Below are 142589 nucleotides of genomic sequence, written 5' to 3' on the forward strand. Positions count from 1 at the left end.
GAGTTTCTTTGCTGAATCCACAAACCAGGCAGCCTCTGAATAAGATGTCATAGAGATAGCAACAATCAAATGTCCATGCAGTATTCATTAAAGTTCAGTTACATGCTGATATATTGTCTCATTTGGTTTCTGACTTGTAAAATATAAATGTCGGTCATATGTAGTAACCCTGTGTGAATTGCAGTGCTACTTTAAACTTCTGGACAGCACATTTTTAAAATTCTCTGTAACTCACTTTAAATGTCTCTATAACTTGCTTTGGACAGGACCACAACATATTTTAAACTTATCCACAATTTGCTTTGAACTTCTCTGCATGATGCATTTAACTTCTCAACAACACACTTTCAATTTATCTACAAGATGCACTGAACTTCTTTACAACACAATTTAAACATGTACATATGATGCAGTGACCGTCTCACAACACACTTTGAACTTTCAGGGCAATTTGATATTTCAAGGTTGACAATGAATATTTAGACAACTTGTTTACAGGAGTTATTTCCATTTTATGTAAAAGGAGCATAAATAACAGTATGTCTGGAGTTATGTTCCTGATCCTCAAATCAACCCTCCATACAATCATTATTCTCAGTAATGTGACCTCTTTTTGACACACACACACACATATATATATATATATATATATATATATATGCTGAAAATAAAACTATCATTCTTCTGTTCCATTAAATTTAGAAATCATAAACCTTCTCAAATTTAGCAGGAAAAGAAAGTCTTTTTTTAAATCAATTTTACTTCAAGACAGATTGAAGTGTTTTACACTTACTAATCATGGTTTCTCTGGTGAGCGATAACCATATAAACTCCTTGACTCGACAATTACATCTCGTGATCTCTATCTATCGTATATCTATGTACACCAGTGATAATGATCAAAATGGTCATCATGATGATAATTTGTTCTGGTTTTGTGCAATATGGCATAGCAGCACACATAAGTTATTGAATGCCAAGCCAATTAGAGTAAAGTGCCTTGTCCAGAGAGACGCTACAGTTGCTGACTAGACAGGTCCGATGGTGGGATTCGAACTTGCACCGTTTCATTGTGAGTCTGGCATGCTGACTGCTGTGCTACTACAGTTCACCCATGATGATGGTGCTGATAACGATGAGCACTGGTAAAACATAATCCATTAAAGTTTCTGAAGGTTGAGCACTTGACCCTGTTTTGCTTGGAGAGAGAAGTGATTTTGGGACAGGATTGTTTTTGTAGCCAATTGAATTGGGTCGGTGATCAGTCATATATCTAGCTTTGATTGTCTGTTTCTTTGTCGAGTAGATACCAAGGCCAACCAACCAATCAAATCTAAGTAATGAGCATTATTACTTGATGGCAGTTTAATTCAGACAGAGCCAAATAAAGAGCATGCCTTCTTTTATAGTTACTTTACCAAAGAGTATAACTTTTTGGAATTCAATTATAATGCATTTTCAAGAAATTATATAGTTGTTTATATTCACCATGATGCAATATAGCCTTTCTAAATCCAGGGTGTTGATAATGATGATGATATACAGAGTGTCTGCATTCTATGATTCTTCCGTACTCCTCATGATGTAGCTAATCCACCCTTATTCCAGGAAGATGCAGGCATGTGAATCCTTCGTACTCACCCAAATCAGCTACATACCCTACGTCCCAAGGGATATGGTTCTCCCATGACAACTTTTGTGTACCAGCTTATTGGTTAGTCCCACCACAGGGAATACACAAGATAAGTGGCATATTGCTATCTGAAAGTTGGCCAACAAGTTGTGACCAAAAACGGTTACATTTTTTTGTCTTGCATGCAATAATCGGTGAGACATTTGTTTCAGGTGAAGACAATATCATTTTTCAGGTTCTTATTTCATGTTGTCATGTTTGATATCAAAGTTTTTGCAGGTCAGCTACACTGGAGTTACACCACAGTATTGGGTGGATATAACGAAATAAATTTTGTGGAACCATTTTATAAATATGATTGACATCTTTAGTAAATTATTTTTGCCAAAGCTGCAGCACCTTAGTAGTTTTCTGTTTGGATGTTCTATCAGAGTGCTACAAATTTAAAAATCAAATATGTATTTTTCCGTTCAAAGTGATTTTGAATCTACAGTACTTACAAACCTCATACATAATGTTTCTATCACAGTTTACAAATTATTTAGTGTCCAAAGAGTTAACCTCACTAAAGATGGAAACCAGGAACAATTAACAGAAAAGTTGGCAGGTCACATGCATGACGGAATCATGCAAAATCTATACAAATTTGCGCACTTGGAGAGCAATGATGCAAGAGAAATCTCTGCAATAAGTTTGAAGTTGCACATATAATAATGTACCCTGCACAGTGTACAACCTTATTTAATCTATTAACCCTTAAAGTGCTTGTTGCAACACAGCTTAGGCCACAGGTAGCACATGTTGTGACAGCTGTGTTTTGTCAGGTAAAGAAACTGTTTATAAATCTGGGTCCTTCAGCTTGACATCAATGGTAAATTTGATTCTCACACTGGACCATGGAATAAGCATTATGTTGTTTATGAACCTTATAGAATCATAATTGATCTCATGGCTAAACATTGTCTCTAGATATCTCATTGAGGAGATTCATGTTATAAGCCTCATACCTCCCATTAATAATGCTGTAAACTTTAAATATTTTATGTCACAGTTATTTCTTTTCTCATCTTCAGTTAATCAGCATTACATTACAATAGTTCTTGGATTAATTTCAACAATTTCCATAGTTACCATATCAATTACTTGTTATTATAATTGTATTGCATGTGTCAAGATGAAATATGATTGTGTCATTATTTGCAGATTTGCTTTTTGATACCACCAGCCTTTAAACCCATTATGCACTTATATTAAGAGTTAAGAGATACAATGTTAAATTTGCCTTTCACCTCTGTGATGGAAAACTTTAAAAGTTTTAATAACATCATATTCACCTGCATTTAGCATCATGCTGTCATTTAAAATGTTTGACACACTTTAACATAACCTATAGCTAAACCACATAGCTAGTAATGATAGGATTCAGTTATAATATTAAACTTCAAATGAATAGTTTATCATAACTGACAATGCTTTAATAGCATAACACATATTGACACCAAAGGAATTCAAATATCTGGAATTGGAAGAATGTTCATGAAACCTGGCCTTCTTATTGTCAGATTGTCAATGACCTGTACATTAAATCACTGAACAATGTGTATTGACGTTTTTATTTATCATTAGCTATTATGTATAGAACATGATGTCTTGAAGGTGATTTTTTAAATAATTTATACCTATTTTAATATTTTCGTTACTTTGTGTAATCTACTTTATTTTGGAATGAGAATTTAAAAACAATTTGCAATTTCTATGTTGTATACTTTTCAATTATATTATTTCATTGATTCATAATGGCTTGTAGGTTAGTTGGGACTTTTCATTTCTTGATGTACTTTCCTTGCTTCATTAGGCTTTGTAGGCTTCTTATGACTTTTGCATTTCATTTTCTTGACAGTGATTGCATTGCTTCATAATATCTTTCAAGCTAGTTATGATTTCTTTATTTCATTTTAGACAGTAATTGGTTTGCTTCATGGTGCCTGTTAGACTAGGTGTGACTTTAATATTTTCTTTCTTCACAATATGTATTACTTTATATTCCCTTTTAGAGTTTTACGTCGTCTGTATTTCATTTCTTTGCAGTAATTTCATTTCTTCCTAATCCCTAATAAGCTAGTTATGTCTTTTACATTTTCCTTATTGGTAGTAAATTCACTTATTCATTATACATTTAATGGTAATTATGACTTTAACATTTCATTTCTTGACAGTAACTTCCTTATGCACGACTTAGAGCAAATCGTTATGTACTTCAGTTCTAGTGTCAGAGTTTCATCTTGTAAGATGACCATATCATGAACAAATCATAAAATTACATACCTATCTTCTTTCAGGTATTTTGGAATTTATCTAGCAAATTATTAAGTGTACGATTGTGGCCTTGGCTTCACTTTCTTCTTCAGGACATCTCAACAAAATGATATTACACATTAGTTCCTAAAGACACTTTGCCTATATTATGACATTTGCCTGATGTTTGATGTAGAAGAAAAGATGCAGAATCAGTATAGTATGGAATTGTATACCATGGAATAGGTTTTATGTTAAAATAAATAGATACACAATTTGTAAGCATTAAAAAGAAACTTAAATTGATGAAATATAAAACAAGACACTTTTCAGAAGAATTCATTATGTTTCAGCAAATTGTCGATGATGGATAGTGAAGTAGTGAGAGAGGACGCTTGCAGTATCGTGCGTTGCAAATTACAAGCAGTGTGGATGCCAATTTGTAATTGGTGACATGTTTTAACCTGATGAGTAATTTGTACAATGGCATTGTGTCATATTTGCAATACTTGAAACATGCTGATTGTTTGAAGCAGACTTGATTGTTACAAACCACGCAGCGAAAATGATGTTTGGATGTCTTAAATAAGAAAGTGGTCTTAAGAGCTCATCTTTACACATCAGTCATCTCACCTTTGTATGTCGGGGTTTGAGGCTTGGACGTGGCCAATGTGGAGATGTGAGAAAGCTGCCAGTAGGTTCACATGAATCAGCGATTCTTACTGGGATTTTTTCCTGGGTTGTTCATGCACCATTTATACTGGCCACCATACATAGCCTATCCTGCACTGGGAAATGACCGTAAACCCCAAAACACAAAAAAAAGATAACTCAGAAAAAAAATAGTGGAAGACTTGTTTGCGTTACCTTCTTGTACTGTATTCATGTAGTACACACAAACACATCTGGACATATATGTGTGTGTGTTTGAATTATAGATTATTTATCTTAGCTAAACATATTGAATAATAATGAGATTGCATTATACTATGATATGTTATTTATATAAAGCATGTATGTGTTTATGTTTTATTTTAATCTAATATTGTTATACACTTATGCAAACTTTATCTTTGTGAAATAAAAATCTTTCCTTAAATTTTCATTTGTATGAAATGCATTTTTTAGTGTTCTAAAGTCTGTAAGTTTTAAACATGTATTGCATGTATGTTCCCGAAACACGAGAACCTTTTATATTTATGCAGAAACTAAATAAAGAATTATCTAAAATATATTGAAATGTTTGGGGATATTTCTGTTTATGTTTCAGTTACAAAGAGTGGTTTCAGAACAGTGCCTCTAATATTGACTCCGGATATATATCCTATACAGAATGGACAAATCTCATGTCAGTAGCAAAATTATTCTTTTTAAAAAATACGAGCTAGTGATCCGACCTATACCTGGCTTTTGCTCAGTGTAGTTTGTTCAGAGTGATGTAATAGTCTACTAAAATGAAAAGTCTTTAGCCTAATGGACATAGACCTAGATACAAATATAATTTGACTCATTAAGTACTGTTATGCATCATTAAACTTTATTAATTTTCTTTTAGATTTACTTCACTTTCTAAATTTTGAGGACATTGCAGTGCATGAGCTGGAAGTTCATCTGCACAAGATTAGCATACATGTTTTAAGCACTAATTTTAACACAACATATAACACATCAGCAATGACATTGTTCGACTTTTGGGGAAATTGATGCATTGTAATAAAATGACATGAATTGCTTGTACATACTATGATAAATTTGTCCAAAAGATTAACAAGTGAAAGGAATTATAGGGACAAAGGTATGTATGGGGATACATGATAACATTGTTAAAGTGGCTAACCTCAATGGAGGTGACTTAGTAACATTGTTAGAGTTGACCTGAATATGTGGCACTATAGGTATGTATGGCAAATCCCTTGTTAAATTTGTCCATAGGCTTAACATGGGAATTGTAACATAAGGACAAAAGTGATTAAGGAGACAAAAGTCTTTCTAGGGACAAATTAGTTATGGAGACAACCTGTTTATAAAGGCAAGGGCAAAATATATTGGCACCTTTGTTATTGTAATAACCATTTCCTTGTGGAATCATTTATGGGGACGTAACGAAAATGTAATGTTAAGATATTTAGATACTCTCCACAACACACTTGTTTGAGTACTATTTATTAACATATTTATTAAAATCCAAACAGACACTGTACAATCTAGCACCTATAGTTTAATTACTATCCAACATATATAAGTGTCTGTGTGAATTTAATACGGGGATAGCTGTCCAAAATGTACAGATGTCTATGAATGTCTATATACGTCTGTGTGAATTTAATACGGGAATATCAAGCAAGCATCTAACAAGCCATACCCACAACACAAAACGCCAAGCCAAAAACCTTGTCTCTAACATGCCCACACCATTTATCAGAAGAAAGGTTATTATGTAAAGGAGATGAAAGCAACGAAACATACTATCGATCACATCACCTCTACCATCTAACATCCAATGCACACTATTTAAAACATCTTGCGTAGTTTCTAAAATCCCCTACTATTGTACAAAACGGGTTGGATGTAACTGAAGACGATGAAATCGCACAAATATATCCAACGCATCACGTATACTATCCAATACCCCCACACATAATCTGAAACGTCTTGTGCATTGTCTAACAAACTACACATACCATTAGACGAAAGGAGTATGAACGTGAAACAAAACAGGACCAAGACCGATAGAACTATGGATTCATAATACTTACTAGCTGTTTTTGTGAAGGTGATAATGGAAAGAAAGAAAAGTGAAAATATTTAATATGATAGAAGCACATAATATGACTGAAAAAAATAAAAATGATGAAATAATATTCATAGCTTCAATAAAGAAAGAAAATATAACCATTAACAAATCAACACATTTAAGAATAACAAGTTTCTATAGCAAATTCAAATCAACAGTTCAGCAAACACTATATAAAAAAATTAACGTATTTACAAGGCGGACAACGCTCAGGAATCTACAACATATGTATCATATTACGCACTCTTGGAACTTACAATAAATCATGATCCCTTTCCACACCATTAGTAGCACACCTAGATCATGTTTGCCTTCAGACTCTCTCATTTCTTTTCTCTTCTCTATTGCAGTCTCGTGCTAATAATGTAGCTATTAATTTTTTCCTAATGATATCACCATTTCCATATCATTTACTATTAATTAATTACTTTGATTCGATAGAAATTCATTTTTCTTAATGCTATCACATTTTATATATCAGATTCTACCAATTAATTAATTACTTCGATTCCTATTCATCAAGCTACCTACTATTTCCCAATTATACATGCAATACACTCCCCTACAATGTGCCTTTTTGTATTTATCAAATCATGTTTTCTTTGTCTCATTTATTTTGCCACTCTCATTAAGCAAGCACCTACAGTCACATTCCTACCACTAAATTCCCTAGACATATTATTTAACACCGGCTGAACTGATGGTTAGGCTACCATCATACCTCTTAGACAGCCCAGTTAGTACCGCGCCCAATACAAAACAGGAAGAATGCTCTCCCAGAATGGTGCAGTCCTGTAACCGCTATCAAAACATAAAAATAAAACTCTAAGAAACAATTGGCAATCATATATACATATTTAGTACAGGTGTGTTTGAAATATACAAACACGTTTTCCTCAACTATTATAATCGTACGGATGATCCAAATTGCAACAAATAATCTTCATTACCCATAAAACACAGAAATCTCGGGACATTAATGGCGGGTCAGATAGAGGCCCACAACCAGATTACAAAGCAACTTGAAACTGTGTAATGCTGTCACAACTGAGTAGTGAGAAAAAATTAGTCCAAACAAGATTATCTACAAGTATGAGTGGAAAGAAAGATCAAGGCAAGCAACAAATATAAACCAGATTACAGAGTGGCACCCTAATGGAGACATCTGACACAAGTATGAGTGAATCAACCTTGAGTACAATTCAGCTGGACTTGGATGAAATAAAGCAAAGTCTCAGAGGGAGCATTTCAAAAGCAGATTTTACATCTGTTATTGCTGACTTGGTGAAAAAGGATGACCTAGCAGAAATTGTTACAATTATTGTGAGGAAACTGTTAGAGAATGTGAAGGAAGATCTGAGAAAGGAGATAGTAGCAGAAAGTGAGAGGGTAATAAAGGAGAGGACAGGAGAGTTGATGGACAGGGTGGATTCACTGGAATTTGAAAACCACCAATTGTTAGAAAAATTACAAGAAGCAAAGAAGGAAAATGATAAAATGAGGATTGATATGAAAGATTATGAGAGGAGATCAGAGCAAGCAAGTGCAGCTTCAAACCAGTTCGAACAATATTCAAGGAAGCTGAACATAAAAGTTTTAGGGCTGGAGGAGGAGGAAAATGAAAATCTGAGAGAAAGAATTCCTAAGTTGGTGAAGGAAGTCACAAAAATTAATTTAGATAACAGGTACATAGTGGCTGTGTATAGGATTCCAGGTCGACAGGGACAACCAAGGCCAGTGATTGTCAAATTCTGGAGTCTGGATTGTAAACTTCCAATTATCAAGAAGCGGAAGGATTTTCTGCAGTACAAAGGAATTCGACTGGTAGAGGATGTAACCAGGCTGAATACTGAACTTATCAATAAATTATCTAGGCATCAAGAAATTGACAGTGCATGGTACTTTAATGGATCTGTGTATGGTAAAACCAAATCAGGAAAAAGGATAAAATTTGACATCTGTCATGAAATTGATGAGAAAATTAGATTATAAGTGTAATATGCAATTCTGTGAACTTATGAAATTGACCGAATAGGTATGTGAACTTTCGTTTTTATACTCCTTTTTATACTCTAATTTGTTTTAATATTTTGTTTATAAGACACTTCTTTCCCTCACCAATTTTATCCATAATTTATATGTCTGATGATTCGCTGGTCCACTGTTATATCTCTCCCTAATAAATTCTCTCACTAGTTTATAAATCATCTTTCACTCTTATACTCTCATATACACATTTACTAAGTTGCTTACTCACTTTTCTCAACATTACTCTTCCATGATAAATCTCTCATTCTCACATTTTTTGCTCATACATTCAATCACCCACCACTTCCTTGTATGCGCTCTTTCACTCTTTCTTTTTCTTCCCTTTTACCCCTTTTTTCATTCATTAAGTTGTAATTTATATTCTTTTTAATCTGTGCCGTTTGGTTTACAAAACTGTCTCTAGCTCCGGAAAGGTCTGTCAGAGGTGCATAAGAGTTATCGCAAATGGAGTTGTTTCACTTGTTGTCCATAGTATACTGTATCAATGTTAAATGCAGCCAAAGCTACAGCCTTTACTGTAACACCATGGATGATTTTATTATGGATGTTTGTATTCTGTGTGAGTGTACGTGTGAAAGCCATGCATATGATAAACTCAAGGTGATAATTACTTCATACATTCCTGTACAAGAATATGTATGTGTAAAGTTTCTGCTGTTTTCATGGATAATAAAATAAAAATTATATCTATTAATGTTAGAGGCCTGCAAGGTTCAGTCTTAAAACGAAGGGATATTTTTCACTGGGTAAAACAAAAGAATGTATCTATAATATGCTTGCAAGAAACTCATAGTACAAAGAACGATGAAATATATTGGGCAGCTGAATGGGGATACAAGTGTATATTTAGCCACTGCTCTAGTAAGAGTGCTGGGGTTGCAATATTTTTTAGAAATACTTTTGAATTTATAATTCATAGAGAAAGATGTGACAGTCAAGGGAGATTTATTATTTTAGATATTACAATTAATGGCAACAGAATAACCCTCGTGAATTTGTATGGTTATAATGATGATAATCCTAGCTTTTTTAGAAAGTTAAAGGAGGAGACTTTATTTTTTGAGAACTCATCAATTATAATGTGCGGAGACTGGAATACTGTTCAAGACTTAGATTTGGATACTTATAATATTTTACATGACAAACACCAACAGCCTAGGGCAGCGATTCAAGACCTGAAAAACGAATTGGAATTAATTGATCCCTGGTGAAATTCCAACCAAGACTTAAAGACGTATACCTGGAGGCAAAAATCTCCCTTGAAACAAAGTAGACTAGATTACTTTCTTGTATCAGATGACATTCATATGAATACAGCTGATGCATGTATCTTACCAGGGTACAAGACTGATCATTCAGCTATTGTTTTGAGTGTGGCGTTTTCAACGTTTCCAAGGGGAAAAGGATACTGGAAATTTAATAACCAACTGTTGAGGAACATTGAGTATACTGATTTGGTCAAAAAGTGTATAACTGACACTGTAAATGAATATTATGTAGGGGGAAATAAAGATGACTCTCTCCATGTTTCTCTTTCCTGTAACGACCAAATGTTCTTTGAAATTTTGAAAATGAAAATAAGATCTGAAACTATAGGTTATTCTATTAGGAAATCAAAAGAGAAACGGGAAAAATTAAAGAAAATAATATAAATTCAGGGGGGACTGTCGAATAACATAAATGGGGAAATTCTGGAAAATTTAGAGAGAAAAAAAGCAGAATTAGAGGAATCTAGGAAAAAATACATAGAAGGTGTTGTATTAAGATCTAAAGCTAGATGGTATGAATTTGGGGAAAAAACACAAAGTACTTTTTAAATCTTGAAAAAAGAAACTATGTTAATAAGACAATAAAGGAAATTATTTTAGATGATGGGACAAATAAATCTGACCAAATAGATATTTTAGAAGCACAAAAACAGTTTTATATGGAATTGTTCAAAAGTAGAATTGCTCAGCTTGATGATGAGGCTATTCAAGAAACTCGAAATAGATTTTTTAATCACAATATTAAACTTAGTCGAGAGGAAAGAGAATCATGCGAGGGTCTGCTTACAATTAATGAATTTGGTATGTCTCTAAAACGGGTGGAAAATGGAAAAAGTCCTGGCTCGGATGGATTCACTGTAGAGTTTTATAAATTCTTTTGGAAGTCTCTGGGGGGGATTTATATGTAGATCAATAAATTACGGATATACTGTAGGAAAACTTTCAGATTTTCAGACTCAAGGAGTCATCACCTGTCTACCAAAGGAGAAAAAAGACAGAAGATATTTTAAAAACTGGAGACCTATATCACTTTTAAATACTGATTATAAGATTGCTTCGGGAGCAATTGCAGCTAGGATTAAAAAGGTTCTTCCATCAATAATCAGCGATACTCAGAAAGGATATATGAAGGGTAGATTCATTGGAGAAAACACCAGACTATTATATGATATCATGGACCAACTTGAGAATGAAAACAGATATGGTTTATTATTGTTAATAGATTTCGAAAAAGCCTTTGACTCAATCAACTGAATCTTTGCGGAAGAAGCTCTACAATCTTATAATTTTGGTGATTCCGTTTGTAAGTGGTTTAGACTGTTTTGTAATGACTCTAATAGTTGTGTTATAAATAATGGACATATGTCATCTTTTTTTAGACTTGAAAGAGGATGTCGTCAAGGAGATTTCCTTGCACCTTATTTGTTTATCATTGGGGTTGAGATTTTAGCTATAACTTTAAAGCAAAACGTGGATGTACGGGGAGTAATCTTTGACGCCAGTGAATATAAATTGGGTCAGTATGCCGATGACGCTTTTATTCTTCTTGATGGATCTAGTTTTTCTCTTGAAGCAACTATGAATATCTTGCAAGGTTTTTCTCTATTATCGGGACTTAAATGTAACATAACAGAAACAAAAGCTATTTGGATTGGAAACAGGAAATTTTCTAATGAAAGAATATGTCCCGAAATGGGCCTAATTTGGTCCTCTTCTAACTTTACGCTCCTTGGCATAGAATTTTCTCCAGATTTACAACAGATGGTGGAAATCAATTATATGAAGAAATTAACAAAGGCAAAACGAATACTCGCAAGCTGGAGTCAAAGACATCTATCAATAGTTGGTAAAGTAATTGTTGTAAAGACTCTTGTTCTGCCCATATTCATACATCTTTTTCAGCACTTCCTAACCCATCAGCAAAAGTTGAAGCAGAACTAAATCGCATGTTATTTAAATTTGTATGGGGTGGAAAAGTAGAGAGAATAAAACGTGATATACTAGTTTCCCCAGAAAACGAGGGAGGACTAAATATGATACACATATTTTCATTCATTAGGTTTATTAAGATAAGATGGGTTAAAAGATTGCTGGAAAAGGAAAATGGAACGTGGCAGAACTTAATCAATACAACTATACTCAGAAATAAAAAGGATATTTGGAATTTAGGGAGAAGGTAATTAGAAGAATTTTGTAAGTTCATTAAAAACAGTTTTTGGAGAGATGTAATTTTGGCAGTATCTAAATGGAAAGAAGAACCGCAAAGTCCTAACGAGTATCTATCCATGAGTATTTTAAATTTTGTCCCCCCTAAAATGATCTATCAATACAAATCCTGGACAGAAGCTGGTTTTGAAATTCTGAACGATCTAGTAGATGTTCACGGTAATTTAATACCTTTTGAGATAATAAAACAAAAAACTGGAAGCGATGATTTCTTGAAATACTTCTCCTTAATATCCAGAATTCCTAAAGCATGGAAAGATGCCATAAAAAAACACCTAGTACATAATAATTTTGATACGCAGGAGGATAAAATAACGAACTTGCGAAAACAAGATTCACTCAAGTTTGTTTACAAAGATCTTTTACAGGAAGCTAAAAGGCAACACACTGCGAAGCAAGAAACTTGGATGCAAGTATTTAATAAAAACATAAGTAGTGAGGAGTGGTCTGATATATGTAGCCGGGCAAAATGCTGTACCAAGGATACCAAGTTGATCTCTTTTAACTTTAAATTAATCCATAGAATAATCGCTACTAATGATTTTCTTAAAAGAATTAACATATTTGATGACAACAAATGTACTTTCTGTAAGAGTGAAACTGAAAGTATTGAGCATCTCTTTTATGACTGCAGTATTACTTCACAATTTTGGTACCGTTTTATTGAAGTTTTTGCACCTTTTTGCCCAAATATTGTACATCTGTCCAAAAAAGAAACATTTTTAGGAAGTGAACAACTGGACAGTTTGGGTAATTTTCTGCTTATTTTGGCAAAATATTATATTTATACTTGCAGATTCAATATGAAAAATCCTTCTATTTTTGCTTTTAAGCAAATAGTTGCAATGTATAAGAACATTGAAAAATACACTGCTAAGGTAAATAAAAAAAGGACCAATTTCTTCAAAAATGGACCTCAACAATGAACATTTAACTTGTCTCTGACTTGAGGGTAAACAGGAACAAAATACTGTAATATCACAAAAGCCATGTCACCTAGATTGTGTGCCATATGCATGTGTATATGCGTGTGTGTGTGTGTGTGTTTTTCTTTTTTACTTTCTCTGTAGATTATATTTATTATCCCTAGATTATCTGATAACCAGAAATGTTTGATTGTAAGGTGACCCTGGGATGGTTCCCGACCCATTGGTCAACCTATTACGGGGTTAATAAAAAAAAAAAAAAAAAAAAAATATAAAAAAAAAAAAAAAAAATGAAACTGTGTAATGCTACACTCTACCAAGATGCATCCTATCAGACAGATTTTATCTTTACAGGACATACGCAAATCAACTATATATCCCAAACCAAAATTGCAAGCTTACTTTTAAGGCTGCAGCAAGCTTGTTATGTAAGCTTGCGGAAAGCTTAGATTTGAAACAGCGGCAAGCTTGCGCAAGCTAGTAATAGAGATAGGTAAGCTTGTGCAAGCTTGTCATGTAGGCTTGCGGCAAGCTTGTGCGGGCTTGTCATGTAAGCTTGCACAAGCTTACTAATTACAAGTTTGCGCAAGCTTGCAATCAAAACTGACCTTTCTAGCTGGATCAGAAGAACTCATATGGCATTTATTAAATTATTCTATACCTGGTCACACACCTCCATTTTTCTAGCCCTTGATGTGCAAAAAAATATACAATATGAAATATTAAAATGAAAATGTTAATATATGGTGAACATTAATTAGCATGAGATCTTACTGTCACAATGAAAAAAAGAATGAAGTCATCAAATCGTTTACTATTTAATCAGATAAAAATATAAGAGCTTATGAATATGTGTGAGGAAACTCTTTATACTTTTTTTCTGTATAGCTTTTGAAATGTTCTACTAATTTACTTCCATGTAGAAATCCATTTGGGGGAGGCTGGTGTCAAATGGTTAGGTTCCCTCTCTCATCTGTCAAAATGATAAACTATTAGGTGAAAACAAAAATGTTTGCCATTTGAGTTAAACTGAACAAGCTCTTCTAAACAAAATCCTCAGAATAAAATGTTGCATCCTCCTCTGCTTCTGGTGTGATTCAGATATCATCCACTGAAATGGATTACAGCAACATGTACTATGTAACCAGTATAACAAAACAAAAAAACCGAGCATTTACCTCTTTGGCAAAAGCACCTAATTGTTTAGTTCCAAAATCACTTATCAAGTCCAAAACAATATCAGTAAATGTTATTTTAAGATCATCCTTTAATGAGCTCCTAAATTTTAGTTTTAGCATCCATTCTGAAAGGCACATGTGAAACGAGCTTTAAACAAACAAAAAATCCGATACAACTGATTAGGTATCTTAGGACATTTTGAAATAAAATAACTGCCATATTCTTTGAGAATGAAAATAATTAAATTTAACAACCTCAGAGCGATTGTTGAATCTGATATGTGAGAGGAAAGAAAGACCCTAAGAATAACAGAAATGAGATTCACAAGCGTGCGTTTGATTTATAATCTTATAACCCTATTGTCGATAATTGACAGCACTGCATGGATTACTGCAGTTTGGCAAGCGCAGCAATCAACAATAATAATCTTCAGAGTTGTCATCTCAGTCATTGGATGCAGCAACATTACAAAATCAATTTTGACGTATTTATATGGTAAATGTGAAACAGAACGCTACCGCCACTCAACGGTCCAAAAACTGGCAAAATACTACACACTCTTGAATTTACTGACCAACATGATAACTCCGAGACTTCAAATTATCTCTCGGGTTATAGGATCGGTTGCTGCACAAATATTGCTTCAGCGGGCAACGAATTTTACAGAAATAACGTGCTAAATTGTGACAATTTAACTCTGAAAATTGCGCCTAAATTTTTTAACTGACGCTACAATGGCTGTTTCGTGTTCTTGCGACTCAAATCTGTTGTGTGTATATTTAGAGTTCGAAACCAGTCTTTTGACAGTAAACAGGGGAAGTAACCGCCTTTAATAATTCGATAAAGAAAAACCACATTTCATCTTCCATGGTTTGATTTGATTTCTTTTTAAAAAAGCAAAATTAAAGAAAATCTCAATTCTTTATGTAATGTTGGCAGAATGGGATGCATCTCTCTCTCAAAGAAAACAAAACATTGTGTATATGTTAAAATTTTTATTTACTAAGTAAATAACTGACAATATCTTTTCTTCTGGCAGCAGATTATCATTGAAACAAATATATGACAATTCTTTCATAACCTCAGTGCCCGAAGTTAATATTACAAGAGTTACTGAGACTATTTTTGATGGTGCAGTTGGTAAATAGCATTTACAAATACTTGACATAAATTATGTTGCTGTATTAAGTTAGTCTGTAAATAATTTTGCAATCAGCAATTACTGTCTATTTTACAGGATTTTGCTAAATGGAAACCTTTATTCAGTCTTCCATATATGTTCTACATTAAAGTTTATCCACTGACGCTGCTGCTTGATGAATGACTGCAGATGCACTCCTTCATGATTTGCAGTTCTAAATAAATTCACAAAAGATGAAAAAAAACGTGCATTTGTAGATGAAACCACATTGGTTCATGTATGTTTGATTCACATTTATGCTGGGAAATTGTCTGATCATTTTGTAACCATGCCTCTTGAAAACATTGTTGGTCTGGGTTTATTTATTAATTTTTTAAAAGATAAAAGCTGTATCATACTAAGACCTAATACTGTGGGAAGTGATTGAATTAGTTCTATAGTAAACATTGTATGGGACGACTTTGATAATATACTGGTTATATGTGTTTGTAAGGACAAGTTTTTGTATAGTATAAAACTGTTTTACCTGTAGATTAAAATATTTGTATTTTTAGGAACATAAACAGATTAAAGACAACCAATAGTTATTTTATGATTATAATCCATGTCACTCACTGAGAAAATAGTCAATTCTTTATCTGACCTGGCTAATATTTTAACCAAGATATATCATTTATTTGAAAAAAGATATTTGTAGAAATAAATTACATTTTATATGAAACAAGGACAAGAAATCAGTTTAATTTGAAATATATATTAATAATGTTCCTATTTAAGTTCAGACAGAAATGTTGGAATAATACATTTTATGTCTGTAGCAGCTAAGTACAGCTGTTTAGCATTTCTGCAAGAATTGAATATATATATATATACATATATTTAACTAGAGTGCATTATCAGATACTATGAATCAAAAACAAAATAACATTTAAATTTGCCTTGTTTGTTGCTGCACATGATGTATAGCCAAAATGTATATTCAAAATTTCAACAGGTACTGCATGATCTCATGCAGGAGCTATAAAGCTAGCCGCCAACTTTAAACTTTCATGACTGATTAAATTATACTGTAAGCTTTCGTGTAGGCCTATGTAGAATTTTAGATTTTGCAATCTTGCAGACTCAATGAGAAAAATTCCTTTTGCAAGCTTGAATTTTAGATTTTCCAAGCTTTCCGACTTGGAAGATTTCCTTCTTCAAGCTTGAATTTTAGATTTTCCAAGTTAGTAGACTTGGAGAAATTCCTTTTATAAGCTTGCGCAATTTTTGAACTTTTTGATTTTGCGAGCTTGCTGCAAGCATGCACGTTTGCAGACATGGAAAAATTCCTTTTGCAAGCTTGCGCAAGCTTATGGGAGCTCCCTTAATAGCTTGTGCAATTTCAACTAGCTTGAGGTAAGCATGCATTTTGGTTTGGGATAGACAAATCAAATAAATGTTCTTGGAAGACAACTTCGTTTGAAGATATTATTTATTGATTTAATAAACAATAAGAACCATTCATTAAAAAAGAATTCTCCTAAAGGATTGATTGAATGCTATTTTTACGGCGTACCAGCACTGTTAGGCTATTTAGCGCCATACAAAAGGTTATATGTATGATCATTTAAAAATGATACAAGGCTTCATATCAACCTGCGATATCAAAACAAGATGAAAGTAAAACGATAAGATGGTAAGGGCAATATACAAAACTTCCAGATCAACGGGGAATGTAAATGGTGTATGGTAATAAAGACAGATGAAAAGTTATTGAAACTAAGGAACGGTATATACAGTACATAAAAAAGCTCATGGCGATGGCATACAAATTATAGCTTAAAGCAAATGTTTACTTGTTTTAGGAATTCTATAATACAAGTGACGTTTATTGTATTAAAAAGTTCCTTCATGTCAAGTACATTGCAATACTGATCGCGCGTAGATTTCAGGTCGCAACACTCTATCATAATGTGTTTAACAGTGAATGGTTCATTGCAAGAAACGCACTCAGTTTGGTTTTCACCTTTTATAATGTGGTAGTGGGTTATATAAGTATGACCAATTCGAATTCTTTCAATGACTACCTCCTTTCTACGGATGGTTATGTAGGAAGGAGTCTATCTCCAAGGGTTGGCTTGATTGCGTGATGTTTATTATTCACTTCATCAGTTCACGATGCCTGCCACATCTGACGTAAACATTCTTTGATACTTCGTTTAAAATCAGTATAAATTATTTTAAAATCAGATGGTTCTTGGGATGAGGCCATTTTAGCAGCGCGATGTGCTTTTTCTTTACCTTTAATACCAATGTGGTTAGGTAACCAAGAGTATGCTATATTGTAGGAGATACTCAGTTCAGTGTTTTTGGCACGAATATTAGTTGATAATGGGTTCTCCAGTTTTCTATTATGTAGTGGATGAATTACTGATAGTGAATCGGGGAAGATGATGCTGTTTAAAATACGTTTATGTTCGATATATTGCAGATCAAGATCTATTGCTCTTATTTCAGCTGGAAAAAAATGCTGTACCATTTGGTAAGCGAATTTGTGTTGTGTGTTTTCCACTAACGAAGTCTGCAGCAGCCTTTTCCTCATACTTTTATCCGTCAGTGTAAATTCTTTTGTAGTTTTCAAATTTGGTGAGGAGTTTGTGATAAGAGTTGTGGAAGATGGAAGGATTTGTCTCAGATTTATTTCCATCGTGTAGCGTAAAATTTACTTATGATTGTTTAAGCAGCCAGGGAGGTGTTTTGGAAATGGATATTTTCTAAATTTTAGAACGACCAATTTTGATTCTTTCAAGGCTGTATGATAATTTAATGATAAATGAAGGTATGGCGTTTGGTTTGTTGTCGCATAAGGTTTGTATTTGGGTTGACAAACAGCCAAAAAGGCAGGGTTCAGAAGGTTTGATCTTTATTTGAGAACATAGTGTGCGGAAAGCATTTCTTTACAATGTGATAAAGGTGGTTCATTCGCTTCAGCGAGAAGGCTTTCACATGGGAAGTCTTAAATGCTCCCAGAGCGAGTCTTATTCCTTAAAGATGAACTGTGCCAAGCATTTTCAAGTATGACTTCTAGCAGAACCAAAAACATTGTCCAGTTTGGAACGAATAAACCTTCGATATAAATTCAGGATGACTTGTCTATCAGCATCCCAGTCATTGTGCGCTACTACTTTAAATAGATCTAGAGATTCCAAGCATTTAGCTTTCAAGTTCTTTAGGTGTGGAATAAATGTCACTTTTCTGTTGAAGATAATACCGAAAAGCTTTGTTTCCTCAACAGCTGCAATAGATGTTCCATCCCGCGTGAGTTCATGTTCATCATTATGTATTCGTAACTGACAGAAATGCATACATGCCGTTTTTGATTTTCAGAATTTGAAACGTTAGTACTAGCCTAATTTTGAATCTTGTTGATATTTTGCTGTTGTTGTCTTTCAATGGCATGCATGTGCTTTGATCGATAACATATTAGAAAATCATCAACTTATAAGCAACAATCCACACTAGGAGCCAAACACTTGGTGATGCTGTTGATTGTGATGTTGAAAAGTGTCACATATAACATACTGCCCTGGGACACACCCAGCTCTTGCACATGCATATCAGACAGGGTGGAGCCCACTCGTACCTTGCATTCCCTGTCTGAGAGACAGTTTGATATGAAAGACGGCAAGTCATTTAGTATCCCGTAATTCCATGTCGTCTTATAGGCCTTTTCTAAATCATAGAAAACCGCCATTAAATGTTCCTTTTTGATAAAAGCATCGCGAATAAATGTTTATAGTCTAACCAGATGATCGTTGGTGCTACTGCCATATCGAAAACCACTTTAGAAAGGAGATATTAAATTGTTAATTTCCAAGTACCATACAAGCCGAGAATTGATCATTCGTTCTATTGTTTTGCACACAGTGCTCGTCAGTACAATATGTCGATAGTTGGTAGGATTTGCGATATCGTTACCAGGTTTGGAAACTGGTATTACTGTTGCTTCTTTCCAAATCTTAGGTACATTACCAGTAGTCCAAAAATCACTGAAAATTTTCAAAAGAGGTGTTAATGATGATTCTGGAAGGTGTTTCAAAACCTGGTAATGTAATTCGTCAGGCCCAAGAGATGCATGTTGGGCCTTATCTAGATGTATGATGGGCCTTATCTAGATGTATGATGGGCCTTATCTAGATGTACTGATAACAACCAGGACAATAGAACATGACCACGCCACCAGTCTAATGTCAAGATTACAGTTAACACCCCAAACATCTATAACCAAACAAACGTCTATATATCACAAGCTGCTCCTTCCATTGTTTGAAATAATTAAATTAGAAAGAACAACAATTATTCTCTAATATGCAAGAAAATGCAGCACCTCAGCATACAGATGCCATGTTATTACAAACGGCATACATGTATACATGTATATCATAATAATAACGTGGACTTTGCATAGCGCCTAATATTTAGAAGCTCTAAGCGCTTTACAACATTATACAACACCTAAAAAACATACATAATGATAATGATTACAAAAAATGAAACACGATGAAATTAGAAAACATAAAACATACTGCTTGCAGTCGAACTAGGTGCGTTTTAAGAGCGCTCTTGAATGCGATAACTGTGTCTTTTGTCTAAGTTCAGTGGCTAATTCGATCCACGTAGCTGGGGCCTGGTAAGTAAAAGAACGTTGATCATATGACTTCATTTTCATAGTGGGAATAATGCGAATACTAGTGTCTTAGGATGAGCATAAGTATCTTGTTGGTGTGTACGCATGGATGAATTCTAACAGGTATGTTGGACTGGAGCCCGTCAGTGAAACGTAGCACAGAGAATCAATTTTGTGTTTAATTCCGGATCGAATTGATAACCAGTGTAGGGTACAGAGCAGGGGGAGGTGTGCCCTGATCGTGGTACTCTAAGGATGATCCAAGCAACTGTGTTTTGAACTTTTGGAAGTTTCTGAAGTAGATATTGAGTTGAGCCAGATATACTTTAGTTCCAATAATCAAGTTTTCAAAGTTCTAAGGAAGACACAAGTGTTTTGGTGGCATCAACTGAAATACAATTGCGAATTGAGCTGATGCGTCTCTGCTCAAGATTTGCAGCCTTGCATATGTTCAAGATATGGTGCAATGATAGAGTACTGTCGAGAGTAACACCTAGGTTTCGGACTGACTGTGAATTTAACATCGGAAATGCATCTGTCTATAAATCGGATGGCATCATCAACTTTAGTTAGGTGGCTAGATTTGTATATGGGTATCATCAATGTACAATTGGTGAGACACTAGACGATGAACTATGACATTTGACAGCGGCTGAGTAGATATAATCAAGAGAACATGTCCATGAACAGACCCCTGTGGAACACCACAACAAATATCAACTGGGCTGTAGAGATCAACAGCTATACATCACTCGGCGAAACAAGACAGGACAAGAATGATACATTTGCACCACAAGGTTCAACTCACAGCTTTCAGAGACAATTTTGGTCCATAGCGTGTACATATAAAAACTACTGTTCCATCTACAGCCAATAGTATTTACTCCACTAATAATATCTCGGACATTTCTGTATAATCATTTACCAGTCATCACTCAAGCTTTCCAAAACCATGCCTCAGCAGCATCAACTTCTGAGAACATATGAAAACTAGGTAGGGCCAATTTACAGACGCAAAAGTTTGTACATCCAACAGACTGCAAAGACTCTCAAACTATTCAGCTTTAACAATTCAATTTTGAGGAACACATATTAGACGACCAATTTTTATATCACTATCTCATGGCAAAATGTGTGCAGAGATCCCAATCGAATAAAATGAGCAAAACCAAAAAGAGTTGCGCAGCTACATTCCTTTGGGAAAGACAATAATCAATCCACTCGTCAATCTCCGAATGTGATTCAACGAGTTCCAGTGTCAAGCAGACAGAATGATACTACCTTTGTCTGCCTCGTTAATGTGAATGTACTATGTCATGGCAAGAAGGGCTAATATTCTGAAATGTTAGGTTACACTAGATGAACTCAAAAAGAATTTCAGATTTACTTGATGATGCATAATATATTTTTACCTATAGTTGACTTTTGAGGCGTATAATCGGTTGTATGCACTTAAGTTCTCCAAAAATTGCGTTCATCACGAATTAGCGTAGCTATGATAATATCGCTTAATATAGTTCATTATCACTTACGTCCAAAAAGATAATGTATGTATTTATGAACGGTTGAGAAGACAAGTAACACATATCTGCGAGAATGTCTTTCAGTAATTTGTCTACAAACATAGCTATATAGTATGTAATGAGAGGATGTGGATGAAAACTTTATGGTAGGGTATCCTCGGTACAACAAAAATATCAGTCACAGGGACAAAATGTACTTCCACACCCTCTAATTACTTTAGTTGATTGTTATTGTTGTAGGATTTTTGACGCCATTTGTGTGTACAAGGTAGGCTATATATGGTGGCCAGTATAAATGGTGGAGGAATAACCCCGGAAAACCCCGGAAAGAACCACATACCCACATTGGTCAAATCTGAGAATCGAACCTACGCAGACAGAGGTGAGATGGCAATGCTCAATAACGGTGAGCGCTTTAGACCACTCGGGGCCCCTACTTTAGTTGAAGGAAAACAAAAAGAAACAAGTCTGACAAAAAACACATACTTTTTATTGTTAATTTTGGTTAAGACATTGATTGACAAAATGAAGCATTGTGACATAAGCTGATATTTTACTCGAATGAAGTTTTTATATTAGTCATTAATTGCTAATGATAACTGTAACTGACACTGGAAATTAAACACTAATTGTTTCAATGGACCATTTGAATTAAGTAGTACAATGTTTCTTAAGGTACTGTAAATTTGTCTTATCCACATGAACAAGTCTCCAAACCTTTTAGAATAATTACGATCGAAATGTCACATTCTGTACATTGTATTGAATCTAAGTGTACCTTTTACTGACAGGTTAGATTCATGTTTAGATGTATGCATTTGAAATATTCAAAACTTTTATTACTATGTAATGCATGGTAACATACCATAGTTTATTTATTTTAAAGAATGTGACACGGTAGCATCAGCTCATATTACATTTTACTGAACCATTCTGATAAACAGGTGCTAGCTGATAATATTATTGAGGGGAAGAAATGTTCAAAAAGAACATCTGAATTAACGTTTTACAATAAATTTAACAGGCTCTTAGTACATATCCCACGTGTGCAAATAGTCATCCGTACTTATGTTTGTTGTTCCGAATTTCGGATTAACGTGCTACAGAATATATTTATACGTACAGTTGATCTGTGAGGCATATAGTCCGTTGAATGCACTTGAAATACCCCAACTCTTTACGTCCATCACTAATTAGCATACTTATGGTAAAATCGTTTAACTTAGTTTATAATCACTTAACATCCCTAAATAATGGATTGTACAAAGTGTTGCACCAATGATCAAACCTCACTATCCCAACATTACTTTAAACTTTATGATAACTACTGTACCTTATTAGTTATTTAATCTGTAAATGGCTGAACAGATTATGATAGCCATATTTCTGGAAACTTCATGTATATTTAGAGGAATGGTTACTTCATTTCCATGTAACTATGCCCTATTTAATTACTTGTTTTCATGTGCTTTCACTCTGAATAGAATTTTGAAATATCCACATATATTACAAATTCTCTTCATTTACCTACATCATACAGATCTTTCATATTAGGTAAATTATTTTATAGATGTTCAGGTCTGGATTGCTACACTTAACAAGGTGGAATACTTGGATTAGCATGGAAGCTTTCCATCAGTCAGGTGATCATGCCAATGTTTCATTAAGAAGATGAAATGTTTCCGCCATAAGTTACCATAATTATTACATACCATCGCACTCTTATCTAGCACTGTCAATGACATAGCCTAGAACTTATTTACACGCATCGGCACCACGTTTCCGTGAGGTAGGCCACCCATGAGCTGTATTTTCCTATCACACTAGTATTGTTTGTGGTTAATAGCATTTAAACTCAAAGGATTGTGCCTAAAATACATGTTGTTGGTTCCATCAGAATGGACATTTTGAGTGTAATAATATGTGTGTACCTATGTGCCTAACTATCTCACAGAATAAACTTAAAAAAAACAAAGTTCTTGTCTTTGTTTTATCAGCCAGTACATATATATGCATTTGAACAAGCATATTGCAATTTGCCAAAAATATCACTGAGAGCTATCTTGAATTTCTTACTCCCGAACAAAATGATACATGTTGTACACACCCGTGCGGCCATTAGTTTTAAATACGGTCATTGGTCACCTTTGCTGTCAATTAAGTTAATTTGTACAGTATGTATGAAAATTGAATTCATGTATAAAATAATTCTGAATTTACATTTGTTTAAACAAATCTAATTTACATTTTATATATCAATATTTTACATCTTAGTCATATTTTCGGTTATACAGTATTTTGTACGGGAATACAGTTTTACCTGCATTAAAAAAATCCTAAAATTAAAGAAGAGATGACAATGTTGGTTTTGGTATATCTTAGCACCTTGTCTAAAACATGCACCCTGCTGTGCAATATTAGTACTCATTTTCTGACAGCTGTCAAAAACCTTGTTTGCAATGAAAAGTGAAAAAACAATACTTTGTGAGTGAATTTGAAATAAGTGTTGCATGCATATATAAGAGTGTCACTGCAGTTGGTCGAAAAGACGTTGGCAGTATCAGACACACATCAAAATTTTTACTTCCAGGTCAGTACCCACAAATATGTTCCCAGTGTATTTTGAGTGGATATATTCCTCTGTAATTTACTTGACTATGCCTAAGTTTCATTTGAGCATTCTTTGTATTGATTTAATGTTAAGTGCTCGTTCTTTAGAATTTAATCAATATTGTGAGGCTGTCTGTGTGCATTTTGACAATAGTGCGCAGTGAGTAATGAATAATTATTTTCTGTCACAAAGTGAAATCTATGATACACTGCAAGCTGTTTTGTCTCTAATCCACTCTTGCTAAAATAATACATTGATTTCATATCAAAATAATGCTATACAACATAAAGATTTACATCGATAATCAAACATTGAAGATTCTATTTAATGATTAGTCTACATGTAATAGCACATGAATTGCAAAATTAAATATAATAATATTTGTTATCCTGTCTACAAGTCAATTACACATGTCCATACAGATCAGAGTTACTTGAAATGAAGCATGCGAATCACACAGCTATGATAAATCTTGCTCATCAAGGCAATGAATTAATGATTTTGATCAGGAGTTTGGTAAATATGGAATATATATGCACTAATGATTAAATAAAATAAACAAAATTAACCCATCTAAAGACAAAATACATGTGTTAATTCACTAATGGGATAATGATATTAATTCAACATCGGCTTACAATCTGTGGCACAATGCTATCTTTTGACCTGTAGGTCTTAGAAAACTTGTAGCAATACTCTACCATTGTTGTCTTAGAACAGTCCCACCTAATATATGGTCGTGGGCTTATGTCTATTGCAATGCGGTCCTTCCAAGCAATGTTGCTTAGAACATTATTGTACGTTTACCATCATACGATCCTGACCTATTGTAGTTATCATATTAACGTTCTGCTTCTTTGTTTTTGGGAAGTCATTTTAAATATGCTTAAGTTTTAGTGATTGTGGCACAAAAATGACGACAGATCAGCATCATGATCTGCACAAAATTAACTTTTTTAAGGCCAGGATGCATTCCATCAACTTGAGTCAATTATGTTCAGCGGTCCTTTGAGGAAGCCTTTCAAAGACGTTTCAATTTGTAGTAACGGTGACCATCTTTCATGAAATAGTATTATCTTTTATAAAAATTGAATTGTTTTATCATAGTTGATTCCGATCATTTTGACCAAATTATGTATATTTAACAGTTGGGATTAGTAATTTCTATGGTTTTACTATTCGTTTGTTTCGGGGGGGGGGGAACCTGACTCGCCTGTACAAGTTTCTAAGGTCTTTCTCTATGAAAGGTTTTGTTTAATTTGTTAATTTTGTTTAATAATCGGTGTAGAAAAAGTCATTTCTTGTTGCTAATGGTGGCCACGTTTTATGGCATTATTTGTACAAAACTGAAAGATTTGGTCAAGTTCTGTTCAGTACTTATGGACATGCCACTCAAAGAGAGTTCTACATTTGGTAATGGGGATCACAATGGGTAGAGGATTGGCATCACCTGTATACATTTGAAAGGGCTTCATCTGATGTACCTTTTCTAATAAGTTTGATTTTGAAGAAACAAGCTGCTTAAAGATTTTACTATTATTTTGTAATTGCAACCCTATATGATGGTTGATCGAAATTAATTGCATGAATTACTAATGTAAATGTTTGTTCTGGCCAATTACCTAGTTGAATGAAAATAATCAAGTGGTGTTTGAGACGATGTTGAAAATTGAAATTGTTGACAAACAATGGAAGTACAATATTTCATGTATGAAGGGCCATGCCATCAGCAGCTAGTATTGCTTTACAGCCAGTGAGATAACGAATTGCTCTCTGGATTCTAACATCTAGGTATATTACTTTCCATTGTTAGTTTGTCTGTATATTTCATTGTTGCACTTCACTGAATTATGATCAAAGCTATGAGACATATATCTTAAATGACATGTCAAAGAGAACACTGCTTTTTCACAGATGACAAAAGAAACTATTGTTTATTGTAAGAAAAGTGACATGTATATAATGCTTAAATGTGTTAGTAAACAACAAGGCTTCATCCACAAATTCGAGTCAGTTCAGGACATCTTAAACACCAAATCCCTGAAACACAAATTAAAATATCGTGTTCAGGATACTGACATCAATGCCAACACATCTGCAGGCTCTCTCCAGATTTCGAAATGTGGCCTGGGCTGCATTTTTGTGTACCCATTCTTGCAAGATCTTAAAGCACTGCATTGAAATGGTTGGGTTTTCCATTTGTATCTGCTCAATTCTGGACAAGGAAACATCCAATTCAAGACCTAACTGAAGAAACTCCTTGCCAATTTTCATGGAAAGTCGGTTCAGTTGCTTCTCCAGAGGAACTGTATCCTGGATATTGAGGGGAAGGCATGAAGGTACGGAATCTGAAATATAGTAAATTATAGTTAGTGGATGACATATGATAAACATTTCAGCAAGAAACAATGATAAAAACATTGCAGTTAGGTGACCTTGAAACATCGCATAAGGATGGGCATACATGTCACAGAATGCATTGCATAGCTTAATAATGATTCATCCAATATATGAACAATGCTCCATATACAGGTTAAGGAAATATAAGCACACGCGCATATCGTTAACAGTACACCATACTGTCGTAAGACCATCACATGTTGCCTGTGCAGAAATATTTTCTTCTCTATTATTTACAGTGGCAATGACCGTTTGACACAACAACCAAGATGCTTCTTCCTTACCTACAGTGCAAGCCATCCAAAAAGATTTCTCCAGGTATGTGATCTATACCTAATTCGTTGTGCAAAAAGCAATGTATTCTATTAGTTGCAGTGCCCTTGAACTATTTATTCTATTTCTTACCCATGTGCAAGTCACTCACAAAGTTTGTTAAGTACTCAGAAACCAAGTTTCTTTCTTTTGTCAAGTTGAACTTGATAATTGATCTTGTAAGATCAATAAGTATCGTCATTACCCAAGCTGTAAAATATCTAAAACTTTTGATAGGTGTATAAAGTGTACAACACCATTTATTGTGCAGAAATCAAACTGATAACAGACAGAGAGATGTATGCATGGACAACACCCCGACATAATACACGGAGAAAAATGTTTAAGCAAACCGCGTATTGTTCATAACTGACTTTGACTCCATGGTCAAACAGATGAGCAAGCATGTTATGGAAATCAATATTCCTAGATTCCTAATAATTACTACCATGTATTAATGTGTTTGGGAAATATTAGCAAATAAAACCTTAACTAGAACTAAAAACAAATTATATATTACTGGGACCCTAACTCTAAGGAATAAGGTGTGAGCAAGTATGTCAAAGAATAAACGCCTTAGCTTCGTAATAATATATGCGAATTCCAATATAATCTTTTTTCTGTTCAAAGTGCAATAAAGCATGGTATTTGCATGCATTAGATAAACGATTGTGACAACTGCATTATTAATGTACATTGAACTGCCGTTATGTTTCAGACTATGGTATTGTTGCAGAAACTTTAAGCCTGAAGCTTGGAATGAGTGAAAATTTCTAGCTAGTAACAAGTACACCATTACTATATTGAGGTCTATATATTCATTGCTAGTAAAGCAAAGCAAGTTAGGTTATATGTCATACTGCAGAATGTATCCTCATGGGCCTTATACATCGATACCTGTCACCCTTAAGTCTATTAATTTATTGTCAAATCGTGCATCAATGTTGTTGAACCTAAAACATGTAATAGTTCCATAGCTGTCAACGATATATTATGAGTATAAATATTATATATTTTGATTTAATAGTATTTGCTTCAAAAGTTAAGTAAAATGACTGTTTAAAGCAAAAGTGTTCTACTAGTTACATTTAGATCTTGACACTATTTTATTACTAGTGTCCATCCGCTTTGCCCTATACTGACTTGGCCGTATAACTATTATCACGTAATTAATTATGATTTCTTTTATTGATGAAGGTTTGAGATTCAGTTCTAGACTTATATTGCTGTTTTGGTCTCATCGTTTACTCTAGTTTGTTCAAAATATCATGTTGGCAAACTGCCTGATGTATTTCGATTGGTACATTGAAACCAATTACTAATAACGGAATTACATCAGATTCTTAGTCTTACTACATCATGTATCCCTCATGCTAGTCAACCCATGTGACCTTAAAATTCTAGATTGAAGTTTGATGTTCTGTAAAGCCAAGATCACTAGCAATATGTAATTATGTTCATTCATTAAATTGTTAGTTCAATCACATCAATATATGCAAGTCTTGGTTTCCCTACCTACCTGTGTTTTGTACACCATCTTAATTAACTGAAATGCACCTACTTTCAATTAAGAATTGGCACCACTTTCATTTATGACCAACTTTGCATGATACTGCGTGCTCTAGTAAAACCATCATGTTGATATGATCATTCATTCAGGAGACGTAATTACAATAAGATTGTAAAGGTGGTTACTGCGGTGGTCACATTGTATGTGTAAGAACAACGATATGCATTTGAACAAGCTATACTTTATAAGAAGCATTTTATTAAAATCACCATATTAATTCAGAAGGTGTAGACATACCAAGATTCCGCAATTGTCAACAGTTGTAGCTATACCGGATGTTTCAGCAGAGCCATTTGCATTCAAAACAAACATAACCTGACACAAAAGACTTTTAGTTAAAACCCTCTTGAAAGTATGACATTGTATTAAAAGATAACAAATATATTAGATAGGCACCAATTTCATTTAGAACCAACTTGGTTTCAGACGAAGACTTCTGGTGAATTCCCCATGTTAATATGACGTTCGTTCAAAAGGATTAGTGATATCGTCAACGAAACCCTTTCTGACAACGAAAAACGGTCTCCCAAGCTAAGTGGATTTTCATATTTATAGAAGAGTACCAGTTTTTGAAGGTCAATATTTAACAGGTGGAAGAGAAAAAAATATCCCCAATTGCTACACATGCATTTTATTCGTTATTTCTAGTTTCGGAATTAAGGTAATATATTTTTCCCCTGTCCAGAGTTTATCATACATCTCCAAATCACTTTTTGTGTAGTTAGGTACGATAAAGAGGTATTCGTCCTGTGCATGAATTGCAATGTACCGGTTTTGATCATCTTTCAAGTAAATGTGGATTATGTATATACCATTTAATGAAATCAAAATATAAAACTAACAGATCCTTAAATAAAATATATCTATTTAAAAGTACAACTAAAACACTTAAATCTCCGACTACATAAAGATATTAACGCGACTAAGAAAACGTGTAACAGACTGCACCACAGAGAACAACTGGAGGCCAATTATTTAGGTTTAAATAACGGTAATTTGAACAAAATGAACAAACAACAAGAATGTTTTAAAATGAGAATCGGGTATGGAAAAACAAAAATCACTTTTTTAATGACAAGGAGATAGACTTTCATTCACACCAGGCATTATGTTTCCATTCCAATATCAAACGATATACCCGATCATTCAAGTGAAAGCCATGAAAAATAATTATAATCAGGGCAATTTTGACGTTTGTGGTTTCACACAAGAAACATAAACAATACAAACGTTTGAATTTTTATATACATATTTGTGACTGCGTGTTTTGAAGGAGCAATGGTTTGTGATACTTGGGATTTACAGGACTTCGGCACTACAATGGCTGTTGATGACATGTGTATGTACTTTAGTTTACGGACTGTAATACACGATCGCTACCTGCAATACATGTGTGTGGAGCACGTATTCAACTCTTGCTTCTTGGTGTCTTTTTAGCAGATGCACCTTCATAAATGTTCGTGGCTTCAAAGATTTAAATAAATGACGGTAGTTTTATTTCTGATTTTGCTACGCTTCCACACATGATAGTACTGTTTCAGACGATTTAGCACTGTGTGTATCGACACTCCTAAGCGTTCACGGTAATAACGGATTAAATTAACGCCTTCTGTGTCCATGATGCTACAAAAAAGTTGTTCATAACAGTGACGAAATGCATTTTGTGGCAGACAAACGTGGTCGCTGGTTGAAATATGTAGGCGGTGACTGACAACAGTGTGTTTATATAATAAAATCAACACATGGATCATGAGTGTGGTCGTAAACAGCAGATGGTCGCATACAAAAGAGGCCAATGAAGACATGTTTTATTGTACAATGGTCTTTACGACGGCTGCCATGTTGGTAATTTGGAACGTCTGGTCAGCAGCATTTTACTTTAGGAACAACTACACATCGTTAAAAGTCTTCCGTGAGAATCTCACATTGATAAAACGATTCATTTAAAGATGACGGCCATGCTGATTATTTTGGATGTATGAGTAAATATATTTCATTTAGGACCAATTTGAGCATAAGAAAAATGTATGTAAAGCTTCCTAATAATCCTCCAAGAGGGTTAGGATAAATAAATAAACATTTTTGCTAATAAATGAATGGATGACGTATTGTTGATAAACGACCCCATAAGCTTCTCGTATATGACCAGTAGGGCTAATACGTGTACAAATATTAACTCACCAACTTGAACGTGTCCTGCTGAAACCTGAAAACCATAACACATATAAGTTATACTTGTGTTACGACAAATGATATAGAAGCTATGCACTGCAAACGAATACAGACCTTCAGCTAGTGAGATATGCTGCGTAAACAAATACAATATACAGTTCACAATATCATTAAATTCATATTTCATTGTAATCGGAAAATTCGCAACCACCAATTTCAAATAATAAATATAAAACCTCGCTGATTACGCAGGATGCTTAACAGGATATTCTTGCTGGACAGCACCAAGAATTTCATAAAAAGAAACAAAGCATTGAAACACTGACGAACTGGAGGGTTTGCTTGTTATTAACTGATATACGATCAGATAGAAGAATATAACCATTGATATTGCTATCCATGGTCATTTTCATGTGTCACGTGGGAATTTATTTTAACTTAGTCTTCGAAATTATTGTGGATATTTGCTTTATAAAGTATTTTTAATATGTTATCATTAGTAGCTGTTACTAGTTTAATTATATACCTATATTGTAGTTGCATTCCTTGCTACAAAAGTTGCATGAAAGGTTATTGGATCCATAATTATATTAGTGATGTTATTAAGAACATACAGTGTTGAAGTTATGAGCCTACAAACTATATCCGGTAAAAAGAATGAACACTATGCCACAATCCCGAAGGGATTGATGCGATTGAAGTTCCTCCAGGGCAACAATTACCTGTCCCAACGTTTTGATATTCTGTGAAATCGTTAAGTTTCTTGCTGTGAAAGCATTGGTTAATTCTAAAATGTCATATGCATATGTTTAATATTAATAAAAATTGTATCAGTATATTGAAATTCGCATGTTTCTTAATATAAATAGGTCCATTAGTAAATCTTCCACCATTATAGGTGCATTTGTCTCCATTTGTTTCAATAAATGTTTTGTTCTCAGCCAACGTTTGGGAAAACAAATATTCCTATGTTTATAGTAATGGACACTTTTGATTTATTTTATTAAGTGTTAACACAGGTATATATGGACAAACATAAATTGTCAACCTACAACTGATCTGCACCATGTCAGTTTTGATGAATTACACTACTTATAAAATAGAGAACAAGTTATATTTTCATGCATAAAGTTCTCTGTCGTATACATTATTGTATAGTATCCGAAAAATGTTTTCTTTATCACTAACCTTATCCTCAAACCAACATTTGAGCAGGTCCTGTGAAATGATCACATGACTCTGGTCTTGGCAATGACAAGCCAGTTCTTCATTCACTTGGAGCACTGTCACAGGTTTAACGTGGTCCACGGAATCTCCATCACACTTAGGACACTGGATACACAACTCAAATTCCAGGCTCAGGCAAAAACAGCCAAGAATTTCAGAGATTTTCTCAGTGATGAACTCCCTGACTTTGCTACAGACCTTGGTGTTTGGCGTTTTCTCCTTGATTCCTAGTCTGGTGATCCTTGCAAATATGACATACTCCGTGAAGAGCAAGTATAGCCTGTGAACAGGGTCAAGGTCAAATAGGCAGCAGCCACAAAATATCAGATTTTCTGACTTTTGCTTGGCAATTGGCCAGCAAGCCAAACACGCAGCAACAAGCCTATGAAAAATGGGATGAGGCAAAAATTTCTCCTTGAAGGCATAACACAAAACTGATGTGCTCCCCATCTGAGGGTTTGGTTCTGGGATGATAAATTGTCTCGGAGTTGATTGGCGAAGCATGCAGGGAGCAATGCAATAACTTTCTACCTAGAAAATGTAAAGGATATGATCATTTCATATAATACATAAGTAAAAATATTCAGAGTTTCCTTAAACAGTTATCACAGGCAGTTTTGTCACTTCAACGTTTGCTCCCGTCACCCCCCAGCCATTATAATAATATTACTTTTTCTTGACTGCCCACCCCCTCGGGCTGCGGTGCAATGGCCGTGGATGGCACTTTTAACCCTCTGATTGCCAGTAAAGTGGAGACATGTGTAACAACATAATCTTATGAATTTTGAAGACAAATATTCACTGTCCAACACAGTTGGACATTTTCAAATTTGTTGCTAGGTATATCGATAATTTGTATAGCTTATTTTTAATTATATAACGAGTATGACTAAAACAAAATTTCCAATGTTTAGCCTTCCTTTAAATAGATTTGAATTCAGCTAAATACAAGATTTGAAATTATGTTTTATGGTTACTTCACATCAGAAGATCAAATAAGGCATACACTTATTTGTCTTATGTAATCCTTTTTGTAATTACCAAACTTGGGGAATCATTTATCAGTGCACGCACATTTTCAAATGGTGTATTGAATGGCAACATTGCAATGAGGCAGTGGATGTAAAACCCTTTGCAAAAGGACATACAATATAAGCCGACGTGAGCTCTAATAGGTATCAAATTTTTGACATTCATGTCCAGAATACTAATCACTAGTCCAATTGTATTCATTAGGTTACAAGAATTAGGTTTGAAAGCAACATTGTCCTAATTACTGAGTTCATAGCAGCAACTTTAGCATTGAATATTAATTTAATTGAGAAGAGGTAATGTTATACCTTTTCAAACATTATACAAGAGTCTTGCATTGGCTATCAGAGCATCCTTGTGTTATGTTCACTAACCTTGACCTCATCTCCACTGTCACTGAAAGCTCTTGGTCTTGCCACAATGTTCAGTTGCTCCATTAGCAAGAGGATATGCTCTTTGTTGTCATAGAGCTCTTGGTTTTCTCGATTTGTCCAAACAGCATCTAGGAGAAGGTGAAAATGTTATTCATTATCAGATCAATGTAACATACAATGTTTTAAAATAAAATTAGCGACTTATTTTATAATCAATTCAGCATACATAGGTCATGATGTTACAAGTTTATAAATACATAATTTTCGCAAATGTAACTTGCATTGTCAAAGGAGCCATAATTTCACAAAATTCGAAGAATGTATGAAATATGAAACAAAGCCAGATGAGATTAGATTATTGCCAAGTTCTTTTTTAAATCAGAAAGAAAACACAATTTAACACTCAACATGATCGAAACATTGATGACATCTAGGGTGCAGAAGGAAAAAATGGAGATACAGATGCCAGTGTGATCGCTCTGTCATGTTCTCACTAAGGTCTTTTATCAAATGGTATCACATCAGTCTGTAAATCTGAATATTCCCAAAATATTTGAAAAGGTAAAAACTGATGCAATATTTTACTGCAACAGTTGCAATAGCTTGCAATTCCAACTAGCCCCTCATAATTTCTCCAAACCACTAAAAGTGACCCAAGCTTTGGGTGTATATATGATGCCTGCTCAGAAAATATTTGAAATGTAATTGTTATTTTACATCCAACCCATCACCCCAGTTGCTTAGTCAATAATAATGAGAATTTTCATGCAGATAGTGACCATTAGGCCAATGTACCTACACAATGCTATGACTTTCCACCTAGTTGTTTATGATGAGATAAGATAATAGATCAAGACATGGGCAAATAAATGGTATGAACATATCAGAAATAAGCTTCAAAAGGTAATAGGACACCGATATGACAAGATATGTATTGTGCAATATAATTGACTGGACCCAGTAAGAGAGCAAGGCATTAAATTGCATGGGTAAGGAGTAAAATCCTTCAACCATTTGAGTCAGTCTATAACTGACGATGACAGAATACGTACAATATATTCTACATTAATTCAAAATGTGTTTATAACTATGAATGTGCACTATTGAGATACAAATTGGGAGTTGCATATTTAGTTATATTAGCAAATTAAGCAGATCAAATGGCTCCATTCCAATCAAAGATCAACGGAAGTACCAGCTATTTGCATGTCAATTTAGTATTACTGTTTATTTTGTCTAGGAGTAATTTGGAACTGTATTTCGTCCTTGTCAATATATGCCTAGGATGGCATTAATGATTTATTGTTTCACGTAAACATGTGAGTAAATTAGTCAGTATATAATTTTGTGTTAGACACATTTAAGTCGTCTGTATTGCTTGGCTGATTATATAAGATGACTACGAAAACGCTTATTGGCTGTTATATTTCCTGCATTGACCAACAATTGTATATAGGATGCACTGAAGACAAAATCAAAGAATACTTCACAGCCTAATTGTTGATGACTCGATAATGCTTAGTTTAACAATTATCGGCTTTTAAATAATTCGTCTTTCCAAACAGAGGCAAGAATGTACCTTAGTTCTTTGAGAATACAAAATATTTCCAAAATATTAAATCAAATGGATTTTTTCGTTTGGCTCTACGGCGGTGTAATGTTTCAAAATCGGGTGAAACTATCGTTTAATTGGTGCTATAATGAAACGTGTTATGACGAGGTTACACTGTATTGTGTGAATGATAATGTAGGGTGGCAATATGACATGCATTATGTGAACCATGACATTGGATAGAAATATGGTAGGTCTTGTGTTGTTTCAGAATAAGATAAATTGTGCAAATAATGATTTAGGAGTTCCAATACATGTACCGATATAAAATATTGATATTTCTCAGGACAGCTAAAGAGGCATGCATGTATTGTAGTTGGACTAGATAACTGGTGACATTCAAAGCCGTCTCCATATAGACAGTTTCAATTATGTAATGCTACCGAACATGAAAATAATGAAAATGTCAAGATATATGTGTGATGTCAAGAGGATTGCATTTTCGGATAAACTTTTCATATCTTATTTTCTGGATCATGTAAAAAAAAATTATATGTAAAGCCACTACATATGGTAATACTAAAATAGCATTTACAACTCTGTTTTAATTAATGTTTTCCTTAAACATTGAAAACTGAATTATTGTCATCTTCAAAAACCTAAACTTTAGAAATTAAAACTCATTATAAGATTAACTTAGCAACAGTCATCTGATATTACCATCAAAATTAGCTATCAATGTTGGACATATTGACCAGTAGAGGCTAAAGTTATTTCTGTGGAAAACCTTTATACATATTATGGACTTGAATCGTTTCTAGGTAACAAATATGTCACTGTTCATATTTACTACAGACATATGTTGTAAATAGTGCACATCAAAGCATTTTCGCTTTCGCAGATATCATTTTCTTTGAATGTACCACAACAATGTCACAGCACATGCACCTGGGACCATGAACATGATTGCACGAGAGTTTTGAAAAGTGAAATTAGATATGGATGCAAGTAAAGCTTTCCCTACAAAGTATAGTAATTTATACATAAAAGGTATATATGAGTGTATGAGACAGAGAGAGAGCAAAGCAGAGAAACGTTCGAGAGAGTAATACCGTTATCTGCGACGTATATATGTAAGGATATTGCATGGTTAAGTTAGGCATGCTATATTTTTAAATTTTGTTCTATTTGATCTTTTACATTCACAAACATTTTATAATTAAAATGAACATAAATACATTTTGTTTTATGGGATTACCCTCACGTATGACGTTATTATATCACTGTTATTCTTGACAATATATGCCTAAAACTGTTCCATTATTAGTTCCTTAATTGTCACCATTGCCGACAAGTGTCTTTAAGTTTGTACTTGCTGTAAAGGATATTATAAAATGTTACAATATCTGTGATTGATAGGTATACCTTCGACAACAAATTTGAAAGCTTTTGAATGTTAGAAGTTTAAGTGTGTGGATGTTGTGCATACATGCTAACTAGTTAATATTTTCTTCACAAACGTTTAATTTTATGTTTGTTATTCCAGAATAACAAGTTTGAATCTTGTTTGATTAATTAAAACCATCATTGTCCTATCATGCAATTGTTTTTGCGCATATTATTTGGGATTGGACAATTAAAGTAAACACGATGTTAAATTTAAATAAACAAGGAAAATGAATAACACAAACAATAAATCTGATTACACTATGGATAAGCAAACCTTACAAAAACGTTATTTAATATTAATTATGTTCCAGCTTGCTTTTAGAGAGGAATAGAGCATGGAGATGATAACAAAAAAAGGGGAAAAGATACAGAAAAAAATTAAAAATGAAAGAAAAAGTCGCCATAGTTAATAATAAGTATCAATGATATAAATACCTGTAGAAGCTGTTATAATGAAGGGACACTGATACACATGAGAATCGAAGGCATTCATTGAATAGAGTGTAATAATTGTACCATGTGTACCATCAGGTATATGTGGGTACTGCTTATGCTAAGAAATTGCTCTTAAATCGTCGGATAATACGCTGCTTATAACTTTAAAATAATACAGATTTAGTAAAATGGTCTTTTCAAATACAATCTTTTTCTATGAGCATAATTTATATTTAATAATATGAACTGATAGATTATGAGTTATACATTGGTATTCCGAAAACACTTTAAGTCTTATCCTGAAGATATGATTTCATTGCCAATGTTCAGCATACAGTATTTTAACAAATATTTTTATAAATAAATAAGTAATGTATTATGTTTCAAATCGATGTGGTTATTTAGTTACAAATCCATGTAGGCAGACTCGCTATAGATAACGATCCAATTGATGTGTATAGTATATTTGTAAGCAGTGTGAGGAAGCAATTTTATGAAAATCCGAATTTTTGACAGAACCTTATCATCCGAACAAGTACATAGATTAACCGTTATGTGGAAGGCTGATTAGACAACTTCTTTGTGCATGTGACGGCCTCCTAATGAAAACAAGCATACGCAGGGAATACGGTTCAGTTTTCCAATGTTGACGTTACCAATTGAATTTGGAGCTATTTATTTATTTTAGAAATCAGTGATTGTTTTATTTCTACATCTAAATGGTTCCGTTCAGATTATGGAACGCGCGCATTCAAGAGCAAAAGTGACTTGTGTAGTTATTGGTCCCTGGCAGGCACTGGTCTAACACCAGTAATGTTAACAAGAAAACGCCATAAAGTTGAATATGTACACTGGAAATAATATATTACGACTTTATGGTCATGCACTAAGTAACAGAAGGAACAAAGTTTGCAAGACTTAACAAAGACATTTAATTAAAAATGTTATAAATAAAAGTGTGAGAGGACCTTACAGAATGATGAAGTTAAATCAAACTAATCCTGAAAAGTTATCTTAAAGTCTAAACGTTGCTAATAAATCTCAGAACCGTATATGTACTCTTCCGCCATGAATGGTGACGTTGTCAAAATGACGCTGTATAGAACCACTTCGAATAATTCACAATAGTTCCAGAGTATTGTGATAGTCAAATAAAAAGCACTTTCCTTTTCCTTTGAACAGTCCAAACAAATGGTATCCTTTTAAATAATATCAAAGTACAATATAAAACACATCTGCAGACTTACAACAGAAACACAAGAAAGCAAAATGTCTCCAAAATAGGAATGAATCTGATTGCTCATTTTTCTCCTTTTCACATACCTCTACCTGACAGATCATATACTATTCTAATGCTTCAAACGTTCCATTCATGTGACCTAAACCATGCAATGGGAAATATCATAATTCCTCTATAACCGTCCAACTCCACCAGCCATTGAGAAATTACCCCAAAGTCGTCAGCAAGTCTATTAACAGTATTATTATTGTCAATATTCAACATATACGGAATCATCTATGTATAGGTCCAATTCAATTTTAGATCTTAATATCTCTAAAAATAAAGCTAGACGCTTAGGCAAAATCTAACTAAAGAAAATGATTATAATTTACAATCATGAATAAATGTTACAAACATTATAGACAAAAACATGTAGCAAGAGGTTAAAAAAAAATATAGATATGCATACCAAATGATAATATTAATCAACATGATAGGAATGATAAGCCCATAATCATTTTGTTTCATAATAATGTGCTCAGCATTTGCCATTGCCCTTGGAATCATAACTAATAATGCTATTGCACTGGAGATATAAATATAAACAATTAAGAAGGTTTCACCAGTAAATACGGTTTGTCAGAAAAACAGTGAAACAATTTCAACGCTGAACATTTCGAAAGGAAACTTTTAAAATCATTGCATGTTGTGCCCATTTTTGCCGCATTAATCTTGGTTTAATTGCTACCGACAACTGCATGAGAGACAATCGACCGTGAAGTATATTCTTCTGATCTTCTATGACATATATTGGTAACACATAGCAAAAGTGAATTTCATTTATTTGCAATCATGAGTCCGTGATTCAGAACCAGTTATGCTTTACTATGACATAATAGTATGAATTTATACAAATCATTTCCAAACATATATTTTTCAGTGTGAAATAAGTAGTGTCACATGTCTTGAGACAGACAGCAGAATGGGCTGTTACAATGCATATACAAACCTATCAGCTCTGGGGTCAGTTTTCCACTCTCCTTGAACTCACGCCACATGTCGATGATGGCTTGATTTTTCACAAACATATCAGCAGTGATAAGGGACTTCAGAGCATTAATGAACCATTGGGGGTCCAGTACAACTTTATCCTTCAATTTCGTGGTGCTGAAAATTAAAATATCTAACACTAATACACACAATTAATGTTGTATCTCAATGAAAAGAGAGGACACTTTATACATATAGTTTATAATGATTTTGCGATGTAAAAGAATGACCAAAATAAAGGTAAAAAGTGAATGTATACAGGTTAACTTTAGATTCTTCTTAATCACGATGGGTTCTACTTTATCTTGAAATACCCTGGATTTATTTTTTATTCGTTGGTACCTGGTCTTGTAGTTTTGAAAGATATTAAAATTATAAAGTTTCCTTTCTTCCTGAATAACCGCTCCTGTGGAATAATTGGTTAAATATTCCGTCTCAAAAGCGCATAAAATGGTACTAGCAGCTGCCCCGATATGCGAGGTAGTGTTTAACAGTTCCGTGTTAGGGCTGATCGGCCTGTTGTCAAAATAATTAGACTGGGTGGGTCATGATTCTACATGTTTGCTAGATGATGTTCAAGTGCTAGACATTACTGTAAACTTGCATACTGCATATAACGTAGTGATCTCACTGACCAATTGTTAAAGCTACGTTACAATTTTTAAACACAGACACAGACACAGACACACACATACTTTCTGAATCTGCCTAAGAGACTGTCGCTCATGAGATTTGTCGAATTCGTAACTTTCGCGAACTGGTGGAGACAGAGTAGAGAAGATTAACAAGATCTTTCCACCATGTCTCCAAAAGACCTGATGAAGTTGCAACGGCGTCTCGAGGATAATATGTATTCACACCACGCTTTCTGATGGGGTCGTCTCCGATACACATCGCGGAATGGGCGTGGTCTCAATAATATGGGCCTTGTTTACCGGTTATAAATCCAGCATGAATCCAGCATGCATGTTATAAAGAGGCTGAGAGAAAGAGAGAGAGAGAGAGAGAGAGAGGATGACCAATTTACCTCCATCTTTCGAGAACAACTTGTTTACTTTTATAAGGTAAGGTGCGTGATCATTACATTAATTAAAAATATTTCCTAGTTCAAACGCAAATAATGTAAGATCCATACTGTCAAATAAATTTTTGGGTTAATATTAGCGAAATGCAATGACAATTGGTCCTACAAACATCGATTTATAATTGAAATTATGATATAAAATATTATGAACTAATCAACTTTTTATTATATACTCATTTAATGTTCTGATGTAAGGCTTAATAATAAAATAATACACCACAAGAAACAAAGTAATTGGATGTATGCTGTATTCTAAAATAAATACACAACTCTAGACTCACCAATACACAGTAACAATATTAATGCGCACACACCAGCGCCCAGAGTTCATTGAAGTTCGTTGCACGCTCAGCATTAGTTTAATAATGATTATTTTGACCTACTTAAAATTGAAATTTAGAGTCATATTGTGAATGAATGCGCACTGAAATAACTTTTTCAGTTGGTCTGGAATGGATGAGTTTTGTTTGCATCACAATTTTTTTGTCTGCTTTTCATGGATTGTATTTATTGGGTCCATTATGTACAATGTACAGATAATTTGAGCAGTGGAGGGGTCGGCTTTGAGGGATCAATTGAAACTGCTTTTGTTCTGTCACTGATTGTTTTGAATCATCATGTGGGATAAATATGCATTATGTTGGCTCAGTTTATCAAAAAGATGCTCCGGAATATCACTTTCGTTTTGTATTGAGTAAAGTAAGAATGTGATATCTGATGGAAATGAAGTCGAAATTACAGTACAATTTCGCAAAGTGTATCACGGTTTGGAACCCGTAACTCATGTCATGTAATTCGGATTTGTGGAACAAAGTAAGTAAGTACATTTTGAGGACATCCATGCTACAGAAATGTAGGCATATGCATTGCCATTCGTATTACCAAGCTATAAAAATATATGGTTCTGTATTGTCACTTGCATACTCTTTGCTGGAGGTACTTAGCCACCCCACCTATCTACATGACCTGGCTTATATTGTATCAAAAATGTTAAACGGTGAAATTTGCAAAGTAGTAGCGAAGTTCATCCTATTCCTTTCAATATCATGGAGTACAAAATCGCCTCCGCATTTGTAATCTTAATAAGTTGCACATATTATTTGAAACATCTCTTGCTTGTACGTGCTTACATAACAGTTTATATATTTTATTATTCTCTAGTGTTCTTCATCTAGTGGCCTCATCGTTCACATTAATGGTTTTCGTGATTCTGTTTATGCTTTGAAGAATGTTTCTCCAATATAACTATCAAAATTAAACAATTATTTACTTTTTCGATATTTGACATTTGGACATTTTGTACAATCTTACGAATTAAAATAATAAAAGTCAGTGGTTATACATCTTCAGGCACATAAACTATAATCAGAAAAAGCCTTGTCTGGTTTGAAAATTCAAGTTCGTTTATGTGTCTATGTCGTACATTCTAGTTTAAGTAACCACAGCTCAGCGGTAATGTAATATACCATATATGGAGAGAATACATACTTTAAAAATGCCATGAAATCGTTGAGATTAAAATCTCTAAACGTCTGATAGTTTCCAATTTCCACATTATTTTTTGTCATTTTAGCGAGAAGTTTATTTCAAAATAATTATGAACAATAATCAACCTTCTTGTTCTAAAGGCGGGACCATACTTCGTACATGTGCACGTTTTTACAGGTATATTAGCTTACGTCTACTCTCTTCTGGTGGTTGGTTCTTCCATACTCTTTCACTTTACCGGTAATTTAGTACTTTCAGTCGGTAAGGAATCTACATGAATTCCATGGTGATCTTGTTATGAATTTAATGACATTAACACTATATGCTATTTTTAATGAGAAAATATTCCATAAACTTAATATCCTTTTTTAAATACAAAACAGCCGTATTTGTCAAATCTTGACTTTGAATAATACAAATATATTTATATTAACGATTATTTAATCACATGTTTAACATATATACAAACGATGTGGCCAAATGGTTACGACATTCGGAGCAAATGTAAATTTCGTTAAAAAGTGGATTTGAAAACAGAATATCATTTGTTTAAATATACTTTGATGTATATATGTATTATTTTGTATGACTGTGCAGCATCCTAAGATTGTTAGGAGAGGAATTGTTATCTGCTTGAAATAAACGTAATTTCTCATTTGCACTAAATATTTTCTCTTTTTCTGAGTAAGTTTGTTTTAATTTAGTGGTCCTCCTTAAAAATATCTCATTCAGTTGTTGGCAGCCAGCTTAAAGTTTCCCTGCCTCTTATATTAGTATTGTAGGCTTCGGTGTCAACAATTCCTGTTCTAATCGTCATGATCTCTAATGCTAGCAGAGTATATTTTTAGCTTAATCGTTCAACTTTAGTTAAAGTGTTTAATTACAACTTATAAAGTAATAATAATACAAACAAATGTATCAACCATTAGGCATTAACCATTTACCATTGGCTTGTGTGAGTGGATGCGAAATTCGTTTGAGCTGAAATATTTTGTTTTCTCTTATCTCGAACAAATTTTTTAAAAAATATAACATAATGTGTATAATATAAACTTATTTTCCTTAAATATGAGAGCAAGATATTTTATTCCGGCTATCGTCAAAGATAAACTTGAAAGGTGTTTGAATCTTGACTCAGAATATGCAATTGTTGGTTCCCAATATAATTGCGATATATTGTGGAACAAATCGAGGAATTTAATTAAACCCGCAGAGTACCACGGTACACAATTTCACATTATACTGAGCATTATTAATTGAGACTGTTAAGTGCAACGCATCGATTCGCATGGCTTCTATCAGCAAACACACCTTACACAAGCTGATACTAATCGTGGTTAATATTGTATAACATTGTAGTGAAGATACGAAAAGGAAAGATACCCGTCGGAAGGAACATTCTAACCCAATATATTAAAAGGTCAGTTCCTTGCAGTAGACAAACAGTCATAATTAGGATAGTTGAAATTTGTTTATATTGAGCTGTGTATCTGTGCATTACTTGTTAAGTTTTAAGCACGTGCTTCATATCTTGTTTCGTTGCTTTTTTAAGCAAAAATGGTTGTCAATTTGGAATTTAATTTTCCACATTTCCGAGGAGTACATTTCGGTTGCAATAATACATTAATTCTCTTCAAGAATCTGAGTAAGTTGTACTTATCGTCACGTCAGTGCGTACGTTTCTTCCGATTTATTTGGATAAGGGAAAAGCGTAAAATTGTTGCGTAAGAAATTGATCACCCTTTTCTAAATATACCATTACAGAATATACAACACATGTTTAACATTATTATCTGTTGTTCAAATATATTACCGATATTATCGAGTCTTTAAACAGTAACTCGTTGTAAATCACTTTTGACGCATCAGTGTTTCCATGCTATCCATTCATTAGTTGCACAATGTAAATCAGTAGTGTCGACCAACCCCTCCATGGTGGGCTTGATGTCGGCGTGAATGTCTTGAAGCAATTTTTATTTGAAGGCATATACTCCTCCACCGTGGAGAGCAATAGCAAAGCGAAACGGAATGGGATTAAGGTCACAAACACAAGGCGTAGGATTTAGACAAATCTTATGAGCTCTTTTGTATCTATTTTCTTTCAAGAGCAGAACACCATATGGTAAGACTTGAAACATAGCTTATAGATGGGGTGAAAATAATTATGTTAGTCCTTATATCAAAACTACAAAAGTACATCCTCCGATTGGTATAAAATGTTCTAGCACACTTGAATAGAGGAAACACAGCCACAATTGAACTGCAGGATAGGCTCATATGGAATAGACTTACTCTTTTCTTCGGCCACGATTACACTTAGAACATCAGACCAGCAATGAAGGAGAGAATATTTGCAATAGTGGCAGGAAAAATGTATACAATTAAAATTCATTTTACCTCCCTATTCACCCAGAAAACTACATTTTGATAGTAATAGTAATGCATTCATTACCACTAATGCATTGCTGAATTTGCCAGATTTAGGAGGATTCAATGGCCTCGGAAAACTGGCATAAAATAATATTGTACTTACCATTACGGTAGTGGTATTCACTATTTCACGGCATAAGTTGTTGGAGGGTTGGGTCACATTTTCTGGCATTGCTAATTACCACAACGAACAATGCCTTCACTCAGTGTTGTAAAATATCAAATGTAAAATGAGGTATGTTAGGTATGCCGATGAAGTAGCAGCTGCCTTCTCCTCACTGATTTTCGTTCTCATGAAGGAAAGGTATCTCTCGATGACGGACAGAAAAGCTATTATGTGAGTAAGGACAGTCCACCTGCATGTGGCGGATGATACAATATCAGCCAAGTTCTTAAGCGATAAGAACAGATGCTCCCAATTCGTTTTGTCATTTCAAGCACATGTGTCATGAAGAGTATTGATATATTCGGCTAAGGAGATACTACAATACAACGTCAATATAAATGCATATTGGTAAAAATCGAACATATACTATATATTGATGTTATAAACCCATATTTCATATTGATTAAAACTAGATTCTTATATATATATATATATATATATATATATATATATATATATATATATATATATATAATGTCAGAAAAAGGCATATATTCAAAGTTTGTTCAATATCAAATCAGAAATATTGCTTCCTAGAGTGGTAATAAATTCTATATATATATATATATATATATATATATATATATATATATATATATATATATATATATATATTCCAAGTTTGATCAAAATCAGAACGGAAGTTTGGCCTACTCAGCATTTACAGTCTCAGGCAAACATAATTCACGCTTGATAGACATTGGATCAGAAAAGAGAACTTCCGCCACATACTGAATTAAATAATTGTGGAAGAAGAAAATATGAATTACACAGGGCATACTCAGGAACCATACATATGCTCCACTGGCCATGCTTATATTTCATGTTTTAAATATCAAAGTGAATATTATTTTGTCAACCACTTAATAATGAAATCAAATTAAACAGATATTTTTGCAGCCTTTGCAAAATGATAATTTTAACATTATTTCAATTGTGATGTTATAAATAAAGCAAGAAAGGAAGAAAAACAACCCCATGCATATATGAGTATTATATAAAAGAGATATGACATAGAAGACAACACGATGAGATCTTAAAACTATTGGAAATTGAAATAAGCACCGAATCCCACTAAAAGAAAATCTATTTGTGTGCACAGAATATTGCCTTTTAGACTAAGAAATGTTTATCACCCTAGTTAATTTATTATTTTTCAAAACGATCAATTTTGTTGAAATTCTCCCACAAATATCCGGGTGATTACATTTTTTCAAAGCATAATCTAAAAATACTTGATAATAGTATACACGTTGTTATAATTGCCTACTTCCCACTGCACCTTTGTTTGAATAACAACCAGTGACGATCCCGATCTGCTGGCACACTGATATTGCTCGTCAGGTACTTATAGGTAAGTACTGAGCTTCATATCCAAACATACGCAGCAGATGTAATTATATATGTCGATATCTTACTTCAAATAGAGTATGCTTCCAATCTCGTGAAGATATCTGAGGAAAACGTCTAGTTCTTCTTTTGTCTCAATCCGAACTTTTCCATTGTCGTTCAGGCTTTCCACTAAGCTATATGGAATCACCTACAATTAACAAGAAGGTAAGTAATAATGAGACAAGAACATTGGCGAAAACAAAGTTACAACAATCAATAAAAGTTTGAACATTTCGTCTCTTTAACAACATAGGTACCTAATCTGACATTGACCTTTTACCATCTGACTCGGGTATAGCCAAAGAATTTACATGCTATGTATGTGACTATAAAGCACTCGGAAACGTTAGAAGTTTAAACGTATGTTATGTTGAGACTTTCAAATATCAAACATTTAACATAGTTTAACTGCAAGCTACAATTTAACAGACATATATTATCAGGTAATGTTTGTTAAGTAAATAAAGATTATATGATCCAATATGTTTAACTTATAAATAATGTATTCAGAATCTGAGTTACCTGAATAAATTGGGTAGAAGTAAGAAAGAACTTTACTAGTTGTATAAGAAAATAATTAAAAACGATAAGGATGCTACTTAAATAATATACACAATGCTATATATTAGTTCTGCAACCATGGCCATATCCCAAACAATCAGCCAAGCATGACAACTGTAGAGTTCATGTGACACTCGCAACGAAATGAAACTGTATGTTCAATGGAGTGTAACACATAATATCCCGGAAGTTGTAATCCTTTATGTTATTCCTTTCGTAAGACCAAACCGCTCTGCTACAACTGAGAATGGCATACAATTAAGAATTGCAGAAAATCGATAGACTTGATTATTGTTCAAAGTACGGACCAGACAAGATTGCAAGCGTGGACAAAAAAGTATAACCGATACAAATATGTAAACAAAAGTGAAAGCTTGCTATACCAATGGCATCTAAGTATGTGTACTAACATGCATGCAGACTTGATTTATCCATCTCAAGCATAGGTTGCCCTAATTTCTCCTGACAATGTTGTCTTCAAACTCAAGTCTACAATCATAATAATTTGGCAAATATGTAACAAAAACATTGCTGTAATCGCCTAAAAATATAGTCAGAATAGTCATGCGAACAAATTTAAAATCCACAGAAGATGGTTGTTTGTTAAAGATGATAAAGAGTAGTTTTTGCAAGAGGTATATATAGCAACATTTATTTCTCTTTCTTTATACATACACAATCATAATAGAGTAGGACTTTATCAGCTAACTAACGAATCTAGCCATTCGAAGCTAGCAAATGTACTGACCATGTGTTATGGCTTGTTTGATGAACAAGATGTTAATTATATAAAAGGTGAGTAATTTACTGCGTAATGAATACATATATAATAGTGATTTATAAACATGTATATCTTTTCCTGATCACCTAAGGTTGTATTAAGATTCATAGCATTCTTTTAAACAAATCATTCACAAAGCTATATTAACCATTATATCCAGCTGGAGGTAGTAATGGCTGTAAATCTTACAAACATCATGGTCATGCAAAGATTTGTCAACATGGTCATCGTTATATTGTCATTTATATCTATCATTTCTTATAATTTCGAATCATTACTGCACATTTTAGTGATGATCTATGGCTAGATTTGGCATACGTGTATAACGTCTATTTTACTATACTGCGATTGTACAATTACATAGGCTCTATAAATGGATGTTTATGTATGTGTTGACAGATACTAATAATAAAATTAGTGGTAAATATATTGATAGTTATCGGGCTGTTTCCAGTTGGACAAATCGATATGGTGTGTTCTTAAGTGAATTAATGGGTTATATAATTTGACGTTCTTTTACGATGTTGGAGAAATGCGGTTTGTCACGTATGATTTGGAAGAAATGCATGTTTTACCATTTCATCTGTATATAAGCCACACGTACTGAGCAATTCATTATTCTTTTTTGTTGTGTTTTTGTTGTATAATCAAGTCTGCTGACGGATTTTATGTTGTGTTTACGTATTATATCAGAGGACAACGTGTGTTTGGATTATTCTGTTGAAATGGAAAGTGATCATTAGTCGGCATTTTTTTACTGTCTGGAAGTGTTGTGAATTATTCAAATGAGTTCTGCTAAAGAGCACCATTTTAAAACGTTATATTTGTGGGCGGAAAAAAACACTCGGAAATCTGAAACATACGATTAATATTGAAGTCATTTGGACATTAGTATAACTTGTCAAAGATTATTTGGGATTCAGTTCAGAAACTCCTCTCAAATATGCATTATATAAACGTGATAATTAAATTGTTTGTTAAATTGTACAAAACGTCTTAGTGACACTAACATATATATATATATATATATATATATATATATATATATATATATATATATATATATATATATATATATATAGAAGAAGAAGAAGAAGACGAAGCAGAAAAAGAACATAAGGTAAACTTTGGAACAGGTTGTGATTATGAGATTGTCTCACGAAAATTACAATAGCTACTCAAGTGTAATAACTTAAACGAGAGAACTTTAACGAGAGTCGCACGGCAGAAGTGATTTGTTAATTGATGTGCATTTTCTGGCGATTACCATAATATTTACCAAGTGTCATTACAAATTATAAAATATTAAGGGACTAGTAGTACTAATGAGATTGTGTCATACACATTGGCAAGACCGAAAAGACGATAACTGTAGCAAACTGGCATGAGCAAAGTGTTTTATCGATATGTATCTCTTCAGGTGATGACCATGATATTTAGCGGATTTCACGGCAATTAATCAAACTCTGTGGGACTAGACGCAATAATTAGTAACCAAGAGATAGATTGATAGGTCGACAAACTAACATATAGCAAGACACGGTGAATAAAATATATACCGCCTCTTTAGAGGTGTGTTATAAAATATCCATTGCTTGCTGAGACAGAAGTCAGATTAGAGTGGTCCCACCATGGAGAGACTGGTACCAACTCCCATCAATCAACACTTACTACTAGAGCAGATCCGAATGCTCTTCCAAATATACAACATCAATGATGGCTTGAGAGCACAGGCCGACAGTGAGATAATAATTATTACTAAAGAATCATATTTTACTATATCTCGGCTTCTTCCTTAAATGTGCTGCTTGGTCATAATACACTAAGAGAAAATGTAAGAGACAAGGGGATTGACTTGACCATATTTCGCTTATGGATGCTTAACAAACGTGAAGCAGTTTTGAATTTAGAGTTATGTAGTGTCTATGGCTTACAAGTGTCATTGAAAAGAGTCTCCTACACATCGAGTGTTACTAGAGTAAGCAACGTTATTGAAAATATGTTGAGCAACTTAGGAAGGTAGCCTGGGTGTACAGCTCAGAGACGATATTAGCCCAACCAGGTTAAACTGAGACATTGGGTAGAATGATCTAATGAAAAATTATCAATCAAGTACATATGTACATATATACTGCTTATGAAACCAAACAGCATAAATAGCCAAGTCAGAAGAATTCAAACAAAATACTGCATCAGTGAAATGGAGAATATGAACTGATATTGTACTGAATTATTACTGAATATGTTTATTAAACATACCCGTGTTTAGTAACCTCACAGATAATTCTAAGATGCATGAACCTTATATCGATTTTATTAGCACACTTAACAGCCATGTTCTCTGACATCTGTGTTTGTTGAAGCTCAAAATACTACGGCCGATCCATGCATTCATTAATTAATAGTTAATACATTTATAGTTAATTACTTAAAATGAATGATACATAATACAGCGACAAAATGAAAAAAATGTGTATCATTCCCACCAACGTGTTCCCTTGATTTTCTTTGTTCAGCAATTCCAATATCAGATTACTACTGGGCCCATAGTTCTGAAGTGAGCCAATGATTGCTGGCACATGTATTCACAGGTCACCAGATTGATAAGGAAATATGGTGCTTGTCAGTTGTATCTTTGTGCTCAGTAGGGCCAATAGGAACTGTGACTGTGACAATTATGTAGGATTTATGAAAATGAAGAGAATATAGTGGTATATAAATTAATGGAATATTATTTGAACGAACATTTCTGGTGGGCACATTGGAATGTTACGCGTAGTATGGTACTTAACTTTAGATATATTTGAAAAGAGGCACAAGAGTAACTGACATCACTAAGTGACTAACATAGTTAATCCAAAATTCAGGATCCGTAGCTTGCTCCTATACAGACTTATTCAATTGGAGTTGACTGCGTTTGCTATGAGGACAGTTGTGTCAGATGTTTCTATATATTTTATGTCATGATTATTCCTGTTACAGATAATCTAAATCTGTTTAGCAGATTATTTCTGTTAAACATTTTTCTTGTTAAAATGTTTTTTTTTCTTCTATTTTTAGTAATGTTGTCCACATTATTAGACCGTGAATTGACATTATCTTTTCAAACCCGAAGTTTCTTTATGACATCTTACATACGAATATTACAGCTTACGTACGGATATTACAGTTCCATATTTATCTACATTTAATTTAATGAAATCCAGTGAACGTGTTACAAGCACATATGAAATCTGGCCATCTTACTTATTTTATACACTTTTATGGATGCATTTATTGAACAACATATGCCGCTAGCATGTACAAAATCGCGCAAATACGTTTGCTGACTGGGATCATGAAAATCTTGCAAGAATTGTCTGCGTCTTGATAGAATAGTGTCATATTCTAACATTCACTGGTTACGACTAATTTGCTGCTTATTTAGGGGAATGGCTGGGAGAAAATACATTTATTATAGATGCATAATTATATTCGAGTAAATGTTTTATAATTCCTTTCTTCTTCCAAAAATTATCTACTATCCTATACACTAAGACCTTTAATGTTTCCTTTTTTTGAAAGATTAGTTATATCAATCAACCAATTGTGGATCGGCATTATTCGTACAAACCTGAATATTTTTAAAGTCAGGAATCTGGTCAAATTGTGCTTAGCATTATTGGAATACAATAATTTCTTAGCATTTCATGAAGATGGAAGACCTTCATATCATGATGATTTCTACAAATTTTGTTTTGAAGTTTTATAGCTTGCTGACATTGTTTTTGGGGTTTTTGCAATTTTAGTCACAGTTGCCTTAGCTGATAATGGCTTTGCTATGAGAAACAAAATGACTGATCTTCGCGTCCATGGCATGTTGATTTCTGTCAAATTTAATTAAAAAAATTTGGGCAGCGTTTATAAAGTTAATTAAACAGAATGTAATGTGCCATGTAATGTGGAAATTGGCAGCTGCATAACATCTGTGATTGAACGACATATGATGCATGAAAGACGAAAAGCGAAGCATAAACTGTCTTAGACTTATACTCAGCTTAGATAAAGACGGGTCCTAAGTGTATTCTTGCTATATGTATAACACCTAGAAAAGCAGATTTCCTATAACGCGCAAATTAATCTAGAACAAATTAGAGCAATACCCCTTTGAGTCATGCTTTAAAAAGCAGAAAATGAGAAGTCATGTTGACTGACGAATCACTTTCAACACACCCATTCCCATTTAATTTGCAGTTTATTCCTACTTGTACCTTCACACCAGCAGTCTTTAGCTTCATCAGAGCATTCTCTAGATGAAGCCATCGTGCAGGAACCTCTTCCCCCCAAAACGGTTGCTGAGAGGCCAGCTTCACAATCTTCTTCTTTAACTCCTCCAACTTAGGATCAAGGTGGGTGTTATCAATCACGAAATCTTCATCAGTAAGATGAAATTTAGCTGGTCGGTCTCGCAGCTGGTAACGAATCTGAGCGAAGACCGATTCGCATACCTTCTCACGTGACGACTGGAAGAAGATGGGAAATAAAACATTTTTGTTTTCTATTATAATCCTTCAAAGTCCTTATCAAATAAATGTAATGAATAAAATATAGGTTTTTGAAGGGTGATAAAGCTTACATTGCCCAGGAGGGAATAGCCTTCAAGAGTATAAAATAAGATTTCATTCTCTAAGACGTTAAACGTTCATGAGATGTTAGACTAGTATAATATGTAACGAGCTTGTTATCCATATCACAGGCTTATATGCAGTAATCATCGTCAGTTTTAATAACACATGGTATTTGAGGAACATCAGATCAGTGTTGGAAGAGGGAATCTGGCAATAGAGACAAGTAAATATTGTACCTTTAAGTTAGAGTTACCCCCGCCCCAACTCCACATTATAATAGCAGTAATACGATACCTGACACAACTGCATAGTTGAATTTACCAGATCAGTGGGAATGAAATAGCTTCAATAAAAGAATTGACACAACTAAGGAATTACAGACCCTTGGCCACTACTCTAATATTATATCTGATTAGGTCACGTCGTTTGTTAAGACTAAAATCCCCTGAAACAATGTACTCTTGCTCTAGCGTGCTAAAGATAGCATACGAAGGCAGTTAGAGACCTCAATAACAAGAGCGTCATCACATGAGCCAATGGTGAATGAGTTAGATTGATTCATGAGGTAGTATTATCTTGTCACGAAGAAAACTTCCGTCTCAGTAAGGGACTGATATATTGCCTTGCTTATTATGGCGCCTAGATATACATAGCATAAACAAGTGTTGCGACCTTTACGGTAAGGAGAAGATGCTTTCTAGCCTTTTGTCTCCCTTTAAAAGTAGCCAAATAAAACAACAAAGCCCTACGTAGGCATCAGTCGATCTCAAACACTACGGCACAGATACGACTAAGATTGGCGACATCTATACGTATTGGTGTTACTGAGGAAAACTTCCTAAAAAATCTGTTTGCAAAGGAAAGCCACTGAATCTTAATTGCCAATTAATCGTATACACCTTTGTTGTATACACAAACTCAAAATTTGTTCATTGTTTTCACAAATACCAAGGAGAGCAAGAACACAATGCTAATCTTAAATTCTCGCTTCATCCAAAACTTTATGTGAGGATTGTGCTAAAGACCACAATATGCATTAGAGATTCAATCTGGATATCAGATACTGAGGCACCGGTCTCTGCAGCTGAATGCACCTGGCAAAGTCGGAATTTTAGAATTTGAACAGCTGACCAGGTATTTGAGTGTATTTGATGCAGCTGCCCTATAGGCTTTATAATATAAATAGAGCAAGTTATCTCTTCTGAGAGGAATATAGGAAAATATCAGCCACTATTTTAAACAAACATTTCTAAGTCATTTCCATTTACTTTTTCCTTCTTGAAATTGTTTTTATAGGTTAGCTTCTGATTCCAGATGAATTAAAATTAAACAAACAACATTTGCACTAATATATTGTGTATCCTGAAAAGCAGAACCTGTTTCTGCTTTTATGGTCTCACATAACATCTGAATTAGAAATATGACCATATGCTGAAATCCATTGGATATATTTGTTAAAACCAAGTTACTACAACCATTGAGATTCATATTAACTCGTTGTAGTGTTCAGAACAAAACATGACTCTTTACTCTGCTCACCTGGAAATGCTAATTTGGGTAAGTTATTTAGAAAACGGTTTTTTCAAGGTTTGAAAAGAATCCCATAACAGTTATATATCATTGTATAAAAAAGAAGGAAACATCTTCATTTTCTTCAAACCTACTCGTGCAGAAATTATCCCACATATATAAAGTATTTTCAGGATCGCCCAAGCGGCGTCTGTGTTTGGAACCAAAGCAAAACCGAAAGACGTATGAACACATTTGGACTAACATTCAAGTCAAATGTACACACACATAAAAATGGGTGTGTGATGTCAGTTAGCATGGTCGGATGGGTGGGAAAGTATTTTCTTTGATTACTGTAGTAGTTGATATCCTCAGGACATCCTTTATCTTTTGTGATTCAACTGAAATGCCCATTAGTTTACAAACTACGTCGTGAAGTGGGTATTGCGACATATACGATTGTACAAATTGTAAAATAATTGTCATCATATTTTGCATGTTGTTTTGAAATCGTCTTTGAAAAGTTGAGTTTCTCTTCAATCATAATAGTTGTCAATCTATTGAACTTGTACTGTATTATGCATACAAGAACACATGATATTTATCATTGCGCACTGTATTGTGCCCAAAATTGCAAAGCTATGTGTTTGCCAAGGATATAAATCCAGCTCTAATTGCACTGATTTGTATTGACGCATGGTTTCTTATTTCAAAGTGCCCTAGAGCCGAAAGACCTGATGGAACATTTGTATCTCTGCAACATGAGAGTGGAACATGTTTCGTTTTCAAAGGCTTTAAATCCAATTCTGTCCTGTTTATTTTTAATCATTTTCAATCACATTAATTTAAGATCATCGCAAATACTGTTACTGCGTAAAGTTTGATATTAGCTGTAATACTGGCTCATTCAACGTTTAATCATAAACATATCTAAAACTATAAGATATTATATGTTATTTATGACAAGATTCGACTACAGATAACAAGAAAATACGAAATCACACTCATAGTAGGTTAATAACCCAAACAATATTACATTTTCGTTTTAAATACAGAATAAATTATTAAGAATCAATTTTTTTGGAACTTTTAACAAAAGCATGCAGCATAAAATGTTCATTTTAAAATTATGTCAACATATGAATTTCTAAAACTTAAGATAATTGCAGTACATTTTAAAAAAAATGAATAGTCTTAATAATCTATGCCTGTTTCTGGGTTAGTTAAAACGGATGCAAATATAAAGAAAAAAAATCCCGGAGTGTAACAAAGCCTGGAAACCAACTGTTTACCAAAATATAACAATTTGACCTCATAAACTTTTACAGTTCATATTACAAATTAAAAATAATTTTTCCCGCAAACATAAATATTTCATTCATAAGGTAATTTATCTTTTGAGAGATCAGTGTTAAAAATAGCGCCGAAGCTTGACACGTTCTTAACTGACAATTGGTTACAAGCGTAGCTGCTAACTTCAAAGTAAATATCTTCCTCCTTTACTGGTGCTGGATGATAGAATGTCAACAAAATGTTGATCAACGATATCTTTTTCATGAAAAATACCTTCTTTATTGCACGAACAGTCACTGATAGAGATTCACTTTAATTCAATTATTTTAATCACTTTAATTAATCCCTTAATATCAGTGTATAATGAAGTGCACTTACAAACAGACATACTTTCAAATAATTAATGTGGTTCGTATAATACAAATATAATACATGTTTTAATTTATATATTGCAAGGAACCAGTTGCACGTGACATATCGGAACTAAAGGCTAAACATTTCCATATCAGTTTGCACTAGCAAACTTTGGTTATTGTTGTGACACCAACAAACATTTTAAGTTAGCAGTAAATGTTTATATTGAAACAAGAATGTAAAACTTTGACCAGTTGCAGACAGAAACTGCCTGATTTATGTCATTTTTTAAATATGCTCTTTATTCTTAGGAGAAGATTTAAGATTTTTAATATACCTGCTTCTCACACTGGGAGATTGGATGGGAGAAAATGTCCGAGGGGACGGGATATAGCTTGAAACGAATACTCACCATCTGCATTTTTTGTTAAAAGAGAACTATGATTACATGTGAATCAAAGTCATTAAACCTTTTATGTATAGTCCGACATTCTGACATATGTATTCAACATTCAAGAACGCCATTAAACAATAGCTTGTTGGAGTTCTCCTGAGTGACCATTTTTTACTTGCAGCAAGACGCCACAGTAACGGGCATAGTGGTTGACCTCAAAGTAAAATGTCCTTCATCTGCCAGTGTTTTTAGATGCATTTAAACTCACAAAATAAAACGATGACAGGCAATAACTATATTCATTGCAATCACTTTGTTTGTGAAATGACATGAACCAATGATGGAATTCAAAATTCAACAGCCAATGCAGCTTACACAACTATGCGCATTGAAAATTGCCATACGCTCTGGTAAGTCATTTTCAAGGCTGAGGGGGAGATCTATAGAATATCATTTTTTAAAATTGTATGGTAATACACAATGCCATGCTTTTCTTGTAGAAATAAGTTTGGAAACATTTATGAAATGCACTCTACGATAGTATTGATCACACATGTACCGTATACATAGTACGGCATTCTATTGTAATCCCTATTCGAGTTATATTAATATTATGCCTTTCAGTCTTTTCTTCAGAATAAAATAGTTTATTAATACAATCGCAAAATGTCTAATTGATTGGGTACGATTTATACCTGTGGAATCTTGTCTGCATGTGTGCCTACCAGTATCACAGGTGGAATACCTGCTTTGGGTGATGGAGAACAGGTGTGTACGGAATTCATCCATACCTCAACGAACTCTGAAATGAATAGTAAATAGATGATGGCATAGACGAAGAAAGACATGTATTATTAACAGGCAGATGCACAGGCAAACACACTAAAATAATCGAGATATGAGCTGAACTAAAGTTACAGCAACAGATAAGAATCAGAGTATAGAAAATATTTCAAGAAAGGTTTAAAACAATGTAAATGCCTGAAAAATTATACTAGCTTAAGGTTAAAAATGCATATTTCGATATGGTGGTTCAAAAGAAAGTCAATGATATCAAAATGAGAGGTAAACATTAAGAGATTAATGTCACACAAATTATATACAAAACAGACCATTACTTCCCAAGTCAAACATTTTCCTGCATGCAGTGTCTTACCTTTCAATCCATGGTATAATCACAAAAGACTTGGATGTCACAGGCTAGAGAAAGTGGGATACTGTGAAATAAGTTTTTTTTTAATGAGATATATACTTCCTAATGATTAAGATGATCAAGTTGCATGATTTTACATACAACATTATTCCAAACATTGAGTTGAATGCACGAACACATTTAACAGTAGTCAGGACAAAAGGTCATGCTAGCAAGTTCCATTCTAGATTCTAAAAAATTACACAAAATCTGACAGAATGTGAAGAAATAGTGCATAATATTTTCAAGCCAACCTATATCTCTTCATTACATTCGATCCCTTTTCAGAAACCTCACCTGATGGACGAAAACTATGTTTCAAACAATCCATCACAAACTGAAACACTAGTTTGAAATGCACGATTTGACATCATGAACTGATGCAAGAGAACTATTTAAAGCAAGACATTTTAATTGTATTGCTTTAAAATAATAACGTACATTTTTCTATGAATAAGAAGGGTCTCAAAGTATCAGATAATGTTTGTGGCACTGTCGTAACGGCATCGCAATAACAAACTGGTGAAACTAGTGTTTGGATTAAAATTGTGTATTTGATAGTGAAATCCCTAACATAATACATTCTTCAGCTATAAGGCAGATCAGGTGAACGAAGCGAAAATAAATGTATTAATCGTGTATTTTACTTTGGGTTAGCAATACAAAATCGCACAAACGTATTTGCTTATTTTAATCACCGAACTCTGCTGAGAGTGTTTTCCCATTTGATAGTTAGATTAGTGCCACTATTTAACATTCAACAGTTGGACAAAGGTGCTTGCCCTTATTTTGGGAATGGTTAGAGGAAAATATATTATTGCATCAGTAGTATCGAGTAAACGTTTTACAAATCAAATTGTTATCTTCTTCAATACATTATCCAATACTAACATGTTAGGAGCATATATAAGATGTGGCTGGAATGACATCCCCATACCCTAAAGTTGGTCATGGTTATAGTATCATAAATGACGAGAGAGAACCTAAGGTTGTTTTGTGAAACAAAGGATTGTACTGGATTGATAAGACGCGTGATTTTCACTCTTACAAGTTCAGGTTAATCCTTTTGAAATCAAAAGTCTTTCATATAGAAACACGCGAAAGTCATGCAAGACCCTTACCCCGCGACCTTAATAATAACGATTGTATGATATGTTAGAAGCAATGCCCTTAAGCTCGCAAGCCAAAATGCACTAACAATCGTTTTGTCTTGGGTTATGTCCATGTAGGCTAACCATGTTTCTGAAAACGCATTGACGGCGTTTGGATTGGCATCCTCCTCACTCATCTCGGAACACCCAATAGATTAAATTTTTTGACAAATGGTGAAAGTCCTTAATTCGGGGCAAATCAAAATTTTCCAAAAGGCAATGTAAATATTTGGTCTGACTTCCATAAACAAAACAGATGAGATATTCTGCCTGGCAGATTATTTGAATAGTACTAGTTCAACAATTTTGGAGTTGGTATGTAAAATCTTCATGTGTCGTAGATTCAGCAGCAATTGTCTGATAATCTCCACTGCTGGATTCAAGAAATCTCTCGCCTGAGGGGTGCCATTAAGGTTAGTTTATACTTCGGTTAACACAACTTTAAACAGTATAGGAATCAGAGGGGATTTGGTGAGAGGCACACGCATGGATGCGATTCCAGAACAGAGAAAGGGAATGGAATGGACACGTTTTCTGATTTGAGATTTAAGAGATAACAAATAGGTGTTAAAGAGTTCAACCTTGCTGAAAACTGAGTCATTGTGGGTTCACTCTATTGTGCGTGGATTCAGTTGAAGAAGGGGATGAATTTACAATTCCACTTGAATAGCTAAACTAAACCCCATGATAGGCAGTCTGGTTGAACAGTGAACCTGCTGGGGATGTGATATATTTGAGTGTAGGTCTGTGAACCATGTCACCATCTTGGTTGAATAAAACATATGTGAGAATTTGTTTCCCACTTGCATTTAGAGATAATCAAATGTAGAGTTGTGAAAAAGAGTCTAATATTTAAGCAAAATGTACATCGTAGGCGGTAAGACTTCCTTACATTTGCTCGAATAAAGTCTCATTTTATCTGAAACATTGCTCATTTTGTCTAATTGGCAATGTTATGTCCACCCCTGCGTAGGAACCATATTCGGTGGGGGTCTCAGATGTTCCTCTTATTAGAAATATAAAAGACAAAAGGGACAGAGGAATTTCCATTCTGATATTTGACATTTGAAGAGGATAGAAAGACACCACGAAAGGCAAATATCAAGGCAATTCTTGAAGGATGCCAATTTGATTGATATGTAAGTCATGATGAGTGCAAAGCTGGGCTGTGATAAAATTCAATATGGGAAGCTTTACCACAATTGTTTACTACGAAAACGTTTTCTAAATGATTCTCCTTTAACAATGTGTCAGAAAAATAATTGCACATGTGCATTATCTGCGGGTAACATCAGTATCCGTCTTATTTAATTTATTTTGCATCTAATTCTTTGCATGGTGATATGTCCTTAATTATTACATTTTGTATTGATACCAACGTTCAAGATGCAAGTTCTCGAATGGGCACTCAAGGCCGTAACATTACTTGAAAGTACATAACCATTTTACTATTATATAAGTTTTGCATGTCGTGCTCTCAAGTTTGCACATTGCAAGACGTGTCAGCATTGTTGTTGTCATATATACAACAATGTATTAATGTGGATAGTATAACTTTTTTCTTGATCCATACGTATATGCATGAAGAAATGACTTGTTGCAATGTGAGTTCAAGAAATTGTTACCTTAATTTCTCTAAATATTACTCAAAAGCAACATGCAAGGAATTAATAATTTGCGAATTTGTGTCTTGTAATAAATTTGAAAATAGAGGAGATGTGATATATTTATTTGCATTTTTCTCCTAGGCTGAGACAATAATAATTGAGTAATGATTGTCAGACTTACCCTTAACTTTGCATGCCTTGATGATTCCCTTACTATCAAAAAAGCACTCCTCTCCCTCTATGATATCTGTGATTTGTTGACTGAGGTCAATAACCAAGAGGTATACAGCTCTTCTGGTCAAGAATGCCTGGTGAGTGGTGTAATAGATAAACTGACCTGCAAAGTCCCACATCGACAATGCTGCTTTATCCTCTTCGACTCTCTTAATTTTATCTGCATTTTCTACTAACAGTTGCAGAATTTCCATTTCAGCATTACCTTTCACACTCACATTGGGAATTGTCTCTTCAGTTGATCCCTTGTGTTGACGGCGGACATCAACCTTTTTAACATCATAGTCGCCAGAGCCTTTACTTGCATAAGCAGCATGTGTTGCCCCTGTTTGCTCGAAGTCTTGAACCTGATCGTCTTCATGACTCATATTATCCATTTTCAATTTCTCATTTAGTTGTTTCACGAGACGTTGTAATGTTTTGTATTTATCCGCATCTGAAAATGAATGTGTCCCATACCAACTTTATTAAGCATCAGCAGAATAGTCTCATTAATCAGAATATACTATTCAGAACGCAATCTCACACTGCAACCCTGCTAATAAGTTCCCGGCAATGACTGATACACTGTCTGAGGAAATATTTTGCAATAAAGTGGAATGCGAAATAATTTGCCTTCAGCGTTAAAACAATGTTTATCTTTAGTGTGAATGCTTATTTCCAAACATAATAAATGTAACTAAAGGGTCATTGGTAGATAAGTAGTTGTGTTCAGGGCTGACATTAACGTACTAGCATTACCACCAAGATCTCTCCTGTTGCTCTAAATCCTTAACCTTGTCTTGATAATGACTATATAATCCATTTGCGATTTCTCATTTAACAGCTTTGTGATTTTTTGCAAACTTTTATATTTCGATGCATCTGAAAATCAACGTGTCCCATATCAAAATATATCATTTTCATTCAATGTAGAAATTAGATAAATTACCTGCATATGAAAAACTTTTGTTTAATACAAATTTGTTTGCTTTCACTGCTTTGTCACCAACACTTATCCTATGTGACCAGGAATTTAAATGTGTCGTGTAGTACATTTCGTAATAGCCTAAACAGACTTCATTATTTTCCTGCAGATGTTATCATCGGAACATGCTATTTTGTATCTCGAATAGAATGGAATGAATACTGTACCGTCAAGTACGAATCAATAACCCACACTTAATTTCCCATTTTTATGTGACCGTAAATCTAATGAACAATTTGTTGCCGTGAGACCATACCACTGTTGCATAAATACTGTACTGATACTACAAAATCAAACTACTCTTTCCTCCCAGGTTATTCGACAGGCGTCATAAACTAAAGATGCAAGATATATGCTAAAGACACCTGCAATTGCATGTAATGTGTGTTGGAGCCAGATTCTGCTGAACTCGATACAACGTTGTTGCCAAGTCCTCAATAGCAACCACAATAAAAAAACTGGATCATGAACGTTCAAGTTCAAATAGGTTCCACAATGGGGACTCACATGATTTAGGTTCGAGTCACATCAAATTCCAAAGGCATCCACCAGTGATAGCTTCTATATCCGATGTGTGATTCATACAAAAGAAAAACTAAACCAAAATAGTGAACTCTGTGTGGAATTAAAACTATATGATGATTTAAAATATGATTCACAGATAAGCACGATGATTTAGATAGGGATTTCGTGCTTGCTGAAGATTACGATTCGTGTTCTAAGGGTCTCGGATGCAATACTATTGAACGTCTCAGCCCTATCCAGCTGTCTCGGTTTGTCAATAGAAGAGCAACTTAGCTTTTCTTTATTTGGCATGAAAAAGCGTTATTTTTATTTAAATCTTACCTTATTATGAACCAATACAACATATAAAACGCATACATACATACATACATACATACATACATACATACATACATACATACATACATACATACATACTTTTAAATGGTGCTACATTGGCTTATCATGATATATATCAACATGTCCGGCAAATCGAGCACTTTGCGTTTTGCTAACAACGTTGTAACTGATCCACACATTTTACTCTCATTGCCTTCTCCTAACGTGGAAAAGCCTGGATTGTCCAAGGAGGTGATAAGTTTCCAAATTCAGTTCAAATGTTTATTATTGGCCCGGCTCTATCAGAGAACATCGCAGCTATTTTGCTATATAATTTTTGGATAGCTAACATGGCATCGTTTACACATATTTGCAGACGCGGCTGTATTAAGGGCTGTCTGAAATGCTTCATAAATGACTCTGGAAAATGCAATTGAAACCACCATCTTGCCTCGTGTTCAAAAAAATGCGAATGTTGGACCGGTTCAAAGCAAATGCCATCATCGATAATGATTTTGTTCCACATGTCAATGAGTATCGCGCCATGGGTGTATTAAAATCCTTCGTATACACTTAAATGCAATCTAATTAAGAGTCAAACAGATAATGACATTTGGAACCAACACAATGTACAAATACCTAATCGAGGTCATCATTATGTCATAGCATCATAAATAGTTAAGTGGGATACCATACGGACAATGGGAAAATACATGACAGATCTCCTTTGGGAACTTCTACGGACAAGATTTTTTAGATCACCCTGGGAACGTTAACAGACAATGGGAATTGATTATGGGGCATATTAGGACTGTATACGGACAAGGGAAAGTTGGGTTATTTTATAGGGTAGCGGGTAAGTTCAGTAGGCACATTTAGCGTCAGTGGGAAATGAACATGTTAAATAGTGGGCTTGTATACCGTATAGCGTAGCAGGTAGCGGGTAAGTGCAGCGGGTAGCGGGCTGGCGTGTACGTTCAGTTACTTCATAAACTGTACCGATTTGAACATTCTTGACCAAACCTGACGGAGTATCTCCTGTTTCTGCTTGCATATATTGACTGAATAAATAAACCATATGCCTGGACTAATATTGAGGAGAAGACAATCCCAAGGAAGGAAACACCTTCAAACCCATTGTATAGCACACAGGAAGGCTGAACTGTTCAACGATGAAGGTCCCTACGGGACCCGGAAGATTCCCCTGTCACTCTAAATTTAACCGCCACCCGCCAATCTCCCTCTCCACCGATGAAATTCCCTACGGGACCCGGAAGATGCACCTGTCCCTAAAATTACCCGCCACCCGCCATCAGCCCGATCCAGTGATGAAAGTCCGTAGGAAACCAAAAAGATTATCCTGTCACTATAAATTTACCCGCCAACCGCCCTGTCCTGCGACGAAAGTCCATACGAGACCCTGAACATTTTTAGGCAAAGAAAATAAATATCTTTTCGAGGAATATGAGTGACCCTGAAAAGGACCTTTGGTTTTATTCTGCTTCGTCCTTTAATTTTCTCTTTTTCTCCACCAATTTCTTATTCTTTCCCCTACTGTCTTAACAAACCCCAAATATACTATACACATACGTGAAGGAGAAATAAACAAACCCCAGAATAAACTATCCACATCAAACGTACGCGCATACATACAAACACACAAACACACACACACAAACACACAAACACCATAGGGGAAGAAGAAGAAAAAAGCAAACCCAATTATACTATTCACACAAACGTAGGCACACGAATACAAACACACACTCTACTATCCACAAATACACACACTGATCTCTCCACACAAATGTACGCGTACGCATACAAATACCAAATATACTATTCACACACGGGAAGAGAATCAAAAAGCAAACCCAAAAATATACTATCCACATGCGGGAAAGAGGGAGAAAAAAAAACAAACCCAAAATATAAAATCCACACAAGGGAAGGAGAAAAAACAAACCCCATAAACTATCCACACAAACGTAAGCTCATACACCCAACTGGACACACACACACACACACACAGACACACACACACACCACAGATGGCAGAAGAGAAAAAAGACAAACCTAAATATACCATCCACACAAACATATTCGCATGCATACAAACACACAAACACACACACTACTATCCGCGCTAACGTACGTGCATGTATACAACCACATAAACACACACTCTACAATCAACACAAACGTACGCGCACGCATACAAATACCAAAAATACTGTCCACACACCGGAAGAGGAGCAAAAACAAACACCAAAATACACTATCAACATACGGGAAGAAGCAAACAATAGAACCCCAAATATAATATCCACGCATGGGAAGAGAAGAAAACAAACCCAAATCCCAAATACACTATCCACACACGGGAAGGAAAAGAAACAAACCCCCAATATACAACCCACACAAACGTACGCGCATGCATGCAAACACACAAATACACACACAAACACACACACACACACACACACACACACACACACACAGACACCCACCTAGGAAAGAAGGAAAATAAACCAAATATACTATCCACACAAACGTAAGCAGACATGCACAAACACACACTTTACTATCCAGGTAACCACACACTGTACTATCCACGTACGCGCGCGCATACAAACATCTTTTGCACTATCCACACACGGGAAGAGTAGCAAAAAACAAACACCAAAATATACTGTTCACACATTGGAAGGAGCAAAAAAAAATAGAAAAAAGAACCCCAAATATACCATCCACACACGGGAAGAGAAGAAAAAACAAACCCCAGATCTACTTTCCACACACTGGAAGAGGAGAAAAAACAAATATCAAATATACTGTCCACACACGGGAAGGAGAAAAAACAATCCCCTAATATACTATCCACACAAAGGTATGCACATGCATACAAACACACAAATACACACATAGACACACATACCACAGAGGGAAATTTTTTTTACTGTCCACACAAACGTATGCTCACGTATACACACACTCTCTACTATCCACACAAAGGTACCCGCATGCATACAAACACACACACACACACAGACAATCGTAAAGCTCTGATCAGAAGTTCGATCTGTGTTGGCTCTTCCATGGTTCTGGTCGGTTTGAGAGTGAAATGAATACTGGAAGGGAAGACTCTGACCCTTTATATATACACTGGTCTGACATGGATATAAAGGGACCCATATCGTTTAAAATGTAGTTACTTGACTTTTTGAAGTCAAGTTGTAACGATCGCCTAATTTCGTGGAGAAAGAAGAAGAAAGTAAGAGGCAGAAACGTGACTTATCATCTCGCACAGTAACGGAAGTCTTGGCTCAAACTCATGCCAGCGATTTTGAAGATGACATGAATGAGCCAGAATTCAAACCCAGAGATTATACGCCCAACCAAAGTCCTCCACCGTTAACCCCTCAAAACTACTATCACATTTGAGAGACGGAAAACCGCTCCTCTAGAAATTTTAGAAAAATGTCTTACACTTACACGGTGAAGTTTAAAGATTTCAAGTCCAAAGTAACGTTGGAGAAGGCAGAGGGTTCATCACCGAGGTGTGGGATTCTTTGTTAACCACACTGAAACGGCAATGTCAAGCCAAATAATAAGATCGCTAGAGACTTTCCTTTCATCTCGACAGTTTGAAGTTCCGCATTTGGATCGAGTTTAGCAGCCCAGCAGAATTAACACCTTCCAAAGTCATCGTAAAGATTCAGCACGTACAACAATCCAACGATACGTTTCACATCGCCGATGGAAAGGCAACACTTTACATGACCCACATGTCTCTTCCCCTAAGGAACAGGATGCACAAAGGTGTTATTGGTTGATGACCTTCGCAGCAGGAAAACGAGTCACGTCCGAATTAACAATGCTCAAGACGAACATATTCCGACAAGAATGACACAGTTGAATGGTAAAGATCCTGACAAACTATTAAAAAATCGAACCAAGCCAAAGAACGAAGAGATGCAAAACTTCTGTTGCAGCAAATAGGGCTACCTATAGGCACACCCTGCGGCATTCCTGAAATGCAACAATTGAAAGACGTGTTGGCTCCACGCTACACTTTGAAAATACACCCTCAAGAAGTACGTGGACCTCTATTATTTCGAGGCAAATATTTCGAGACGAAACATTACTGTGAGAAATGTGACTATGGCTATAACAGTCGAGAGCAACCCAAGCATTGTGGATTGAAATGCTCAGGATGTTTGGTTGCTCAACCCTGTCTGGACAAAGGACATGAACGAGTGCGTTGTCCTGCTTGTCAGCGCACTTTCGTTAGCCCTGACTGTTACCATCAACATCTGAAGACGCATGGTTCACATCAGAAAAGTGCTTGTGAACTCCTTCGATTGTGCCCTACTTGTGAACAAGTCATACGTAGTAATAATGCCAAGGCGCACGTATGTTCAGGAAAGAAACGATGTCACATTTGTCGCCAACCGTGGACTTGGAACACGAATGCTACATTCAAAAATTCCAACCCCAACAAGAAGATGACCAGAAGAAATGGTATTTCATCTTTTTCGATTTCGAATATATGCATTAGACCGGCATTCACATTCCTCATTTCTGTGTGGCACATCAAACGTGCGAGAAGTGCATCCAAGAGCCTATCTTTAGTCATTGCCTTCACTGCATTGAGATTCCTGGAGGATGTGAAAATATCTTTCGGGGACCCAACACACTAGCTGATTTCGCCCAATGAATCTTAGACCTCATCGACGAGACGTGGAGCCAAGAGGACATCGAACGCTACGGAGATTGTCATCGCCATGCTATAGTGATGGCAAACAATTTCTTGGGGTACGATGGATAGTTTCTTCTCGGATACTTCTGCGGAACAAAGTACCGAACGTCTGAACGTGACTTTGAACGGAGCCAAAATCATTTCCGTGCAAGTGGGACAAGTACAGTTTGAAGATTCGATGAGTTACTTGACTATGACATTGAGAAAAATGCCTTAAACGTTTCGAATGACAGAAATGGCCTAAGGCTACGTTCCACACTTTTTCAATACCGAAGCAAATCAACATGTCGTTCTGTCCCACTTTCATGAGGATCACTACTACGACCCGACAATATACACATCGAACAACGAGAAGCTTTCTACGCTCGGTACCACACTCGGACCCTTTCGAATTTCAGGAATAAATGTTAAAGTATTGCCGTTCCGATGTGGTCATTTTACGGCGTTGCTGTGGAAAATTTCGAGAAATATTCATGAAGCACGGAGGGATCGATCCTTTGAAAGAAGCCTGCACTATCGCCTAAGCGAGTTCCTTAGTGTACCGCCAACGATTCATGCTTCAAAACACACTGGCTGTCATAAGCCCTCAAACGACGAATTTTGTCAAACATCAATACTCTGTCAAAGCCCTACGCTGGCTACATTACTTTTATGACGAAACGTAGGAGGCCAGAAGACCATCGGAAGGTATTCGGTGGAGGGTTGGGACTTAGAAAACCCCAAGATCGTGTACGAGATCACCGGATGCTTATTTCACGTATGTCCCCTCTTCTACCCTCAACGTGACACTAAAAATCAATTTTTACAACATACCATGGAAGACGTTCACCAGGCCACTTATCAGCGATGCTTGAAGTTTGAAATAGAATAGCAAGGATACCAAGTGGTGGAAATTTGGGAACACGAGTACGATCACCGTTTGAAAACCGATCCCGAGTTTAAATGTATCGTGGAAAGTTACGAGTTGGTGGACCCTCTGATTCCGCGGGACAGTTTGTACGGAGGACAGATGAATGCCACATGTTTGCTGTACCACGCCGACGAGGAGAAAGGAGAAGAAAACAGATACTTGGACGTGTGTTTGCTGCATCCATACGAATGCACATTTTGTTGCTTTCCAGCAGGACACCCACAATTGCTGACCGAACACATGGACGTGGACAACATTCGACAATACGAAGGATTGATGAAGTGCAAAGTCTTGCCTCCAATGGACTTGTACCATCCCGTTTAACCTAACTACAGCCACGGAAAACTGATGTTTCCCTTGTGTCTTACTTTTGCCTAAACTCGCAATCAAGACCAGACTTGTCAGTACACCCAGGAATAACACGTCTTGACAGGAATGTGGGTCAGGTGGAGTTATTCAAAGCTCTGGACTTGGGATACCAACTGTTAGAAGTGTACGAAATTTACCACTTTCCCAAGACAGAAAAATACCACAAGGGCGACGAAACTGAGAAAGGCATTTTTCTGCAGATGACGTGGGTGCTTTTTTGAAAATGAAGCAAGAAGCCAGCGGCTATCCTTCCTGGTGCCACACTCCTGAAGACCAAAAGGAATTCGAAGAGAAATACTGGGAGCAGGAAGACATCACTTTAGACCACATCGAGAAAAACGAAGGAAGGCGATCGCTTGCCAAAGTGATGTTAAATTGCTTGTGGGTTAAAATGGCACAACGGCCGTGTTTCAATAAGAGGGATCATTTGACAGAACGTTTCCGCTACTTCCAGATGATTAACGGCAAAACTAAATGCATGAAACACGCGGACGCCCGAGGACTTCATATTAGTCAATTACGAGAAAGAACTGGACTTTGTAGAAACTGACGAATTTGGAAATGACATCATTGCAGTTTACTTGACAGCCCACAATCGGTTAAAAATGTACGAAGCTTAGGAACTGTTAGGATATCGTGTCCTGTATTTTGACACGGACAGTTGCATTTACATCGATTGGCTGGGTCACCGGCCCCCTGACATCGAAAGTGACCGTTTAGGAGTCTGCACGGACAAGCACTCCGACGACAAGATTATAAGTTTTGCTAGTGGCGGTCCTAAACATTACGGCTACGAATACGGGGATCCATAAGGAAATGTGAACACGGAGCGTTAAGTGAAATGGTTGACTCTCAATTATCGCAACAGTCGACTGGTGGGCTTTGGCGTATTGAAAGAAACCTTGCAGTCTGGACAGGATGAAAACTTTAAAGGGACCACCTGCGAACCGCACAAAATTGTACGTTTACCCACACACCAAATCGTCAGTCGGCCATTTGGAAAAAGTGTATAAAATCGTATAATAGAAGCGAGTGCGACTTCCCAATTACTTCACTTTGCCGTATGGACACGTCGGTATTGGTCAGCATATAAAAAGGGAAAACTTCCAAGACCAATAGTTCATTGTAACTATAAAGGCCAAGAGTTGTGATCCTAAATTCAAACGTCCAGTGAAAAAGGTAACTTTCAAACCTGTATTAATGACAGTGCCAGAAAAGAACCCGTCATCGAGGACAACCACTCCCTTCAGAGCAGGACTGTCATGACCGTTCCCGAAAGACCATTCCGAGAGGCCACATGTGCGGCTCTACCAAATATAGAGACTTTAAAACATTACACACTGTCCCTAGAACACCTTCGTTACCAAAACTATGTTGTACAGTGACTTGTTTATATTCCACTTTATACGTTGTGATCTGTATTTTATCGCTGTACTATACTATTTGGCTTTTATGTATTTTTGATTTTCGTGTTGTTCCATTTTAACTTGCAATAAACGTGTCCTGAAAAAAGTATAAACAATCTTGTCTTGCCTGCCTTCGTGTCAAAAGTGACATTCCTCGCACTACTATGGCTACCTTTGCTGTCTCTGCTCCCTCTTCCTCCACTTTCAAAGTCATCGACGAACACTTAGATCGTGCCAGTTGGGAGGCCTTGTATATTCGCCATCCCCTTAACGTTAATTGACGGACCCAGAGGTTCAGGAAAACTGAATTTATCATCATTTAATCGTTCGTCCACCTCAACGGATCGTGTGGTGTTACGAAGAGTGGAAATCAGCGTAGAGTCTCTTGCGAGAAAGTCAAGGCACTTCCATCGCGTTTGTGGTAGGCATTCCTAGTGAAGACGACACCATCGTGTCTGATCCCAGTTAAACTCATCTATTCATATTCGCCGACATGTTATGAGAAGACGAAGAAGAAATTAAACTGTGGTTTACATGCAAAGGGCATCATCGGAATGCCAGTGTCATTTACATCACTCAAAATTTGATTCAACAAAGTAAAGCCCATCGCGCCATTAGTAACACTGCTCATTACGTGGTCTTGTTTAAAAGCCCAGGATATAAATCGCAAGTGCAAGTCTTAGCCAGCCAGTTAGGAATGCCTTGGAGGACTCGTGCGCATAACGATGCCACTCAAACTCTTCACGCATATTTACTCGTGGATTTAATACCCACCACCCCGGATTATTTGTGATTTCGTGCCCATCTGTTTCACGACTGGTGCCAAGACTGAGGGACTGTCGTGTACACGTCCCAATAAACAAACATCTATAAAAAGCTCGGACACTTTGAGTCTGTTTCACACCTCGTCAACATGACGTCCCTTCAGTCTCATATTCCCGTCAAATTGGTTCGAGCCTTGTACGCCATCAGTCGCGAAAAACTTCACAAATACGTGTTCGTGTCTTAGAAGCCAGTCTCAGAGAAGTCTTACGATGGTTTACGGTTACAGCACGTCAATTCTTGCAAGGCATCTTTCACATCCCACATCAAACCAAACTTTTTTTTGTTGTTGAGAGGAACAAAGTAGCCTTGACGTACTTGGACGATCCTCGCATCGACATTCAAACCAGAAAGCAAATCATTTTGAAACCCGGAGGTAGCAGTTCTCTAGGAGGTGTCACCATTCGCTCGCTCATAAAATGTAATTCCAATGCCCACAAAGTTCTCCCCAAATATAAACATTCCCAAAAAAGCCTAACGGTTCCAAAAGAAGAAAAAGCAGTGGTTTCAAGACTAGGTCACATCAACATAAAAAAATACAAAAGAAAAGAAAAGCCAACAGAAAAGACTCCAGAAAACAGATTCTTCCCGCAAGAGGTCACGACCTACAGCGACGGTGACCGCGTCTCCAGTAGCCTCTGTTTCTTACACTTCTGATGCCTGCCAAACCCAATTTGACAGCCGTTCTTCATAATAAACGGAAACAGCTGTCTTGAAGAAATCATCTACAATATCTTTGAACTTTGAACTGTCTTTGTTAGCATAACACGAATTATATATGTTAAGCTTTCCCAGAGTATACCAGCGTGTAGCTCCTTTCTCTGTGTGATGAATCTTTTGACATTTTACAAACTCCAGATGAGGATAACCTTGAAACATACTGATAGTTTCTATCACACCAATAAATGGCGTGAAATCCATTCCTGCTGTAAAATAATAACCGGAAACAGCTGTCTTGAAGAAATCATCTACAATATCTTTGAACTTTGAATTGTCTTTGTTAGCATAACACGAATTATATATGTTAACCTTTCCCAGAGGATACCATTGTGTAGCTCCTTTCTCTGTGTGACTAATCTTTTGTCCTTTTACAACCTTCAGATGAGGATAATCTTGAAACATACTGATATTAGAAATTGCAGTAGCATCAGCAATTCCTGTAGCTTCATAATCTGTATTAGCTTTCAAAGTATATACAAACTCTTTCGGATAACCCTATTTCACACGAGGTAAGAATCCATCACCTTGATTTTTAACCAGTAATGTTTAATAGTAAAGTTATGGTCACCATGTAGAGTGGGATCCTACCACTTATCCAACTTGAATACACTGCTTAACACATAAAATCCTTTTTTACTACTCTCTTCATCCCTAGCAATAGGTTTCGAATACAAGAACTCCGTTGCGTAGCAATGTTGATTCCTCTTAAACCAGGAAGTAGGTTCATTGTCACGTGATGGCTCAGGATTGTTACTTAAATAAAACACACCAGTTTCTTGAAGGAATTGGTTCATATAAATATAACGGCTCAGAAATTCTTCTGTAGACTTTACATAACTCATCTTCGTAATTTTATTTTAGACGGAGATTGATCAGTAGAATCTACTTCAGAATCGTCCTAAATGTGGCTGAAGCAAATATGGGATATATCTGCGTGAGTTTTAGGCTTTTTTGGTCATTACCCGGTTAGCATCCTTTGAATTAACATGGCCTGGATTGGAGTGAATATTCCATTACGCGATAGGAATGTAGCTATTGATATGTAAAGCTAACCAATGTAATAACAAGAATATATCGTCAAGTTTCATTACAAATCAAGAGGAAAGGACATGTCTAAGCTAGTGAATAAAGATAATCTTGGCCGAGAGTTGCATAGGAGAAAGGTAGCTCAAGTGAACAAGGATATTCGATTCATATTTGTTAGAACTTTCTTTTGGAGACCGTACTTGTCAAGAACATGTTTGACAGCTCAAAATAGCACTCCAGAAAATCTTTGCTCAGCAACGATATCTCCTTTTGTTAGTCACTTCCTCTTTATCTTTGACCACGATGCCAACCAACCCTGATTTAACATTCGTGTTCCCTCATTTGATATTTTAACAAAAATACTAAACCCCTTTCTTAAAGAACTTCTTCGACAGCAGCGACGATATTCTTGCTGATAACGCTGATTCTACAGCTGATGTAGATGTAAGACAAAAGTAAAAAACAGAGCAGGTGTGTTTTAAAGTTTACTGAATTATCTAAACAACAACTATCAAATCCCTATATTCTACTTCTTTTTAGGATGATCGTTTGGGATACGTCACATTTTCTAAAGTCGAAATGCCTACAAACGATATAAAGTTATGTGACTTTTGTTTTATGACACTTGGACAGGCTCTACACTTTACCAGTGTCACGAGAAAAGCATCTGTTCAAGTTATGCCACTTTTGAAATCCCGCACACACTTGCAATTTGACCTGAAAATCTGTACTTCTTTATTTGTGGATATCCCACAGACCTGTTCCAGCATATAGAGCTGATTAAGAACTTTAGGAATGTCCCCTAATTGTTTATACAGAAATGCCAACGCTTTGATGTGTATTTTCTTTTCTCACCCATTATTAGTGTTTACGTATGTTCCCAAAAGATAAAAACAATTTTGAAAAAATAGTTTTCAATTGAGGTTTCTCTTTGTTTATACATTTTGTCAAGTTGTTGGTGTTTGGCAGATTACATCCATATACCTTCTCAAAGGGAGAGGCATTTCTACACATGGCATTGCCTTTGATAAATTTGTTTTTTGTTTGGTTAGTCATCGTTCATCTTTAATATTAGTTTTTAAATCATTTCTTTTTATAGAAGATTTAAGGCGTTCAATTATTGTAATGTTATTTATGTTGTTTATTCGGTTGCTAAATATATATATAGCAAAGTGCTGAAGTTTGTTCAGTTTTCTTATTTCAAGCCCTACAAAAAATACCAAGTTTGTCTTGAAAGAACATTGAAAGTTTCCCGGACGTGAATGAAAACACCCCGTTTGTTACTGCAGTTAGATATTATTGTGTTCATTCTAATCATGCTTGCCTTATATCTTTGTGTTTTAGAGGTCATATTTATTCTTAAATAAATATACCAATCAATAGAGAGGCAGCTTGGGTCATTATCCTTGAGGTTCACTGAACGTTATCTTCTTTACTTCATACAAACAAAAAAAATACCATACCACTCAATACTGTTACACTTCTGACTCTGTCATGATAGTGTGACTGTGAATGTCAAAATGTTTATGTGAGGAAAAAAAGATAGTTGTCAGTTTCAAAACGCGGACCAGTACTGTGCCCGTTCAGTAGTTGATGTGGTAAGAAGAAATGGTACCACACACAACAGAGGGACTTAAGTTCACATCCAGTCTGTCTGCACTACAATAGTAACAACGCAAGAGCGTAGGCATTATTGTGCCACACTGCCTTGGAACAAAACAATGCATCACTCGTTGCAAGCCATTTCATTAGATAGACTTCTTTTCTTACTGCGTTGGCTTCGAATTGACTTCAATAGCTCTTCACACAGGCCATGTTTTCTTTTGGATTTCGTCGCTAGGCGGTTTACAAAAATAATTAAAAAATTAAACTAATGCACGAGCAATCGTACCATGGGCGATCCATGGAAATTGTGTCAATCGTATTGTAAAATGCCTCAAGGAATGTTTTATTGTACTATTCTGTGAGACTGTTTTAGTCGCATTCGTCATCAATTCACTCTGTTTTGTTCGTTTCTTTTTAATGGAGAATTTTTCTTATGGATTTGGTAATCTAAGTTAAATGTGTGTTTCGAACAAAACTTTTTTAGCGAATATTTACCATAAAAAACAAACATAAGTGTCTTCATACTTTATAAAAGTAGGAATAAGTTAGTCTCTCTCTCTCTCTCTCCGTCGTAATAAGTTTGATTGAGATCCTAATGGTATTTGTTCCGTTTGAAGATGCCTCGCCAAAAATGTGATCAACAGTTACCATAATTATGTGAACTTTACTGTTTGTCATCCATGATTTTAAAAACGTACACCCTTACAAATTGTAAGTCAGTAGATAGTTGGATGAGATAAAATCTTGAGTTAACAAGCTTGTACAATTCAGATATTTTAGCTTTATCCTTATTTTGGCACTGCAATGTGTTACAGAATAAATTTCTAGCATTAGATTTACAGTTTTTCACAAAGGAAAGAAACTCACGACTTTTCCAAGAAAGACGCGAGTGACATTATACTGTATAACCCTGCGTAGGGATATGTTAAGCAAATGTTAGGCAGTCGGTCAACAATAAATATCTTACTACCTTTTTATGAAATTGATGAATTAATGAAAACAATGAACATATTTCACATATAATATATGGTTTTCTTAATTGTCTTTGTCCTATAATACCGCAAACAAATAACAGAACCAAAAATGGTGTGCTTTTTTCTGGATTGTTTTGCCATTCTTTCTTTGTCTCTCGAATTTAATGCTAAATCTTTCTGCCCATCTATCAAAATACTAGTCTCCAGACTTACTGTCATCTAATGCAGTAACAATTGTGTGTGTGCGTGCGTAAGTGTGTGTGTGTGTGTATGTGTGTGTGTTTTATCTTAACAAAGATCTTGTTCCTACACTATGTGGATGGCAAATAATGTGGCTTTGTTCCTTCCCTTCTGTGTTGATAGTAGATAGTGGGGTTATTTTCTTCCCCTCCTATGTTGATAGTAGGTATTGGCTTTTTTCTTCCCTTCTGTGTTGATAGTAGATATTATGTGTGTGCGTGTGTATGTTTATGTGTGTGTGTTTGTAAGTATGCGCGTAAGTATGTGTGTGTGTGTGTGTGTGTTTTATCTTAACAAAGATCTTGTTCCTACACTATGTGGATGACGAATAATGTAATTTTGTTCCTTCCCTTCTGAACCAACGGTACCTAAAGTTGTCAAAGTTGGTTTCCTACAAGTTAAGGTACCAAATACATACCAAATCCCCTCCGATGCTACAAATGTCAAAAATACGGTCATCATGAAGACCGCTGTTCCAGAAACCAAATATGTGGACGATGTGGAGACCCTTCTCATCGGGAATCCGAGTGCAAAGCCACTCCGCATTGTGTCAACTGCGGCAAGGAACACCATGCAAATTCAAAAGATTGCGATACATGGAAACAGGAGAAGGAAATCGAAAGGGTCAAATATACATCCAACATTCATATCCAGAGGCCAGGAAGCTTGTACAAGCTAGAACATCACTTCCCGGCCCATCCTTCTCATCTATAGTGAAGAGCAACCAAAAAGCAACGAAAGAAGCCCAAACCCAAACAGACCCACCTGAATCCCCTTCCGTCTCAAACATTCCGCGTTACAAACCCCAGAAAAACTCAACATCGACACAAACAACATTCAACAATCCTCCAACACCAAGATCACCAAACAGTAAAAAAAAGTCGACAACAAATAGGCAGCAAAAAGGGTCTGATGATCCAATAAAACTGCACAATAGGTTTGGAGACTTTGAGGATATGGATGCAGAAGAATCTGCTCCATGTCCTCAAGGTAGCTCCAGACCTAATACCAAAAAATATACCCCCGTACTTCCTCCAGATAAATAACCAAACAGATTGCCTCCGCGAAAGGTCTAACATAGCTCCAGAATCTTCAGTATATAAAGTTGTAATGAAGAACACCATTTTACAATGGAACTGTAGAGGACTTAAAGCCAACTACAGTGATATTCTTCTGCTTTTAAACGAATATGATCCTGCAGTACTATGTCTTCAGGAAACATTTTTGAAAAATACAGATAACATCACACTTAAAAACTACTCCCTGTTTAACGACTACTCTCAAATTGTTGACAGGGCCACAGGAGGAGTCTCTGTTATTGTGAACAACAGAGCCCCTCATAGCGTCATCCCTTTAAACACAAATTTACAAGCCATTGCTGTAAGCGTCACTCTTCATCGAGTGAATACATTTTGCTCTATTTACTTACCACCAAACACTAACCTAGTTCCAAACGAATTAGACGCCCTTGTTCAACAACTTCCCGCGCCATTTATTTTACTCGGGGATTTTCATGCCCACAACATTTTATGGGGATCAAATCATATAAGTGACAGAGGTCACAAAGTTGAAGACTTTATTTCTAGACACGATCTGTGTCTATATAACACCAAAACACCAACATATTTACACCCAGGCACGGGTACATACACATGCATCGATTTGACAATTTGTTCTCCTTCGCTGCTTTTGGGTTATGAATGGAAGGTCGCTGATGACCTACACAGCAGTGATCACTTCCCAATCTCCCTTGCAAATCTTAACTCTTCAATTAATGAAGTAATTCCACAATGGAATTTAAAGAAGGCCGACTGGGCCAAGTTTGAAACACTCTGTAAAACTAGGCTGAATGAGGATACAGTTTTCAATGTTAACGACCCGGTTCAGCATTTTACATCTATTTTAATAGAGATTGCAGAAGAATCCGTTCCCAAGTCCTCGCCGTGTTGTAAAAGAACCCAAAAACCTTGGGTCACTAAGGAATTTAAGGAAGCCATTAGACTACGCCGAGAAGCATTAAAAAAATTTAATAATCATCCGACGCCCGAAAACTTAAATATATATCGCATTGTCCGGGCCAAAGCTCGCCGCACAATCAAAGAAAGTAAAAGAGCATCATGGAAGAAATATGTTTCTTCTTTAAACTCTCGTTCCTCTGTTAAGAAAGTTTGGGACACTATACGCAAAATAAACGGAAAGAGAAAACAAAACCCTCTCCGACATCTGACACTGAACAATAACAACTTTAGTTCAAAACGTGACATTGCAAATACTCTTGCTGACAGTTTCTCGAAAAATTCCTCATCATCTAATTATTCAGAAGCCTTCCGAAAACTTAAAAGTCAAAAAGAAAAGTCACGTTTAAAATTCACATCCAACAACTCGGAAAGTTATAATCAATTGTTCTCAATATCGGAGCTTAGGGAGGCTTTAGATAAGGCCCATGATACACCCGCTGGGCCTGACGAAATACATTACCAGTTTTTGAAACACCTTCCAGAATCATCATTAACATCTCTTTTGAAACTCTTCAATGATTTATGGTTTACTGGTAATGTACCAAACATCTGGAGAGAAGCAACTGTAATACCAGTCCCAAAACCCGGTAAAGATAGCGAAGACCCCAACAGTTATCGACCAAATGCACTCACAAGCTGTGTGTGCAAAACAATGGAACTAATGATCAATTCTCGGCTTGTCTGGTACTTGGAAACTAACAATTTAATATCTCCTTTCCAAAGTGGCTTTCGATATGGCCGGAGCACCAATGATCATCTGGTTAGACTGGAAACATTTATTCGCGATGCATTTATTAAGAAAGAACATTTAGTAGCGGTTTTCTTGGATTTAGAAAAGGCCTATGACACGACATGGAAGTACGGGATACTAAATGACCTGCACGATCTAGGTCTAAAAGGCCGTCTGCCCTCTTTCATATCCAACTTTCTCTCCGACAGAGAATTCAAGGTACGAGTGGGCTCTACCCTCTCAGATCTGCACGAGCAAGAGATGGGTGTGCCCCAGGGCAGTATTTTATCTGTGACTCTTTAACATCAAAATTAATAGCATCACCAAGTGTTTGACTCCTGGTGTGGATTGCTCGCTATATGTTGATGATTTTCTCATATGTTATCGATCGAAGCACATGCATACAATTGAAAGACAACTTCAGCAAAATATAAACAAGATTCAAAATTGGGCCAGTGCAAACGGTTTCAAATTCTCGAAGTCCAAAACAGTATGCATGCATTTCTGTCAGTTACGAAGACATCACGACGAACCTCACATCACGCTGGACGGAACACCTATTCCAGTTGTTGAGGAAACAAAATTTTTTGGTATTATCTTTGACAGAAGACTGACTTTTATTCCACACCTAAAGAACTTGAAAGCTAAATGCTCAAAAGCACTTGACCTACTTAAAGTAGTAGCGCACACTGACTGGGGTGCTGATAGAAAAGTCATACTCAATTTATATAGAACGTTTATACGGTCCAAACTGGACTATGGTTGTGTTGTGTATGGTTCAGCCAGAAATTCATATCTTAAAATGCTTGACCCAATTCATCATCAGGGAGTAAGACTGGCTCTGGGAGCATTTAAAACATCCCCGTGTGGAAGCCTACTAGCTGAAGCGAATGAACCACCGTTATCGCATCGTAGAGAAATGCTTTCCGCACAGTACGCTCTCAAATTAAAATCAAACCTTCTGAATCCTGCTTTCTCGGCTGTTTTTCAAACCAAATACAAAACCTTATACGAAAACGAACCAAACGCCATACCTTCCTTTGGCATTAGAATATCATCCAGCCTTGACAGCACAAAAATTGATCTTTCTACAATTCAGAAAACGTCCATCTCCGAAACACCACCCTGGCTACTTAAACAACCCAAAGTACTTTTTACGCTACACGATGGAAAAAAATCAGAGACAAACCCTTCCGTCTTCCACAGCTGTTATCAAGAACTTCTCACCGAATATAAAAGCTACACAAGAATTTATACCGACGGCTCATAGGATGAGGAAAAGGCTGCTGCAGCCTTTGTTTGTGGAAATCACACAACGCAAGTTCGCTTACCAAATGGAACATCAATTTTTACAGCCGAAATCAGAGCAATAGACCTTGCTCTGCAACATATAGAAAAGAAACATATTTTAAACAGTATCACCTTCTCCGTCTCGCTATCAGTACTCCAGTCACTACACAATAGAAAACTGGAGAACCCATTATTGAAAAACATACTCGTCAAAAATACCGAGCTGAGTGTCTCCCACAATATAATATACTGTTGGTTACCTAGCCATATTGGTATTAAAGGTAACGAAAAAGCAGATCGCGTTGCTAAATTGGCCCTAACTCAAGAACCATCTGATTTTAAAATACCGTATACTGATTTTAAACCTTGTATCAGAAAGTTATATCGTCAGAAGTGGCAGGCATCATGGAATGATGCCGTGAATAACAAACTTCATGCCATCAAGCCAACTCTAGGAGAATGGACTCCTTCCTACAGAATCATGCGTAGAGAGGAGGTAGTCATTGCAAGAATCCGAATTGGTCATACTTATATCACCCACTCCAATCTACTAAAAGGTGAAGACCCACCAGAGTGCATTTCTTGCAATGAACCATTCACTGTCAAGCACTTTATGATAGAGCGTTTTGATTTGCAACCTACGCGCGATCGTTATTACATAGTCCATGACATGAAAGAACTTTTTGATACTATAAACATCACTCGTATTATAGAGTTCCTGAAAGCAGTAAATATTTACTCTAAACTCTAACTTTTAAGCTGTCACCTTGTGCAGTTTTATGCAATATATATACCGTCGCTTTTTAATACCTTTTCATCATTTTTCATTAAAATACAACATTTACATCCCCCGTTGATGGGGAAGCTTTATTTTTCACTGTTACCATCTTACCGTTTTAATTTCAACTATTTGTGTTTTAATATCGCTGGTCGATATGAGACTTATCATAATTTTTAAAAGATTATACCTATAACATTTTGTTTGGCGCTAAATAGCCTTACAGTGCTGATGCGCCGTTAAAACTAAAATCAATCAATCAATCCTTCCCTTCTGTGTTGATAGTAGATATTGGGTTATTTTCTTCCTCTTCTATGTTGATAGTAGATATTGGCTTTTTTCTTCCCCTTCTGTGTTGATAGTATATATATTGTGTGTACATGTATGCGTTCACGTACATTTGTGTGGATAGTAGAGTGTGTGTTTGTATGCGTTCGTGTACGTTGTGTGCATAGTATAATGATGTTTTTTTTTCTCCTTCCTGTGTGAATATAGTATAGTTTGGGATTTATTTTTTCTCTTCCCGTGTGTAGATAGTACATTTGGGTTTTGTTTATTCTCATCCTTCCGTGTGTGGATAGTATATATGGGGGTTCGATTTTTCGCTTCTTCCCGCGTGTGGATAGTATATTTTTAAAATTTGTTTTGCTCCTTATCACGTGTGGATAGTATATTTTATGTTTGTTTTTTTTTACTCGTCCCCGTGTGTGGATAGTATATTTTTGGTTTCTTGTTTTCTCCTTCCCGTGGGTGGATATTATATTTGGGGTTTGTTAAGAAAGAAAGGGAAAGAATAAGAAGTTGGTGGAGAAAAGGAAGAAATTAAGAGAACAAGAAGAAAACTTAAGTCCCTTTTCAGAGCCACTCATGTGCCTTGAAAAGATATTTATTTTCTTTGCCTAAAGAAATTCCGGGTCTTGTAGGGACTGTCATCGCAGGAAAGGACGATTGGCGGGTGGCGGGTAAATGTTGAGTGACAGAAGAATCTTTCGGGTCCCGTAGGGACTTTCATTGCTGGACAGTTCATCCTTCGTGCTTGCGTTACAATGGGTTTGAAGGTGATTTACCTTCTTTGGAATTTTCTTCTTCTGAATATGAGTCAAGGCATATGGTTTATTTATTCAGTCAATATGGGCAAGCAGATACAGAAGATACTCCATCAGGTTTGTTCAAGGATATTAAATATTTGTATTGTTTATGAACTGGCTGAACTTGCCACTCCGCTACCAGCTACCCGCTGAACTAGCTGAATTTACCCGCTACCTGCTACCCTATACAACATTCCGACTTTGCCTTGTCGGTATGCAAGCCAAATATTCCACATGTTTATTTCCCATTGACGCAAAACGTGCCCAGTGATCTTATCCGCTACCCGCTACCCTATACAACAACCCAACTTTTCCATGTCCGTATACAGTTTCAATATTCCCCTTGTTCAATTCCCATTGTCCGTAAACGTTCCCAGGGTGATCTGAAAAATATCTTCTGTATACGTTCCCAAAGTGGGTCTGTAATGTATTTTTCCATTGTCCGTAGTGTATCCCACTTAACTACTATCAGCAAAGATGCTTAATTTTAGACAATACAACCAGGACTAAAAAGTAATTATCGATTGTTTCTACTACGATGAAGAGAAATGTATGGTTGCATTCCCTATTTATTATGTAATACCACACTGACTTAGCATGGAAGACACAAATCTTGGCTGTTATTTAACAAGGATGCATTCGCTCCGCTAACAATCATTTAGAGAAGAGGAAAGAAAATCAGTTCAGACATCATTTAATGATGTAATTGATCTGTTTGTATATTAACGTGGTCACATGTACCCAGCCCTTACAATATCAAAAGTTTTAAATATTCCTCAGGCCAATATTTGCTAAAATTGTATGCCAGGTGCACAATTAAAAAAAAGTACATGGATTGAAGTGCGATTGTGTCTTGCACCTGAAGAAGTTAAGATTTTCAAACAGTAATTCTACTCGATTACGTACTTTATCGAATAACCATTTTAGAATCTAATTGTTACCGACTAAAGAAATAATCAAAGCTGAACAGCTACATGATGAAGTGATCATGAGAACCTCTCTTCTCTTGAAATATAAAAAAGGTTGTTTGGAGATGCTATTTACGGATTCTCTTGAGCGACCACAGACCACAGCAACCGTTATAGTTTCACAAGCAAATGTGCTGTCTGGGCTACATCCCTAATAGCCAGTGTGGCTAGCGGTGATGTTGCAATAATTTCAATGCGCCTGAGTTCACGAATACGTGTTTATTTGGCACTTCTCGCCGCAGCACAACTTAAATGCAATGCAGTTAATAATTATTCTTAATGTCTACTGACAGAAATTGAAAATGCCCGATGATTTCGTGCACAGATACGGGACCAAGACGTCCTGACAAATAAAAATAACGGATTTATAAATAGTAAAAATCAAGTAACTATTTCTTAGAATGCATTAATCACTCTGCCAATATTTTGCTTTTGTATGATAACTTTACTTGCGGACGCCAATGAGGTAAAGGCTTACCACTAGTTTAGGTGCACTTGCTTAAGGGTAAAAGGCATGCGGTATTAAAAGCTTGCGCCTATATTACCTGCCAAAGCCGTGTAATGTTTTTACTCCATGAACTGTATCCCAAAATAAAAATGTTGTTTCTATGAGTCGTAAGCTAAAACCATTTTGATATATCAAAATTTTGATATATCAAAATCTTGGTAGAGGCTGCTTTTTAAAATGGGGACAAATGATTCTGCCATAAAGGGAGCAAATACTTATTAATGATATTGGGAGTAATTTAGATGAAATGCATGTCATAAATGAAAAAATATTCATTCATCGTCTCATGACGCGCCAGTTATTCCACTTGTTTGCCTTTATAAATACTGTTGAGCTATTGTTTAAGTTATGAAGTTGCGGTTACATTTCTAATTTATTAAAGGACACTTTCAGTTAGATAATATATAAAAGCAATCGGTCTGTCCCTGTAATACCATTAAGCTGGAAATATTAAATTGTGTTCTTAAATGTGGGAATATAAAAGAAAAAAATATCGTGGGCTTTGTTTTGTGTTTAGAAACATTTTACGAAACCATATAGGTTATACCAGGTGGCCAGCTTATTTGGCAGAGGATGAACCCGAATGAAATCCCGATAAAGACTCAGATGCAGTCACCTTCGAGGTTTCTCGTATAGCCGTGCTGGCCGACCCGAGATATTAACCCAGGCAGACATCGGTGGTTGATGATGTCATTGACCACAACATTCGTAAACAAATTCTGGTTTCCAAACACAACGTTTGTAGAACCGGGCTTTGCTTATAGTATGAAGACCATTCTCCTTTCTGAAATCATTTTGACTTTTATACCTGACCTTGCTTGTCAAATAAAAAGCTAAAGATGTCCTTAGCGTCTTAAATGCAAGCCAACTGCAAAGTTTATTCAAAACATGTGCTGAAGTTAAGGACTTGTGTGGACGTGCCTTTTTTAATCCCTGTTACCGTGACCTTTTGATCCCAAAATGAATAGGTAATTTCAATGACTCAAATGCAAGTTTTGTCAAAGTAGGGGATACGACCGTATAAATCATGACGAAACCTCTGGCACCATTGAGCACCAAAATTGATAGGCATCTTTCTCATCTCAGATGAACATGATTGACAACGTTTGGCTAAGATATTTGGTATAAAGAAACGTTCTGGTGTAAAAAGAGTTTTATTGTTCAGTAAATGTAACCCTGACCTAGTACCTTTTATGAAAACGTTAACAATCTCTCTCCTTGCAGAAACTCAATACATATGTGCGATACTGAAATTAAAAACGGACAAGCAGGCACAATTGATGCCAGACAGCATCATAGCATAATGTTCTGTGCTTTATACAAGTTATTTAAATTTAAAATGGATCCAGCAGTATACTTAGCAGATGAAGAACACCACATATAAACTGATACTTGTGCTCAGTCTGTATTTCAAATGTGTTAAGAAAATTAGCCAAACCTTATTCTATAGAGATGACAGCATCTTGAAGTAATCTGCCTAACTGTATTTAAACTGTCTAAAAAAGTCATGCATACCTTTTTCTTGCACAGACCATTCCTGGCTAGTCAAGGAAACGTCAACACAGTGCATATGGATGTCAATGCCTTCAGTACTTGTTCTCTCGGAAATATTTACATCTTTTCCAAGAAGACGTCGTACTAATGTTGTCTTCCCGACGCCATAATGGCCAACAACCATTATCCTGATATTGTAAACCTTTTCTTTTCCATATTTCAACGCGTCTCTATACAACTTGAGAGATCTTTCATCCATTTGTAAAATTTCTGTTGGAACACCTGGACCTAAAATGAAGCAAATTAAATTCAAAATTATATTGACTCTAAGTTTATAAATAAAATCGAACAACATATATTTACGAAAATGGGCTACAGACTCATGAAAATACTACCCTTAATGATATAAACCAAAGTTATGTCTGCCACGTGGAAAAGATTCAACATTACCAAGGTACCTTAATATCAGCATTGTCCATGGCAAGGTTTGGCAACTATTTGGGACATTGTCATGCCAGCCTACACTGATTCTATATTGAAAAGAAGTCTCCCAAAGTCTTATTATTTTGATGTCGGATCTCACACGCATACAAGTACACACCCTTATATATATATATATGGTTATCTTCAAAAGAGAAAACTGAAGGGGAATGAAGTCCACAACAATACCCATGTCCAGATCCCCTGTTGAACCATGCCCATTTGCACATAATGATCACTTTGCATTTCCAGTATTTGTTCATGAGTTTATGCCCCTCGCGTGATGGTTGTTCTGGGAACTAATTGTGAGTGGCTCCCTTAGCACATGTTTGTTTGTACTACCGATGGATTTTAATATCGAATGGGATCAAGGATATAAAAAATGCACGGAACATTGTCATTTACTACATTGATTTATAATTGTTAACCTGAATGTCAAAAACAGGTGAGTAACAATGTCAAAATTTTGGCATTTCAAGATGCAAATGTAAACAAGCAGACATGCTGTTCCCTATTCTTTTCTTATTTCTCGAATAGTCAATTTCAGTACAAACGTTGTCGTCTGCGTCCAATACTTATAATGCTCAGTTATGATATTTCTAAAACTAATTGCACAAATAAATTTGAATAGCTTTGTGTCCATGTATTCAAGGAAATGCATCTCTTACGTTACGGAATTACTGAGACCATCAAAGAAATAAACTACATCACATATGTTGCTTGAAAACAAATATACTGGATAATGCAAATATGGTGAGAGTGCTGACAAATAAACCCCTGCTTGAGTGAAAATTCCACCAAGTTTACAGCGTTTGATGAAAGATTTGAGTATATATATATATATATATATATATATATATATATATATATATATATATATATATATATATATATATATATATATATATATATATATATATATATATATATATATATATATATATATATATATATATATATATATATATATATATATATTCCTTATGTTTTAAAAATCGGATATAGGACACAAAAAAAGCTAATGAAAGAATATTATAGTGCATTGTGCTCATTTGAATTTGTCGAGTGCAATTATTCGCTCTCAAATTCTGCATAATCATAATGCATGCCCTATTTCGCAAATAATTCGATATAAGAAGACTTAAATATGAAAGTGAATTCTATGGAGAATCGTTTTAGACTCTTTGCTGAAAACAATATGATTTTAAAAATCATAGCTAATCGACAGAACAAAATGAACCATACCGACATTATATTGCTAGCCTATTACTCACAATAGACTAAAACATCATTATTGTTACATAAAAGGATATACACAAGCAATGCAGCTATATGTCTCTGGTTATAAGTTATTGTGATGTTGTTTCCTTGTCTATACAGCAAACGGGCATGATTTGGACCTTCCGATATAATTACGCATATGCTAATCCATATGTCAACATTTGAAGTCATGATGTTATGTATTCCGATTTATTAGTCAGGTTGGATATGAATTTCAAAAGCATCGGTATGTTTGCAGAGACTTCATATCTTGTTGGATTCCACTCAAGTTTTGGATATGTAAAAAAGTTTGAAAACAAAGAGAAAAAACTTAAATTATGGCAGTCGATCGGTATATGTGAACAAAGCATTCATATTGAACCGAAAATAGCAGTTTGGAAATATACACAATAAAACTTTGAAAAACAACAAATCAAATTCAAGTCATTTTATGCGGATGAGATTCCACCACATCATTGAGATCGTCCTTACAAGACAAAACTATAAACTGGAACCAAATTTAGTCGAAGATTCTTACATTACACTACAAGATTAGAATTAAAAAAAGTCATATTATTAAAGTTAGCAAATAAAACAGACATAACAGTTTTGCACTCAACATCGTCGACAATGCTTTCCACTGACTTGTTTAAACAAGTCCATGTCAAGTCGTCTGCAGTACAGTTTGAGCTCTTGACTCTTCTTCCACTGGTTCTGAAGTTCCCTCTTGGACATTAAATAGGGTATTCGCAGAAAAAGAAATCCAATTTTGCCCAATCTGTTACGAGTCTTACAAGACTACTGTTTACAAAAAGTATTAGATAATAAGGAAATATAATACTTACCAACTGTTTTGTAATGAAAGAATGTTAAAGAATTAAAAATAAAAATATTAAAAATGTATAAGGTAACACTACTGAATAATATGAAGAAATAATATGCTGTAACTTAGATCTTATATCAGCATTACTTATTCGGTACGTCCACATTAATAATAAAGCAAAATTCCCTAGTAGCAATCAACAAGCTATCAATCTTTCTCTCTCTCTCTCTCTCTCTCTCTCTCTCTCTCTCTCTCTCTCTATATATATATATATATATATATATATATATATATATATATATATATATATATATACATATATATGCGTGTGTGTATGTGTATAATTCACTGTATATTTATATGTGTATTATAAGAAACTCTTTCCTATATACTAGGATATTCCGATATATGTAACCGTATACATGCATTAAAGTATTAGAAATATATGTAGATTGAAAATAGATTCAGTCAAAATTAGAATTTCGACCACATAGAATCAAATTTTTTTATGTTGATGAGATTCCACTACCCCATTTGAACCATCTTTAATAGATATAATAATAAACTGACAGAAACTCAGGGGAAGAAATTACTGTCTCTAGCGGCTTCAGTTTGTTTTGCAACAAGCGCTTTTCTACAAGTTCAGCTCTCGTCATCTACAGTGCAGTTTGACCTGCTAATTGTTTTTTTTTTCTTCAAAGATTCTGCATATTTTTCTTCCTTTTGTCTGGGAGCGTGTATACACTATACAAGAGTATTGGAAGAAAAATACTGTTTAAAAAAAGTATTGGAAAATATGGAGATAAAACGCTTACTATCTGTTTTATGAAGGATATAAGGAAAAGAAGGAACAAATATATACCAAACATAATTGACGTTACCGAAATAGCTATAAATTTAACTGAATAGAATAATCTCCGGATTTTTTTACAGTAACTGCCGTTGCTTGTTTAGTTATTTCAAAAATGGTTTTGACGCTATACCAGAGTATTCGAAGGAAAGAGATGATATTATCTATGTTCTTATACATTGTGTTAGGTGACTGTTGAGATAAAATATTATAAAATGCGGAGATCTAATACATGCTCTCTGTTTTGTAAAGAATATATGGAAAAGAAACACAAACGTCTATAAATATTGTGCAACTGATAAGCGTCATTGTAATAGAAACATGCAATAGAAAATTCTATCTTTCCATTCCAACAACCAATATATGACTTTATATCTCTTCGAGAACATGCTAGATATGTATTACAACAAACTCATTCACATATAGTATGATCTTCCAAGATCTTAATCAGTATGTATATAACGGAAAATATGTGTATAATGGCATTTTCCCAGGATATTTCTCATTATCAATATCTTTAGCATGAACTGTTGGATTTGATTCTCAAATCAATCGATAAATTTGCCGAGTCTTCCTATACTACTGGATAGCACTCAAGATTTGCAAATTATTTCAAACAACGTTGGAATAATAAAAGAAGAAAATGAATTATACAATCAACAACAAAACGATTCCATTCTTCTGGACGCAACATAATTATGGAAATTGCTTCATCTTTTGAATCAATTGTGCGAGATATAATCATAAAGCGAGACCAAATTTAACGGACACATCAAAATAGCATAGCGGACTATAAATGAATATAGGCATATTTATATTATTACAAATACAAACTAAATCTAACAACATTTCTTTGAATGGCGTGTACAATGTTTTCTTCTCTTTTTTACAATTTCAGCTTTCGGCTTCTACATTGTATGTTGATTTGCTTATTGTTCTTTCACAAGTTTTGTATTTTATTTATTTTATTTTCTTAAGGATCATTTTGTAGACACAATACAAGCAAACTCAAAGGAAAGACATGCTATTCTGAGTTTTAGGTGATTGGTTAGAGAACGTATTAGAAAATATGGAGGCATAATACTTACGCTCTGTTTTGAGAAGGATATAATGAAAGTAAAGAAAAATACACGTTTACAATATGTTGCTACTGGTTAGCGTCATTGACGAGGGTGTAATGTGTTCATGATCAGATCTTATATCAGTATTGTTTGTTGGACGGTAATTTTAAAGCAAAATTACCATTGAGCTATATATATATATATATATATATATATATATATATATATATATATATATATATATATATATATATATATATATATATATATATATATATTCTTATTTATTTAAACATATATATGTCTATATATCACATAACAAAAAGTAGTTCCCATCGACTAGGATCATTGGATATCTTTCACATTATACATATGTTTAGTATGCATTAATCCATGTACATGAAAGTATAAGTAATGTGGTAACTATATGTAATGCGGTATTTTTTGCCTGGATATTAGGCATTCTCGAAAATTGGGACATCATTCTCTAATGAATCGATATATTTTGGAGAGATTGTGTACTGATGTAGAAAAAACCTAATTTTAGAAACAATTTTAAACAAAGTTACAAAAATATAAACTGAAAATTTGACTTCTACACTTGATTGACATATGTAGTTTTGCAAATAGTTAAATCAAAATTTGAACAAGAACAATTCCAAATCAAATTATTTGATGCGAAAGTGATTTCACTACCCCAGATCTCTTCTTTATTGGACATTTTGACAACGTCACAGCAAATATTCAGTGGACGCTACAGACATTTCGGTACTGTACCACAATTCAAACTAGACGAATAGGTAAGAAAAGAAAATAAATGCTACAAAATGGCGTCTACAGTTTGTGTTTCATCTCTTTTCAACAAATTCAATTTTCGTCGCCTACAGTCTATTTAATCTTCGGAATGTTCTCTTACAGATTCGGCAGTTTCTAATTATTTTCAGGGACGTTTATGACATTTGTGACACAAAAAACAGTTCATTGTTGAATAAAATGATGATATTTTCAACTCTTTTATTATCTGTGCAAGGTAACTATTCAGAGGGAAAGTAATATAAAATGTGTTATGTAAATTAAAATAAAAATGAATAATATGAGAGGACTGATTACTATCATTACAAAGGGTAACATGAGAATATAAAATGTTCTGATTTAGAATGTATGTCAGCATTGCTAATTCAGTGAATTGACCATAATAACAAAGTAAAATTTCATGGTTGGGACCAAAGAGAGATATATGACTAAATATCTCTTTCGCCATAGTTGTCTGTATATAATATAACAAACACCTTCATATAGTCTAGGATCTTGAGATATCTGTATTAGCATGCATGTACCCGAGAATGTATGTATTGTGGGATTTTGTGCCGGATATTAGTCATTCTCAACTTATTTATGATGAAAATGTTGGATTTAATTCGCAAACGAATCAATGTATTCCCACATCATTCAGACACATGGAAAGCACTCTCATTTTGTAAACTATTTCAAAGTTTAAAAAAGAAATAAAAACAATTTTTTTATGCAAATAGTCAATATATTTTAAACAAAATTGTTTTATTCTGCTGGATACAAAATAACTTTGGAGAAAGATTCAATAAATATTCGACCAACAACCGAACAAAATCAAATAAGATGCTGCTGCTGCGATTTCTTTACCTCATTCGGATACTTTATACTGGATATAAACACAAACAGACACAAGCATCATTAGACGTTATCCACATTACACCACCGGGCTATGATTTAAAATTAAATATTAATGTTTCTACAGAAAGAAAAAAAACAAATGTAGAATTATTGGTTGTAATGGCGTGTCGAATTTGTTTTTTGTCTCACTGTTATCTACAATTTAAGCTTTCATCCTGTATAGTATTGGTTGACCGGTTAGTTCTTATTTCACAGGTTCTGTAATTTGTTCTTTCTCCGTATGCATGTATCTGTGTACCCGAAAATATATATATATTGTTGTATTGTTTTTTACTGGTTATTAGTCATGCTCTACTTACTTTTTGTGAAAATGCTGGTTATTATTCACACCAAATCGATATATACTCAGAGCCCGCATATACTGTTGAATAGCACTCACGTTTTGGAGGAGATTTAACAGAATAGTTGAAAACAAAATAACATATTTAATTATACAATCAATGATTATAAGTGAAAATTGTTTTCTCATTCTGCTGGATACAACATTGTTTTGACAATAGACTCAAGCAAACGTTTAGCATCAAGAACAAATACAAATCTAATTATTTGATGCAAATGAGATTTTTTTTTTTATCTCATTCAGATTTTATTTACTGGATATATTCACAAAGTGTAAGCAAATTTTCATTTAAAAATACCATCATTTAATTACTGGACCATAATTCAAACCAGATATATCAATATTGCTACACTACACAAAGCAGATTTTAAGTAAATTATGTTTCTCCTAGAAAATTTACCCAATCGCATTACGCTATGAATATTAGCCTGCTACCTCCCGAAACCACCCCTATTAGAAGACTAACCTTTTCTTGCTCTGTTTATTTCGATAGATGGAGGGCAATAACTCTTTCCTTTACATCCCCTTCGTATGGCCAGGTGTCGTTAGAATTTTGCTGAGCGAGATACTAGCGAGGATGCTCGCATGTCGGAGTGGTTGGGAAGGTTTTTATTCAATGTGATTGGGTATATATTTTCGGAGAAACATTTTTTACTTAAGAATCTTAAATGAATCAATATATACACAGATAATTCATATACTGATGTTCCGCGTCTTTGGTGACTGTTAAGGGACAGTATAAGAAAATATAGAGATATAATACTAACCGACTGTTTCGTGAAGGACATGATGAAAAGAAAGAAAAATAAAAATCAATAATATGATAATACCAATTAATATCATTATAACGAGGAACCTGATAATACAATATATTGTTATTTAGAACTTATTTCAGCATTACGTGTTCATTGCATTGACCATAACAGCAAATTAAACTTATATCGTTGCAATCACGAAGCTGGATATTTATATATACCTCTTTCACCAAACGTGTCAATATTTATTATAACAACCTCGTTTCCATACATTAAAACCTTCTGACATCTTGATCCGCATTCATGTGTTTTTTAATCGAAATATATGTATTGTGACATTTTTTCCTGGACATTAGTTATTCTCAACTTGTTTATTACAAAACTGTTGAAAATGATTCTCAGATGAATCGACGTATTTGCAGAGTATAGATATACTGCTGAATAGCATTAAAAGTTTGAAAATTCTTTCAAACAAGTGAGAAAAACTAAGAAATTCAATTATACAATCAATCTTTATGTGTCAAAAAATATCCAAATTCTGCTGCATGCAAACAAATTTTGAAATTCAATGAATTAAAATTTGAACAACCAAATTTAGTTGACAATACCGACATTACATTACTGCACATTGGGTCAAAACATATATATTATTGTTTTTTGTGCAGTAAAGAACTCAACTTAAGGCAAAACAATTGCTCCAAATGACACCTATAACTTTTTTTAAATCTAGATCGTTGCTACAGTTTCAGCTTTCTCCCTCTCATGATATATATATATATATATATATATATATATATATATATATATATATATATATATATATATATATATATATATATATATATATATATATATATATATATGTGTGTGTGTGTGTGTGTGTGTGTGTGTGTGTGTTATTTACTCTTTCCCATGTTCTGACATTTCTTTTTGTTTAATGATTTAGACACGAAGCAGGCTATTGCAAGAAAAAGATATCACATTTTCTACTGTTTTGCACCGTGTGACAGATGATGGTTATAAGAAAGCGTGAGAAAATAGGGAGATATAGTGCTCCCTTTCTCTCTTTTGTTAGAATATAATGAAAAGAAAGAAACGTAAAAATAAATAAAAAGATGCTAAAGGAACCTGATGTCATAATTTTTAACTATTTAGAACTGACGACAACACCTCTCTTTCATTCTAGCGAAATAATATTAAAGCAAAATATCACTGTAATATTGAACACGCTATATATGGCAATATATATCTTTCACCAGATATATATGTTGATTTATTGATTATATTTTTTACAGCGCTTCAGCACTGTTTGATTATTTAGCGCCATACAAAGGCTTATATGTAGGATCATTTAAAAGTGGTAATAAGTTTCATATCGACCAGCGATATAAAACCAAAGAGTTGAAAGTAAAACTACAAGATGATAACAATAATAAATAAATCTTCCCGTTCAACGGGAATTAAATGTTGTATGTTAATGAAAACAGATGAAAAGGCATTGAAAGTAAGGGACGGTATATACATTACACAAAACTACTCAAGATGATGGCATAAAAGTAATAAATGTTGACTTCTTTCAGGAATTCAATAATACAAGTCACGTTTATATTATCAAAAAGTTCCAACATGTCAGGCACATTATATTACTGATCGCGCATAGGTTGGATGTCGAAACACTCCGTCACAAGTGATTAACTGTGGATGGTTCATTGCAAGAAATGCACTCTGGTGAGTCTTCGCCTTTTAGTATATGGCAATGAGTTATAACCAATTCAAATTCTTGCAATGACTACCTCCTTCCTACGGATGTTTCTGTAGGAAGTGTCCATTCTCCGAGGGATGGTTTGATGGCATGAAGTTTGTTATTCACTGATACTAGGTTTAAAATCAGTATACGGTATTTCAAAATCAGATGGTTCTAGGAATAGGGTCATTTTCGCAGCGCGATCTGCTTTTTCATTACCTTTAATACCAATATGGCTGGGCAGCCGACATTATATTGTGGGAGGTATTCATTTCAGTATTTCTGACGAGTATATTGGTCAATAATGGGTTCTCCAGTTTCTATTGTGTAGCGACTGAGGTACTGATAGTAAGTCGGAGCAGATGATGCTTCATAAACTACATTTGTTTTCGATATACTGCAGAGCAAGGCCTATTGCTCTGGTTTCGGCTGAAATATTGATGTACCATTTGGCAAAGCCAACTTTTGTTGTGTGTTTTCCACTAACAAAGGTTGCAGCAGCCTTTTCCTCATCCTTGATCGGAAAGAGATTGGAAAGTAATCGCTGCTGTGAAGGTCATCAGCGACCTTCCATTCATAGTCTAAATGTAACGAAGTTGCACAAACTGTCAAATCGATACACGTGTATGTACCCGTTCCTTGGTGTAACTATGTGGATGATTTGGTGTTATATAGACACAAATCGAGTCTAGAAATGAAATTTTCTATTTTGTGGCCTCTTTGACTTATGCGATTTGATCCCCATAAAATGTTATGGTCGTTAAAATCCCCAAATAAAGCAAAGGGCGTGGGAAGTTGTTGAACAAGATTGTCTAATTCGTTTGGTACTAGGTTGGTGTTTGGTGATATGAGAATAGAAGAAAAGGTAATCATTCGGTGTAGAGTGACTCTTACAGCAATGACCTGCAAATCTGTGTTTAAAAGGATGAAGGGATGACGCTATCAGGGTTTGTATTGTTCACATCAACATAAACTCCTCCTGATGCCCTGTCAACATTTTGAAAACACGTGTTAAACAAGGAGTAATTTTTAAGTGTGATGTTATCCGTATCTTTCAAGAATGATTCCTGAAGGCATAGTACTGCAGGATCATGTTCGTTGTCTTTAAGTCCTCGACAGTTCCATTGTCTGATGGTGTTCTTCATCATAAGTTTAAATTTAAGACTGAGGAGCTAGGTTAGACCTTTAGAGGAGGAAATCTGTGTGGTTATTTCTCTGAAGGAAGTATGGGGGTGAAAATATTTTGTTGGTAGGTCTCGAGCCACCTTGAGCACATGGAGCAGTTTCTTCTGCATCCATGTCCTAAATGTCTCCAAACCTGTTATAGAGTTTGATGAGGTCATCCGACCCCTTTTGCTACCTAATTTCTTTAGATTTGTTTATATTTATTGGTGATTTCGGTGGTAGTGTATTATTGAAATGTGTTTGAGTAGATGTGTTTTTGTGTGAATGGTAATGGGGGGTGTTAGAGCTGGATGTTGAATCGGGTGGATCTGTTCGTGTTTGGGGGTCTTTCGTTGTTTTGCGACTGTTCTTCACTAAAGCGGAGAAGGATGGACCGTCTTCGTAATGGCCACATTTCTGACACTTATAACATTGAAGGAGGTTCGGTATGTAGATCTCGACCTTCACGTGCATAAAGCCAACTTTGACCACTCTTGGTACTGATGATTTGTTGAAGGTGAGTCCAATGTTGTTGGTGTCGTGCACATTCTTAGTACGTTTAATACGTATTCTGCGGACTGCAGTGACATCTTCATTTTCATCCATTCAATTATATGTGTCGCTGGCACCAGGCAAGTCACGACAGCGAATCTTGCGTTTGGACGTATTGAGTTTTGTGAGTGAATAAGGTGACATGAATAAGGAAGAAAGTTTTCATTTTGTTGATATTTTCTGTTTGACCTCGTCAATGACACTCAACAAGAAGGCAACCCGATTTCTTTTTGTTACATATTTAGGTGTTCCGATTGTTTCCGTAATTGTCTTTTTCAATCACAAAGGGAGAGAGTGCGACAAGCGGTTTTGAGGCATATTTAGACTGCATAACCATAAAGCGTGGACATGACTCAACACTACATGGTTCGTGATCCGAGTCAGACACAGATTTTGTTTCTATCTCTTGTGGAATTATACATGTTGGTTTGTTTAAAATTCAGTACCCGTGCTCCCTCTTCGAGCCCAACAAGGAGAAACTTTTCAAGTGGCATGGATACAGTGATGCTATACTCAGTAGGCACAATTGCCTCCCGATTCATCCCGTTAGATATAATCAGTCGGTAAAATTACCTCCCGACTGACCCGTTAAGCCACCCCTTTCTAGTAAGTGTTCTAAGACTGGGAAAGGGAAGGTTAAAGGGATAGAATATAGGGGCAATGGTGGCATCAAGAGTGATACAAAGATAAAGATAAAGAATGTGAGTGAAATCTGATATGGTACTTTTCCAAAATCAAATTTGTTTATGATAAAAAAATTATTATGATTCGCAAATGGATCGATATACTTGCAATGACTTCATATAATGTTTAACAGTAACCACGTTTTCGAAATTAGCAAATACAAAGTTATAAAAATCAAAGAAGAAATTGCATTATAGTATCAACTATTTCATATGAACAAACACTTCCTATTTTTGCAGCACACAACATACTTCAGGAAACAGAGGCAAACACAATTAGAGTAACAGGAAAAAAATCAATATATCTTATTGGCTACCATAGACTGGTAATTTCCTATACCTTAACCGCATGTATGTATTCCTGTTCCCGAAATATATGTATTGTGGTGCTTTTCACAGATCTAACTTGCTAATGACAAAAATGTGTAACATGAATCGCAAATGAATCAATATACTTGCAGAGATTTAAGATAGTGCTGGATAGCACTGTAGGTTTTGGAAATTAATTCAATGTTAGAAAAATAAACAAAGAAATTAAATTATACAATCAATCATTTTATTAAAGAACAATATTCCCATTACTATTTAGAACTTATGTCAGCAGCTCTCTTTCGTTGTATCGACCATAATATTCAAGCAAAATGTCATTGTAGTAATAGACAAGCTAATAATGTATATATTTTTCTTTCTTCGGTTGTGTATGTATGTGTTATAACAAACTGTTTACCATACATTACGATCTTTCTAATTCTTAGCAGTATTTATGTATTCATTGAAGGAAATGTGTTTTGAGTATTATTTTCTGGATAAAACTTGTTTATGATACAGATGTTTAATATAATTCTCAAATCAATCGCTACACTTGCAAAGATTTTATATACTGCCCTGAAGCACTCACGTTTTGGAAATTTGTTCAAAGTTAGAAAAATGAAAGAAAAAATTGCATCATACAACCAATCGTCATATATCAACAAATCATTGACATTTGTGATGAATTCAATATAATTCTCGAAATAGATGAAATCAAAATTAAAGCAACCAAAAAGTCAAAATTAATATATCTTTTTACCGCATCATTCATATCGTCGTTTGATGATAAAATGAGAACCCGATATTCACTTCAGTGGATGATACTGTTATAAATTATTTAACAATAATGTAATTCTTTTAAATTAATGTCTTTACAGCAGCAAAAAGGTCTGTTTGCTATAGTCTGAACCAAACAGGAATCTATGATTTCTTTCATATGCCACTTTCCTATATTTTTAGCTTTCTTCGTCTAAACGATAGAGTGATCTAACAGAATAAACAGGGAATTAAAAGAGAAATTTATTCGATTTTCAATTTGTATGTTGTGCCTTGGATGACTGTTTAAAGAAAGTTTTAGAAACTTTGGAATTATAATACGTACAACCTGTTTTGTAAAGGTTATAATGGAAAGAAAGAAAAGTAAAAATTAATTTGATAGAATCAGTTAATATGACTAAATAAATGAAAATGATGAAATAATATATTCTTGTATGGAATGAATTTTAGTATTATCTATTCAATTTATCGACTATACAAAAAATTTAACTTCAGCTATCTATGAATATATATCTCCTGCACCATAAATGTCTGTATGTGTTATAACAAATTCTTTGAACTAGACCGTTTGTTACCTTCTGTGGTATGTATTTTGTCGATTGATTCGAAGCTATATGTAATAGACGATTGGATACCTTTAGGTATATGCATTTGTCGATTTATCAGAAACTATGTGTATTCATGTAAGTGTCCTGGATTTTAATCACATTAAACTTGTTAATATGGAACTGTTGGATATTAATCACAAATGATTCGATATATTTTAGAGATATAATATATTGCTGGCTAGCACTGGAGAATTGTAAATTATTTCAAGCAAAGTTAGAAGAAAAAAAAGAGAAACAGAAATTAAATTATACAATCGATCTTTTTACTTTCAAGAAAAACATTCCCATTACTATTCAAAAATTATGCCAGCAGCTATGATTATGTAACATAACAAACTGGTTACCATAAACTGGTATCTTGAGATATCGTAACCATATTAATGTATTTATGTAAGGAAATATATGGTTTGGACATTTTTCTTGCATCTAACTTGTTTATAATACAAATGTTTAATTTCATTCTGAGATGAATTGCACCACTTGTAAGGATTTCACATACAGCTGGACAGCACGATTGTTTTGGAAATTCTTTCAAACAAAGTTAGAAAAATGAAAGGGGAAATCGCATTATACAGTGAATCGTTAGAAGAGTTAAAAGGTTTCCTATATATGCTGCATGCGACATAATTCCGGAAATAGATGCACACAAAATTAGAGCCACAAGCAAAAAAATTATTATATACTAATCGGTTGAAATTCCAATGCCCCATTCGAATCATCTTTACATGATAAAATCAGAAACTGAGATCGAATTATGTGCACGAATCCACTTCTACTTTACGTGACTACGATTTAAATGTTTCAAATTAATGCCTTTACAGCAGCAATAAAGGCTAATTGCAACACTCTTATGATAAAAGGAATCTATGATTTGTTTTTCATCTACTGCTTTCCTATAATTTTAACATTCTTCGTCTACACGATAGAGAGTTCTGAAAGATTAAACAAGGAATAAGATGAATTTACAAGACTTTCAGTTCGTTTGTTGTGTCTTAGATGGCTGTTTAAAAAAGTGTTAGAAAATATGGAGTCATAATACTTACCACCTGCTTTTTGAAGGTTAGATTGGAAAGAAAGATAAGTAAAAATTAATATGAAAGAAGCGATTAATATGACCAAAAAATGAAAATGATGAAATAATATTTTGTTGTTTGGAATGTATTACAGTCTTAATTATTCAGTGTATCGACTATACAAATAAAAGAAACGTTCACTGCAGCTATCGACAAGTTCTCTATGTCTAAACATCTCATGCAACATATTTGTCTGTATGTATCATGACAACCTCATTGAAATAGACCGTTCGATAATCTTAGCGGTATACATGTGTTGATTTATCCGAAGCTATATGTATTCAGGTATGTGGTTTGGATATTAGTCACTTTCAACTTGTTAATATGGGAAATGTTGGACATTAATCACAAATGAATCAATACATTTGCAGCGTCTTGATACACTGCTGAATAGGACAAAAAGTTTGAAAATTATTTCAAATAAAGTTACAAATGTAAACCAAGAAATTAAATTATACATTCAAGTTATATATTTTCAAGAAAAACATTCCCATTACTATTTAAAACGTATGCCATCAACTCTTTCCTTTTGTATCTACCATAATATTCAATCAATGAACAAGAAAAGACTTGCTTTTTGTTTGTTTCTCTAGATATGTGAAATTATAATATTGCAAACTGGTTACCATACACGGGTATCTTCCTATATCCTAACCGCATTTACGTATTCATGTACAGAAATATATGGTTTGAATATTTTTCTTGGATCTAACTTGTTCATGACACACATGTTTAATATGTTTCTCAAATGAATCGCAGAACTTGTAAGGGTTTCATATACAGTTGGACAGCACGCACGTTTAGGAGATTCGTTCAAACAAAGTTAGGCAAATGAAAAGGAAATTGTATTATAGAATGAATCGTTAAATGTGAACAAAGGGTTCCTATTTGTGCTGCGTGCGACATAATTCCGGCAATAGGTACAAACCAAAATAGAGCAACAAGAGAAACAAATCTGTAAATCCTATTCGGTTGAAATTCAACTGTTTCATTCGAATCATGTTTAGATGACAAAATCAGAAACGGACATTCAATTCAAGATCTGATTCAAGTTCTACACTACTTGATTATGATTTACAAAAGCTTAAATTAATGCCTTTACAGCAGCAAAAAAGGCTATTTGCAACACCCTTGAACTAAAATGAATTAATGGTTTGTTTTTCATTTACTGCTTTCCATAATTTCAACTTTCTTCGTCTACAGGATAGAGTTCTAAAAGATTAAACAGAGATTTAGAAGACGAATTTATCAGATGTTCAATTCGTTTGAGGTGTGTCTAGATGAATATTTAAAGAAAGAATTAGAAACTATGGAGTCATAATACTTACCACCTGTTTTGTGAAAGTTATAAGGAAAAGAAAGAAAAGTAAAAATTAATAATATAATAGGAGCGATTAATATGACTAAATACAATGAAAATGATGAAATAATATATTGTTTCGATTGTATTTCATTATTAAATTATTCACTGTATTCACTGTAAAATAAAAGAACGTTGCATGCAGCTACCGACAAGCTATCTATGTCTAAATATCTCATGCACCCTATATGTCTGTATGTATCATAACAAAAAAGTTTAAATAGACCGTTCGATAGTTTTAGCGGTATGCATTTGTCGATTTATCAGAAACTACGTGTATTCAGGTCAGTGTTTTGGATATTATTTACTTTCAAATTGTTAATATGGAAATGTTGGATATTAATCGCAAAGGACTCGATATATTTCCAGCGTCTTGATACACTGCTAAAAAGCACTGAAGTTTTGCAAATTATTTCAAACAAAATTACAAGATACGCAAAGAAATTAAATTATACGATCAATCTTTATATTTTCAGGAAAAACAGTCACATTACTATTTGACACTTATGCCATAAGCTGCTCTCTTTCCTTGCATCCACCATAATATTCAAACAAGCTGTTTTTGTAGCAATGAACAACCTATGCCTGGCTTGTTCTTGTTTCTTTAGATGTGTGAATATTCAATGCTACAAACTGGTTACCATACACTGGTATCTTACTATATCTTAACCGTATATATGTATTCCTGTACTGAAATATATGGTTTCAATATTTTTAGTATCTAACTTGTTTATGACACAAATGTTTAATATGTGTCTCAAATGAATCGCACCACTTGTAAGGATTGTATATAGTGTTGGACCGGATGCACTTTTAGGAGATTCGTTTAAACAAAGTTAGGTAAATAAAAGGGGGAATTTCATTATACAATGAATCGTCAAATGTGATGATAGCTTTCTTATTTCTGCTGCAAGCAATATAATTCCAGTAAAAGATGCAAACAAAATTAGAGCAACAAGAAAATAATCAATATATCCAATTCGGTGTAAATTCCAGTCCCTCACTCGGATCATGTTTACATGATAAAAGCAGACACTGACATTCAATTCAGTGTGCGGTTCCATTTCTACTTTACTTGACATTGATTTACAATTTCTAAATTAATGCCTTTGCAGCAGCAAGAAAGGCTAATTGCATCACTCGAATCCTAAAGGAATCTATGATGTGTTTTTATCTACTGATTTCCTATAATTTCGGCACGATAGAGGGATTTTAAAGATTAAACAGGGAAATAGACGACGATAATTTACCAGATTTTCTATTCCTTTGTTGTGTGTCTTAGATGACTATTTAAGAAATTAATGAAATAATATTTTGTTGTAAGGAATGTATCTCAGTATTACTTATTCAATTTTTCGACTATATAATAAAACAAACGTTCACTGCAGCTATCGAGAAGTTACCTGTGTCGAAATATCCCCTGCATCATATGTTTGTACATATCATGACAAGCTCGTTAAAATAGAACGTACGATACTTCTAGCGGCATAAATTTGTCGAGTTATTCAAAATGATATGTATTCAGGTCATTGTTTTCGATATTATTCACTTTCAACTTGTTAATATCGAAAATTTTGGATAGTAATCGCAAATGAAATGATATATTTGCAGCTTCTTGATACACTGCTGGATATCACTGAAATGTTTGAAATTATTTCAAACAAAGTTACAACAGCACGCACTTTTAGGAGATTCGTTCAAACAAAGTTAGAAAAATGAAAGGGGAAATTGCCTTATACAATGAATCGTTAAATGTGAACAAATCTTTCAAGTTTCTGCTGCATGCGACATCACTCCAGAAAAAGATGCAAACAAAGCTAGAGCACCAAGAACAATAATCATTATACCTTATTCGTTTGCAATTCCACTACCTCATTCGGATTATCTTTACATGGTAAAACCAGAAACTGACATTCAGTTTAGTATTCGATTCCATTTCTACTTTACTTGACTATGACTTTTTAAATTAATGCCTTTGCAGCAGCAAGAATGGCTAATTGCGAAACTCCTATCCTAAAAAGAATCTATTTGTTTTTTATCTACTGCTTTCCTATAATTTCAACGTTCTCCGTCTAGACGACAATGAGTTCTAAAAGATTAAACATGCAATTAGAAGACTAATTTATCAGATTTTCCATTCGTTTGTTGTGTGTCTTACATGACTTTTTAAAGAAAGTATCAGAAACTATGGAGTTAATATACTTACGTTCTGTTTTGTGAAGGTTATAATGACAAGAAAGAAAAGTAAAGATTAATAATATGATAGAAGCGATTAATATGACTAAATACAATGAAATGATGAAATAATGTTTTGTTGTTTGGAATGTATTTCAGTATTACTTATCCAATGTTTCGACTATAAGATCAAACACGTTCACTGCAGCTATCGAGAAGCTACCTGTGTCTAAATATCCCCTACATCATATATGTTTGTATATATCATGACAAACTCGTTTGAAATAGAACGTTCGCTACTTTTAGCAGCATGAATTTGTCGATTTATTCGAAATGATATGTATTCAGGTCATTCTTTTGGATATTAATCACTTTCAACTTGTTAATATGGAAAATGTTGGATATTAATCGCAAATGAAATGATATATTTGCAGCTTCCTGATACACTGCTGGATATCACTGAAATTTTGGAAATTATTTTAAACAAAGTTACAAAAGCACGCATTAGTAGATTCGTTTCAACAAGGTGAGGAAAATGAAAGGGGAAATTGCTTGATACAATGAATCGTTAAATGTGAGCAAAGCATTCCGGTTTCTGCTGCATGCGACATCATTCCAGAAAAAGATGCAAACAAAGCTAGAGCACCAAGAATATTAATCAGTATATCCTATTCGGTTGCAATTCCACTACCTCCTTCGGATTATCTGTACATGATAAAATCAGAAACTGACATTCAATTTACTGTTTGATTCCATTTCCACGTTTCTTGACTATGATGTAAAATATTTAAATTAATGCCTTCGCAGCATAAGACTGTCTATTTGCAACACTCGTATCCTAAAAGGAATCTATGATTTGTTTTTTTCATTTACTGCTTTTCTATAATTTCAACTTTCTCCGTCTAGACGACAGAGACTTATAAAAGAATAAACATGCAATTAGAAGACTAATTTATCAGATTTTCAATTTGTTTGGTGGTGTGATACATGATTATTTAACGAAAGTATCAGAAACTATGGAGTAAATATAATTACTTTCTGTTTTGTGAAGGTTAAAATAGTAAGAAAGAAAAGTAAAAAATAATACTATGATAAAAGCGTTTAATATGCCGAAATAAAATGAAAAGGATGAAATAATGTTATGTTGTTAGGAATATATTTCTGAATTACTTATTCAATGTTTCCACTATAAAATAAAACAAACGTGCACTGCAGCTATCGAGAAGCTACCTGTGTCTAAATATCCCATGCATCATATATGTTTGTATATATCATGACAAACTCATTGAAATAGAACGTTCCATACATTTATCGGCATTAATTTATAGATTTATTCGAAATGGTATATATCCAGGTCATTTTTTTGGATATTATTCACTTTCAACTTGTTACTATGAAAAATGTTGGATATTGATCGGAAATGAATTGATATATTTGCAGCTTCTTGATACACTGCTGGATATCACTGAACTTATGGAAACTATTTCAAACAAAGTTACAACAGCAGGCACTTTTAGGAGATTCGTTTAAGCAAAGTTAGGAAAATGAAAGGGGAAATATACTTATACAATGAATCGTTAAATGCGAACAAAGCTTTCCGGTTTCTTCTGTATGCGACATCATTCCAGAAAAAGATGTAAACAAGGCTAGAGCACCAAGAACAATAATCAGTATATCCTATTCAGTTGCAATTCCACTACCTCATTCGGATTATCTTTACATGAGAAAAACAGAAACGTACGTTCAATTTACTGTTCCTTTTTATTTCTACTTTACTTGACTATGATGCAAAATTTTAATTAATGCCTTTGCAGCAGCAAGAATGGTTAATTGCTGCAATCGTATCCTAAAAGGAATCTATGATTTGTTTTTCGTCTACTGCTTGTGTGTCTTACATGACTATTTAAATAAAGCATTAGAAACTATGGAGTCAATATACTTACTTTCTGTTTTGCGATGGTTATTATGGAAAGAAAGAAAAGTTAAAACTAATACTATGAAAAAAGCGTTTAACATGCCTAAATAAAATGAAAAGGATGAAATAATGTTTATTTTGTTGAGAATATATTTCAGAATTACTTATTCAATATTTCCACTAAACAAAAACGTGCACTGCAGCTATCGAGAAGGTACCTGTGTCTAAATATCCCCTGAATCATATATGTTTGTATATATCATGACAGACTCTTGAAATAGAACGTTCCACACATTTAGCGGCATGAATTTATCGATTTATTCGAAATGATATATATCCAGGTCATTCTTTTGGATATTATTCACCTTCAACTTGTTAATATGAAAAATGTTGGATATTAATCGGAAATGAATTGATATATTTACAGCTTCTTGATACACTGCTGGATATCACTGACATTTTGGAAATTATTTCAAACAAAGTTACAACAGCACGCACCTTTCGAAGATTCGTTTAAACAAAGTTAGGAAAATGAAAGGGGAAATTGCCTTATACAATGAATCTTTAAATGTGTACAAAGCTTTCTAGTTTCCTCTGCCTGCGACATCATTCCAGAAAAAGATGCAAACAAAACTAGAGCATTAAGAACAATAATCAGTATATCCTATTCGGTTGCAATTCCACAACCTCATTCGGATCATCTTTACATGATAAAACTAGAAACTGACATTCAATTTAGCGTTCGAATCCATTTCTACTTTACTTGACAATGATGTAAAATTTTCAGCAGCAATAATGTCTAATTGCAACTCTCGTATCCTGAAAGGAATCTATGATATGTTTTCCATCTACTGCTCTCCTATACTTTCAACTTTCTCCGTCTAGACGATGGAGTGTTCTAAAAGATTAAATAAAGACTCATAAGACGAATTTATCAGATTTTCAGGTCGTTTGTTGTTTGTCTTACATGATTATTTAAAGAAAGTAACAGAAACTATGGAGTCAAAATGTGTCGATTCACTAAAAATGATATATATTCTGGTCTTTGTTTTGGATATTATTCACTTTCAACATGATAATATGTAAAATGATGGATATTAACCGCAAATGAAATGATATATGCATACTGTCTTGATATTGTCCTGGAAAGCATTGAAGGTTTGGAAATTATTTGAAACAAAGTTATCAAAATAATCAAAGATTGTATGATATTTCAAGACAATCATTCTCTTTACTATTTAAAATTTTATCAGCATCTATCATTTTTTTATCGGCATAATATACAAGCAGCGAGAAAGTAATGACTGGCCTTATTTATATTTCTATAGATGTGTAAATATGTAATAAAACAAACTGATTACCATACACTGGGACCTTCCAATATCTTAAACGTACGTATGTATTCATGTACCCGAAATATACGTATTTTGCGACCTTTATTTTATCTAACTTACTTATGATAAAAATATGTAATATTATTCAGAAACGATTGACTACATTTGCAAGGATTTCAGATACTGCCCTAAAGAACTCTCGTTTTGGAAATTCGTTCAAAGTTAGAAAAATGAAAGGGCAAATGGCATATTACAATGAATCGTCATATGTGAACAAAGTGTTCTTATTTGTGCTGCATACCAAATCATTCCGCAGATAGATACAAACAAAATTAGAGCAACATGAAGCAAAATCCTCATACATTATTCAGGTGAAATATCACTGCCTCATTCGGATCATCTTATACATATTATACTCAGACACTGATATCCAATTCAGTGTACGATACCGTTATTATTTTACTTGACTATCATTGAAAATAATAACATCAATGGCTTTACATAAGCAAAAGAAAGCTAATTGCAACAGTATTGCCCAAAAAGTAATCTATGATTTGTTTTTCATCTATTGCTTTCCATCATTTCAACTTTCGAATGCTACACGAGAGAAAGAGAGAAAGAGAGCGAGAGATTTCCAAAATATTAAACAGGGAATTACAAGAAACATGGATCAAATTTTAGATTTGTTTTTATTGCGTCCTTGATGGCTATATAAAGAAAGTATTAGAAAATATGGATTCATAATACTTACTCCCTGTTTTTGTGAATGGGAAATAATTTCAAAGTTATCAAAATGAACAAAGAATTAAAATTATACAATCAATCTTTATATTTGAAGTAAACCATTCTCTTTATAATTTGCAGCTTATGACAGCAGCTCTCTTGTTTGCATCGACACAATATTCAAGCACAATGTGACATTAGCAACGACCAAGCAAAGACTGGCTTTATTTCTATTTCTAAAGATGTGTAAATATGTAATAAAATAAACTGTTTAACATACACTGGGATCTTTCTATATCTTAACCGTATTTATGTATTCTTGTACCCAAAATATATGTTTTGTGTGATCTTTATTTTATCTTATTTTATCTAACTTACTTATGATATAAATATGTAATATTATTCAGAAATGAATCACTACATTTGCAAGGATTTCATATACTGCCCTATAGCACTCTCGGTTTGGAATTGGTTCAAAGTTAGAAAAATGAAAGGGCAAATTGCATTTTGCAAAGAATCGTCATATGTGAACAAAGTGTTCTTATTTGTGCGGTATACCAAATCATTCCGCAGATAGATACAAACAAAATTAGAGCAACAAGAAAACAAAATCCTTATACATTATTCGGTTGTAATTTCACTGCCTCATTCGGATCATCTTTTCGTCATATAGTCAGACACTGATATCTTATTCAGTGGACGATACCGTTTTTATTTTACTTGACTATTGTTGAAAATAATTACATTAATGCCTTTACACCAGCTAAAAAAGGCTCATTGCAACAGTATTGCCCAAAAAGTTATCTATGATTTGTTTTTCATCTATTGCTTTTCTATCATTTCAACTTTCGACCGCTACACGAGCGAAAGAGAGAGTTCCAAAATACTAAATAGGGAATTAGACGAGACATTGATCAAATTTTCAATTTTTTTGTGTGTCTCTGATGGCTATATAAAGTATTAGAAAATGTGGATTCATAATACTTACGACCTGTTTTTGTGCAGGTGATAATGGAAAGAAAGAAAGGAAAACTAATTAATATGTTACAAGCAATTAATATGACTACATAAAAGAAAAATGATGAAATAATATATTGTTCTTTGGAATGTATTTCAAAATTCCTTATTGAATTTTTTGACTATACAAAATACAAATGTCCACTGCATGTATTGACAAACAATCAATGGCTATATATCTCACACAACATATATGTCTCTATGTATCATAACACGAACGATGAAATCGACAATTCGATACTCGTTTCGGTATGCATTTATGGAGTTATTCAAAACTAAATCTGTTGAGGTAAGTGCTTTGGATATTAGTCACTTTCAGCAAATTTATATGGTTAATGTTGGATATTAATCGCAAATGAATCGATATATTTGTAGTGACTTGTAATACTGCTGGAAAGCATTCAAGGTTTGGAAATTATTTCAAAGTTATCAAAATAGACAAAGAAATTAAATTATACAATCAATCTTTAAATTTCAAGTAAACCATTCTGTTCACTACTTATAACTTATGTCAGCAGCTCTCCTGTTTGTAACGACAAAATATTCAAGCACAATGTCACAATAGCGACGACCAAGCAATGACTGGCTTTATTTCTATTTCTAAAGATGTGTAAAAATGTAAAAAAATAAACTGATTCCCATACACTGGGATCTTCCTATATCTTATCCGTATTTATGTATTCTTGTACCCAAAATATATGTATTGTGGGATCTTTATTTTATCTTGCTTTATCTAACTTCCTTTTGATATAAATATGTAATATTCTTCAGAAATGAATTACTACATTTGCAAGGATTTCATATACTGCCCTATAGCACTCTCGGTTTGGAGATTGGTACAAAGTTAGAAAAATGAAAGGGCAAATTGCATTTTGCAAAGAATCGTCATATGTGAACAAAGTGTTCTTATTTGTCCTGCATGCCAAATCATTCCGCAGATAGATACAAACAAAATTAGAGCAAAAAGAAAACAAAATCCGTATACATTATTCGGGTGAAATTTCACTGCCTCATTCGGATCATCTTTACATCATATAGTCAGACACTGATATCCAATTCAGTGGACGATACCGTTATTACTTTACTTGACTCTTATTGAAAATAATTATATTAATGCCTTTACACCAGCAAAAAAGGTTAATTGCAACAGCATTGCCCACAATGTTATCTATGATATGTTTTTCATCCATTGCTTTTCTATCATCTCAACTTTCGACCGTTACACGAGAGAGAGAGAGAGAGAGAGAGAGAGAGAGAGTGAGAGCGTTCCAAAATATTAAACAGGGAATAAAAAGAGACATTGATCAAATTTTGAATTTTTTTTGAGTGTGTCTCTGATGGCTATATAAAGTATTAGAAAATGTGGATTCATAATACTTACCCACTGTTTTTGTGAAAGTGATAATGGAAAGAGAGAAAGGTAAAAATAATTAATACTATAGAAGCAATTAATATGACTACATAAAAAAAAATGATGAAATAATATATTGTTCTTTGGAATGTATTTCAAAATTCCTTATTGAATTTTTTGACTATACAAAAGCAAATGTCCACTGCATGTATTGACAAACAATCTATGGCTATATATCTCATACAAGATATATGTCTCTATGTATCATAACACGAACGTTGAAATCGAAAATTCGATACTCGTTTCGGTATGCATTTATTCAGAACTAAATGTGTTGAGGTAAGTGCTTTGGATATTAGTCACTTTCAGCAAGTTTATATGGTTAATGTTGGATATTAATCGCAAATGAATCGATATATTTGTAGTGACTTGTTATACTGCTGGAAAGCATTCAAGGTTTGGAAATTATTTCAAAGTTATCAAAATAGACAAAGAAATTAAATGATACAATCAATCTTTAAATTTCAAGTAAACCATTCTGTTCACTACTTATAACTTATGTCAGCAGCTCTCCTGTTTGTAACGACAAAATATTCAAGCGCAATGTCACAGTAGCGACGACCAAGCAATGACTGGCTTTATTTCTATTTCTAAAGATGTGTAAATATGTAATAAAAGAAAATGATTACCATACACTGGGATCTTCCTATATCTTAACCGTATTTATGTATTATTGTACCCAAAATATATGTATTGTGGTATCTTTATTTTATCTTATTTTATCGAACTTACTTATGATATAAATATGTAATATTATTCAGAAATGAATCACTACATTTGCAAGGATTTCATATACTGCCCTATAGCACTTTCGGTTTTGAAATTGGTTCAAAGTTAGAAAAATGAAAGGGCAAATTGCATTTTGCAAAGAATCGTCATATGTGAACAAAGTGTTCTTATTTGTGCTGCATACCAAATCATTCCGCAGATAAATACAAACAAAATTAGAGCAACAAGAAAACAAAATCCTTATACATTATTTGGGTGAAATTCACTGCGTCATTCGGATCATCTTTACATCATACAGTCAGACACTGATATCCTATTCAGTGGACGATACCGTTATTACTTTACTTGATTATTATTGAAAATAATTACATTAATGCCTTTACAATACCTTTAAAAGGCTAATTGCAACAGTATTTCCCAAAATGTAATCTATGATTTGTTTTTCATCTATTGCTTTTCTATCATTTCAACTTTAGACCGCTACACGACCGAGGGAGAGAGTTCTAAAATACTAAACAGGGAATTACAAGAGGCATTGATCAAAATTTCAATTTTTTTCGTGTGTCTCTGATGCCTATATAAAGTATTAGAAAATGTGGATTCATAATACTTACCATCTGTTTTTGTGCAGGTGATAATGGAAAGAAAGTAAAGTAAAAATAATTAATATGTTACAAGCAATTAATATGACTACATAAAAGAAAAATGATGAAATAATATATCGTTCTTTGGAATGTATTTCAAAATTCCTTATTGAATTTTTTGACTATACAAAAAACAAATGTCAACTGCATGTATTGACAAACAATCAATGGCTATATATCTCATACAACATATATGTCTCTATGTATCATAACACGAACGTTGAAATCGACAATTCGATACTCGTTTCGGTATGCATTTGTGGAGTCATTCAAAACTAAATCTGTTGAGGTAAGTGCTTTGGATATTAGTCACTTTCAGCAAATTTATATGGTTAATGTTGGATATTAATCGCAAATGAATCGATATATTTGTAGTGACTTGTTATACTGCTGGAAAGCATTCAAGGTTTGGAAATTATTTCAAAGTTATCAAAATAGACAAAGAAATTAAATTATACAATCAATCTTTAAATTTCAAGTAAACCATTCTGTTCACTACTTATAACTTATGTCAGCAGCTTTCCTGTTTGTAACGACATAATATTCAAGCACAATGTCACACTAGGGACGACCAAGCAATGACTGGCTTTATTTCTATTTCTAAAGATGTGTAAATATGTAATAAAAGAGACTGATTCCCATACACTGATATCTTTCTATATCTTAACCGTATTTATGTATTCTTGTACCCAAAATATATGTATTGTGGGATCTTTATTTTCTTATTTTATCTAACTTACTTATGATATAAATATGTAATATTATTCAGAAATGAATCACTACATTTGCAAGGATTTCATATACTGTCCTATAGCACGCTCGGTTTGGAAATTGGTTCAAAGTTAGAAAAATGAAAGGGCAAATTGCATTTTGCAAAGAATCGTCATATGTGAACAAAGTGTTCTTATTTGTGCTGCATACCAAATCATTCTGCAGGTAGATACAAACAAAATTAGAGCAACAAGAAAACAAAATCCTTATACATTATTCGGGTGAAATTCACTGCCTCATTCGGATCATCTTTACATCATACAGTCAGACACTGATATCCTATTCAGTGGACGATACCGTTATTACTTTATTTGACTATTATTGAAAATAATTACATTAATGCCTTTACACCAGCAATAAAAAGGCTAATTGCAACAGTGTTCCCCAGAAAGTTTATCCATGATTTGTTTTTCATCTATTGCTTTTCTATCATTCAAACTTTTCACCGCTACACGAGAGAGAGAGAGATAGTTCCAAAATATTAAACGGAATAACACGAGATATTGATCATATTTTCAATTTTTGTGTGTGTGTATCTGATGGCTATATAAAGTATTAGAAAATGTGGATTCATAATACTTACGACCTGTTTTTGTGAAGGTGGTAATGGAAAGAAAGAAAAGTAAGAATAATTAATACGATAAAAGCAATTAATATGACAACATAAAAGAAAAATGATGAATAATATATTGTTCTTTGGAATGTATTTCAAAATTCCTTTTTGAATTTTTTGGCTATACAGAAAACAAATGTCCACTGCATGTATTGACAAACTATCTATGGCAACATATCTCATACAAGATATATATCTCTATGTATCATAATACGAACGTTGAAATCAACCGTTCGATCCTCCTTTCGGTATGCATTTGTGAATTTATTCAAAACTAAATGTGTTAAGGTAAGTGCTTTGCATAATTGTCACTTTCAGCAAGTTTATATGGTTAATGTTGGATATTAATCGCAAATGAATCGATATATTTCTGGTGACTTGTTATACTGCTGGAAAGCATTCAAGGTTTGGAAATTATTTCAAAGTTATCAAAATAGACAAAGAAATTAAATTATACAATCAATCTTTAAATTTCAAGTAAACCATTCTGTTCTCAACTTTTTACTTATGTCAGCAGCTCTCCTGTTTGTAACGACAAAATATTGAAGCACAATGTCACAGTAGCGACGACCAAGCAATGACTGGCTTTATTTCTATTTCTAAAGATGTGTAAATATGTAATAAAAGAAACTGATTACCATACACTGGGATCTTCCTATATCTTAACCGTATTTATGTATTCTTGTACCCAAAATATATGTGTTGTGGGATCTTTATTTTATCTTATTTTATCTAACTTACTTATGATATAAATATGTAATATTATTCAGAAATGAATCACTACATTTGCAAGGATTTCATATACTGCCCTATAGCACGCTCGGTTTGGAAATTGGTTCAAAGTTAGAAAAATGAAAGGGCAAATTGCATTTTGCAAAGAATCGTCATATGTGAACAAAGTGTTCTTATTTGTGCTGCATACCAAATCATTCTGCAGGTAGATACAAACAAAATTAGAGCAACAAGAAAACAAAATCCTTATACATTATTTTCGGGTGAAATTCACTGCCTCATTCGGATCATCTTTACATCATACAGTCAGACACTGATATCCTATTCAGTGGACGATACCGTTATTACTTTATTTGACTCTTATTGAAAATAATTACATTAATGCCTTTACACCAGCAATAAAAAGGCTAATTGCAACAGTGTTCCCCAGAAAGTTTATCCATGATTTGTTTTTCATCTATTGCTTTTCTATCATTCAAACTTTTCACCGCTACACGAGAGAGAGAGAGATAGTTCCAAAATATTAAACGGAATAACACGAGATATTGATCATATTTTCAATTTTTGTGTGTGTGTATCTGATGGCTATATAAAGTATTAGAAAATGTGGATTCATAATACTTACGACCTGTTTTTGTGAAGGTGGTAATGGAAAGAAAGAAAAGTAAGAATAATTAATACGATAAAAGCAATTAATATGACAACATAAAAGAAAAATGATGAATAATATATTGTTCTTTGGAATGTATTTCAAAATTCCTTTTTGAATTTTTTGGCTATACAGAAAACAAATGTCCACTGCATGTATTGACAAACTATCTATGGCAACATATCTCATACAAGATATATATCTCTATGTATCATAATACGAACGTTGAAATCAACCGTTCGATCCTCCTTTCGGTATGCATTTGTGAATTTATTCAAAACTAAATGTGTTAAGGTAAGTGCTTTGCATAATTGTCACTTTCAGCAAGTTTATATGGTTAATGTTGGATATTAATCGCAAATGAATCGATATATTTCTGGTGACTTGTTATACTGCTGGAAAGCATTCAAGGTTTGGAAATTATTTCAAAGTTATCAAAATAGACAAAGAAATTAAATTATACAATCAATCTTTAAATTTCAAGTAAACCATTCTGTTCTCAACTTTTTACTTATGTCAGCAGCTCTCCTGTTTGTAACGACAAAATATTGAAGCACAATGTCACAGTAGCGACGACCAAGCAATGACTGGCTTTATTTCTATTTCTAAAGATGTGTAAATATGTAATAAAAGAAACTGATTACCATACACTGGGATCTTCCTATATCTTAACCGTATTTATGTATTCTTGTACCCAAAATATATGTGTTGTGGGATCTTTATTTTATCTTATTTTATCTAACTTACTTATGATATAAATATGTAATATTATTCAGAAATGAATCACTACATTTGCAAGGATTTCATATACTGCCCTATAGCACGCTCGGTTTGGAAATTGGTTCAAAGTTAGAAAAATGAAAGGGCAAATTGCATTTTGCAAAGAATCGTCATATGTGAACAAAGTGTTCTTATTTGTGCTGCATACCAAATCATTCTGCAGGTAGATACAAACAAAATTAGAGCAACAAGAAAACAAAATCCTTATACATTATTTTCGGGTGAAATTCACTGCCTCATTCGGATCATCTTTACATCATACAGTCAGACACTGATATCCTATTCAGTGGACGATACCGTTATTACTTTATTTGACTATTATTGAAAATAATTACATTAATGCCTTTACACCAGCAATAAAAAGGCTAATTGCAACAGTGTTCCCCAGAAAGTTTATCCATGATTTGTTTTTCATCTATTGCTTTTCTATCATTCAAACTTTTCACCGCTACACGAGAGAGAGAGAGATAGTTCCAAAATATTAAACGGAATAACACGAGATATTGATCATATTTTCAATTTTTGTGTGTGTGTATCTGATGGCTATATAAAGTATTAGAAAATGTGGATTCATAATACTTACGACCTGTTTTTGTGAAGGTGGTAATGGAAAGAAAGAAAAGTAAGAATAATTAATACGATAAAAGCAATTAATATGACAACATAAAAGAAAAATGATGAATAATATATTGTTCTTTGGAATGTATTTCAAAATTCCTTTTTGAATTTTTTGGCTATACAGAAAACAAATGTCCACTGCATGTATTGACAAACTATCTATGGCAACATATCTCATACAAGATATATATCTCTATGTATCATAATACGAACGTTGAAATCAACCGTTCGATCCTCCTTTCGGTATGCATTTGTGAATTTATTCAAAACTAAATGTGTTAAGGTAAGTGCTTTGCATAATTGTCACTTTCAGCAAGTTTATATGGTTAATGTTGGATATTAATCGCAAATGAATCGATATATTTCTGGTGACTTGTTATACTGCTGGAAAGCATTCAAGGTTTGGAAATTATTTCAAAGTTATCAAAATAGACAAAGAAATTAAATTATACAATCAATCTTTAAATTTCAAGTAAACCATTCTGTTCTCAACTTTTTACTTATGTCAGCAGCTCTCCTGTTTGTAACGACAAAATATTGAAGCACAATGTCACAGTAGCGACGACCAAGCAATGACTGGCTTTATTTCTATTTCTAAAGATGTGTAAATATGTAATAAAAGAAACTGATTACCATACACTGGGATCTTCCTATATCTTAACCGTATTTATGTATTCTTGTACCCAAAATATATGTGTTGTGGGATCTTTATTTTATCTTATTTTATCTAACTTACTTATGATATAAATATGTAATATTATTCAGAAATGAATCACTACATTTGCAAGGATTTCATATACTGCCCTATAGCACTCTCGGTTTGGAAATTGGTTCAAAGTTAGAAAAATGAAAGGGCAAATTGCATTTTCCAAAGAATAGTTATATGTGAACAACGTGTTCTTATTTGTGCTGCATACCAAATCATTCCTCACATAGATACAAACAAAATTAGAGCAACAAGAAAACAAAATCCTTATACATTATTCGGGTGAAATTACACTGCCTCATCCGGATCATCTTTACGTCATATAGTGAGACACTGATATCCTATTCAGTGGACGATACCGTTATTACTTTACTTGATTATTATTGAAAATAATAACATTAATGCCTTTACAATAGCTTAAAAAGGCTAATTGCAACAATATTGCCCAGAAGGTTATCTATGATTTGTTTTTCATCTATTGCTTTTCTATCATTTCAACTTTCGACCGCTACACGAGCGAGAGAGAGAGTTCCAAAATACTAAACAGGGAATTACAAGAGACATTGATCAAATTTTCAATTTTTTCGTGTGTCTCTGATGGCTATATAAAGTATTAGAAAATGTGGATTCATAATACTTACCATCTGTTTTTTCGCAGGTGATAATGGAAAGAAAGAAAAGTAAAAATAATTAATACGATAGAAGCAATTAATATGACTACATAAAAGAAAAATGATGAAATAATATACTGTTCTTTGGAATGTATTTCAAAATTCGTTATTGAATTTTTTGACTATACAAAAAACAAATGTCCACTGCATGTATTGACAAACTATCTATGGCTATATATCTCATACAAAATATATATCTCTATGTATCATAAGACGAACGTTGAAATCGACCGTTCGATCCTCGTTTCGGTATGCATTTGTGAATTTATTCAAAACTAAATGTGTTGAGGTAAGTGCTTTGGATATTAGTCACTTTCAGCAAGTTTATATGGTTAATGTTGGATATTAATCGCAAATGAATCAATATATTTGTAGTGACGTCTTATACTGCTGGAAAGCATTCAAGGTTTGGAAATTATTTCAAAGTTATCAAAATAGACAAGGACTTTAAATTATACAATCAATCTTTAAATTTCAAGTAAACCATTATGTTCACTACTTATAACTTATGTCAGCAGCTCTCCTGTTTGTAGCGACAAAATATTCAAGTACAATGTCACAGTAGCGACGACCAAGCAATGACTGGCTTTATTTCTATTTCTAAAGATGTGTAAATATGTAATAAAAGAAACTGATTCCTATACACTGGGATCTTCCTATATCTTAACCGTATTTATGTATTCTTGTACCCAAAATATATGTGTTGTGGGATCTTTATTTTATCTTATTTATCTAACTTACTTATGATATAAATATGTAATATTACTCAGAAATGAATCGCTACATTTGCAAGGATTTCATATACTGCCCTATAGCACTCTCGTTTTTTTAGATTGGTTCAAAGTTAGAAAAATGAAAGGGCAAATTGCATTTTGCAAACAATCGTTATATGTGAACAAAGTGTTCTTATTTGTGCTGCATACCAAATCATTCCCCATATAGACACAAACAAAATTAGAGCAACAAGAAAACAAAATCCTTATACATTATTCGGGTGAAATTTCACTGCCTCATTCGGATCATCTTTACGTCATATTGTCAGACACAGACATCCAATTCGGTGGAAGATGCCGTTATTACTTTACTTGACTATTATTGAAAATAATTACATTAATGCCTATACATCATAAAAAAAATGTTAATTGCAACAGTATTGACTAATATGTTATCTATGATTTGTTTTTCATCTATTGCTTTTCTGTCATTTCAACTTTCGACCGCTACACGAGATAGAGAGAGAGAGAGAGAGAGAGAGAGAGAAAGATAAAGAGAGAGAGAGAGAGAGAGTTCCAAAATATTAAACAGGGAATTACAAGAAACATTGATCAAATTTTCAATTTTTTTGAGTGTGTCTCTGATGGCTATATAAAGTATTAGAAAATGTGTATTCATAATACTTACCATCTGTTTTTGTGCAGGTGATAATGGAAAGAAAGAAAAGTAAAAATAATTAACACGTTACAAGCAATTAATATGACTACATCAAAGAAAAATGATGACATAATATATTGTTCTTTGGAATGTATTTCAAACTTCCTTATTGAATTTTTTGACTATACAAAAACAAATGACCAGTGCATGCATTGACAAACAATCTATGGCTATATATCTCATACAACATATATGTCTCTATGTATCATAACACGAATGTTGAAATCGAAAATATGATACGCGTTTCGATATGCATTTATTCAAAACTAAATGTGTTGAGGTAAGTGCTTTGGATATTAGTCACTTTCAGCAAGTTTATATGGTTAATGTTGGATATTAATCGCAAATGAATCAATATATTTGTAGTGACTTGATATACTGCTGGAAAGCATTCAAGGTTTGGAAATTATTTCAAAGTTATCAAAATAGACAAAGAAATTAAATTATACAATCGATCTTTAAATTTCAAGTAAAACATTCTGTTCACTACTTATAACTTATGTCAGCAGCTCTCCTGTTTGTAACGACAAAATATTCAAGCACAATGTCACAGTAGCGACGACCAAGCAATGACTGGCTTTATTTCTATTTCTAAAGATGTGTAAATATGTGATAAAAGAAACTGATTCCCATACACTGGGATCTTCCTATATCTTAACCGTATTTATGTATTCTTGTACCCAAAATATATGTATTGTGAGATCTTTATTTTATCTTATTTTATCTAACTTACTTATGATATAAATATGTAATATTATTCAGAAATGAATCACTACATTTGCAAGGATTTCATATACTGCCCTATAGCACTCTCGTTTTGGAAATTGGTTCAATGTTAGGAAAATGAAAGGGTAAATTGCATTTTGGATAGAATCGTCATATGTGACCAAAGTGTTCTTATTTTTGCTGCATACCAAATCATTCCGCAGATAGATACAAACAAAATGAGAGCAACAAATTAGTTTCAAGAAAAGGTTAATTGCAACAGTATTGCCCAAAAAGTTATCTATGATTTGTTTTTCATCTATTGCTTTTCTGTCATTTCAACTTTCAACCGCTACACGACAGAAAGAGAGAGAGTTCCAAAATATTAAACAGGGAATAACAAGAGTCATTGATCAAATTTTCACTTTTGTTTGAGTGTGTCTCTGATGGCTATATAAAGTATTAGAAAATGTGGATTTATAATACTTACACACAGCTTTTGTGCAGGTGATAATGGAAAGAAAGAAAAGTAAAAATAATAAATACGTTACAAGCAATTAATATGACTATATAAAAGAAGATTGATGAATAATATATTGTTCTTTGGAATGTATTTCAAAATTCCTTTTTGAATTTTTTGGCTATACAGAAAACAAATGTCCACTGCATGTATTGACAAACTATCTATGGCTATATATCTCATACAAAATATATGTCTCTATGTATCATAACACGAACGTTGAAATCGATAATTCGATACTAGTTTCGGTATGCATTTGTGATTTTATTCTAAACTAAATGCGTTGAGGTAAGTGCTTTGGATATTAGTCACATTCAGCAAGTTTATATGGTTAATGTTGGATATTAATCGCAAATGAATCGATATATTTGTAGTGACTTGTTATACTGCTGGAAAGCATTCAAGGTTTGGAAATTATTTCAAAGTTATCAAAATAGACAAAGAAATTAAATTATACAATCAATCTTTAAATTTCAAGTAAACCATTCTGTTCAATACTTATAACTTATGTCAGCAGCTCTCCTGTTTGTAACGACAAAATATTCAAGCACAATGTCACAGTAGCGACGACCAAGCAATGGCTGGTTTTATTTCTATTTCTAAAGATGTGTAAATATGTAATAAAAGAAACTGATTACCATACACTGGGATCTTCCTATATCTTAACCGTATTTATGTATTCTTGTACCCAAAATATATGTATTGTGGGATCTTTATTTTCTTATTTTATCTAACTTACTTATGATATAAATATGTAATATTATTACGAAATGAATCACCACATTTGCAAGGATTTCATATACTGTCCTATAGCTCTCTCGGTTTGGAAATTGGTTCAAAGTTAGAAAAATGAAAGGGCAAATTGCATTTTGCAAAGAATCGTCATATGTGAACAAAGTGTTCTTATTTGTGCTGCATACCAAATCATTCTGCAGGTAGATACAAACAAAATTAGAGCAACAAGAAAACAAAATCCTTATACATTATTCGGGTGAAATTCACTGCCTCATTCGGATCATCTTTACCTCATACAGTCAGACACTGATATCCTATTCAGTGGACGATACCGTTATTACTTTACTTGACTATTATTGAAAATAATTACATTAATGCCTTTACACCAGCAATAAAAAGGCTAATTGCAACAGTGTTCCCCAGAAAGTTTATCCATGATTTGTTTTTCATCTATTGCTTTTCTATCATTTCAACTTTTGACCGCTACACGAGAGAGAGAGAGAGATAGTTCCAAAATATTAAACGGAATAACACGAGATATTGATCATATTTTCAATTTTTGTGTGTGTGTATCTGATAGCTATATAAAGTATTAGAAAATGTGGATTCATAATACTTACGACCTGTTTTTGTGAAGGTGGTAATAGAAAGAATGAAAAGTAAGAATAATTAATACGATAAAAGCAATTAATATGACAACATAAAAGAAAAATGATGAATAATATATTGTTCTTTGGAATGTATTCCAAAATTCCTTTTTGAATTTTTTGGCTATACAGAAAACAAATGTCCACTGCATGTATTGACAAACTATCTATGGCAACATATCTCATACAAGATATATTTCTCTATGTATCATAACACGATCGTTGAAATCAACCGTTCGATCCTCGTTTCGGTATGCATTTGTGAATTTATTCAAAACTAAATGTGTTGAGGTAAGTGCTTTGGATATTAGTGACTTTCAGCAAATTACTATGGTTAATGTTGGATATTAATCGCAAATGAATCGATATATTTGTAGTGACTTGTTATACTGCTGGAAAGCATTCAAGGTTTGGAAATTATTTCAAAGTTATCAAAACAGACAAAGAAATTAAATTATACAATCAATCTTTAAATTTCAAGTAAACCATTCTGTTCACTACTTATAACTTATGTCAGCAGCTCTCCTGTTTGTAACGACAAAATATTCAAGCACAATGTCACAGTAGCGACGACCAAGCAATGACTGGCTATATTTCTATTTCTAAAGATGTGTAAATATGTAATAAAAGAAAGTGATTACCATACACTGGGATCTTCCTATATCTTAACCGTATTTATGTATTCTTGTACCCAAACTATATGTATTGTGGGATCTTTATTTTCTTATTTTATCTAACTTACTTATGATATAAATATGTAATATTATTACGAAATGAATCATTACATTTGCAAGGATTTCATATACTGTCCTATAGCACTCTCGGTTTGGAAATTGGTTCAAAGCTAGAAAAATGAAAGGGCAAATTGCATTTTGCAAAGAATCGTCATATGTGAACAAAGTGTTCTTATTTGTGCTGCATACCAAATCATTCTACAGGTAGATACAAACAAAATTAAAGCAACAAGAAAACAAAATCCTTATACATTATTCGGGTGAAATTCACTGCCTCATTCGGATCATCTTTACCTCATACAGTCAGACACTGATATCCTATTCAGTGGACGATACCGTTATTACTTTACTTGACTATTATTGAAAATAATTACATTAATGCCTTTACAATAGCTTCAAAAGGCTAATTGCAACAGTATTGCCCAAAAAGTTACCTATGATTTGTTTTTCATCTATTGCTTTTCTATCATTTCAATTTTCGACCGCTACACGAGCGAGAGAGAGAGTTCCAAAATACTAAACAGGGAATTACAAGAGACATTGATCAAATTTTCAATTTTTTTCGTGTGTCTCTGATGGCTATAAAAAGTATTAGAAAATGTGGATTCATAATACTGACGACCTGTTTTTGTGAAGGTGGTAATGGAAAGAAAGAAAAGTAAGGATAATTAATACGATAAAAGCAACTAATATGACAACATAAAAAAAAAATGATGAATAATATATTGTTCTTTGGAATGTATTTCAAAATTCCTTTCTGAATTTTTTGGCTATACAGAAAACAAATGTCCACTGCATGTATTGACAAACTATCTATGGCAACATATCTCATACAAGATATATATCTCTATGTATCCTAACACGAACGTTGAAATCAACCGTTCGATCCTCGTTTCGGTATGCATTTGTGAATTTATTCAAAACTAAATGTGTTGAGGTAAGTGCTTTGGATATTAGTCACTTTCAGCAAATTTATATGGTTAATGTTGGATATTAATCGCAAATGAATCGATATATTTGTAGTGACTTGTTATACTGCTGGAAAGCATTCAAGGTTTGGAAATTATTTCAAAGTTATCAAAATAGACAAAGAAATTAAATTATACAATCAATCTTTAAATTTCAAGTAAACCATTCTGTTCACTACTTTTTACTTATGTCAGCAGCTCTACTGTTTGTAACGACAAAATATTCAAGCACAATGTCACAGTAGCGACGACCAAGCAATGACTGGCTTTATTTCTATTTCTAAAGATGTGTAAATATGTAATAAAAGAAACTGATTCCCATACACTGGGATCTTCCTATATCTTAAACGTATTTATGTATTCTTGTACCCAAAATATATGTATTGTGGGATCTTTATTTTATGTTATTTTATCTAACTTACTTATGATATAAATATGTAATATTATTACGAAATGAATCACTACATTTGCAAGGATTTCATATACTGTCCTATAGCACTCTCGGTTTGGAAATTGGTTCAAAGTTAGAAAAATGAAGGGCAAATTGCATTTTGCAAAGAATCGTTATATGTGAACAAAGTGTTCTTATTTGTGCTGCATACCAAATCATTCCGCACATAGATACAAACAAAATTAGAGCAAAAAGAAAACAAAATCCTTTTACATTATTCGGGTGAAATTTCACTGCCTCATTCGGATCATCTTTACGTCATATTGTCAGAAACTGACGTCCAATTCAGTGGATGATGCCGTTATTACTTTACATGACTGTTATTGAAAATAATTACATTAATGCCTTTTCACCAGCAAAAAAGGTTGATTGTAACAGTTTTGTCCAAAAGGTTATATATAATTTGTTTTTCATCTATTGCTTTTCTATCATTTCAACTTTCGACCGCTACACAAGAGAGAGACAGAGAGAGAGAGTTCCAAAATATTAAACAGGGAATTACAAGAGACATTGATCAAATTTTCAATTTCTTTTGTGTGTCATTGATGGCTATATAAAGTATTAGAAAATGTGGATTCATAATACTTACCCACTGTTTTTGTGCAGGTGATAATGGAAAGGAAGAAAAGTAAAAATAATTAATACGATAGAAATAATTAATATGACTACATAAAAAGAAATGATGAAATAATGTATTGTTCTTTGGAATGTATTTCAAAATTCCTGATCGAATCTTTTGACTATACAAAAAACAAATGTCCACTGCATGTATTGCCAAACTATCTATGGCTATATATCTCATACAAGATATATGTCACTATGTATCATAACACGAAGGTTGAAATCGACAATTCGATACTCGTTTCGGTATGCATTTGTGGATTTATTCAACACTAAATGTGTCGAGGTAAGTGCTTTGGATACTAGTCACTTTCAGCAAATTTATATGGTTAATGTTGGATATGAATCGTAAATGAATCGATATATTTGTAGTGACTTGTTACACTCCTGGAAAGCATTCAAGGTTTGGAAATTATTTCAAACTTATCAAAATAGACAAAGAAATTGAATTATACAATCAATCTTTAAATTTCAAGTAAACCATTCTGTTCACTACTTATAACTTATGTCAGCAGCTCTCCTGTTTGTAACGACAAAATATTCAAGCACAATATTACAGTAGCGACTACCAAGCAATGACTGGCTTTATTTCTATTTCTAAAGATGTGTAAATATGTAATAAAAGAAACTGATTACCATTCACTGGGATCTTTCTGTATCTTAATCGTATTTATGTATTCTTGTACCCAAAATATATATATTGTGAGATCTTTATTTTATCTTATTTTATCTAATTTACTTATGATATAAATATGTAATATTATTCAAAAATGAATCACTACATTTGCAAGGATTTCATATACTGATCTATAGCACTCTCGTTTTGGAAATTGGTTCAAAGTTAGGAACATGAAAGGGCAAATTGCATTTTGCAAGGAATCGTCATATGTGAACAATGTGTTCTTATTTGTGCTGCATACCAAATCATTCCGCAGATAGATACAAACAAAATTAGAACAACAAATTTGTTGCAAAAAAAGGTTAATTGCAACAGTATTGCCCAAAAAGTTATCTATGATTTGTTTTCATCTATTGCTTTTCTGTCATTTCAACTTTCAACCGCTACAAGACAGAAAGAGAGAGAGAGTTCCAAAATATTAAACAGGGAATAACAAGAGATATTGATCAAATTTTCAATTTTTGTGTGTGTGTCTCTGATAGCTGTATAAAGTATTAGAAAATGTGGATTTATAATACTTACACACAGCTTTTGTGCAGGTGATAATGGACAGAAAGAAAAGTAAAAATAATTAATACGTTACAAGCAATTAATGTGACTATATAAAAGAAAAACGATGAAATAATATATTGCTCTTTGGAATGTACTTCAAAATTCCTTATTGAATTTTTTGACTATACAAAAACAAATGTCCACTGCAGGTATTGACAAACTATCTATGGCTATATATCTCATACAAAATATATGTCTCTATGTATCATAACACGAACGTTGAAATCGATAATTCGATACTAGTTTCGGTATGCATTTGTGAATTTATTCTAAACTAAATGCGTTGAGGTAAGTGCTTTGGATATTAGTCACTTTCAGCAAGTTTATATGGTTAATGTTGGATATTAATCGCAAATGAATCGACATATTTGTAGTGACTTGTTATACTGCTGGAAAGCATTCAAGGTTTGGAAATTATTTCAAAGTTATCAAAATAAACAAAGAAATTAAATTATACAATCAATCTTTAAATTTCAAGTAAACCATTCTGTTCACTACTTATAACTTATGTCAGCAGCTCTCCTGTTTGTAACGACAAAATATTCAAGCACAATGTCACAGTAGCGACGACCAAGCAATGACTGGCTTTATTTCTATTTCTAAAGATGTGTAAATATGTAATAAAAGAAACTGATTCCCATACACTGGGATCTTCCTATATCTAAAACGTATTTATGTATTCTTGTACCCAAAATATATGTATTGTGGGATCTTTATTTTCTTATTTTATCTAACTTACTTATGTTATAAATATGTAATATTATTACGAAATGAATCACTACATTTGCAAGGATCTCATATACTGTCCTACAGCACTCTCGGTTTGGAAATTGGTTCAAAGTTAGAAAAATGAAAGGGCAAATTGCATTTTGCAAAGAATCGTCATATGTGAACAAAGTGTTCTTATTTGTGCTGCATACCAAATCATTCTGCAGGTAGATACAAACAAAATTAGAGCAACAAGAAAACAAAATCCTTATACATTATTCGGGTGAAATTCACTGCCTCATTCGGATCATCTTTACCTCATACAGTCAGACACTGATATCCTATTCAGTGGACGATACCGTTATTACTTTACTTGACTATTATTGAAAATAATTACATTAATGCCTTTACACCAGCAATAAAAAGGCTAATTGCAACAGTGTTCCCCAGAAAGTTTATCCATGATTTGTTTTTCATCTATTGCTTTTCTATCATTTCAACTTTTGACCGCTACACGAGAGAGAGAGAGAGATAGTTCCAAAATATTAAACGGAATAACACGAGATATTGATCATATTTTCAATTTTTGTGTGTGTGTATCTGATGGCTATATAAAGTATTAGAAAATGTGGATTCATAATGCTTACGACCTGTTTTTGTGAAGGTGGTAATGGAAAGAAAGAAAAGTAAGAATAATTAATACGATAAAAGCAATTAATATGACAACATAAAAGAAAAATGATGAATAATATATTGTTCTTTGGAATGTATTTCAAAATTCCTTTTTGAATTTTTTGGCTATACAGAAAACAAATGTCCACTGCATGTATTGACAAACTATCTATGGCTATATATCTCATACAAAATATATGTTTCTATGTATCATAACACGAACGTTGAAATCGATAATTCGATACTAGTTTCGGTATGCATTTGTGAATTTATTCAAAACTAAATGTGTTGAGGTAAGTGCTTTGGATATTAGTCACTTTCAGCAAGTTTATATGGTTAATGTTGGATATTAATCGCAAATGAATCGATATATTTGTAGTGACTTGTTATACTGCTGGAAGGCATTCAAGGTTTGGAAATTATTTCAAAGTTATCAAAATAGACAAAGAAATTAAATTATACAATCAATCTTTAAATTTCAAGTAAACCATTCTGTTCACTACTTATAACTTATGTCAGCAGCTCTCCTGTTTGTAACGACAAAATATTCAAGCACAATGTCACAGTAGCGACGAGCAAGCAATGACTGGCTTTATTTCTATTTCTAAAGATGTGTAAATATGTAATAAAAGAAAGTGATTACCATACACTGGGATCTTCCTATATCTTAACCGTATTTAGGTATTCTTGTACCCAAAATATATGTATTGTGGGATCTTTATTTTCTTATTTTATCTAACTTACTTATGATATAAATATGTAATATTATTACGAAATGAATCACTACATTTGCAAGGATTTCATATACTGTCCTATAGCACTCTCGGTTTGGAAATTGCTTCAAAGTTAGAAAAATGAAGGGGCAAATTGCATTTTGCAAAGAATCGTCATATGTGAACAAAGTGTTCTTATTTGTGCTGCATACCAAATCATTCTTCAGGTAGATACAAACAAAATTAAAGCAACAAGAAAACAAAATCTTTATACATTATTCGGGTGAAATTCACTGCCTCATTCGGATCATCATTACATCATACAGTCAGACACTGATATCCTATTTAGTGGACGATACCGTTATTACTTTACTTGACTATTATTGAAAATAATTACATTAATGCCTTTACAATAGCTTCAAAAAGCTAATTGCAACAGTATTGCCCAAAAAGTTATCTATGATTTGTTTTTCATCTATTGCTTTTCTATCATTTCAATTTTCGACCGCTACACGAGCGAGAGAGAGAGTTCCAAAATACGAAACAGGGAATTACAAGAGACATTGATCAAATTTTCAATTTTTTTCGTGTGTCTCTGATGGCTATATAAAGTATTAGAAAATGTGGATTCATAATACTGACGACCTGTTTTTGTGAAGGTGGTAATGGAAAGAAAGAAAAGTAAGAATAATTAATACGATAAAAGCAACTAATATGACAACATAAAAGAAAAATGATGAATAATATATTGTTCTTTGGAATGTATTTCAAAATTCCTTTTTGAATTTTTTGGCTATACAGAAAACAAATGTCTACTGCATGTATTGACAAACTATCTATGACAACATATCTCATACAAGATATATATCTCTATGTATCCTAACACGAACGTTGAAATCAACCGTTCGATCCTCGTTTCGGTATGCATTTGTGAATTTATTCAAAACTAAATGTGTTGAGGTAAGTGCTTTGGATATTAGTCACTTTCAGCAAATTTATATGGTTAATGTTGGATATTAATCGCAAATGAATCGATATATTTGTAGTGACTTGTTATACTGCTGGAAAGCATTCAAGGTTTGGAAATTATTTCAAAGTTATCAAAATAGACAAAGAAATTAAATTATACAATCAATCTTTAAATTTCAAGTAAACCATTCTGTTCACTACTTTTTACTTATGTCAGCAGCTCTCCTGTTTGTAACGACAAAACATTCAAGCACAATGTCACAGTAGCGACGACAAAGCAATGACTGGCTTTATTTCTATTTCTAAAGATGTGTAAATATGTAATAAAAGAAAATGATTACCAAACACTGGGTTCTTCCTATATCTTAACCGTATTTATGTATTATTGTACCCAAAATATATGTATTGTGGGATCTTTATTTTATCTTATTTTATCTAACTTACTTATGATATAAATATGTAATATTATTCAGAAATGAATCACTACATTTGCAAGGATTTCATATACTGCCCTATAGCACTCTCGGTTTGGAAATTGGTTCAAAGTTAGAAAAATGAAGGGCAAATTGCATTTTGCAAAGAATCGTTATATGTGAACAAAGTGTTCTTATTTGTGCTGCATACCAAATCATTCCTCACATAGATACAAACAAAATTAGAGCCAAAAGAAAACAAAAGCCTTTTACATTATTCGGGTGAAATTACACTGTCTCATTCGGATCATCTTTACATCATATAGTGAGACACTGATATCCAATTCAGTGGACGATACCGTTATTACTTTACTTGATTATTATTGAAAATAATTACATTAATGCCTTTACAATAGCTTCAAAAGGCTAATTGCAACAGTATTGCCCAAAAAGTTATCTATGATTTGTTTTTCATCTATTGTTTTTCTATCATTTCAACTTTCGACCGCTACACGAGCGAGAGAGAGAGTTTCAAAATACTAAACAGGGAATTACAAGAGACATTGATCAAATTTTCAATTTCTTTTGTGTGTCTCTGATGGCTATATAAAGTATTAGAAAATGTGGATTCATAATACTTACCCACTGTTTTTTAGCAGGTGATAATGGAAAGAAAGAAAAGTAAAAATAATTAATACGATAGAAGCAATTAATATGACTACATAAAAGAAAAATGATGAAATAATATACTGTTCTTTGGAATGTATTTCAAAATTCGTTATTGAATTTTTTGACTATACAAAAAACAAATGTCCACTGCATGTATTGACAAACTATCTATGGCTATATATCTCATACAAAATATATATCTCTATGTATCATAAGACGAACATTGAAATCGACCGTTCGATCCTCGTTTCGGTATGCATTTGTGAATTTATTCAAAACTAAATATGTTGAGGTATAGTGCTTTGCATAATAGTCACTTTCAGCAAGTTTATATGGTTAATGTTGGATATTAATCGCAAATGAATCGATATATTTGTAGTGACCTCTTATACTGCTGGAAAGCATTCAAGGTTTGGAAATTATTTCAAAGTTATCAAAATAGACAAAGAAATTAAATTATACAATCAATCTTTAAATTTCAAGTAAACCATTCTGTTCACTACTTATAACTTATGTCAGCAGCTCTCCTGTTTGTAACGACAAAAATATTCAAGCACAATGTCACAGTAGCGACGACAAAGTAATGACTGGATTTATTTCTATTTCTAAAGATGTCTAAATATGTAATAAAAGAAACTGATTACCATACACTGGGATCTTCCTATATCTTAACCGTATTTATGTATTCTTGTACCCAAAATATATGTATTGTGGGATATTTATTTTATCTTATTTTTTCTAACTTACTTATGATATAAATATGTAATATTATTCAGAAATGAATCACTACATTTGCAAGGATTTCATATACTGCCGTATAGCACTCTCGGTTTTTTTAGATTGGTTCAAAATTAGAAAAATGAAAGGGCAAATTGCATTTTGTACAGAATCGTCATATGTGAACAAAGTGTTCTTATTTGTGCTGCATACCAAATCATTCCGCACATAGATACAAACAAAATTAGAGCAACAAGAAAACAAACTCCTTATACATTATTCGGGTGAAATTTCACTGCCTAATTGGGATCATCTTTACGTCATATTGTCAGACACAGACATCCAATTCAGTGGAAGATGCCGTTATTACTTTACTTGACTATTATTGAAAATAATTACATTAATGCCTATACATCAGCAAAATAATATTAATTGCAACAGTATTGCCCAAAACGTTATCTATGATTTGTTTTTCATCTATTGCTTTTCTATCATTTCAACTTTAGACCGCTACACGAGAGAGACAGAGAGAGAGAAAGAGAGAGAGAGAGAGAGAGAGAGTTCCAAATTATTAAACAGGGAATTACAAGAGACATTGATTAAATTTTCAATTTTTTTTGAGTGTGTATCTGATCGCTATATAAAGTATTAGAAAATGTGTATTCATAATACTTACCATCTGTTTTTGTGCACGCGATAATGGAAAGAAAGAAAAGTAAAAATAATTAACACGTTACAAGCAATTAATATGACTACATAAAAGAAAAATGATGAAATAATATATTGTTCTTTGGAATGTATTTCAAAATTCCGTATTGAATTTTTTGACTATACAAAAACAAATGTCCACTGCATGTATTAACAAACAATCTATGGCTATATATCTCATACAACATATATGTCTCTATGTATCATAACACGAACGTTGAAATCGAAAATTCGATACTCGTTTCAGTATGCATTTATTCAAAACTAAATCTGTTGAGGTAATTCCTTTGGATATTAGTCACTTTCAGCAAGTTTATATGGTTAATGTTGGATATTAATCGCAAATGAATAAATATATTTGTATTGACTTGTTATACTGCTGGAAAGCATTCAAGGTTTGGAAATTATTTCAAAGTTATCAAAATAGACAAAGAAATAAATTATACAATCAATCTTCAAATTTCAAGTAAACCATTCTGTTCACTACTTATAACTTATGTCAGCAGCTCTCCTGTTTGTAACGACAAAATATTCAAGCACAATGTCACAGTAGCGACGACCAAGCAGTGACTGGCTTTATTTCTATTTCTAAAGATGTGTAAATATGAAATAAAAGAAACTGATTCCCATACACTGGGATCTTCCTATATCTTAACCGTATTTATGTATTCTTGTACCCAAAATATATGTATTGTGGGATCTTTATTTTATCTTATTTTATCTAACTTACTTATGATATAAATATGTAATATTATTCAGAAATGAATCACTACATTTGCAAGGATTTCATATACTGCCCTATAGCACTCTCGGTTTTTTTAGATTGGTTCAAAGTTAGAAAAATGAAAGTGCAGATTGCATTTTGCAAAGAATCGTCATATGTGAACAAAGTGTTCTTATTTGTGCTGCATACCAAATCATTCCGCAGATAGATACAAACAAAATTAGAGCAACAAATTAGTTGCCAAAAAATTTAATTGCAACAGTATTGCCCAAAAAGTTATCTATGATTTGTTTTTCATCTATTGCTTTTCAGTCATTTCAACTTTCGACCGCTACACGAGAGACAGAGGGAGATAGAGAGAGAGAGAGAGGTAGAGAGAGATGGTTCCAAAATATTAAACAGGGAATAACAAGAGACATTGATCAAATTTTCAATTTTTTTTTTGAGTGTGTCTCTGATGGCTATATAAAGTATTAGAAAATGTGGATTCATAATACTTACGTTCTGTTTTTGTGAAAGTGATAATGGAAAGAAAGAAAAGTAAAAATAATTAATACGATAAAGCAAGTGATATGACTACATAAAAGAAAAATGATGAATAATATATTGTTCTTTGAAATGTATTTCAACATTCTTGATTTAATTTTTTGACTATACAAAAACAAATGTCCACTGCATGTATTGACAAACAATCTACGGCTATATATCTCATACAACATATATGTCTCTATGTATCATAACACGAACGTTGAAATCGACAATTCGATACTCGTTTGTGTATGCATTTGTGGATTTGTTCAAATCTAAATGTGTTGCGGTAAGTGCTTTGGATATTAGTCACTTTCAGCAAATTTTATATGGTTAATGTTGGATATTAATCGCAAATGAATCGATATATTTGTAGTGACTTGTTATACTGCTGGAAAGCATTCAAGGTTTGGAAATTATTTCAAAGTTATCAAAATAGACAAAGAAAATAAATTATACAATCAATCTTTAAATTTCAAGTAAACCATTCTGTTCACTACTTATAACTTATGTCAGCAGCTCTCCTGTTCGTAACGACAAAATATTCAAGCACAATGTCACAGTAACGACGACCAAGCAATGACTGGCTTTATTTCTATTTCTAAAGATGTGTAAATATGTAATAAAATAAACTGATTACCATACACTGGGATCTTCCTATATCTTAACCGTATTTATGTATTCTTGTACCCAAAATATATGTATTGTGAGATCTTTATTTTATCTTATTTTACCTAACTTACTTATGAGACAAATATGTAATATTATTCAGACATGAATCACTACATTTGCAAGGATTTCATATACTGCCCTATAGCACTCTCGTTTTGGAAATTGGTTCAGAGTTAGAAAAATTAGCGCAACAAGAAAACAAAACCCTTATACTTTATTCGGGTGAAATTTCATTGCCTCATTCGGATGACCTTTACGTCATATTGTCAGATACTGACTTGTTATACTGTTGGAATTAACCTTTTTTAGCAACTAATTTGTTGCTCTAATTTTGTTTGTATCTATCTGCGGAATGATTTGGTATGCAGCACAAATAAGAACACTTTGTTCACATATGACGATTATTTGCAAAATGCAATTTGCCCTTTCATTTTCCTAACTTTGAACCAATTTCCAAACCGAGAGTGCTATAGGGCAGTATATGAAATCCTTTCAAATGTAGTGATTCATTTCTGAATAATATTATATATTTATATCATAAGTAAGTTAGATAAAATAAGATAAAATAAAGATCCCACAATACATATATTTTGGGTACAAGAATACATAAATACGGTTAAGATATAGGAAGAACCCAGTGTTTGGTAATCATTTTCTTTTATTACATATTTGCACATCTTTAGAAATAGAAATAAAGCCAGTCATTGCTTGGTAGTCGCTACTGTAATATTGTGCTTGAATATCTTGTCGTTACAAACAGGAGAGCTGCTGACATAAGTTATAAGTAGTGAACAGAATGGTTTACTTGAAATTTAAAGATTGATTGTATAATTGAATTTCTTTGTCTATTTTGATAACTTTGAAATAATTTCCAAACCTTGAATGCTTTCCAGGAGTGTAACAAGTCACTACAAATATATCGATTCATTTACGATTGATATCCAACATTAACCATATAAATTTGCTGAAAGTGACTAATATCCAAAGCACTTACCTCAACACATTTAGTTTTGAATAAATTCACAAATGCATACCGAAACGAGGATCGAACGGTCGATTTCAACGTTCGTGTTATGATACATAGAGACATATATCTTGTATGAGATTTATTATTCTTTGCAAGATGCAATTTGCCATCTTTAGAGATTGGTTCAAAGTTAGAAAAATGAAAGGGCAAATTACATTTTAGAATGAATCGTCATATGTGAACAAAGTATTCCTATTTGTGCTGAATACCAAATCATTCCGCAGATAGATACAAACAAAATTAGAGCAACAAGAAAACAAAATAATTATACATTATTCATGTGAGATTCCACTGCCTCATTCGGATCATCTTTGCATCATAAAATCAGAAACTGACATTCAATTCAGTGGATGATATCATTATCACTTTACTTGACTGTGATTCAAAATAATCAATTTAATGCGTTTACAACAGTAAAAATGGCTAATTATTGTCTTGCCCTAAATGGAATTGATTACTTTTTTATCAATTCTTTCCTTTCGTTTCAACTCTCTTCGTCTACACGAAAGAGAGAGAGTTCCAAAAACATTTAACAGGGAATTAATAGAGAAATTGATTAAATTTTCAACATGTTTGTTTTGTGTCTTAGATGACTATTTAAAGAATGTTTGAGAAACTCAGGATGCACAGTACTTACTCCTTGCTTCTTGTGAAGGTGGTAATGGAAAGAAAGAAAAGTAAAAATTATTAACATGAGAGATGCGATTAATATGATTAATTAAAATAAAAATGATGAAATAATATATTGTTGTTTTAAATGTATTTCAAAATTACGTTTTCAATGTTTCGACTATACAAATAAAACAAAAGTCCACTGCGTGTATTGACAAACTATCTATGGCAATATATCTCATGCAACATATATGTCTCTATGTATCATAAGAAGAACGCTGAAATAGACCGTTCGATACTTGTATCGGTTTGCGTTTGTGGATTTATTCGAAACTATATGTATTGTGGTAAGCGTTTTGGATATTAGTCACGTTCAACTTGTTTATATGGAAATTGTTGGATATTAATCGCAAATGAATCGATATATTTGCAGAGTAATATACTTCTGGACAGCACTCAAGGTTTGGAAATTGTTTCAAGGAAAGTTAGCAAAAGTAACAAAGAAATTAAATTATATAATCGGTCTTTATATTTGATGAAAACCATTCTGATTACTATTTACAACTTATGTCAGCAGCTCTCTTTCGTTGTATCGACATAATATTCAAGCAAAATGTCATTGTAGATTTGTCTAACAGGATTATGATACAAATGTATAATATGATTCGCAAATTAATCGATATACTTGATAGGATTTTATATACTGTTACACAGTACTCACGTTTTTGAAATTCGTTCAAACAAAGTTAGAAAAATGAAGGGCAAATTGCATTTACAATTCATTGTTATATGTGAACAAAGCTTTACTATTTGTGATTCATGCGAAATAATTCAGGAAATAGATGCAAAGAAAATTAGAGTAACAAGAAAACGAAATCAGTATGGTCCAAATATTTAATATGAGTAACAAATGAATAGCTGCATTTGCAGGTATTTCATATGATGCCCTATAGAACTCACGTTTTGAAAATTTGTTCAAAGTTAGTAAAATGAAACGGCAATTTCCATTTTACAATGAATCGTCATATGTGAACAAAGCGTTTTTATTTGTGCTGCATACCACATCATTCCAGAGATAAATGCAAACAAAATTAGAGCAACAAGGAAACAAAACCATTATACATTATTCGGGTGAGATTACACTGCCTCAGTTGTATCATCATAAAATCAAAAACTGACATTCATTTCAGTGCACGATACCATTATTACTTTACTTGTCTATGATTTAAAATAATTACATTAATGCCTCTACAGCAGCAAAAAAGGCTAATTGCAACAGTATAGCCCAAAAAGTAATCTATGATTTGTTTCTCATCTATAGCCTTCCTATCATTTCAACTTTCTTCCTCTACACGAGAGAAAGAGACAGAAACAGTTCCAGGAGAATAAACATAGAATTAGAAGAGAAATTGATCAAATTTTCAATTTTTTTTTGTTTTTTGTCTTAGATGACTATTTAAAGAAAGTATCTGGAACTATGGATTCATAATACCTACTCTCTGTTTTTCGTAAAGGTGATAATGGAAAGAAAGAAAAGTAAAAATTAATAAAATGGCAGAAGCGATCAATATGACTAAATAAAATAAAAATGATTAAATAATATATTGTTGTTTTAAATGTATTTCAGAATTGCTTATTCAATGTTTGGAGTATACAAATAAAACAAAAGTTCACTGCATGTATTGACGATTGTTTTTTGCAGAGACTTAATATTCTCCTCGATAGCACTCAAGGTTTGGAAATTATTTCCAACTAAATTATAAAAATAAGCAAAGAAATTAAATTATACAATCAATCTTGATATTTTTGAAGAATAACATTCCCATTACTATTTAGAACTGATGCCACGAGCTCTCTTTCATATATCGACCATAATATTAAACAAAATGACATTGTAGCAAAGAACAAGCTCTGAATGGCGATATTTTTCTTTCACCAGATGTGTAAATATCTAATAAAAACAACCTGCTTACCATACACTGGTGTTTACGTATATCGTAACCGTAATTATGTATTCATGTAAGTATACGTTTTTAATATTTTTCCTGGATCTAACTTGTTTCTGATCCAAATGTTTAATATGATTCGTAAATGAATCTCTACACTTGTTAGGTTTTTATATACTGCTGAATAGTATTCACGTTATGGAAACTCATTCAAAGAAAGTTAGAATAATGAAAGAAGAAATTGCATTATACAACCAGTCTTTATATATGAACAAACCGTTCCTATTTGTTCTGCATGCCACAACCTTGAACTTAAATAATCTACAAGTGGTGTTTCAACTACTGCTTTCCTACAATTTCCACTTTCTTCGTCTACACGATAGAGAGGTCTCAAACATTAAACAGGGAATTGGAAGAGAAACTGATCAGATTTTCGGCTGATTTTCAGCTCGTTTCTTATGATTCTTAGATGATTCTTTTGAGAAAGTGTTAGAAAATATGAAGATATAACACTTACTGACTCGAAATGTACAAGTTCTTTGTCTGTGTCTATGTCACGACGTAATCTCAATTTTATAATTTATAAAAACTAATTACTGTTTACATCAATGTCAGAGCCTTGACCGAAGTTATTGAAGCTTTTATAGTAGTGATTCTAATCGTGAAAACTCTAAGTACTGAACGATATCCGCGACCTCCATTTTGGAGAGTGCAGAATACCACTCACTTACTTTAAATAGCAGATTTCAACGAGAGCATAAACAGCGAATACGTGATTTGACGCAATGGTAATTCACAGCAATGAATGTAGTATGTAATATGAGATTTTCCATGAAAGTGGCATACGAAAACACGCTCAAAATTGCTGATTTTCACACCAGTCATCAAACGGCGCTGTTATGCAAATTGGGTAGAGGCGCCCAAAGGCGCTTGTATGCGAATCGGGTAGAGGCGTCCAGAAGCGCTTGTATGTGAATGGAGTAGAAGCGCCAAAGGCGCTTGCATGAGGTAAAGGGTTAATGAGAAGGTGAGCATAAGAATCCAAGGTGCAAATGGATTATATGAGGATCTGCACACCACTGTAATGAAACGAAAACTAAATAAGTTTGGTCATGTCTCACGCTCATTTGTCCTGTTAAAGACAATCGTGCATCACACAGTAAGAGGAAAGACGAAAGGAGGCAGACAGAAGAAGAGATGGGAACATGACTTCAAACTGGCAGGTATGGACTTTTCAAAGACCCATAGAGCAGTGGAGAGCAGGAAAAATGGAAAGATATTGTCGCAGTCATCAGTGGTGCCCCAACGATCAGACAGAGTATGGGTGAACTGAAAATGGATGAATTGGTGATGTTGATTACTTAGAAAAGCTTGTGGCCAAACAGTCAACTGTTACGAGGTTTTAGTTCACCTCTGACAGGACGGTAAAGGGTCATATAGTAATCTCTATCTAAATGTATCACTAGATTCGTAGAATCTATGGGATGCTATAATCACTATAATCATGTAATTGGAGTTTTTGCTTTTAACTATCTGCCAAAAAAACATAGAGGGAGATATAGAAAAAAGTCTAATAATTAAAGTAGGTAACCATATGTTAGCCTATGTTCATCGTAGCAGAGAAAGTTGCATTATGGACTATTATCATGCAATGCAAGCAGTTATACATTTTAACCGATCCTTTTAAAATAGTTTCGTAAATTGTTTATTATTTTTATTTACAATGTTCACATATATATGAATCCAATTAAAAACGAGTGACGATTGTAGTTTTTTAATTATAATTACGAAATCGGTAATATATTCTGACATGAAGATATTTTCTGGCTGCAATATAGTATCACATTCAACCATGGATTATGGGCCGAACAATTTGGGCCAGTCATACACTATGTGTTCTTTCTTGTTTAGTGTTGTTTGTGAAATTTTCACGTCAGAACTACAGATGAGGACGGTTTGTATGTTTTCTGTTTATTAAAAAGACCATCTCAGATTACTCCATCTTTTTCTAACTACACTACATGAAATAAATCAGTTTACTCTCTTCCTAATAATAAGTAAAAATACAAATTTTCTCCCCAGAGCAATAAATATCTTTAACATCTGCCTCACTTACCATAAAATAAATAGTGAAAATCAATTCAGTATTTCTAAAATAGAAATATGTATATTCAATAACTAACTGACATATCTCCCCAGAGCAATAACTATAAGACATATCTACCTCACCTATCATAACATGAACAGTGGAAATGTATTTAGCATTTCTACAACATATATTTTCATATTCAAACACAAAGCCCTTCAAATCGACTCGTGATATAAAAGCCAGATGCATTTTCCTGCATGTCATTAAAAGTGACTAAGGACATACTTGTGGCTCAGGTTCGTACTCGACCACTGGATCAGCCCGGTTGGCTGCACTGGTTTGTGTTTGATCATGGTTTGCTTCTCAGATCACCTCCAAACTAAATACTTCGCGTTGATTTGCCATGAAATTCTTCCATTCAATGTGTACTCAGGGAACCATACTCCGGGAGCATGAGGATGCATCTATCATCCACTGTACAAGCGCGATGGCAATATAAAATCATGTGACAACCATTGGGACATCTTCTTAATGTCAACTCCGTGCCAGAATTATGCTGAATCCAACTGTGCATCACATCAATCAAAGGATCCGGTCAGAGAGTCATTGTGTCTTCTGGATAGGAAAGGGACCAAAGACAATGTTTGCAGGTCGTCAATGCCGGAAAAAAATGCCAGGAACAGAACTACAACCTATACAAGACATACATCTACCTGACAAAAGACTGACACATTCAACCGTGGAAGCCTTTGAAAGATCATAGGAAAATTTGGTTGCCTAAAGAAATTAATTGCCGTGGTTCTGCAGCTCCATGAATGTATATTTGCTCGTGTTGTGGATGATTGTGACTCATCAGAGCCGTCCTCAGCCATGAATGAAGTAAACACAAAATTTGTTTGCCCAACCCTCTTTTGCATGATGGAATTCGCCATGCATACGGGTGCCATCCGTGACTATGACGCTGGAATCGACATCTGATACCGGACTGAGAAAAAGCTGTTCAGTATGAGAAACCTACCGGCAATAACAAAGTCACACTGTGATCTAATCTTTGATGACTAGTCCCTGAATGCTAAGTCTGAGTCTGACGTGAAAAACAGAATGAGCTATTTGTCTTCAGCTTGTGACAACTACGTTATCATAATTAGCATCAGGTAGATACTGGTGATGCGCCAACCTGCACCAGGAATGTGTGTTTTATGAACACCATATCATCACAGTAAATGACCAAGCTCTCGAGACAGTGGACAAGTTCACCTCGACAGCAAGCTGTCACGTGCAGTCCATACTGATAATGAAACCAACGCCAGAATTGATAAAGACTGTGTGTTCTTTATCAGATTAGGTGAACAAGAATGAGCGCAAAGAGTCATCATTCTACAAATACAACTTAAGGTCTACACAGCCTTCTGTTTTTGTCAACCCTATTGTGTGTTTGCGAAATTTGACCGTGTATAGACGCCATGCCAAGAAGCCGAACCATTTTCGGTTAGACATCCTGAAGAAACTGATGAGTATAAGGTGGCTGGACAATGAAAACCTCAGAAAAAAGTGCATCCTCCACTGATGAGGCAAATACAAGTGGCATCTACTATCAAGTGAGCCACGGACAGCTCAGAGCTCAAATCGGCATGATCAGCCATTCACACACTCACACAAACCAAACAAGTCAGTAAATGTTATGGTAATCTTCGAACTCAAAGAACACACAACATCAGGATGCATCTTAAGGGCTTAAAGAAAGTTTACATGTCTAATTGCAAGAAGGGCCTAATATATATATATATATATATATATATATATATATATATATATATATATATATATATATATATATATATATATATATATATATATATATATATATATATATATATATATATATATCCGTGGTAGCTTCAACGGCCTAATAAAAGGTATATAATACTTACATTCACATCTAAAATGAAACATGTACTTAAAAGTTTAAGAAAATGATTTACTGCCACCATGACATGCCAGTATATGCTTTGATACTCTCGTTTGCTGGTACTACAGATGTAACCACATATTGAAAATTGATTGCAAAAATGAAGTACCAGAGTTTGGTCTTGTCGGGTATCAATATATATATATATATATATATATATATATATATATATATATATATATATATATATATATATATATATATATATATATATATATATATATATATATATATATATATATATATATATATATATATATATATATATATATGTGTGTGTGTGTGTAGCAGCACAATAGCTTATTCTGACTTGGTGGAATGCAACAATAAACTGTCGTGGTATTTATAATGGGAATTATTTTTTTATAATGATGACATCAATTAAATTACTATCTGTATGGTAACAGGTGCTCAATAATAGACAGATATGTGGTAGTAGCAGGAGTTGAATATCAGGTAGTGAAAAGTGACCTTAACCAGATGTATATGTTAACACTTTCAGTAAAGAGGTTATTGTACTATGCCAAACATTACAGATGCTAGGGAAAAGGTTTAACAGATAAAGAAGTTGTAACAATAAAAATTGAACATGCCTTACCATAACTAGATTAAAAATTTTAGTAATGTATTTGCACCAAATTATAATAAAGATATACCTTTTTAGCAAATACAGTAACAGGATTAAGTTTCTGCAGCGAGGTAGGAATTTGTTTATATATATATATATATATATATATATATATATATATATATATATATATATATATATATATATATATATATATATATATATATATATATATATATATATATATATGTATATATGTATATAACATTTGCAGAAAGCCATGATATAATGCTGGATGTCATTGAAATGAAGAAATCGTTTAAAACTAAATACACCATGATATTTGAAAATGATAGTACACATTAACAAATTATTTGATGTTATTGAGATTCCCCCTCCTGATTCGGATACTTTTGAGTGGATATAATCTCAAATTTACATGAATATCAACGAACGAAGATGGCATTACCTTGCAGTAGACAATTTATGACAACATACCTTTTGAGGTGTTTTCTCCATAATAGCAAAGCTAAATGCATCCGTAATAACCAGAATAAATTTATGGCTATATCTCCTTCAATATATGTATAACAAAAGACATGTTTCCATAGACTAGGACGTTCCAATATCTTTATGTATGCATCAATGTATCTATGTGTCCACCAGACATTTTTGTATGTATTATGTTGTTACTCGTTATTATCTTGTGTGTGTTATAAATGTTTCTGATGTGTCGGAAATGAATGAATACATTTGCAGAGAGCCTACGTATATCACTCATCTGTATAATTTATTTCAAACAAATAAGAAAAACAGACTAAGAAACTAAATTACACATTCTGCTGAATCTAACATATTTTTGCAACTAAAGACAAATACAATCAGAACAGATAAAGTCATCACATTGTTTAAGACTAAGGAGATTTCAATACCTAATTTGAATAATCTTTCTGGATATAATCACAAATTGAAACATAATTCTGTGACAGATACATTACTGGAGGATTATTAAAAAAACTCTTGTCATATAAATATTGGTACAAACAAAATATTAGACATAACAATAATGCTATTAAAGGCATATATACGTTGCTCTCATTTGACACCAATTTAAAATTTGAGGTTACATCTTCAACAGCAGAGTTAGATTTTGCTACCTCGTTAAACGTTTGTGCAGATTATTCTTCAGTTTGTGCCCAGGGCTTCTTCTAGACACTGAACAAAGTTATTGGAAGAGAAAAACATTTCTACGCAGCTGTTCAGTGTCTTAGAGGATTGTTTAGAGAAAGTATTAGAAAGTATTAAAAAATGTCATATTTTAACTTACCAGCTATTTTGTCAAGAATATAATGAAAAAGAAATAAAAATAGAAATCAGTTAAACCGCACCATTGATTATATCAGTGTAAATACATACATCATGAAACAATTTACTGTAATCAAGAAAGTATGTCAGTTTTGCTTCTTAGATCTATTTTGCTTGTTAGATTTATTTTGCATACGAAAATGTTTACATTGCTTTGTGGAAAAGAACAAGCTATGTATCAATCTATCTATCTATCTATATATATATATATATATATATATATATATATATATATATATATATATATATATATATATATATATATATATATATATATATATATAAAACAATACCATTCCAATATAATAGGAGGTTCCAATATCTATTTGCGCAAGTGTGTATACACGTATCCATTAATATTTATTGTTTATGTATTTCTCGTTATTATTCTTTCTAAATGTGTTCATGGTAAACGCATTGGTCATGTGTTACAATTAATCGATTTCCTGGCACAAAATCTTCACAGACTGTTTGATAGCAGTAAAGTTTGGAAATTATTTCAAACCAAATAAACATCATTATAATGTTACGAATCTAAATTTTAAAATATTTAACATAAATAATGTAAAATCAACAAGCAATTGATTCCCTTGCAATACAAAAGAAAATTCAAAACGCAATAACAATATCGTGAATTAGATTGCAGCTAATCATACAAGTCCTATCACGTATCCAGATATTGAGAATGTTCTAAATGAATTTCAATAGTTTTGATTGTCCTGATAAATCATTGTATAAACCATAAAGTCAATGAATATTTTAGTAATTTCAATGAATATTTTAACACATAATTCCCTTCGGTTCAACATGACCAAAAACCTTATACAGAAGGAATCAAAAATAAACAGTAATGATTTATTTCTTCATCCAATCCCAATGTATACACATTTTGGCTTGACCTACATAATATGATGCATGTGCTTGTACCCTCGTATCAATCAAGATATGTATTTTGGTATGTATTCTTGTCTTGTGTCATTAACTGATTTTAATAATGCAAAAGTGGGTTATATTTTCACAAATGAATCGATATAATAAAAATAAGAATGATGACTTTGTACAGCGCCTAATCTTTAGAAGCTCTAAGCGCTTTACAACATTAGACAACACCCATAAGATAAGAAAACATATAATGATATGATTACAAAAACAAAAACCATGAAATTAGAAAACATAAAATATAAAAAACATGCTGAGAATATTTAAGGTATTAAACATTGTTCGGTCTTTATATTTGTTCTTGCAGTCGAAATAAGTGAGTTTTGCTACGTCTTCATATTCTGCTGGAAAGCACGTATTTGTTGGAAATTCTTTCAAACAACAATTAGACAAATGAGATCATGAAACTACCAATCACTCATATGTTCATATCCTGCTGGATATAATACAATTTTAAAAATACATTCCTACAAGATTTGGAGAGGAAATTATAAAATAATGCAATTATTGAACGCTAATGAGATTTAGATGCCTGATGAAACTATAAATATTTGAAAACGACGTAAGATTCAGTGAAAGATGCAGACATTGTCCTTCCGAAAGTAAATGAAAAAGAAGTAAACATACTAATATTCTTAAAGAAAAGAAAGGTCCAAAAACATGCTATTACTCTGAAGTGTTTTATCAACTGACTCTTATTTACAATTCTAGCCTAAGTTCTCTACAGAACACTCATGTCTGTGCCATGTTTAATATAACATGACAACATTGCTGACAAGCACTTTTGTAATTTGTTTTCCACCTAATTATTATCCATGATTCTAAATTAAATCCTAATAGATTTTCATGTTTCATTTACAGTTCTATATTTTGTTCTTTGCTTAACTGCTACGGACTATCGTCCACACAAAAGAAGGTTATTGGAAGAAGAAAAATGTGAATTTGTATTTTTGTTCTGTGTCTTTGACGACTCTTTGGAGAAAGTCTTATAAAAATGGAAATTTAAAACTTACCCACTGTTTTGTGAAGGTATAATACAAAATAAGATGAAAAAATGTAATAATATGATGCCACTAATTAATATGAGTACAAATAATGCCACGACGATATAATGTCTTGTAACAAGCTTTAATATTTGAGTGAGTTTGCAAACCTGCATGTATCCAAAATATCTGTAATGTTGTATGTAGTCCAACTTGTTCAGGATCAAAATGCGTATCACGTGTTGGAAAATGAATCGATACATTTGAGTTAAATATGCAAATAATGATGGACAAGCCTCAGTTTTGGAAACAGTGTTATATGACATTAAAATGTAAAATAAGAAATTATTCAGTAAATCGCTTCATGTTACCAAATTCACACTCCCTTGGATACCACATAATTTAGGAACTAAATTACAAAATATTTGAACAAGAAAAGACATGATCAAATTGTCTGATGTTGAGATTCCTCTGGCTTAGTGGGATCATCATTACTGAATATAATCTCCAATTGACATAAATATATATGAAAGTTATCGATATTACCTTGATGAACAATATTTCAAAATATATTAAATATATTAATTTTGTTAAACACATGAAAATAAACTAAATATAAAAAGGTAACCAATAACTTGTTTGTCATTTACCTCTTATCTGTAATTTAACTTATGTCTTCTAGATATTAGATTTAGGTTTGCTCTTTCACTGTTTTTGCCTTTTTCCTTCATTTTCTTTTGGGGATTAGTTTAGACAAAAACAGTGCAATGAAGAACAAGTAAGTTTACCTCATCTTGTGTGTCTTATAGGACGGTTCAATAAAATATTAGAAAATGCGGATAGATAATACTTACTCTCTGTTTTGGAAAGGATGCAATTAAGAAGAAGCAAATTATGCAATGAATAATATGATGCTACAGATTAATATCAGTAAAAATAGCAACATTATCTCATAATGTGTAGTAATGTAGAGCATATGTCATCTTTACTTGATATGTGTATCGTGCATACTAATATATATATATATATATATATATATATATATATATATATATATATATATATATATATATATATATATATATATATGTATTTCATCTTAAAAATTGACATGCTTCCCATGACTATATGTCTTCGACAATGTCTGAATACAGTAGGATATATATCTTTATCCATATGCGTTCATTCATATATTAACCAAGGTATTTTGATACATGTTCCTGGTAATTAGTCATAATGAACTTGTTTATGATGAAAATGTTGGTTAAATTTCGCAAATGAATTGACATGTTAGCAGTGAATCTTCATAAATTGCCGGGTAGAACTCAATCTTAGAACATAATTCAAGCAACATTAGAGAAATAAAATAATAAATTAAATAATGCAATTAATCGTAATATGTGAACATAATGCTAGCATTGTGTTGGATACAAAATAATTTACGAAGTAAATTCAAGAAAAGCGAGAACCAAAAAAGAAAAATTCGGTATATTCGATCCTGATGATATATGACTTTCCAATTCAGGTCGTGTTTACTGAATATAATCACAAATTGACATAAACTTCAATGAAAGATATGGATATTATTTTGAAGAAATATAAAGAAAAGGCCTGAACACATTATTATTGTTACAGAAAAGGAAACATCCTG

At 33.5% G+C, this 142589-nt stretch overlaps 1 protein-coding gene across 1 annotated transcript; it reads right to left on the reverse strand.

Moving 5' to 3' along the window:
- Positions 1-22169: 22169 nt before the first annotated feature.
- On the reverse strand, positions 22170-83201 carry LOC149790485 (uncharacterized). Its single transcript, XM_089972533.1, has 10 exons — positions 82889-83201; positions 59297-59785; positions 55861-55967; positions 51259-51510; positions 45693-45814; positions 39066-39223; positions 33399-33526; positions 31954-32523; positions 30775-30799; positions 22170-26659 (listed from the first exon to the last, which is right to left on the reverse strand). The coding sequence occupies exons 1-10, from the start codon at positions 83124-83126 to the stop codon at positions 26364-26366; spliced, it is 2385 nt and encodes a 794-aa protein (XP_089828659.1). The 5' UTR covers positions 83127-83201; the 3' UTR covers positions 22170-26363.
- Positions 83202-142589: the final 59388 nt, after the last annotated feature.

Source organism: Sinohyriopsis cumingii, chromosome 10 (assembly GCF_028554795.1).
Source record: "Sinohyriopsis cumingii isolate HCF-2022 chromosome 10, ASM2855479v2, whole genome shotgun sequence".
Classification (NCBI taxonomy): Eukaryota; Metazoa; Mollusca; class Bivalvia; order Unionida; family Unionidae; genus Sinohyriopsis; species Sinohyriopsis cumingii.

Coding starts and splice junctions, on each gene's coding strand:
- LOC149790485 (XM_089972533.1), bottom strand. CDS start 83,126: ATGGATGAAAGATCTCTCAAGTTGTATAGAGACGCGTTGAAATATGGA. Junction 39,224..45,692: donor GGAAGCATACTCTATTTGAA/GTAAGATATCGA, acceptor TTTAATTTTCAG/CACCACGAAATTGAAGGATA. Junction 26,660..30,774: donor AGCAGGACACGTTCAAGTTG/GTGAGTTAATAT, acceptor ACTATATTTCAG/ATTCCGTACCTTCATGCCTT.